This window comes from Pinus tabuliformis, chromosome Q, assembly GCF_031772625.1.
Source record: "Pinus tabuliformis cultivar Carrire ecotype Pingquan chromosome Q, CPIR1, whole genome shotgun sequence".
NCBI classification, from domain to species: domain Eukaryota; kingdom Viridiplantae; phylum Streptophyta; class Pinopsida; order Pinales; family Pinaceae; genus Pinus; species Pinus tabuliformis.
Window position 1 is genome coordinate 1,028,558,548 of NC_142296.1, and position 144,179 is coordinate 1,028,702,726.

The 144,179-nt window shown below is 39.1% G+C and overlaps 1 protein-coding gene across 2 annotated transcripts; it reads left to right on the top strand.

Moving 5' to 3' along the window:
• The first annotated feature begins 32,521 nt into the window (after positions 1-32,521).
• LOC149222997 (uncharacterized) lies at positions 32,522-119,317 on the top strand. 2 transcript variants are annotated; one of them, XM_089385707.1, is made up of 6 exons: positions 32,522-32,543; positions 32,633-32,783; positions 32,880-32,984; positions 47,523-49,395; positions 116,235-117,373; positions 117,478-119,317. In XM_089385707.1, exons 3-6 carry the CDS (start codon positions 32,911-32,913, stop codon positions 119,105-119,107), a joined length of 4,716 nt encoding a protein of 1,571 aa, XP_089241833.1. In that variant the 5' UTR covers positions 32,522-32,543; positions 32,633-32,783; positions 32,880-32,910; the 3' UTR covers positions 119,108-119,317. The 2 variants fall into 2 exon arrangements, with proteins under 2 accessions (XP_089241833.1, XP_089241832.1); XM_089385706.1 differs by lacking the exon at positions 32,522-32,543 and having other exon boundaries at positions 32,565-32,783.
• Positions 119,318-144,179: the final 24,862 nt, after the last annotated feature.

Consider the following 144,179-nt stretch of genomic DNA (forward strand, 5'->3'; position numbering starts at 1 on the left):
TTTTGTTCATTTTGACAAACAAAACACCGATACAACACCTCCACTGTTGTTGGTCTGGTTTTCCTTCTAGCAAGCCACAATAGTGAGGAATTTGCATGATATGTTATGTATTCATGATTTATGATTTATTAAAGGAAAATTAGTTAACAAAAAAAGTTATAATCTAGTTAATTTTTATATATTTTTTGTTTTATTTATTAAGTTATTTTTTTATTGGCAATGTGAGATGTATCATCAGACAAATGTTCTCATGCCTAATGGCGTTTACCAAACAATGATATAAGGGAGCTTCTCTCACTTGATTTTTGAGCATAGAAATAAAATGTTAAGAATTCTAATTGATCTCTCCAATAAACTATATAGATCTTAATGGATGTTAATCATTCTCATCATAAAATTGTATGTTATGAAATAATATTGAATATGCTCATTTTTATTCAAATCCTCACAACCAATATTTTTTCATTTTTTTTTGGTAAGCTTGGTAGGACTCTCCGATTTTCGTGTTTACATGTCCATTATTCACCCCGCTACGGGGGGAGGGTAGCACAAGATTTGAACCCAAGACGTCCGATTCGGTGGGACTTCATTTCCACGACCACTGCCATTTGAGCTACCCCAGGTGAACCTCACAACGTATGAGTATTAGGAGAACCACTGCCACTTGAGCTACCCCAGGTGAACCTCACAACGTATGAGTATTAGGAGAAAATCATATGACCGAAATATGTTGTAGGTTACACTTCCACGAGACACCAAAGGGGAGTCAGCAAGAGAGAGAAACTTATAAAATTTAAAACTTCCACATTTATTTTCAATATCACTTTTTATCATAATTCATGCCAAAATGGTGGTTACTGAGAGAAACTTGATTGTATCATATTTTATTGATTAAATATCTAGATCTCTTAAATCGTTTTGGTTTTATAAACCTCATTAAAATTCTTCAATTCAATTCATGTTAATCTTCCCAATTTTGAGCTAATCCCAATAATATAATTTTACTATAAACAATGATTAAAATTAATTATATATTTATAAAATAAAACCACTTCAAATCATTATCAACCTACGAAATTAAAACGCAAACTCTATATAATATTAAATTTTATAAGTAATATAATGGGGTTTTAGTTTAATTTTTTTATAAAATAATATCCAAAACTCATAATTGATGTAAAAAACTAACAGTATTAATATAAATATATTTAATTTTAAAATAATATTAATTGATATATTTTGGCGTGTTTCTGAATACTTTTACAAAATCTTTAATTTAAAAATAATATTAATTTATATAATTTTATGTATTTTGAATATTTTTATAAAAAGTTTCGTACAAGATACTAAAGAATCTCGGCCTGGAGTATGCCGTAAAACTGCTTCTGCTTGGCTAAGAGCTCATCTTCCTCGGATGTAAGGAAACAGGTTAACGGCCCAAGACCCAGAGGCATCTGGCAGGAGTGAAAGCCTGCTCCCTTACGGACCACCAGCGGGTTATTACAGGTGGCGTGGTTTTCCTTGATAACGGTGATGAGTCAAATCGACATTCGCGGATAGCAGCCAGAGATGGTTGTCCTCACTGTTGGTTTGACACCTGAGTTTGATAGGTTTTGCCACCTTCGGAAAAAAAAAAAAAAAAAGATACTAAAGAATCGTCTAATTTGATAATTTCTTTGACAACTACTTTAGGTCACTTTCCCTTTGTGTGCAATAAAGGGAACCTACAAATTAAAATATTGAAGTTAGACTACATAGCTATCTTAGAAAGCTTAGGGAAAAATACATATTTCTGCATCTTTAAATTTTATTTTTTCATTTTAGAAAGTGTTGTAAGCTTGTGTTTTTAAGTAATTTTTTTTTGCTTTTACATTATCAAATTATGTAAATTTGCAAAGTAAGTAAATAAATATATATATAATTAATTTGAATTTAGGTTTGGGTGAGTTGTAATCACACGATGTTATTATTAGTATTAAGATTATTAGTATTAAGATGGTACAAAGTTTCTTTTTTTTTTTTCAGAAGAAAAAAAACCAAATATATTATATTACAGGAAATATAAAGTCATGTATACAGCATAACAGTATTGCCTGGACCACAACAAAAACAGATAAAACCCATGTATGAGGCAAGGATTACAGATGATCAGGTGGGTGGAGCGGATAATCTCACACCAGAAAGAGCCAAAAAAAACTATGAAATCTCCATATGAACCATGTGTACCAAAAGCACCAGATAGAGCGAGAGCTCCAAAATCAGGCAGATCCAAAGAAAACATTGATGCGCAGCAGCAATGACGACCTCAATTCTGTTCCAATAAAAAACATTGGTGCGCAGCAGCAATGAGGACCTCAAGAGACAGTTGGAAGAGAGATCCCTACATATCAGGAGGGACAGAGGAATCTGTAATCCGCAGCAGAATAGACGCAAGAGGAGTTCTGAGATCTTGAAAAGTACAGTTATTTCTCCACTTCCATAAAAGCCAGATGATCGTGACAAACATAGATCGTAGGGACAAGCATTGCTCACTCCACCACCTGTAGCCCTCCTGTACAGAAGCAAATACGCGGTAAGGAAAACAAAAGGATATAGACAATTCATACCAGATTTTCTGTGTCTGAGCACATTGGAAGAACATGTGGACATTGGTTTCATGATCCGAGAGGCACATGGAGCATCGTCCCGGCCCATTCCATCCCTTCTTTTGTAGTACCTCCCAGGAGAGGTTCCTGTTGGAGAACACCAGCCATGAAAAAAGAGTGCATTTGAGTGGGCAGGACACTTTCCACAGAGACATCGGAAATTTTGAATCCGCAGCCCCAGGAAGGCCTTCAACCATGACAAAGTAGATGTCCTTCACCCTAACCGGCTGAGTTGATTTTGATATGGCCCAAACCAATTTGTCTTTGTTGCCTATGCGCTGAAAACCTGTATTTGATAAGTTCTGGGACACCGAGGCCCAAATCTGTCTCAAATGAGGAGGAAGCGGTAATTCCTCCACGCCAATCCAAACAGGAGAAGAGGACGACCATTCTTTAATCAGCTTTTCCCAAGTGAATATACCTTTTGCTTGGAGGAAGAGAGAAAGGCTTCTTGGGATCAGAAGCTCCAGATTATTGACAATGGGGTCAATGCCAATGTAGATAGAGGATCCTGAATACAGCCTCCAACGGAGATTCTGAATGAAGAAAGGAAAAATTTTCCTGAAACTATTCCAAATAGCCGAACCCGATTTCAAACCAAAAGAAGGTCTCCGGTACCAGAACTCCAGGCTGCGTCCTTTCAAATATCGATTTTGGATAATCTTGCTCCATGGCCCGGCCCCAAAAATACCCCTGCAAAGCGATTTGCATAGTAAGGCCCTTCCAAAGATTTTCAGGTTGATAAGACCCTAGCCTCCATTAATCTTCGGCCTCGAAATGATATCCATTTTGACAAGATTTATCTTAGACTGAAATGATTTTCCTCCCCATAAAAAATTGCCCGCAATAGAAACTAGTTTTTTTATAATGGAGGCCGGAAGATGAAACAGATGGGACCAATAAACTGATAATTGAGCTAAAACTGACTGAACCAGAATGAGTCTTCCGGCAAGAGATAGAAATCTCGCTTCCCAAACAGAGATTTTTTTGAAAAATCTGTCAGTTAGCCAGGACCAATCGCGTGAACCATATCCTTTTGCCTTCAGTGAGAAGCCCAAATATTTGAAACCGCTCCTTATAGAAGACAGTGGAATGCCAAATAAATCAGCGATCCACAAAACAGTGGCATTATCAGTATCGTTGTGGAACAACATTGATTTAGCCTTATTAATCACTAGGCCAGATGCCGATTGGAACCTGTTGAGAATATCCTGCAAACACTCCCATGAAGCTCTACACAACATGGCAAAGATGAGCACGTCATCGACAAATAAGTTGTGAGATAAAGATATATCTTTGCATATTCTTACCGGCCTGCACCTCTGATCTGTCACCGCTTTCCTTATCTGATTGCTGAGAGTGTCCATCACGAGAATGAATAATAGAGGCGATAAAGGGCAGCCTTGCCGGAGGCCTCTTTCAGCTTTGAAAAAGCTGGTTGGAATGCCATTGACAATTACAGCATATTTGACGTTTTCAACGTCAAATATTGGAATGCCATTGACAATTACAGCATATTTGAGATTTCTATTTTTATTTATTTTAAATTATTTATAAAATTTAAACCAATAATTTAATAAAAACTAAATTCTATATAAGTTAATCAATATACATTTTTATATAATAATAAGACTAATTTAATAAAAACTAAATTCTATATAAGTTAATTAATATACACTTTTATATAAAAATAAAAACAATAATAATAATAAATAATTTGTAAATCTTTTAAATTTAATTTGAAGTTTTTTTTATACAAATAATATTATGTACATTATTATATTTTTATTTTTATTTTCCGAAGGTGGTAAAACCTATCAACTCAGGTGTCAAACCAACAGTGAGGACAGCCATCTCTGGCTGCTATCCGCGAATGCTGGGTTTGACTCATCACTGTTAAATAGGAAAACCACGCCACCTGGCATAACCCTGCTGGTGGTCCGTAATCGGGAGCAGGCTCTCACTCCTGCCAGATGCCTCTGGGTCTTGGGCCGTTAACCTGTTTCCTTACGTCCGAGGAAGACGAGCTCTTAGCCAAGCAGAAGCAGTTTTACGGCATCTGTACATTATTATATTTACTTTCGTTTGTTTTGTTTTATGATATAATAAAGAGGTTATTTAAAAATTATTTATTTAATTAATTTTTAATTTGTATTTTTATTTTAATATTTAAAAATAAAATAAGAAATTATTCTTATTTGGTAAAAAATTTGTTTTTCTCAGAGATAAGGAAATATATTAATATCTAAAATTCAAATGTTTTTAGTGGAAATTTATTTTTTAAGATTGTAGTTTTCTTTAAAAAACCGTGATGGTTTAGTCTACATAGTTTATATAGTCTAATAGTAACCAGTAATAGTTGTCCGCCTTATTTATTTAGCCAATAAATTATAATTAATTTTCCCACTATTTAAGAAAAGATAAAAAAAACCTTTCTGTATAATGTATAATGTATAATGAAAATAAGTAAAATAAAAAGTGGAAAACATATAATATGCAATGTGATAAATCTAGCACTCCATTATCACTAACCATGAATTATAAAGTTTTCAATATCATCTTCGCTCTCTTTATCCATTAAAATGTTTAAGGTTTTGGTTTTATATAAATGATATTAAAAGATTAAAATTGATTTTATTTATAAATAATATTTTACTTTAATTTAGTTTAAAGATGAAAATTTATTTAAAATTTAAAAATATTAATAAATATTTAAATCTTTAAAATGCAAATATACATAGCTTGAGTGGACCTAATGGTTAAGAGCATGTGTTTCCCCTTAAGAGGTCACAGGTTCAAAACTAGAGGGGGTAGAGTAATGTATGCCTTTGTAGACTTGCTAGTGAAATAGCTACGCGGAGGTGGGTCCCTTGTCCCACAAATAGAAGGGTCTCATACACCAATTTGGTGTCTGGCTTGGCTGTGACCTTAAAAATAGATATTATTATTATTATTATTATTTAATAATTCTAAACTTCAAAAATTTCCTCTGCTATCTTAATTAATTTATACTTTAACTATTTAATATTGTTATTTATTATTAAAACTAAATTGCTTACTTTTATGTTTTTTTTTTTTTTAATTGAATACAAAAATGAAATTTTAAGTTTTGTATATTTTTTATAAATAAATAATTATAAAATTTGGTTTTATATTTCATTACAACTTTAAAATGGAAAAGAATATTCCATACTCCAATGTTTCATGGAATTCAATATATTTATTGTTGAATGTATATATTTTATGCAATAATACGTTAAAAAACTTTAAAAATAATATGAAAATTTAAAATAAAATTTGATTTTTTCTTTAATACTTAAATAAATAATATAATAATAATTCTAAACTTTAAAAATTTCCTTCTGCTATCTTAATTAATTTATACTTTAACTATTTAATATTGTTATTTATTATTTTCAATTATTTCTTTAAACATACTTTTTTATACGTTTAAAGTTGAATAATAGTGATCATGATAATTGCTTTTGTTTAAATAAAATTTGATTGATCAAATTTATAAAACTAAATTGCTTACTTTTATGTTTTTTCTTTTTTTAATTGAATACAAGAATGAAATTTTAAGTTTTGTATATTTTTTATAAATAAATAATTATAGAATTTGGTTTTATATTTCATTACAACTTTAAAATGGAAAAGAATATTCCATACTCCAATGTTTTTATGGAATTCAATATATTTATTGTTGAATGTATATATTTTATGCAATAATACGTTAAAAAACTTTAAAAATAATATGAAAATTTAAAATAAAATTTGATTTTTTTTTAATACTCAAATAAATAATATAATATTTTGTTAAATTTAAGGTTTTTGTGATCTATATTAATAAAGAGATTGTTTTTCAAATTAATTACATTATTAAATTTTGGTCAATATTTGGAAAATTCTTAGGACAAAGGTGAAAACATCAATCTTTCCAATTGTTTAAATAGCATAGATGTATGGTGGCCTAGAATTAGCCATTATGAAATGAAAATGAAATGATATTTTAAGGTCCACGAGACTAAAAATAGTCTATGAGACCATTAGTTCCTTGTTTTCGCTTTTTGCAATTCAATCCTTTTCCGATTCAAATTGATGATGAGCTGACCCAACAAAAATAGTCTATGAGACCATTAGTTCCTTGTTTTCGCTTTTTGCAATTCAATCCTTTTCTGATTCAAATTGATGATGAGCTAACCCAACCTTCCAACAATCCCCTCGCTAAAAAGACAATGCCAAGAAACTGATGCTAACATGTTCGCATAACTTTCTCTTATGTCTTTGAATGCATCACATCCAAAATGAAATGTTTTTCCTATTCCATAGCCCTACACGTGCAAAATGTACACACTCGTTCTTCCCAAGCTTCTTTAGGCCTTTTCCACGTCATGTTTCACATCGAAGTTGATGTGAGTTGGTCCTTAATTAAGCAATAAGAACCTTTGCCCTCCAATGAACTCTTTTTGTTGTAGATCACACGTAGGGTTGAATTCCTCAATTTAATATGTCTTCTTTCTACCCAACTCTTTTCCCTATATCTTTTTACGGAACTTCTCCATAACAAAATCATTTAGCTCCTTGCTATTTATGGGATATGCATTGAGGTAGATATTCCATTTTTGCATCCATGTGTAGTTTTGTTTTATCCATGTTTTCTTTCTTTCACTCATGCCTTCATTGAAGATAACATTAGGCCATCTACCTACTTTCATTTGCTCAATTCTTTTTAGATATCTTATGAGTCGCACCATAGCAATTGCTTCAATGGGAGTTGCTCCTATTTCACTCAACATTATCTCATAAGGTATTGAATTTTTTATTTTGAACTTGCTCATGATCAAGCATTTTTGGATTTTCTCAATTTGTTTCCATTTTGAGACGGGAGTGCTGCTAGCCCACAATTCACACCCATATAGGTCCAAAAAGCACTTTAATCGTTTTCCATAACTCTGCCTCTCTACATCGCCCACAATTCACACCCATATAGGTCCAAAAAGCATTTTAATTGTTTTCCATAACTCTGCCTCTCTACATTTGTTTTGAAGAGCATATAATGCTTTCCACCCTCCTAAAATTCTCTTCTTTCTGCAGTCCTCGTGATTGAATTTGTTGTTGAAATCAATCCCAAGATACTTGTATTCATTTACTTCTTCAAGAATGTTGTCTTCAAAGAAGAAAGTATGCTGGCTCTGCTTCCTTTTATTAGAAAACATCATTATTTTGGTCTTGCTAGTATTGACTTCTATCCCCACTACTCTAAAAAAATGCTGGGCATATAAGTGCATTTGCAATCCATATGGTCTGATTTAGAAAGTGAAAGAAAGTTGTTATGAATTAGGAATTAGTTAATGGAATAAAATATTAATTTATTTACTAATTTAATATTTATTTTCATTTTAATAGAATAAAGTAATATTTATTTATTAATTTATGATTTATTTTCAATATCAATGATACAACGTAATAAAATTAATTGAAAAAAGAATAAAAATTATTGATAATAAATTTAATTAACGTTGAATAGAACAAGAAAACTAAAATTAGTTTAGATATAATTAAATATTGGCTTATTAGGGAAATAATAAGGCAAATAAAATAAATAAAATAAAAATAAGAAAAAATTAAATAAAATATAAAAAAGGAAATAAAAACAATCAAGATGAGGTGGAAGGAATCTAGCATCATTGTTGAGATTGATCTCATGCTTCTCTATCTCAATGACTTCTCTTAGCTTCATATAATGGAAATGATCAACTCTGGGTATGACCTGGGAATCCTCAATGCAGACATGGTGCTTAGATTTCACCACATGTTCATATAAAGTTGAGGAGTGAGAGCAATTGTGCTTGATGTCCGCTACGTGTTCTTGGATTCTCTGGTTTATGGAGTGACCAATTTCACCAATGTAAGGAATCTCACAGGAACAAGGAATTGAGTAGAGCCTTTTCATGTCCTTAGGGTTAACAGGGTCTTTAACATATCTAAGAGAATTCCTAATGGTATTAACGAGCTTGAAAGTAGCAGCAATTTTATTCTTCTTAAGAATATGACCAATCTTATCCATGTTTCCCTAGATAAAGAGAAGCAACACATTAGAAATTTGACCATCACGAGCTTGCTTAACTCGAGATTATTTACTGGCTCTTTGAAATGCTATGATGCCTTGTTGTCTGCTATAGGCATTATTTTCAAAATCATTCAATAGATGGGATTTTTCTTCTTCTAAGTGATGTTCGTCAGGAATCCTAAGAGCACAGGTGGCAAGAGTATTAAGAACACCTAATTTTTGGGCTGGAAAATGATGAGAAGAGGCATGAAGATATTGTTTAGTGTGAGTTTTTTTGCAAAAACCTCAATGATACACAAAATCTTTTCCATCCTGGGGAGGAGAATATCCAGGAAAGGAAGGCACCCATTATCTTCAACTTCCATCGTGAACTTGATGGATTCATATTGGGAATTCAGATGAATGAGATATAGATCAAGTTTCTGATGAACAATGGGGCCAAATGACACAAGTGTCGTCCACGATCCTCTTCCATTTCTTGGGGTAGAATGGAGCAGAGGCCAAAGCTTTGGTCTCAAAATCTTCCATGAATAAGTTCACAACTATGGGGGAGAGAGGAGAACCCATCACAACCCCACAGGTTTGTTCAAAGAACTCACATTGGAAGCTAAAAAAAGTGGAGGTAAGGCAAAGACCAACCAATTTGGCCATGTCACTATTGGTAATCTGATTAATGACATCGATGGCCTCTTGAATAGGGATTTTTGTATAAAGGGAAACAACATCAAATCTCACTAACAAATCACTTGGGTCAAGCCTTATATTTTTCACCTCCTTGATAAAGGAAGCAAAGTCTTTGGCAAATGAGTCAGTGTGACCAACCAGGGGTTTGAGCTTTTGAGCAAGGAATTTAGCAATAAAGAATCTCGAGTTAAGCAAGCTCATGATGATCAAATTTCTAGTGTGTTGCTTCCCTTTATCGAGGGAACCACGAATAAGATTGGTCATATTCTTAAAAAGAATAAAGTTGATGCTACTTTCAAGCCCCTTAATACCATTAGGAATTCTCTTAGATCTGTTAAGGACCTTGTTAACCCTAAGGACATGAAAGGGGTCTACTCAATTCCTTGCTCGTGTGGGATTCCTTACATTGGTGAAATTGGTCGCTCAATAAACCAGAGAATCTAATAACACACAACAGACATCAAGCACAATTGCTTTGGTTCCTCAACTTTAGCTGAACATGTAATGAAATCTAAGCTACCATGTCTACATTGAGGACTCCCAGGTCATAGCCAAAGTTGATAATTTCCATCATAGGAAGCTAAGAGAAGCCATTGAGATTCAGAAGCATACGATCAATCTCAACGGTAATGATGGTTGGAAATTAAGCAGGAGCTAGATTCCTGCCCTCTCCTCTTGATTATTTTTATTTCCCTTTTTTCTATTTTATTTCATTTTTTCTTATTTTTATTTTATTCTTTTTTATTTGTTTTATTATTATTTTTCTCTACTCTTGTCTTTCCCTAATAATCTAATATTTAACTATATCTAAACTAATTTTAGTTTTCTTGTTCTATTCAACATTAATTAAATTTATTATCAATATTTTATTTCAATTAATTTTATTACATTATATCATTGATATTGAAAATAAATCATAAATTAATAAATAAATATTCTTTTATTCGATTAAAATGAAAATAAATATTAAATCAGTAAATAAATTAATATTTTATCTCATTTACTGATTCCTAATACATAACAATTTTCTTTCGACCACTAGTTTCTTTTCACCTGTGTCCACAAAATGAACCAAATTAATCATGATGCGATTATTTCTTTATTAATATAATACTATATTATTATAACAATACCAAAAATCTTAATTTAACTAAAACCTAAAAAAACTAACAATAATTAAATTATAATATGAAATACGTAAACTAATAAGTACAGAAAGTAAACCTTTTCAAATATTTATAATTACTATTATTAATTTTTAATAATATACCAATCAAAAGAGATTGAAAACAAGATTCATTTGCTTTTGTATTCCCTTCTTACCATGAGATTGAATACATTTATAGGGATATTTGATATTACTATTTAATTCATAAAATTTAAATTAAAATATTTGAGTTAAATTAAATATATAAAGACATTAGGGTCGTTAAATTATTGGGAGATCGATAGGAACGTTGCATTGCAAGACATTAATAACATTAAAAATATGTTACTTCTAAGTTCAAAGAAAAAATGTGGTGTGAGAAAGATTTAGCAGCTAAAAGAAAATTAAGATATTATAAGGAGGTCATCAACTCCACCCTAGAAGATCAAAAGTATCTCTCTGTTTTAACTAGCTCAAAGAAGAAAACTAATATAGCCAAGATTAAAACGAACTCTCATGAGTACCATAGTGAAACGGGTCGTTGGATAGTTCCTAAAACACCAAAACACGATGGATGGAAAGGTTCTGACATCTCTGTGAGAATACAAACATCCAGGATGAAAATCACTTCCTCTTAGAGTGCCCCACTTACAACCACATTAGATCTCAGTTTCAAAATCTTTGTTGCAATACTGACCTTTGTAGAACCTCTATTTTACACCCATTTGTCTACCATTTTCCTCCACTTTTCCTTATCTTTCCTTCACTTTTGCCTCATTTTCACCATAAAACCTCTCAGATCATTACATTCAGTGTCAATAAGCATGATCAAGCAAGTTATGCTAATGGATGACTATTTGTTTAGTTTTTGACTTACTTGCAGGAATCCCGCAGCTATCTGATGATCCCGCAGCTATCTGAAGATCCTGCAGCCTTTTTGTTAAATACTATGATCCACGTGTCGGTTTGCTAGATGGGCCACATGGGCACTCAGGTATCAGTGTGCTCGAGGTTCCTGTCCCTTTGTTCCAGCCATCCACGTCACTTTCACCCATGGTCAAAGCTGGTTTAGCCACGGTCAACTCAAGGTGGTTTAAACGGTGTTTGAGAGCTGTTTGGTCACGGCACCTTAAATGGTGATCTGTCTATGATCTACGGGTGGCGGAGGACGCAATCCAACAGGGGATTTATTATCCATGTCGACAAGAACCACTGAACTCGTCCACGCAACCGTGATGTGTCCAAGGACCATTAATACGCATACTGTTTTATTGTTTTTCTGTTAACTAGTTGTACGCGGAGGATAACTTAGAAGCTCCTATAAATTGATGCGTCTGCGTACGCTCAAAGAACTTTTGATTAGTTGTATTTTGCTGCACTCGTGTTGAATTTAGAAGCGTTTGTGAACTCTGTTTTCTAGTGCTATTCCAGCACTCTGTTTTGTAAACTTTTTACAAATGGAGAAATCAATATAGCACTGTTTTGAAGTTTCCAGATCTTTGAGTTCTCTTGTGGCTGAATGAACAGAGGGCCCCTGCTCATCTCAGCCTTTGTAAAGTATTTCATGTGCAGCATTTCATTATTTTCTCATTTGTTTCCTTAAGCATGTATAGTTTTATTTACTTGTTTTCCTTTATTTTCAGTTGATCAGTGTTATTTCTTTGCAGGTTTCTTTTAGCCCGGGATTTATTTTTATATGTGTTGTGTTTGCTTTACAGCTAATGGTATTTGAAGTTGACAATTCAAGTGCTGCCTTTGTCTTTATAGTTAGTTTTTAATCTTATTTCTCAAAAAGCTGTTAACATACATGAATGATCTTCATCATAAACTACTATCTTTTAAGATCAAAATATCACTAACTTGCAGCTTGTTTGGGTGCTTTTTGGACTGTTCTTAAGCTACTTTCTTTCCGTACTTTACACAGTACATGTGCTTTGAAGTATTGAGTTAGAAAGAGTAAATCATTACCACTAGTCTTTAAAGTAGAAGTTTTTGATTTTAAAGTGCTTCCTAGACTATTTCCTCACTACTTTCTAATCATGCTTTCCATAGTATATATGGCTGAAGTAGAGAATTAGAAATAGCAAATTATTATCATTAGTCTTTCAAGCATATTTTTCTCACTTTTATAATTCCACTTAAGCTACTTTCTTTCCGTGCTTTACACAGTACATGTGCTTTGAGGCATCGAGATAGAGAGAGATAATCTTTATTCTTGGGTTTTAAAAGTGATTTTCTTTTCCTTTTATTAGCAGCAACTTGAACAGTGTCTAGTGCCATTGGTAGTGGTCATTTGCTTTCAAGTTTATTTCAAGTCATTTCAATTTCATTTATTCATTCCAAGCATTTCCTTTCAAGCAAATAGTTAGAGATCACTCAACACACACTTCCACTCATTTAGAATTCACTCTACACACACACCATCACTCACTTGTTTATAAATTCTCATTCCATCTAGGAACATAATTAAACCGCAACAACACCCCCAACGATAAGAAAAACTCTAAGAGGATACTTAAGTACATATAGTACACCTTCACTTCATCAACTTACGAGCCCCGGGTTGACAATAAATACTAGCAATTTAGATAACACTAAATTGACTAAACATTTTGGCGCCGTTGCCGGGGAAGTGAAATTAAGTAGCCATATTCTTAGAAGAAAAAAAACAACAACTTCAAGAAAAGAAGTTAATAACCTATCTAAGTATGCTCTCCTCTTGCACTTTGAAGTGATCTGGAGGATCAGAAAGGAAAAGTTATTAATCTAATAGTTTCTTAAGTATGCTCTCTTCTTGCACCTAGAGTGAACTGGAAGATCAGAAAAAGAACTATTTAACTTGACTTGAGGATAAAATAAAAATGACATGCATAGAGCTAGAGATTCTAGGGGAAGGTTTTTAGCTAGAGCTCGAAGTTCAATTTTTACAAGTCCATCTGCTTCAAGAGATAGACAAGAGATACCTCCCTTATCTCCAACCGAAACTCCTAGTCCTGAAATTCAAGAACCAAGAGTTGACTCTCCTATACCTTCTATTGAGTTTGAACTAGGAAGAGACTCTTCTCTTTCTCCTACCAGACAACCAATTGTAATTGAGGAAATAGACTCACCTGAAGAGGAAGGAGAAATCTCTTCTCATTCACCCTTTGTAGAAGAACCAGAAGATTTTGAAATCCCTAGGAGAATCATCATGGCAGAGGAAGAAGGAGGCGGTAGAGGTAGAGGTAGAGGAGGAGGAGGAAATAACAATAACAATGGAGGAGGTAGAGGTCCCATTGGAGGAAATAGAGATGGGGATAACACATTTGGGTTTCCCATTGTTGATGAGGACTCCCGAGCCACCATGAAAAACATATCACCATCCGTCCTCCCAAATTTTCATGGATTAAGAACTGAGGACCCTGAAACATTCTTGTTTGAATTTGAAGTTGTGTGTCGAACCTATGACTATCTGGATGATACTCAGAAACTCAAACTGTTCCCATCAACATTAAAAGATCAAGCTTTGAAATGGTTCATGGGATTAGTTACTCAGTCCATTAGGACCTGGGATGAAATGAAACAAACCTTTTTGGATAGGTATTTGGACTATTGTATGCCTACTGATCATAAGGGTGAAGTTTTTAAAATGATGCAAAAAGAAGATGAGAGCTTAGAAGATTTACTTGAGAGATTTCAATATAATTTAAAAAGAGCAAAAATGAGCACCTTGGATGAAGAGACCTTAAAAGCCCTCTTATTAAAAGCCATTAGGGATGAGTGGATAGATATCTTAAACATGATGGGGAAAGGGGATATTTCTCAACTTCCTCTCAGTGATATAGCAGAACTATGTACCCATCTCTCAAGAGGCAAATCAAAAACTCAAAAAGGGCCTAGAGATCCTTCTCTCCTTAGGGCAAATAAATCTGCAACAGGATCAGTGAGTAGGGCTGAAATCGGTAATATGCTAGATGAATTTAAAACTGACATCTTAGGGAGTCTTAGTGAACAAATTGATACCCTTAAGATTCAGAATAAACAAAAGGCAGAAGTCGAGGCTATGACCATTTTTTGCCCGAAGTGTAGAAAGAAGCATGCTTTAAGGGAATGTCCCTTGGAAGCACAAGTTGTGGAAACCTGTGTAATTTGCTCAGAAACCCATGAGACCAAGGAATGTCCTTCAATCCCTGGCCTCAAAGCAGTCTTTCAAGAAGATCCAAGTACGCTTGAATCTCTTTGTTTTGTTGCAAGGAAACCTTGGCAGGGGCAGCAAAATCAAGGGTTTAACAACTCTATGAATTTCCAGCCCCCACCAAATTGGAATCCTTGGCAACAACCTTGGTCACAACCACAAAATCCTTTCCAAGCATGGTTGCAAAGCATGCAAATGCAAAATCCTTATGGGAGATTTGCCCAATATCCTCAATCCTTTCAGAATCAGCAAGCTCCCCAACTTCCAAATCAAGGTCAACAATTGTCATTACCATTCCCTCAACAACAACCTCCTCCACAAAATCAAAATTCTCAACTCTTGTTACAATCTCAGCAGAGGCCAAATCAACTTCCCTCTCAACCTCAACCAAACCCCAATAATAGGAATCCTCAAAATGCTTATGTGATGGAAGGTCAACCACTTATGGAAGGTCAACCATTCCCTACCTATATGGTTGTCCCTCTCAATGAGGTCCAACTCAGATCAGGTAGAATCTTAGACCAACCTTCTACAAGTACTCAACAACCAAGCATTTCTGAGGAAGAATCTCTCAAAGCCAATAAAGGTTCTGAAGTATCCCTTCAAAACCCAAGCATTAAAGAAAAAGAAAAAGAATCAACTCCCTTAGTAGAGCAACCTACATCTTCAGCTATTCCTCCTTTTCCTGAAAGATTGCAAATTGATAAAGGAGTGGAGAAGCAGATTTGGTTGCCTGACTATAGCTTTCTAGATGAATTAAAAAATGTCTGTATCAAGATCCCCTTGTTAACAGCCATTAAGGAGATTCCCATTCTAGCAAAGACAATAAAGGAGATGAGTTTGAAAAAAACAATAAAAAGAACCAGAGACACAAAAAGGATACATCTAGTTGGAAAAATTGCAGACATTATGATGGGTAAAATTACCATGCAAAAATATGTAGATCCCGGTAGCCCTATTGTTAAAACTCATATTAATGGGGTTGAAATCCCAAATACTTTGATTGACTTAGGAGCCGCTATCAACATTATGAGTAGACAGACCATGGATCAGTTAAAACTTCCTAATCTTCTCTTTACACCTACTTTGCTGCAACTTGCAGACAGATCAATCATTAAACCTGATGGTGTATTGGAAGACATTCCAGTCTCACTAGACTCTTGGGAGTATCCAGTTGATTTTATGATTTTAACTCCCAAGAACAATCTAGGAGGACATCCTCTTATTTTAGGAAGACCTTGGCTGGCCACAGCTGATGCTTTCATAAGTTGTAGGTCGGGAGACATGTATATATCAGATGGTAATTCTACCAAGAAATTCAACTTGTATCCTCCCGCAAAGGCAATAACAGAAATAGGAGAAGATGAGTGGATTAATGATGAGGAAACTCTTCAACCTGTTCTAACCATCTCTGAAATCAGTGAGGACAGTCAAATTCTAAATACATTAGAAAATTTTGAGGCACCTTTAGAATATGACTCTTCACAATTCCAGTTAGATGCAGATATTGAATATCTCTCCTCTAGACAAATGTCTCTCTTCTCAATGGAAGAGTTTGGTAGTTCTACAGTTGAAATCTTTCCAGGAAAAACATTAAACATTAACAAAAACTTGGAAAGACTACAACAAGAAGAATTAACTAAACTGTTGCAAAAACATTCCACTGCCTTTGCATGGGAATATACCGACATGAAAGGAATCGACCCTAAGACTTGTATTCATCATATTTACATTGAAGAAAACAGCAGACCTATTAGGCAGCCACAAAGACGGATGAATCCAAATCTTAGGGAAATTGTGAAAGAAGAACTTCAGAAATTGCTCAAGGTAAACTTCATTTACCCCATTTCAGATAGCCAATGGGTTTCTCCCTTGGTTATAGTACCCAAAAAGAATGGTAAATGGAGAGTTTGCATTGACTATCGAGAATTGAACAAGGCAACCTTAAAGGATCATTTTCCTCTACCTTTTATTGATCAGGTATTAGACACTTTAGCAGGTAAAAAGTATTTCTCATTCTTGGATGGTTTTAGTGGTTACAATCAGATTCAGGTAGCACCTGAAGATCAAGACAAAACCACCTTTACTTGTCCTTGGGGGACTTTTGCCTATCGAGTACTCCCTTTTGGTTTATGCAATGCACCAGCCACATTTCAAAGGGCTGTACTAGGAATTTTCTCAGATCTGATTCATGATTGTGTAGAGGTTTACATGGACGATTTCACAGTCTATGGTAATACATTTGAAGAAGCTTTGGCAAATTTGGAAAAAGTACTGGTAAGATGTAAGGAAACAAATCTTTCTTTAAGTCATGAAAAGTGTTTTATGATGTTTACTGAAGGGATTGTTTTAGGACATCATATTTCAGGAGATGGAATCAAAGTTGATAGATCTAAAGTAGAAGTCATCTCTAAGTTACCTGTTCCAAATTGCCAAAGAGATGTTAGAAGTTTTCTTGGGTTTACTGGTTATTACAGAAGATTTATTGAAAACTTCACGAAGATAGCATCCCCTCTTTTCAAATTACTTACCAAAGATTGTGAATTTAAGTGGGATCCTGAATGTCAATCTGCCTTTGAAGCTTTAAAGTCTAGAATATCTGAAGCACCCATTTTAAGGGGTCCAAATTGGAAACTCCCTTTCCACATTTCTACTGATGCTTCAGATACAGCTTTAGGAGCTGTTTTGGGACAAAAGGATTTGATCCCTTATGCCATTTATTACACGAGTAAGAATTTGACTCCTACTGAGTTAAATTATACTGTTACTGAAAAGGAGTTTCTAGCCGTTGTTCATGCTATAAACAAGTTTAGACACTATATAACCGGCTATGAAACCTTTGTCCACACTGATCACTCTGCCATTAGATACCTCATGAACAAACCAGTCACTAATGGTAGAGTTACAAGATGGCTTTTGCTTTTACAAGAATTCAACATAACTGTGTTAGATCGACCAGGTAAGCAGAACACAGTAGCTGACTTCTTGTCTAGAATCCAAAACACTAATGAGGACTCTCCGGTAGAGGACAAATTTCCAGATGAGTATTTGTTTGCAGTAACTACCAAAACCCCTTGGTATGCTGATATTGCTAATTATTTAGTTACTGGAAAATTACCTTTACATTTATTTCCTAATGAGAAAAGGAAAATCATTCAGGATAGTTCACTTTATTCTTGGATTTCTAATGAATTGTTCAGAACAGGGCCAGATTTGATGATCAGAAGATGTGTACGAGAGGATGAGATGCCTGACATCCTTAAAGCATGTCATGACGAACCTTGTGGCGGACATTTTTCTGATAAGAGGACTGCCTATAAAATCCTTTCATCAGGATATTATTGGCCTTCTCTCTTTAAGGATGCAAAGCAATATGTTAAAAGGTGTGACAGTTGTCAGAGAACTGGGAGACCAACTCTTTCAAATGAAATGCCACTACAGCCACAGGTATGCATCGAACCTTTCGAGAAATGGGCTCTAGATTTTGTTGGACCAATTAATCCGCCATCCAAGCAAAATAGATATATACTGGTTTGTACTGATTATGTTACCAAGTGGGTAGAAGCTATAGCATTAACTTCTGCTACTGAAAATTCAGTTGTTCAATTTCTTTTCAAGGATATTTTCACTCGTTTTGGTGTCCCAAGAGAAATTGTAACAGATCAGGGAAGCCAGTTTACATCAAGGATGGTGGAAAAGCTGATGGAGGAATATAAGATTAAGCATAGAACATCTACTCCATACCATCCGCAAGCGAATGGTCAAGTAGAATCTACAAATAAAGTTCTTGAAAGCATCATCACAAAGACTGTTCATCTTCATAGAAGAGATTGGGCAGAAAGGCTTCCTGAAGCCTTATGGGCCTATAGAACTACATGGAGGAACACTACAGGACATTCTCCCTATGAACTTGTTTATGGGAAGGAAGTCCTGTTCCCCATTGAGTTCCAAATCAAGACCTTCAAGACAGCAGTTCAATTGGGGATGAGCTTAACAGAAGCCCAGAAGCACAGAATGGACCAGTTAAATGAACTAGATGAAATGAGACAAGATGCAATTCTAAGAACCGATCTAGTTCAGCACCAAAGAAGCAAATGGCATGATCGACATATCAAAGAAAAGAAGTTTCAAAAGGGTGATTGGGCACTCTTGTTTGATTCAAAATTTAAAGACTTCAAAGGAAAATTTCAAACTCATTGGCTTGGGCCATATGAGATTGATGAAGTCTTTAACAATGGAGCAGTTAGAGTGAAGACTATTGATGAACTTCAAACTCCCTTTATTGTGAATGGCCACCGGTTAAAAGTCTATCACAAGCCACTCTCAAGAGAGGAGTTTGTTAAGTTATTCCAAAGCGATTCTGAAATGAGGCTGGTGGAGAAGAATTCTTCTCCTCCATCAGCCTAATCTCTGTTTCTTTCAATTTCAATTTCAATAAAAAAAAAAAAAAAAAGAAAAAAAAAAAGAAAAAAGAAAAAATGAATAAATGTATGAACCTGAAAACCAATCTCTGATTGGCAGTCTCATGCAGAAAACATAAGGTGAAAATCAGGGTCACCTGACACCTCATGTTTTCCAAAAAAAAATCTCTCTCTTTCTTTCATTTCCATTTCATTTATTTCATCTCACCATTTTCTTTCATCTTATCATATTCACTTCACCTCACTGCTTTTCACTCATTCATTCATTCATTCATTCCATTTCACTTCATTAATAAAGTTTTTTTTTTTTAGGCAACTAAAGTATTTTATGCAGCTAGAAGACTTCATTACAGTTTCTGCAGCCATTTGACAATCCTGCAGCCGATTAGCTTTCCTGCAGCCTTCTGTATCTGCACAAGAAACACAGTTTGTCTGAAGAAAATATTTACAGTTCAAAATCATCAAAGACAAGGAGAAAAGATCATGTGCTAGCAATAAAGTTAACAAAAGGTTAGTAAATCATCAGAAGCCAAATCGAATGTGATCCGAGGTATGTTCAAAACTCTAAACCTATGGTTGTTTCATTATGCGAACTTTCTGGGTTATGTTTTGTTGGCCACTAAACGTAATGATTACCCATTTTCTTTTTCCCGTGCGACTACAAATCTCCGAATCCTCCACGTCTACCAGCTCATAATAACCACGATTTTTGAAATTACATGTGGCTGTTTCGGTCATTAAGGTCTTGTACCCTAATGACGTAACCTACCGCATTACGTCTCTCAGCTCTCGTTCCGTAGCCATGTGTCACTCCACATCCGAAATTGGAGAATGTAGCCGTTTCGTTCGTCATTTCAAAACCCTCTATGTTCATAACACCCTATTCCTCGCCATTATCTCCCTTGTTTCGTTTTCACTCACTACGATTACCTCCATAAACCATCCTCTGTTTTCCCTCTGCCGTATAGCCGTAAACCTGTAATACAGTCGTATTACGACTGTTAGTCACTGTTTTTACCATGTCCACGCTAATTCCACCGTTTAACTCTAAATTCAAGCCGTGAATTCCCGGTGTCTGAGACTGTTTATGCACCGTATACCCTCTGTTCCACAGAGTCTGAACAGAGACCGAGAAGTTACTGTGTGAAGTTACGGAGTTTCTGTGTAAGGTCACCATCAAATTTGTGTTTAAACAAAGCTGAAGAGTCGATGGGAAAGCTTCTGAGGGCTGAACCAGAAGGTTCGAAATTCTTGGAGGCATATCCATAGGTTGAGGAGGCACTACAAAAAGCCAATTGGTTACAATGTATCAGAAAGTTTAAGGGCTACCATAAGGAAGTAACCAAAGCCTTTGCAAGATTGTTTATGGATAAGGACAGCCAGGCAAAGGTGGGAGATTTAACAGTTACAGTCAGCGAAGGAAGCATAGCAAGGGCTACCTCTCTTCCACAAACCGGTGAACGTTGGTTCAAAAACCGGGCAGTCCAGGATCAACAATGGAAGCGGATTTTTAAAAACCCAGGTATGGACACAAGTGTTTTTACCAAAGGCATCCCAATTTCCCATGTTAAAGAAGAATGGAAAATTCTATTGTTATTAGTACAAAAGTTTTTCACCTGTGAAGGGAGATTTGGAGTGTTGTATGTCTATCATGGTAAAATTATGCTGCAGTTTCAAGGAGAACATGATATAAACCTTCCTTATTTCCTATTTCAAAGCCTTAGGAAAATGTGTTCCATGGCTCAACGAAATCCACGAAATGTAGAAGCTTACCTCTGTCACCATGGTCTTGTAAAGTTATTGATAGAAGAACAGTTAAAAGAAAAACAAGACACATGGGAAAAATTCCTTGTAAGGAATCATTTTGCAGAGCCTGGAGAGTCTTCTATACCTAGAAAGAGCAGAAGGAAGAGAAGGGAAAGTATCTCTGAGACTGATGTCTTAGAAGGACAAACTGTAGAAGAAATAGAAGTCCATCATCCTGAACCTGAGATTGAACCCACTGAAGACAGTGCTCAAGAGGTCATCTCGGAAACCCTCGCTGAACTTGCTAAGGAAGCTGCCAAAAAGAAAAGAGAGGACAAAAAGAAACAAAAACAAGATAAGGGGAAATCCATAGTCCGAGAAACTGACCAGACCCCAGAGCATTCTAGTGGTGAAGAAAGAGATAACCAGCCTTTAGCACAGAGGATAACTAAACTCCATGAGAAAACTGCCCTCTCTGAGAAAGTAAAAGCTCAAAAACCAAAGGAAAAGGCACAAAAAGAAACACATAGTGCTGCCACTGTAAGAAGGAGTAGTAGATTGCAGAATAAAAGGAAAGCCACGAGGACACTCTTCGTTGATCTTAGCACACCTGAGAAGGGTGCTACACAAGCAGACCTTGAGGATAGTCCATCATCACGTGAGGCAGCTACTCCTCCAAGAGAAGACAGTCCATTTCAGCCGGAGTTTGAAACTGAAATTGAGCATGAATATAGTCCAAGGAGGTCACCAATTGTTGACCCAGTTCAACAAGAGGTGTACAACTATTATGAGACATTGGAACAAAACACTGCTGGCCCAAGTAATGTCATACCTCATGAGCAGCAAATAGATTTACTTAGACAAGAAATCTATGAACTGGAAGTGCTGAACCGTCACATTAAACAGAGAAATGAAGAAATGAAGCAGCAAGCTGATATTGCCAAGGCAATCCAAGATAATACCTATCTTCACATGAGCATGTGGCAGAAGAAACATAACAGACTCAAGAAGAGATGCAGAAGGCTGAACAGAGCCTTAATTAATTTGAAATTCAGATGCATGTTCAAGAGGCCAAAGGTTAATGTTTCTACACAAAGGAAGAGAAGGAGGTTGGATGTCCTAGCTGAGGCATCCCAGCAGATGGACTGAATTGTGTTTTCATTGCATGAGGACATGCAATACCCTCGGAGTGGGGGTATGTAGAACCTCTATTTTACACCCATTTGTCTACCATTTTCCTCCACTTTTCCTTATCTTTCCTTCACTTTTGCCTCATTTTCACCATAAAACCTCTCAGATCATTACATTCAGTGTCAATAAGCATGATCAAGCAAGTTTTGCTAATGGATGACTATTTGTTTAGTTTTTGACTTACTTGCAGGAATCCCGCAGCTATCTGATGATCCCGCAGTTATCTGAAGATCCTGCAGCCTTTTTGTTAAATACTATGATCCATGTGTCGGTTTGCTAGATGGGCCACATGGGCACTCAGGTATCAGTGTGCTCGAGGTTCCTGTCCCTTTGTTCCAGCCATCCACGTCACTTTCACCCATGGTCAAAGCTGGTTTAGCCACGGTCAACTCAAGGTGGTTTAAACGGTGTTTGAGAGCTGTTTGGTCACGGCACCTTAAATGGTGATCTGTCTATGATCTACGGGTGGCGGAGGACGCAATCCAACAGGGGATTTATTATCCATGTCGACAAGAACCACTGAACTCGTCCACGCAACCGTGATGTGTCCAAGGACCATTAATACGCATACTGTTTTATTGTTTTTCTGTTAACTAGTTGTACGCGGAGGATAACTTAGAAGCTCCTATAAATTGATGCGTCTGCGTACGCTCAAAGAACTTTTGATTAGTTGTATTTTGCTGCACTCGTGTTGAATTTAGAAGCGTTTGTGAACTCTGTTTTCTAGTGCTATTCCAGCACTCTGTTTTGTAAACTTTTTACACATGGAGAAATCAATATAGCACTGTTTTGAAGTTTCCAGATCTTTGAGTTCTCTTGTGGCTGAATGAACAGAGGGCCCCTGCTCATCTCAGCCTTTGTAAAGTATTTCATGTGCAGCATTTCATTATTTTCTCATTTGTTTCCTTAAGCATGTATAGTTTTATTTACTTGTTTTCCTTTATTTTCAGCTGATCAGTGTTATTTCTTTGCAGGTTTCTTTTAGCCCGGGATTTATTTTTATATGTGTTGTGTTTGCTTTACAGCTAATGGTATTTGAAGTTGACAATTCAAGTGCTGCCTTTGTCTTTATAGTTAGTTTTTAATCTTATTTCTCAAAAAGCTGTTAACATACATGAATGATCTTCATCATAAACTACTATCTTTTAAGATCAAAATATCACTAACTTGCAGCTTGTTTGGGTGCTTTTTGGACTGTTCTTAAGCTACTTTCTTTCCGTACTTTACACAGTACATGTGCTTTGAAGTATTGAGTTAGAAAGAGTAAATCATTACCACTAGTCTTTAAAGTAGAAGTTTTTGATTTTAAAGTGCTTCCTAGACTATTTCCTCACTACTTTCTAATCATGCTTTCCATAGTATATATGGCTGAAGTAGAGAATTAGAAATAGCAAATTATTATCATTAGTCTTTCAAGCATATTTTTCTCACTTTTATAATTCCACTTAAGCTACTTTCTTTCCGTGCTTTACACAGTACATGTGCTTTGAGGCATCGAGATAGAGAGAGATAATCTTTATTCTTGGGTTTTAAAAGTGATTTTCTTTTCCTTTTATTAGCAGCAACTTGAACAGTGTCTAGTGCCATTGGTAGTGGTCATTTGCTTTCAAGTTTATTTCAAGTCATTTCAATTTCATTTATTCATTCCAAGCATTTCCTTTCAAGCAAATAGTTAGAGATCACTCAACACACACTTCCACTCATTTAGAATTCACTCTACACACACACCATCACTCACTTGTTTATAAATTCTCATTCCATCTAGGAACATAATTAAACCGCAACAACACCCCCAACGATAAGAAAAACTCTAAGAGGATACTTAAGTACATATAGTACACCTTCACTTCATCAGCTTACGAGCCCCGGGTTGACAATAAATACTAGCAATTTAGATAACACTAAATTGACTAAACAACCTTCCTAGCCTTTTAGGATATCAAAATTACAGTAAGCTAAGAAGGCTTCTCTCCAAGCTTTTTGAGAATAGGAATAAAATTTTAAATCAAACTAAAAAATTCGTTTCTTTAGGTCCGATAGACCAAATTTTGGTCTCAGTGGACATTAACCACCACTATCATCATCATAAAATTATATAATATATAATAAATTGTATAATATAAATATAACATATAATATAATAAATTATATAATATAAATAGGAATTAAATTAAAATAATTGAATTATATATAATATAGATATTATATATATTTATCAATTTTATATTATTATTTTAAAATAATATATATATATATATATATATATATTTTTTTAAAGTTATTAAATTTTTAAATAAGTTAAGTAATATAAATATTATATATATATTAACTTATATAAAGAATTATATTATTGTTAAAACAAAATACAATATAATTAACTTGTGTCTATTAATTTATTATTGGAGAAACCATATTAGTAACCAGTAATTAGCTTTAAATTATAATATTAATATAAAATTAATAACTCATAATTTTAATAATTTGGTAAAATTGGAAAAATTATATTAGTAACCAGCAATTAGCTTAAATTATAGTATTAATATAAAATTAATAACTCATAATTTTAATAATTTGATAAAGTTGAAAAATAAATTATAAAATTTAATTCTAATATTATTCTAAGATGATTTATAATCATTTGGAGAAAAGTAAACCAAAAAATATAATATTAACATTTAATTAAAAAAGAAATCAACTTGGATCTTTTAAGTTTTTTTGTTTTGTTTGTTTGGAATGAGTAAGTTTCAAATCAACTAGCTTACTTGTTATTATAGAGATTTTGGAATTCAAATGGAACTACATCTCCATGAGTTGAGAAAGATTTATTGTTGAGCTTCTAATCATTTTATTGATAGTTTTTTTTGTTCTTTAATTAATTAATATTACATTAATATGTATATATTTATTTATATAAAAATCTTTATTTAACATTTATTTAAAAATGAAATTTATATTTTTTTGTTATAAATATGAATATAATTTTATAGAGGAATTTAAGTTGTGGCTGATATTTAACATCATATGACCTTTATCTAGATTCATCCGGATCTACATGAGTCTAGAGGGATTCAATTATTTTCACTTGCATTTTTTTTTTTATGAGTGGATGTTATTTAAATGTTTTGTATAGTTATTTACTTTTTTTTTTTCTAGATTTTTTTTGGCGACATGAGAAAAATTTCAACTTTGATGATGGACAAACAACTATACAATGAGGCTCTCACCTCAATGAGCCTTTGGGCTCAATGATTCATGAAGTAAGACCTAAAACTACTTTTGATAGGCTAACAACTCATGTTCCTCACATGTAAATCCATGAATATTTAGCAAGCTTGAATGCCTATGCTCTTAGAATCTGTAGGATTATTTTAAATAATGTATATTTTTGGATTATTTTAAGTAATGTATATTTTTTGAATTGTTTCTTTATTGGGTCTACGGTACTTTTTACCAGGATATTCATAAAGTCCATATCTAGCTCTCCTGACAAAATCCATTGGAACCTACATGCTGTACTTTCTTCTATAGGTTTTCCTTCTGGGCATCTTGTCATCCAGGCTCTTATAGCAGAACGTTCTCTATTGTCCATCTTATCATCTTCCGTATCGTCCCTCTTATTCAGTAACATCTGAGCTTTCCATATGTCGGCCGACAGTGATTCCCCTGCCACGTTGGCTCTTTTCAGGGCTGCCATCGAGGCGGAAAGGGCACGTGAATCTGCCTCCCTTGATCCGAGCTGGCACGCTTCGGTGGAAGAGATGATTCATACTTCATGTCAGGCCTTTCCCCTCCATGATGGACCGATGCTGGCATCGGACAAAAAAGAGTCTCCCTCCCCCATACATAATATTGATCTTGGTAAAGGGGGCCGCTCTAAGAAATCTTGGAACCCGGTAAAAACAACTCCCCCTCCAAAGGCGGTTTCTGTCTCAGGCGCGACCCTGTCTGAACGTATTGATAGTCTTCAAAAGCTAGCTCTTATCGGGAAGTGGCATTTTCCGGAGATGACAGAGGACGAAATGAGAACTTGGCTATCATCTAAGTGGATTCCTCTGATTGGATACACTCCAGTCATCTCCCGCCTGATGAAAGACTGGTTTTCTTTTCATTTCTTGAAACCATCAGATCTTGAAATGATTCTCAATAAACCTTGGGTTTTTGGCAGGAGCTTCTTATCTTTATCTCAATGGTACATGGGTTTCGACCCTCTTAAAAACACTCCATCGAATTGTATGATCTGGGTCAAGTTACCCAATCTACCGCTGGAATTATGGTCTGTCGAAACCCTCATGGATATTGGTAACTCTGTTGGTAAATCCATTTATGTTGATCCATGGGTCAGAGGGGAGAAAGACAAAAGGATAGCATGGATATTGATTGAAAAACCCTTCAAAGGTGGTTATCCGGAGCACATTGAGATATCATGGGAAGGGACCACGATATGTCAAAGACTCGACTTCTGGGGCATCCCTTTTCGATGCTCTCTCTGTCATCGAACAGGCCATCTCATTAATAATTGCAGGATGCGTTTTAATCGGAAAATAAAGCGCCGCCCTCTCCATAGGGGAAGAACCTCTGCCGCAGAATCTTTGTCGGAAGACACAGGTATCATACACAAACATGTTCCTGCTCAGGTAAAGGCCTCCTGCCATTCTCAGTTCTTTTCTCATGATCAACCGGATGAGCCGCACTCTCCGGTCATAGAATGCCCTCTCATTCCTGAGCCTCTAGATGATATCCCGGTGCCCTCTCCATCTCCCGTGGAAAAAGGGGATTTTGTGGTGGGAACACACCCCATTTTGCTAAGCTCATCGACTCCTTCATCGGTTACTCCCCCTGCTGGCCACTCTAGAGGTAAGGAACCCATGCCATCTCCTACTCCTTTCAACTCACCGACAGAATCCCCGGTGAATAAATCTGATAGCGATATCGATAATCTTCTCCAGAGGTATCCCCCAGTCCTTGAACCATTAACTATCCATAAACCCTCCCTCCCCTCCATCAGCCCCAATTCTGCAAAGAATATCACCGTCCGGAAAAAACAGAGAGGAGGATCTCGCCATTTTAGAGGCAGAACAATCGTTTCAGATTACGGTATCACGAACCTTTCCTTGGTTGAAGTTCCAATCGCTGATTCCTCTGCCCCCCAGTCTCTTAGAGCATGTATGATTGGTCAGCCTCCAACATGACTTTCTTGACTTCAATGAATATCAGGGGGTTGGGCGCCTCCCCAAAATTTTTGGCGCTAAAAGAGATATTCGTATCAGCTCATTCACATATCATCTTTATACAGGAAACAATGCACTCTAGTAAGGCCGCAATAACATTCTTCAGAAGAATGCTTCCGTCCTGGTATATGGTTGCATCGGATGCTGACGGTTTGTCGGGGGGTCTGGCAGTCTTATGGGATCCGTCATGGGTCAAAGCAAAAGCCTATAAATGTTGTGCAGGCATCCTTATCTCAGCTTCGGTCAGAGGTCGACCCAAGATTTTACACATTCTGAACATCTATGCGCCTTACAGGAACAAATCTTCCTTTTGGGATTTGTTGTTTGCATCGAAAATCCTTGACATTGAATCTTTATTGATTGCCAGGGATTTTAATGTCACTCTAAATTCTAATGAATGTTGGGGTAATTGCAGGAATCATGACTCTATTGCTGATAGACTTCGCCTGGAATTTCTAAATAGAAATCTGGTTGATGTTATCCCCCAAAAGATGTCTCCAACATGGGACAATAGCAGGACTGGTATGGCTTACATCGCTAAAAGACTCGACCGTTTTATCATTAATGCCAGTGTTATAGAGGAATGGGGAATGCCAGTCGCTAGCACCGGAAGTGATTATACTTCTGATCATCGTCCCATCTATCTTAACTGGAGGCAATCGGAATCTAGATTGGGATACTCCTTCAAATTCAACAGAATCTATCTGTCTGACCAATCTTTCAACGAACTCATATCAAAAAAATGGGATGAATTAAAGCAATCGGAGAGCGCTCCCTTCACGACCTTTCGTGAAAAAATTCAATCCTTGAGGGAGGCGGCAAAGGACTGGATAATCAAAAAGAGGAAGCAGGACAAACAGGAGCTTGATGATATAAAAAAGGAGTTAAGTTTTATATCTGCCACAGTTAATTTTGACAGTATGTCTTTTGATCAAAAAAATCATCTCAGATCCCTGGAGAGAAAGAAACAAGCGTTGCTGCAAAAGGAAGAATTATCATGGAGACTTAAAAGCAGGGCGATTTGGCTCAAGGAGGGTGATCGAAATACAAAGTTCTTCCATAATTTTGCAAATGCAAGAAGACGTACAAATTCGATCTGGAAGATTCAAGATGGTAAAGGGGGCTTCTTATATTCTCAACATGATATCTCGTCGGAAGCCACAAGGTTTTTTCAGGAGCAATACAAGCGGCGGGCTATTGAGATTGATGATGTCTTTTGGATGATTGAACATGTTCCTGTTATGTTTGATGAAGCAGCTAATACGGAATTCTTTAAACCCATCTCGGAAGTGGAACTTCATGATGCCATCAAGAAATTTAAAAAGGACAAAAGTCCTGGGCCGGATGGTTGGCCCATTGAATTTTTCTCACACTTCTATGATTTATTCAAAGATGAATTGCTAGGGATGGTCGATGCTTCTCGCATGTCGGGGAATGTAAATAGCGCTCTTACAGCCACTTTTATAGCGCTCATCCCCAAAAAGGATCTGCCTGAATCTTTTGCGGAATTCAGGCCAATTGCTTTGTGTAACATTCTCTTCAAAATCATATCTAAAATCATTGCAGAGAGAATGAAATCGGTCCTCAACTCTTTCATCTCCAGGGATCAGCATGCGTTTTTAAAGGATAGGAATATCCTCGATGCAGTTGCATCCACTCAGGAATGCTTATTCTCAGTCTTAATGAAAAACACAGACGCTGCTATTCTAAAGATAGATCTGGAAAAGGCATATGACTGTGTGGATTGGGGGTTCCTTCGTATCCTCCTCGCAAAAATTGGTCTGAGATCTCATGGAATAAACTGGGTGATGGCATGTGTTGAGAATGTCAAATACTCTGTCATCATTAACGGATCCCCCTCAGCTTTCTTTCAGGCGGAGAGAGGACTTCGCCAAGGCTGTCCGCTCTCTCCACTTCTCTTTATCTTGGTCATGAATGCTCTCAGTACTCAGATAAACAAAGCCGTTGCAGACAATCGATGCGCTCCTATCAAGATGTGTAAGAATATTTTTTTGTCTCATAACTTGTTTGTTGATGATATTCTTATATTTGCTATGCTCTGCAAATCAAGCTGGACATGCCTCAATGAAATATTTCAAAAGTTTCAATCGGCATCGGGCCTTATCATTAACAGAGCCAAATCTATGTTATATCATAACGACACAAATGAGGAATTAGCTCAATGGATTGCGGCTTTATTTGGTATCAATCTGGCTCTAATCAAAGACGGCTTTAAGTATTTGGGCTTTTTCCTCAAGCCAAAGGGGAACCGCAAACAGGATTGGACATGGTTGATTGACCGATTTTACAAAAAAATTTCAAGGTGGGAGATGCGATTTTTATCTTTAGGTGGCAGATTTATCCTAGTTCAGTCTGTCCTATCTCAGCTTGCGGTATATTGGGCTCACCTTTATTATCTTCCTTCTTCTATTATCAACAAAATGGTTTCTTTATCTGCTAATTTTCTATGGGGTGGCAGATCTCATCTTTCCAAGATTCACTTAGTAAAGATGGATTCTATCTCTAGATCAAAGAGGTCTGGCGGATGGGGACTTTTACATATGAGATCTTTCGGCAAGGCCCTCCTCTGTAATTCTCTTCATCGTGGTATCTTCGGTATGGGCAAATGGAGCTCCATTATCAATCAAAAATACCTGAAAGGTAGGCCTGTGGTATACTGGTACAGGAGGAAGTCACTGGGCTCTTCAAGGGGATCTGCTATATGGCTCGGCTTCAGAAAGATTCAGGAGCTCTTCTTCGATTTCCTTAGATGGCGCATCAATACTGGCTCCAGTATCCTTATCGGTTTGGAACCCACCGTTCTTGGGTTGGAAGATTCTCTCTCTCCCGACCTTGTTTCCTTCCTGCACTCACGGGGTCTATTCACATGGAACAAACTGATTCAGTCATGGTCCTCATCGACGCCAACTTGGAAGGATGCAGAGGAACTCAATATGCCTCCCTCTCTGTGTCATCTATGGGTATCCGCGGTAAAGAGTTTTGCTGATAAAGGTATTAAACAGTCAGGGATCATCGATGATTTGGTATGGTCGAAGCCGCACTCCTCTCAGCCTGTCACTGTAAAAGATTTGTATGCAGCTGCCTCGTCAAATCTTCCGCCGCTTCCTATGCCCATCTTTCCTTCAAAGCTCTGGAAAGCTACATGCCCGCTCAAGGCAATTTTATTCTCCTGGTTGGTTTTTTCCAATAGGAACCTCACATGGGAGGTCCTGCAAAGAAAAGGTTGGATGGGTCCTGGTAGATGTGCCATGTGCTGTCAAGCGCCCGAAACAAATATCCACATGTTTTTTCAATGTCCGGCATCGGCCCAAATCTGGTATGAACTTTCCTTAACTCATGGTTTTCCTCATCAAGTTTTCTCCTCTGTACAGGACGGATTCAAGTGGTGGAGCGATCAACGTCCAGCTTGGAGATCGTTGTTTATCCTCACCTGTTGGTTTCTCTGGAAGTGGAGAAATGCCCGCATTTTCCAGGAGTCAAAGGCTCCAATTGATTCTGTGCTGGTTTACATATCTGCTCTGGTTGCTTCGGATTGATATGTTTTTCTTCTCTTCGGTTTTTCTTATGATCTATGTGGAATTCTTCTCATTGGTGTAATCTCTCCTTTTTTTGGATGGCTATTGTGAACATGTTTTGATTTTTGGTATGGTCCTCTGGACCTCTTTTGGAACAGCTCAATCTTATTATCGGCTCTGAGTAGCCCCTCTATTGTCATCAGAAACAGTCGGCTGGTATATGGCCTTTCATATCACAACTCATTATATTTTCTTAATATAATATACATGATGATTTTCTCTCTGAAAAAAAAAATGATGAGTTATTGAGCATTGATAACAATGACCAATAATGAGTATCACTTTTTTCTTAAACAATGAGAAATCTTATCATAACTTAGTTATCAAACTAACAAAGAATAACTTTGTCAAACTAACAAGGAAGAATATATAGATTGATTTCAGACTATTATTCAAGAAAAACCACAACAATTAAAATAAACTTAAAAAATTAAATCTATCATAACTTAGTTATCAAACTAACAAAGAATAATTTTGTCAAACTAACAAAAAAATATATATAAATTGATTTCTCTCTATTATTAAAAAAAACTACAACAATTAAGAAAAACTTAAAAAAACTTAAATAGTAAATAATCTTCATATTTATTATTCATGACTAATATTCAAAAAATCAACATCATCAAATAACAAAAACAAAATAAATTATAAATAATCCTTTAAAAAATTAAGCTCCACTCTTCCTCATCTTCATCTTTAAATCTTGACTCTTAGTGTAATTATTAATAATCCTTTAAAAAAATTAACCTCCACTCTTCCTCATCTTCATCTTTAAATCTTGACTCTTATCTTACATTAAAAGAAACAAACTTATAACTAAATAAAAACACTTTTAGATTATGCTTTAACACCTCAACAAATGATAAATGTCCTATCCACCATAAACTATGATAAATTTTACTTGTATTCAAAAAAAGGAAATTTATAAAACTTTTTTAATATACAACGTGAGTGTCAAATTCTCTTTTCTAAATATGATGTGATTTTATAATATTAAAATTTGGAACACTACGTACACAATTTACTACAGGTAAATAAATGCATTGAAAGTTTCCAGGCTGAGTTCATTAACGCAGTCATTTACACGACCCCGGGTTTGTAAGATTGTACCATGCGCCAAAAGAGAGCATCCGTGTTCCTGAAAATTTACAAATAAAAAGAAAGCATAAATTGCACGTCAGTGGGGGAACCTTGCGGACAGTGGGCTTTCATACGAGAGGTGGGCCCAGGAGAAACGGACGCCAAGAAATTATCCAAAACCGTTAATGCGTCTCCTTCCAAGTTGGCCCTGCTGACGGCGACGCCACCATCTTGTCCTTAAGCCAACTACTTATTTATCTTCATTAACGTAAAATTATCGTTAAGTAATTAATTACGCTTTTAATGAGAGGGGGGAGCCCACATTGACATCAGGTTCGCCTCTAACGAAGAAGACCTCGGAACTAGCGGTTGCGGTTGGCCCAACGTCCCCCAGATGTAGCGCTTCTCTTACTATGGCTGCTGGATAAACTTGGCGGAAGAAAACACCTGCCGCCAAGTTTGGTCAGTTAAGGTGGGTTTGAATGTCAGTTTGGCTTAATTTAGTGAGCAGGTAATTGGATTTAACTCCTTCGGGTACGGCGTCAAATACAGGGGAAGAAAGTAGGATTTGACATTAGATGTTGTTGTGATGATTGCTTGCTTTTGATGTTTTCATGCGTTCTATAATATTTATTTACCGTGATTTTCAGGTTGCTCTGTTTTGGTTTCTGTTATGTTGTCTTGTCTTCATTTCCTTCCCTTTGCTCTTCTCTTGTCTTCTGTTCTGCAACGACGATGGGCGTGGCGATGAGGGTTTGGCCGGGACAGACCCGGGGCCGGGAATGGGGCATTTAATGCAGAGTGAGCAAGACATTGAAGTTTGATTCTGTTCTTGCTGTTTTTCGGGGTTCCGATAATGTTTTATTTGAGGTTCCTTTGTTCTTGGGGTCTGTGCAGGGTTTGCGGGCGGTGAAAATTTAGCAGGGACATGGTGATGGCAGAGGCAAGGCTCAAGAAGGTCGGGGACGCGGCTGGAACTTGCAACCCGTCACCGCCATTATGGTAGTATCCCCGACTTCAAATTCAGAGACATCATTTATTTTTTTGGTTTCCCTGGCCGCCTCTCATGTTTAGATTCTTTGGTTTTTCTCATCTCTTCACCAAAATGATCGGAAAAAATAATATTTACGTTCACTGTAACAAAACGAGCAGTCGGCTATTTTTGTTTCTGTTCTTTCGAGTGCTCGACGATTAAACGCCGTTTGAAAAATTTCCAAACAACGTCTTTTTGGACACGGTCACATGGGCAAGCGGGGGGGTGCTTAGAAGAGGCGGTTCAGTTTCAGCTTACCTCAGGTTGCAGTGACGTGTAGTCTGTCTTTGCGGTTCTGTAGATGCTTTTCTTCTTGCAAAGTTTGTTCTTTTATTTTTCTTGTGAGTTATGCAAATGAACGGAAATCTGTTATTACATCATTTATTCGAGGGAAGGCATTCATTATGTATTTTTCTATAAGTTATTGCTATACAAATGTAAGACGAGAAAATTTAGGCTGCTCTGTCGCGCCGATGGCCGCATGCTGAAGATCAATTTAGATAAGTATCGGAGAGGCTTTTAACAACAGTCTGTTAAGGATAAATTCTGGCAAGTTCAACTGGGAACATAGAAGTGGCTTTCGACTTACTTCAACATCATCTTTTAATATATTACACACAGTTATTTTACTTGGAGATAATCTGCTCTGTTAGACTACGCAAGGTGGCCCTAAAAAGTTTACCTGAAGCTTAGGCCGCGATTCTCGGATATTATTGTGAAACCAGATATAATGTACGTCATTGACTCTATCCCCCATTTTTATTCGAAAATATCGATTGAACCATATAAGGGAAAATAAATGTTTCTCAAATCTCCAATAGCCTAAGCAATGCAAACTACAGAGAATAATATCAAATATGACAGTAATACAAATGCCAAAAATGGTGCTTCGATTATCTATATCACAGGAAACCAAATGTTTGAGCCTTACCCAAAATAACCACACGTTGGAAGATTTGGATGTAATTCCTTAGACTACCACGAAACGTTTGATTCTGATAAGCCTTCGATTAGGTATTGTATTTTATGATGCTATTGTTGCACAGTTGTTTGGTGTAGGTAACGATTATACCTTTTGCTTGCGTAGTGATGTCATGCTCTACGTCCTAATTGGCCTGGTTGAAAGTCATCACTTTGTGGATTCCCAGGGGTGGACAGTGGAGATTGCTATCTCCTACAAGATAACTGGGCTATAAACTAAAGTGGTCTTTTTAGAGTGGATGCCTGCCGGGATCTTTGACGTGATTTCAGAAATTTTGTATCAACTCCTAAATCTTTGGTTAGATCTTCAAGTGTCTCAAAATCATGCTGAAGTTGAATATTTGCAGTAGCTCGAGTAGGCAATTGGCAATATATTAATGATTATTTTTTTGGCTACAAAATGCTTGATGCTTGTTACTGCCAATTTCCAAACCTCAATTTTCTCGTGTTGGGAATCAAGATGCCACAAAGACGACAATGGAAGGTAAGCAAAAAGGTTATGATTGATATGTTATTTATTGTTACCAATTCAGTGCATGGAGTTGTATTCGGACTTGATAATTCTGAAGCACCGAGTACTACCTTTGTACTATTGACTCTTGAATATATGCAACATGCGTTATCTTCACTTCTCTTCAATCTGTGCACTTTGGGAAGCCATGTATCAATCACCGAGTATGCGTCTGTTTTATTGTAGAGGATACACTGTCACCATCAAGGGCTAAGTGCTTTGAATTCGGGTATGGAATATGACAAATTAGTGCAAATAATAACAATCATCATTCAAATATCTAAATCACAGTAATCCTAAATTTGCTTCATTATTCAAAATGAGCTAGATCCCCATACAGTTATGGGCTGCACTCTGCTAGATTGGGAAGCACATTACTTTCCCAAAATGCCTTTATTCACATGGAGGAAGGGAACAAAGTAACTCAAAAACGAATTATCACTTCTTTGATCCCAGATAGCATGCCTGACAATTATTCAAATTGGTGAAGCACAAGTTACAACCCTCCTAATTGTTAGCTGACATACTTTCCCATCTTATCGTTAGCTGTTATACGTTAATTGTTCACAACATAACTGCTAACCACTAACATTTCCATATAATGTGTAAGTAAGCCACGTCTTGTAATGCCTTTATTCACATGGAGGTCCCAGATAGCATGCCTGACAATTATTCAAATTGGTGAAGCACAAGTTACAACCCACCTAATCGTTAGCTGACATACTTTCCCATCTTATCATTAGCTGTTATACTTTAATTGTTCACAACATAATAGCTAACCACTAACATTTCCATATAATGCGTACGTAAGTAAGCCACATCTTGTAAAGTTGTGCTCGGGACACAACATAAGTTGCACAAAACTTGGTAATGGGTATGGGTTTTGTAATTGGGGATGACATTAGGGACATGGCACACCAAAATTTTAAGAAACATGGAAATGGAGAATTTCAAACATAAGAAAGTTATAAGTAATTCCAAAAATTGATTTATATTTTTAGCAAATTATTAGGGAAATTACAATGAAACTATCAGGAAAAATAGAATGATAGACATAAACAGCAAGCGTAATAGACTTCTCATATACAATATTACATTATACAGAAGCCAACATTAGGCTTTATGTGCGAAAATACAAAATGTTCCATATAGAATCTCATGTATATATTAGCTGCCGTACATTATCAATTTATTACATCATGCGAAATCCAAAATTAGCTTTATAAGCTAGGCTATATGTGCTAAAATATAAAATGAGCCACTCTTAGCTGTCAAAGCCATCAAAATCTTCATCATATGGCAGTGGAGCAGCATAATACTTTTACTCACCAGTGGTAAATGCATAAATCAAAGTGGACTCTGCAGGATTTAGAGCAGAAAAGGAGAAGTCCAAGTTCAGGAGTGTCTGGCTCCACAGGGCCTCTTGTAGATTCACTCCTACAGTACACAAGGTGAAGGGCTTAATGCACATAGAAGGTATACTCTGCCATTTGCGACCCCAACCTGTTGAGGAAGAGCTTGCAATTTGTGAAAGAACATGAATGGCAAGTGTTTGCAAATGTACAACACTCGTTCCATGGAAAATCCACTACTGAATAGTGTTTATGGTCCTCCTTACCAAGGCTGATATATTTGGCCTCTTGTAGATTCACTCCTAGAGTAGACAAGGTGAAGGGCTGAATGCACATAGAAGGTATACTCTGCCATTTGCGACCCCAACCTGTTGAGGAAGAGCTTGCAATTTGTGAAAGAACATGAATGCAAGTGTTTGCAAATGTACAACACTCGTTCCATGGAAAATCCACTACTGAATAGTGTTTATGGTCCTCCTTATCCAAGGCTGATATATTTGGGATTCGGGAAGTCTTCCTGTTCAACAACAACTATGTGAATTTTTCCCTCGCTTAAGTATGTAGAGAAGGTGGAAATAATCTCTTTCTTGACACCGATGGCAACATCCATCATTATGTGCAGTCCTCTTCCCATTGCTTTGAGTAATTAGGTCCTGAACATAAAATCTGGGATTTATAACGTGCTCTAGAGTGTTTAAGGGAGTAATGAATTGGCTCCACCTGTCAATAGTGATTGTCTGCAGCCTCTGCAAAATTTTCATAAAAAAAAAGAAAGAAACATGGGAGCCTCCTGTGAACTGATTTTCAGGGTTTTCTCAACCATGCTATAATAGACATCTCTCAAAACAGGTTTGCTTGTGTCTCATTTTTAGGAGGGTTGAATGTCAGTGCTTTGAACTTGAATATGAAATTGATGTTGCTCTAGAAATCCTCATCGATGAGAAGGCTACACACCATAAGCCCTCAATGAATTTCTACTGGATTTTGAGGCAAATCTTGTCTCAACACATTTAACAACTGCAACTTGAAAAAGTGCTGAAGGATTGCTTGAATTTGGTGATAGTTGGGTATGAATTTTATAATTTATCTAGCCTCCCCTCTGAGCTGCTAAATCCACGGTTTTCTAAACTTAACTTATACAAAATAAGGTTCAATTGATGGACTATTAAGGGAACCCAAAATATGTGACTGTACTTGCCATCCAATCAAGGGTGCAGCTGTGCAACTGTGTATTATTTGTGATTACTTGCAGCACGTTGGAAGGGTTAACATACTCAACAACATTAGTTAAAATGTTTACAATAAAATGGTCATATTTGATCTCATTCCAGCAATCTTCAACAAAGAACATTGCTCCTTTTGGTGAATAAGCAATGACGTTGACCAATTGCCTCCTCTTTGTATCTGTTCAGACCTTTCACAATAGAAACCCTGTGTCACTCCTAAATAATGAATGGGAACCAAGAAATCCTCAATAATTTGTATGTTCTTTGTGAGAAAAATGGTTTTAAATTTTTCATTGCTTTAGCCTTTGCAACCTGGAGGGGCATTTTTAATTGCCCCGACCAAGTCCTGGAAGTACGGAGAACAAACCACATTGAAGAGGATTTGGCATGCATAAATGGCCCTTGCCTCTGTTGTCGCAACATCTTCCTTGCCCCGAACATTCAACGTATTTACTAGTCTTCTGTCTTGAGCCACTTGGAGTTTTTGAGGCTACTTGCTGGGTTGATCTCCTCCTCCTAGCCCTTAAAAAAATCTGAACAATGCGTTGTTAGATATACCATGTAAACAGACAATAATAAATGTAAAACAGTTTAAGCAAGGACAACATTAAACAAGAAAATAGAAGCACACTCAAAAGCAAGATGGAATTGGGATTAAAGCGGAGAAATCCCCATCTCGGGTAAAATCTCCGCTATTAAGAAGATACTTCTGTTCCAATTTCATTAAGGCTAGAACCCTTCTGTTTGACCAGAAGTGACAATGAAAGCACCCTTATCATAATGGTAGAAACTTCCAAACATTAACTGCACCTAATCATACACTTGCAAGTATTCTAAATGATTGAATATATACAACACTATCTGCTTTAGTAATCCTTAGCTCCAACTTGGTGACAGCTGGAGAAAGGTTTGCAAGCCGGGCATTCGTTGATTTGAGCCTTTGGGAATATATACCATGTAAACAGACAATAATAAATGTAAAACAGTCTAAGCAAGGACAACATTAAACTAGAAAATAGAAGCACACTCAAAAAGCAAGATGGAACTGGGATTAGAGTGGAGAAAGCCCCATCTCGGGGTAAAAACTCCGCTATTAAGAAGATAATTCTGTTCCAATTGCATTCAGGCTAGAACCCTTCTGTTTGACCAGAAGTGACAATGAAAGCACCATTATCATAATGGTAGAAACTTCCAAATATTAACTACACCTAAACATACACTTGCAAGTATTCTAAATGATTGAATATATACAACACTATCTGCTTTAGTAATCCTTATCTTCAACTTGGTGGCAGCTGTAGAAAGGTTCGCAAGCTGGGCATTCGTTGATTTGAGCCTTTGGGAATTGTTATGCTTCTTTACATATGGAGCTTTCGTGTTCTGAGGCTTTTTCTCATCACCATCAACACCATTTTCTGGTTCGTGCAACAAATGCAGAGTCACTTTTGTGTAAGAGCCCCTGAAGGGCTTCTTAAAAAGTTTGCGCTCATTTCCAAGAGCTGCCCCCTGGAATATTTTCAAGTATTTTTGCAGGTCTTCGAAGGTGATAAATATCACTCTGCCTGCCTGATTCTGGTTTATAAGCAGGACAATACCCACTTTGAGGGCTCATGGATTCTGTAAAATCAATATATGTTGCCCACTGCTGATGATGAATCTCACAACAGTTTTCTTGCTATCCATGATACTATTCTTGTTGGAACTTCTTTAAAAATTGCTTCCAATGTTGCAAAAGCTACTGTCGACTGTTGCTGCTTTTGTAGGTACGAGGAACTGCTAGCTGTTGTAGAAAGTGTGAGGAGAGAAAGATAAGAGGGCCTGCTTTATAAAAAAAGGAAGACCACTTGTTCAATTTTGACTGACTTCATCAATCTGCATCATTTCGTCTACCTTGATTGTTGTTTTGCAAGTTAAACATATTCTGCTGGGATCACAATTGCATTGGACTCTTGTATTTACATAATGTTTCATTTGTAATTTTTAGATTGATTTTAGAAATTCCTGTGTGTCTATTTGAAAACAGGAAACTTTGAAGAGGTGAAATATGTCACATCATACATGCCTAATATTGTATGCAGTGCATGTCATTTTGATTTGATTTTTTATTAGATTGGTTTTCATTATGAGCCATTAATTCAACAACTAAAAGGTAGTACCAGTTTCAGTTGTCTTTTACACTATAATTATTATTCTCCTCCATCTTCCACTTTTGAGGGGGTAAGAAAGGAAGAACTTGATATGAATAAAAGTGGCTTCCTTCAATATGTAGCCGGCATGTGCATTTTGAAGGTTGTTGAGAAGTTATCGTCTGTGTTGGCACATAGCGTTTGACTTCCCCAGATCAACCAAGTAGGGGGTGTAGCAAGTGAGATCTAAAGCTTGAGGGCCTCCCCTAGATATAACACTGAGCACCACTAGTTTGGGCACTAAAAATATGTGGATAGGGAATTATGAGACTCTTTGAACGTGCAATAGAACCGAATTTATATCTCATAGTATTGAGGGCATTTGAATTTAAAGTGCTCATTTGTCTTTGTCTCTTGCGTTTGGTAGATCCAACATAATTTTCCCTCTTGTGGGATCTAGTGCTTAGCTTCTAGTCGAAGTTTCTGGACAGCTACTCCATAGACATTTTGGCAGGGAGATTTGGGGAGTTCAAGCTAAGGAGAAATAAGGAGGTTTGGAGGAGTGATTTGCAGGGGTTGGAGGAGATTTTATAGGAATTGATTTGGCTTCTTACATTAGGATTCTTTCTACACGGTGTTTTTCTAGCTAGTTGGAGCCACACACACTTCTTGGGGGTTTCTGGGGCATGTTGGATTCAATGCAAATCCTTTATGGGTTTTTGTTGGTTTGGTGAGGGGAGGCTAGGATTAATTTTACAAAATTTTTTGAGCACTTTTGAGGGCATAATTCCAAGTTCCATTCAACAACCAATAACATAAATTGTTGGAGGAGGGCACTGTCTACCCTGGGACCATTTCTACCACTTGGGTCTATGAGATATTTCTAGGTTTTTTTAGACTTGGCATGGAGAGCCTACATTTAATTTTGCAAATTTTTTGCAGTAGGTTTGAGGGCCGAAATCTCAATTCACCTACAACAACAGTGGTAGTAATTTTCGGGGTTAGCGTAGAGGTTTTTGGTGGAGTCATTCCAACACTTGGGCATCACAATTCCAACTTGGGTTTTTCCTAGCTTGTTGTAGCAAGCCCAGGTTCCTTTGATCTCATTTATTGTACTCATATTTATCAGAATTAATACAATGAATTAGAGTTTTTTTCTCATATTTTCGTGTTCAAATGTGTATGGTTGTGCATTTTTGAATTTAGTAGCTGTAGCTAGCTCATTGCTTTTGTTATCTATGGTATTTTTCCATTTGGAATATTAAAGATAGGCTGTTGTTGACGGTGCTAGAAATCTGTCAACCAAGGGGTCTCCCTGGTATGAAGTCCCAACTTGACCTCACACCGTTTGGAGTAGGAGCCCCAATCGGGAAATAAGGCCTGTTGCCATTATCTTTAGGAATTTGCCTTGGCTACAATTATCAACATAAGAGATTATACAAACAATCTTTGTAACAAGCAAGTTGACATTGTGAGGCATACGATTGTAATGTATATAAGGTGCTTTCACAACAAAGAAAGAGTGAGAGTGAGACTCTAGTAGAAAAGTAGTAGTACTATCCTAAAAGTGATACACAAGAGCATGGAGGAGTTGTTAGTTAACTTGCACAATAGTTCACAAGATAACAACAATCATAAAAGCATGTAACAACGCACATTCAACAAGATGCATACTAAAGTCGACGAAATAGTTCGTTTTCACTAGTATGTGTTAACATAAACATACACCACAAACAATGAAAGAATAGTCTCACAATCATATGCATGAAAGTGTGTTGGCTCTGAGAGCTTCATATATCAAGTGAAAGCCCCAAGATACATGATTATAATGCTGCCAAATTAGCCCCAATAGTGGAACATTAAATCACTACTTGCTCTTCCAAAGAAAGATCTTCTCTCTTATGCCAAGCTAGAGAAGCGAAGGTGAAAAGACCCAAGGCTTTTTTCTTGAGCTATGAGGGTGTATTTATAACAACTGAGGTGACTCTCCACCTCCCATGTGACTCTTGACTTTCACTCATGACTCTTGAAATTCTACTATGACTTTTCGAATCCTTATATGACCTTTGAGCTTGTACACGACTTTAGAACTTTCTAGTGAATTTTCACATTCCATGTGGGACCCTTAGGCTTCCACACATCTTACATTTTCTCATTTTTGGAAATTACATAATTACATTCCATATGTGATGTGGCAAAATAGACACATGACTTTTTTGATGACACTCGGAGAAGCCATGACTTGGCAATGATGACATGGAACTTCATTGTGATGTGTCAATGTTGTTGAAGAATGTAACTAGTGTTGGTCTTCATAATTGTACATGAGTCATAATGAAATGTATTCATCAAAAGAAGGAAAATAAATTTTATTATTAAATAAATTGACTTATTAAAGCATGGGTTTCATGCTTGGGTCTATTTTTTTTAGGTCAAAGCCTCCATTGAAGGCTTCTAGGGTTTGTGAAGGGTCCTTGCCCATGTCATATTGTAAAGAACCATTCTTTGAATTTATTTGTCAAAGAAGAAACTTATTTTATTGTAAAATAGGTCAATTAGGCCCCCTCCACCAAGTCGGCCTCAAAAAAGGACACGTCAGCCTCAACAAGGGAATTCGATCTCACAAACAAGCTATATATTGGAGCAAATCAACTCATTTGGAAGCACATCTCGCACAAGTTCGAATTGCAATAGCTGGGAGTAGAAAAAGTGCGAAGTTTAAGAAGGAATCTGGAATCAAAGTTTTTGGGTCTCTTTCTCTCATGTGCAATGAGATTTTGAAGTTGCATCTAAGCCAGGAAACTACATCGAAGTTGGGAAGCTGCATCAAGGTCGAAGGTGTGAAGTTGTTAGGCTGGAGTTACTGAAGTTGTTAGATCGAAATTGTAGTTCTAAAGCTGGGTTGAAGTTCTGAAGCTGGGGGTCAAAATTCTGGGTTGAAGTTGTATTTGAGAAGCTGGCACTTGGTAACTTTGGATGAGATCATCTATCAGAAGGAAGAGCTGACTTGGTGGAGGAGGAAGGTCTTTTGGTCTACAGTCTTGGTCTATCTCATTTGAATTACTGAAGGAAGAGTTCTTGCTTGGGTTTTCCCCTATATGTGGGTTTTGCCCTAGCTGTGCGCCTACATCTGGTATCCTTGATCTTCGTGTTTTGGTTTTGGTAATTACTTGATGAACTAAGATAGAAGAAGAACATAAGAAAGATAATAATAATTAAAGGAAATCACAAGTAATTATCAGTGAGGGAATTTCTTTTTGCCTTTCCGATTTTCCAACATGGTATTAGAGGTTAAGGTGAAGAAGAAGGATAGAGGTAGCCTGAAGATCTATTGAAGAAAAGAAGATTGAAGGAAGGTCATCAAGGAAAAGTGCTATATAAGAAGAATCTACTATCTACAAGAACTATGTCTAACTCAATGAAGGGAGAAAACAAACTAGAAGGAGCCTCCAACTACAGTGCCTGGAAAAAGAGGATAGATCTCATACTCAAAAAGAACAAAGTTTTGGATCTTGTTCTAGGAAGAACCAAGAATCCTACAGATGAAGCAGAGTTCTAAATGTATGAAGTTCTATCTAAATTATTCACAATCAAGAACATTGGTCAAATAGCAAGCCTCAAGAATGAATTAAGAACTATCAAGATGACGAAAGATAATACTGTGGCATCCTTCTTTATAAGGATATTTAGAATCAGAGATGAACTTCAAGCAATAGATGAAATTGTACCAGAAAGGAAGCTAGTAATTACTGCTCTTCTAGGGCTACTGAAATCTTGGAGTGCATTTGCATCAAGAATCAACAGTTGGAAGGATACTCCAACATTCAAACAAATGTGGAATGCATGTAGTCAAGAAGAAGCCAGAATATCATTAGTAAACAACAAGGAGGATGAAGAAGAGAACATCTCAAATGCTTATTCTGCTCATTAGAAGAAGAAGGGAACCTTCAAAAAGTTCAAAGGACCAAAGAAGAAAGTAGATCTTTAAAAGATTGAATGCTACAATTATCATAAGATGGGTCATTATAAAATCAATGTCTGGAGAATCCAAGGAATAAAAGGAGAGATAGGAATCAAGCAAATATTGCCGATGAAGCACCACCTAGGAAGAGCAATACCAAAGAATCGAAAAACAAGGACTTATACTACTAAGTCCTCTCTCTCTTATCCCTCTTAGTCTTGTGTTTAACTAATGTCGGTCTTCATAATTGTACTCGATTCATAATGAAATGTATTTATCAAAAGAAAAAAAAAAGAAATTTTATTATTAAATAAATTGACTTATTAAAGCATGGGTTTCATGCTTGGGTCAATTGTTTTTAGGTCAAAGCCTCCATTGAAGGCATCAAGGGTTTATGTCAAGTGTCCATGTCCATGTCATATTGTAAAGAATCCTTCTTGGGATTTATTTGTCAAAGAAGAAATTTATTTTATTATAAGATAGGTCAATTGGGCCTCTTCCACCAAGTCGGCCTCAACAAGGGAATTAAACCTCACAAACTCACTATATATTGGAGCAACTCGACTCACTTGGAAGCACATCTCAAGTTTGAATTGCAATAGTTGGGAGCAGAAAAGTGCGAAGTTCAAGAAGGGCGCTGGAATCGAAGTTTTTGGGTCTCTCTCTATCTCTCATGTGCAACGAAATTCTGACGCTGCATCGAAGCTAAGAAACTGCATCGAAGCTAAGAAATTGCATCGAAGCTGTGAAGCTGCATCAAGGTCGAACATGTGAAGCTTCTAGGCTGGAGCTACTGAAGTTGCTAGATCGAAACTGCAGTCCTAAATCCGGGTCGAAGTTCTGACGCTGGTGGTCGAAATTCTAGGTTGAAGCTGCATTTGAGAAGTTGGCATTTGGTAACTTTGGAAGAGATCATATATCAAAAGGAAGAGCTAACTTGGTGGAGGGGGAAAGGTCTTTTGGTCTAGGATCTTTGTCTATCTCATTTGAATTACTGAAGGAAGAGTTGTTGACTAGGTTTTCCCCTGTATAGGGGTTTTCCCCCAACTGTGTGACTACATCTGGTGTCCTTGATCTTCGTGTTTTGGTTTTGGTAATTACTTGATGAACTAAGATAAAAGAAGAACATAAGAAAGATAATAATAATTCAAGGAAATCACACGTAATTATCAATAAAGGAAAATATTTTTGCCTTTCAGATTTTCCAACACAAGCTTTCCTCCGTGCTTTCATCCTTGTATCTTCATGATAGATCTTGCAAGTATTTCATCTTTATCCCCCAAGAGGCTGGTTGATATGGAGTCTTACATATCCTCTTGATCTTCAGTGTTTTGTCGTGATCCAATGTTCATCTCTTGGCTTGATGGTCTCTTTGTTCCTCCGACTTCACAAGTGTCTTCTTACATGATCTCCTTGGCATCCTCTTTGAGCATCATCCTGTCAAGTCAAGATACTAGCACCTGCAAATGGAATTCACTCACGACAAGACGACATTAGTCCCAAAATCTTGTAATCTAATTTGTTCTTCATGCAACATACTTGATTTAGCTGGGATAAAGTGCATGATTGAGGAAAAGGCCCAGGGATTGCATAGTGCGCAGAAACATGAGGCAATGACGAGTGTCTAGTCACTGTAATTGCGCAATGCGCAGTGGCTGAGGGATAGGAAGGCAAAATGGCGTAGTTGAGGGAGTCAGGGATGTATTGAGGCAGACTTGTTCACTTTGATTGTGCAATGTGCAGTTTTGGAAGAACTGAGACGGTTGATTGCACAACTCAGCAAGTCAAGGACTGAGACAGGCTTGATTGTTGGCTAAGATTGCACAGTGTGCAGTGGAAGCCCTGTTGGGCAATGATTATGCAAATTAGGAACCCGTTAAGACTTAAGTTTAGACTTAGGAACCCGTTAAAAATATTAATTATTTTAATAACTCCTTATCCGTGTGGAATTTCTCCAAACGATTTCTGGGTCTTGGAGATCTCATGTGCCTTAGCCTCTCCTCCAAATTTCAAGGTTAGAGCACATACGATGCTACCTGAAATCAACATTTACAAAATGCATAAAAATAAAAACAATTTTGATTTTTTTGAATTATGAATTTTGAATTGTTGATTTGTGGTAGCATCGGATGTGCTCTAGCCATTAAAAGTTGGTGCAGAGGCTAAGGCACATATGATCTCCAAGGCCCAGAAATCCCACTAACAAAATGATTTTGGCCTCCATCTTCGAAGTCTTAGTCCAAAAATTTTGTGGGTCCCATAACAGACAAAATTGTGAAATTAAATTCAGGGAAATTATTCTAGGAAGGAACATTACAAAACCAGACCTGAATATAGAGAAGACTTGCTGGCAACCATAAACAAGTAACCAGCAAGATAGCCTTTTACACGAACAGAAGCAGCCTCACATGCCTTCTGAAGAGCAGTGAGCTGAGGTTACACAGGGAATACAAGTCTTGTAGCCATTCTGAGAACAGAGATCTCTGTACAAGACAGAGAAACATATATCAGAGTTTAACTTCTGCAGAGGATCAGTGTTGGTGAAGGGAGTGGGCTATAAGTCACTTATTTACAGATCAGGTCCCCATTATGGTTCTAACTAAGATGATTCCACATTGACAGTGCTGTTTTGGAGTGTTCTCAGAGAGTTGCACATTGATTTGAAGGGTGTTTAAGGTTGTAGAGTACCATATTTATCCCAAGGTTACCCATGCAGATGTTCTTAGTGGGGCAACATGCCCAACTTTGCCATAGACTCTAGGATTTGGGAATGTTGATAGATATAATCAATAAGGTCAAAAGACCTCCACATATTGGTGACTTCTGGATATGTTTGACATGATTTTTTTTTTTCAAATCCACTTTTAACTGGGAAATTATAATTGATATTGATATTTTATTATTGCTCATGAGTGATCAAAATAGGCCAATTGAACTCAAAAGAATATAAACTAAGAAAAAAGAGATGCAATCATTGTCTGCATGGTTGCACCTTGTCATTTTAAATATTTTCAAGTGAATGACATGGAATCATGAAAATATAGTTGTGCTTCTGTGTAGTACTAGCTTTTCCTCGTGCTTGTGTTTCATATGTAGAGAATGCATTCCAAAGTAAACATGTCAAGCAGAAGTCTGCCCAAGTATTTCATAAATAATATAATTGTTTTTTTGTAAATGGGTACTGAAAGCACATGCGGACAACAATAACTACCTGATTATATACTGGAAAGTTCCAGGATCGGTGTAAGATATTTTGGTATTTTTTACTTCATAATTGTTTGCATGATGAGAATATGGGTTTTTTTTAAAGGATATAGTGGGAAATTCAAATTTCCAGGAGGATATTTGTTATAACCTTTAAATGCAGACTCGCTGGCTTGGTTGCATGAACACTTTTTCCAAATACAACTTTGGCTGCTTGTGTGTGCACCTGTCTGTCCATCTGCAGCGATCTCTTTTTGGTTCACACATGGCAAATGAGTAAAACATTATTAAAATTCTAAAAAGCACAAAATTAACTTTGAATTAATAAACGGCTGATATACCAATGATTAACAGATCTATTATTAAATAAACATATCTACTTAGAGAAAGATTCTTCGGCGAAAATCACATGGAATACCATTTGTCGACGCGTTTCGAACCAACTAGTGTGGTTCATCGTCAGGACAAGTTGGTTCGAAACGCGTCGACAAATGGTATTCCATGTGATTTTCGCCGAAGAATCTTTCTCTAACTTGATATGGATCACAGAAGCCTGAACTCCAAACATATCTACTGTGGCAATTATTTACCACTGGCATGTGCTAATAGAATACAATACAAAACATGGAAGGGGCTTATGCCCTTGACCTGTGTCACTGCTGCTGATTGACTTCTGCTGTGCTTTATATACATTACAGGCTACAGCACAAGTCATAAAAGGCAAACACAAATCTAGGAGAATATAAATGTAGAAATAAAACTTGGAATTTTAGATATATAATCAATGAAGAGTACAAAGCAGAGGGATTTATTCTTGCCACTGTTTTTAGCTATTTAAAGTGATATTGGAGTATTACTGTCTGTCAGTAATAATAGTGACATAAAATACTACATTTTGTGCTTATAAAAGATTAGGAACCTATACATCATGTTCACCCTGTTGTATATGCTTTTTTACCCCCTTACATTGTTTCTAATGAAGTATACAGTGATCTTGTATGTGGCTGTCTTCCTTAGATTATCTGTGTTTCTGGGAGGTTTACCAATTGAGGCTGTAGTTTTGTGTACTTTGTTTTTCTTTATCTGTACTACAGTCTTATTGATTATTCATGGATCTATAGTAATGCGGATTCTGTTTTTTCCCAGGTCTTGGTACTGTTGTGCTCATGCTCCAAAGGGCTGCCATCTTGCAGTAGTTCTACTTTCATGGGCTCTATTTACACTGTTATTTTGCATGCCTTGTCTTGTCAGAAGTCAGTTCATATCAAGACAAAATAATGTGCAGGACTATTTAGAGTTGCATGCATGTGGAGATCATATCAAGTCTAGAGCTAATCCTGCTTTAGATTCCTTTGTATCTGATACTAATGAGAAACAAGGAGAGTATAATGATATACAACATCTTTGTTCAAAAGGCAAGCATATATGCAGTGATTCTCAAACTTTGTGTTTTCCATGCACAATGGTTGGTATTAAGGCTGAAAATGAGAATAATGAGAGATATTCCAATGAGGATGCTACTAGAAACATTGGAAAGAAACTAAAGTTGGGACAAGTCATGGATTTGGATGAGAAAATGGTGCAAGAACAAGTCAAATTCACAAAGAATTTAACATTTAGATTAATAGATGGCAGGACTACAGTTTCATGTTTTCCTTCACCATCATATCATTTAAATAAAAGCACATCTATTAAGATGGAGAATTTGGAGCAGATTGAACCTGCACCTTATGAAAGATCTTCATCTCCAAATGTGGCAATCAACCCATCATTAATGGAGTGGGGGCCTAAGCCTTTATTTTCCCCTTCAGTTTCATTCTTGACAGTGCTGAATACCTGCAATGATACTGTTTTGCATGTCTTCAAGCCGTTCAGTACAAATTCACAATTTTATGCCTATGGTTTTGAAGAGATGATAATAGCTCCTCAAGAGATGGTTTCAATTGCTTTTGTTTTCTTACCAAGGATGTTGGGTTTGGCTACAGGGCATCTTGTTTTGCAAACTAGCTTAGGTGGATTTTTGGTTCAGGTCCAAGGTGAAGGTGTAGAGTCTCCTTACAGAGTTCAGCCTTTCACTGGTGTAAATGCCTTCTCCAGGACTAGATTACGTGACAATATGACACTGTACAATCCTTCTGATGGATCGCTCTTTGTTGAGGAAATATCTGCATGGATAGCAAAGTCAGAAGACACTTCAACACAACCAGCTGGTGCTGTCTGTAAGACAGATGTTGCTTTTGGAGTTGACAACCAAAACTTATTATCAAATGAAGATCCCTGGTTTGGGTTTGGGATAGATGTGACAGGCATTCAATTGCTAGGAATAAGACCATCGGGGGGTTGGGAAATAAGTCCACATTGTAGCAGTGCAGTCGTGGAGCTAGACATATCTACCCATATGGAGGGAAAACTTTCAGGTGATTTATGCATAATATTTAAGAATACCTTGCAAGACACAACACAAACAGTAATAGTGCCTCTTGAAGCAGATATCATGAAGAATCCAGGGAATGATCTGCCCATTCAGCCTTTATTAAACTTTATAAAGTCTGATATTGTGAGCAAGGGAGAGCAAACAATCAAAGTTGCTCTATCATTGGATAATGATGGGTCAGAGATAGTAAGACTGGAGGAAATATGTGAGAGTTCTGGAGGTGCAAAGCTTTTTGACATTGAATTATTCCAAGGTTTGATCCTTTTACCAGGGACAGTGACACATGTGGCAACGATTACATATAAGATCATTGAAAAGACATCCCCTTATGATTATGAAGTTCAGCAATCCAGCCTATTTTTAGATTGTAGACTGCTTGTTGTCACAAACAGTACACGAGGACCACAGCTTGAGATTCCATGCCAAGATTTGATTTATGATCATGATTCTTTAGAAGAGAATAATGTACCAATAGAAGTTATTTCAGACAGCATTCATGGCATATACTCTAAAGTAAACAGTCAGAGGGAACCACTCAACTTGCAAACTCGATTTAGCTATATGGTATCTCAGCCAGCGTTAAAGGTGTGTGTCAGCAATTAATATTAATCTGATTGGCTTTTTTGCTTGTCTTTTTATATTTGTACATTGCATTCTTTATTGGATAATATTCGTCCTTTTTGTATTTGCTATTGTTAAAACATTTGAGATTAAACTGACAGACGTGATGTATGTTTATGAGACAGAGGAGAAATCTATCAACCAATGCATGTTGTTATGGCTGAACAACATTCACATTAGTTGGTATATATCTTTATATTCATATCACTTTCTTGCTTGATATAACACATATTTTACCTTTAACCTTGGCATATGTCAAATGTATTTAAGAGATAGATATCATTTTGTTCATTCATTTTATTTGGAGCATGTAATGCTCTTTATTGGCATCTGAAAATTCCAGGACTTTCTCTTGAAATCTCAAGTCCATTTAATTTGATGTAAAACATAAGCTATACATTAGCATGGACATAAGAATGGGGTTCCAATTAATACTTGGAGCTATGAAAGAGGTTTATGTTACTTAATCAATAATTTGTCCTAAAAGAAAGGTTTGTAGAAAATATAATATTTTGTTTTCTTTTTATAGTTTTGATTTCATAAAATAGATTAGCAGCAGAAAGTTGTAATATTATTTTATTTGTACATATAGCTAGTCAACTTAATCGTATCCTTTTAGAGAATATAATGAACATCAAAGTGCTTGCTAGCTTTCAATTATGATAGACTTTTCACATTGATAGGGTTGTTCTTGCACCATGGATTAGTGTCATTGGGTGGATTTCCTTATGTCTTGTAGGTGTTTTGATTGAACCTCATACAACACTAGGGTGGCCCACCAAGCTTGATGATGGAGTTCCTCCACTTTTTGTAGTGGTGGGTGTGATTGAGTACATGGGATTGTAGATCATGTTTTTGGCTTACTCTTTAGGGCTTTTATTATATAGACCAGTGTGGAAAAAATCTGCAAAAAATCCCGATTTAAACCTAAAAATGCGATTTTTTGAACTAAACGATTTAAACCCCCGACTTTTTGGCGACTTTTTCACAAAGGAAAAAATCCTGATTTTTTCCTTATACTCCCGATTTAATCGGGCGTCAACCCAAAAAGTCTGCCTCCCTTCCCAGGTCGCGGATAAAGAGGCCGCAAAGGTGAAGAAATTGTAAATTGAAGCTTCCATCCATGCATTTTCAAATTATGGCATTGTATTGTTTATTATACTTCTTGCGAGCATAGCAGTCTCATTTGTAATCTATTAGTTTTGAGGTTAAGATATGTTTTTGTTTTCTAGGGAAAAACAAATCTTTATACTTCATAGTTCTAGTTAGAAAGCAAAGTATACATTGGCTAAGCCTCCAAGCTTTCAGTGATCCAGACTCTAACAGCCACTGCCCCTTCAAAAGATTACAAAAGTACCAAAAGGACAGGCATACAACAGTCTTCCGTAGAAAGAACCCCACACCATCAAAAACATTGTTACAGTTGTTGAATGCTTCCAGAAGAAACAACAAAGAGGAGACAAAACCAGTGCCTCAAAAAAGAACCCATTTTTTAGACAGGAACAAAGTACCTGTGAAATCTTGTTACAACAAAGATCCTTCCTGCAATGAGAGCACGTTTTGAAAGGGAATCTTTTTTAGTGGTGAACTCCCTGTAAATCTGGGGAAAGGTTATGTATCGGAAGTGGATTTTACCTCCAAGAGTTTTTGAATAATAGATGCCAAGGCTAGGTTAGTGATCTGACATCTACTGTTTTCTCAGAAAATAAGCAGCTTGGAGTCACCAAGCATTAATTTTCACGTCTACTGTGATACTCACTGTTAATTTTCATTGGACCTACCACCTGACACCTTATTAACGAAGCAGATTACAATCTATTGAATAAATGCATGACTTATTTCTTAATACAATTAGCAGAAACAAAAATTAAAAGGGGAAGAGGATCTCAGTGACTGATTACTTGATGAATTTTAGATGACTCATGATATACATTTATTATATTTTTTGTTGATATTTTGACTCTTGAGAGTTGAGACTCATACAGGACCCAAAATTCAGGAGTTGATTCACTATTTTGATATGTGATGTAGCATTAGACTTCATATACATATTATATATTAGCTTTCTTTACATGTTTATGTGGAAATGCATTTATTTGATGTTGTGGATACTCTAGATGTTAAAAAAAAAAAAAAATGAATAATTTTGTGTTTTTTTAATTTGCCGACTTTTTCAAAAAACTCCCGACTTTGACGAGTTTTTCAACTTTTGGACCCTTGCCGAATTAATCCCGACTTCGACTTTTTCCACATTGATATAGACTAAGTTGTGTGATGGTAATATATTTTGGGGCCCAAGGTTGATGATGATATGATGTTAGTTAGTTACTCAAGGGGATTTTTCATCATTACCCCTTTTATGACTCTATGGTGATGATCCATATCACCCATCATTTTAAAGATGCAAGTCTTTCATTAATTGTTCTTAATAGATCATAAGAGGCATATTTTATAACATAAATATAGAACAATTCTATATGAAACCATATTAGTAGTCAAAAGCTCTTATCAATCCATTATGTTTTAGCCTAATCTCTAGTGCTCTTATTGTTAATTTTCTATGTACAACAATCCATTATGTTTTAGCCTAATCTCTAGTGCTCTTATTGTTAATTTTGTATGTACAACTTTTATTTTCATAGAAATTTAGTAGATTGTGCAACACATTTAAAAAATTGTTGCCACAAGCATGATTACCACCTATGAAAGACACATGACATGAGAGCTATAATGCAATGTTTGGAAAGAAAAATAATTAGTTGTGCAAGTGATAATAACATTACTTGTAATTCCCTCTGATGGGGTGACAAGAAGGGGACAGTTGCAGGGGCACTTGGCCACCCACCCAATCAAGCCTTACAACTGGAGGGTGTGCCACAGTCCCTCCCACCTCACACTAATGCCATTTGCGCCATTATGAAGGCACACAACTCAAAGTATTGGGAGGTTTATGGGAGTACGAGGTGGTTAGTAAAATTAGTTGACCATCAACTTAGAGCCAAATGGTGATGGTGAGGACTGGGAAATGTAGTGCTTGAAGTCCTTTTAGATGTATTGTGTCGTGCGATAGTTGCATTACTCATGTTGGAAAAAGAAGAGCCCCAACATAGACACATTATTACTTGAGTTGGGAAGCAATTACAAGCACACACCTCACACTAATTGGGGCATATGGTCAGTCATAGCATTCGAATTCCATTTGCAGGTTTCATGGTTGGAAAAAGGTAGGCTTTCCTGTCATAAACGTGGACCATGCCTAGTTGGTTCCTTCTTGGCAAACTCGACTCTTGGTTATCCTCTTGCTTTTCTTGCTTGTCACTCCTCTCTCTCCATAGTCATGCTCTCTTTTGTTTCCCCTTCATTTTTCCTCAATCTCACTAAGCCCTCGCCTCTGGAATTCATTTGGTGCTTTCTTGGACACTTAGGCATTCTCTACTCACGTGGCTTCTGGTGTGGTCCATATGACACTCCCTTAGGGTTGGGATCGATTTTGTTTTCACATCCCCTTCTCCCCATCTCAACCACCTTCAATTGATAGCCAACTTTTGTTCTAGAGGTCTGTTTGAACAATACCATGCCCAAAAAATGAGTCATAGTAAGAATAGGAGTGGAATATTATAGGGAAATGAGGTATACTTTCGGCCAAAAATGCACTAAGTCCTCGGTTGGTTGATATAGAGAGAATATGCCAATGCAGATATAGCGGGGAAATCGTCCATGTCGAGAGAGAAATCGCTGGTGAGTGGTGATGCCTCTCATACATGGAGGTCGCTAGTGAATTTGCAGATTGGATATCAAACATTGGTCCATACTAGAGAGAGATTCAACAACTACATGCATGCAATTGACATATATTGGAATCTAAAGATGCTCATGGGATGAGTTCTGGTGGATAGGAATGTAGCAAAGGAGGAGATGACACTCATTCTAGATGAGGTTCAACTCATGACTTGAGGGTTGGACTGACAACTGGGTCGCATGGAAGCTCATTAGGTCTTCCACCAAAGCTAGGCTGCTCACCAGGGAGTAGCAAAGAACTGATAGGGGTCGAAGAGTCAGATTCCCCCAACATCGACGGGTGCGCTTATTACACTCTTGTTTGGTAATTGTTCTGTCTCGTTTTTCAGTTTAAGGTTCATGGTTGTTTTGGTTGTGTTACCACAAAATCTAGTAGGGCCCTGAGGAGGGAAAGCAATGGGACAACTACTAGAATAAGTGACAACAATGGGACAATGACCCATTGTCAACATAGTCAATGTCCGTTGCTCTTTACAAACTTTCAGCAATGGGAGGAGTCACATTTGGATGGAAATCACTTGGAGTAATTAGATTACGGATTAAGTATGAAGAGATTTCACAAAGCCCATTCAAGGAGAGACACAACAATGGCTCAATGCTTCAAAGAAGCTAAAACGCTCTCCAAGAAAAGCGTTAGAATGAGGAGATCAAGACTTAGGGTTTGAGATATGCAATGATAATGGTATTCCTACGATCAAGACTTTAAGTGATGAGTTACGACTTCTCAAGGAAGCTTTTATATGATGTTTTGATGCTTCTAAAGGCTTTTCGCTTCCTCTAAGAGACCTGGGAAAGACTTGCACGAGACCTAGGGTTTTGTGAATAATCATGGGGAGAAATACTTGCAAGGCACTCTCAAGGTCAACGCAAGGGGAAGAAAGAGGGTCTTATGATTTATTCCATCCAATATTATGCTCATAGAGCCCTCAACTAAGTCCCTTAGTCAAGGAAAAACGAGCTAGGGTTTCCCTTCTATGGAACACCTAGCGCACAAGATTTTATGGATGGATAACTGTGATATAATAACTTACACAAGACATGTAATATATCCATCCATCATTCAAGGGGAAGCTCCAAAGAAGAAATGAAAATTATCTTCCCCACATCAAAATGCATCAAAAGAGTCTCCAATAGCTCCAAAGAAAAGTGCGAGTTCTTTTACAAGAGAATGAATCCGAGAGATGATGATGATCTCTCACAAATGAAAGTGACTTTTATTTATATGAGACCTTCGGAGGTCGAATTACTAGCTTAAAGCCCCCTAACATTATAAAAATGTGCAAAATACAAGCCTTAGTCACAAGCCAACCAAGTAGCTTTCACAAATTGTGAATTAGCCAACCAAATGCTAGCCGAATTGATGACATCATGCTAATGTAGGGCCGTTGGAGGGCCATGTTGAGTTCTCTTTCTACCACAATGTGAGTGGGGGCTCTATAAATCTCGAACAAAGGGATAGCCCCTTAGTCTCCATGCAAGTCATCATGTGGGGCCCAAAATAGGTTGGGGGCACATGAATTGGTCTCATGGATCTCTTGATGATAGAAAAGCATGTAATGCTCCAATTACGAAGGCTATGACGATGGTGCTTTCTCTCCCATGTCTCAAGGGGTGAGACAAACCTCCTCTCGGCCTTGGATCAACTGCCATAATATGCTAAGTCGGTTGGAGCACATTGGTCCAAGTGCATCATCTTGCAACTATAATGGGGCAATGGGCAGACTGCTGAAGGTGCCAAAGGTCCCCATGGCTTGAAATGATGCTCTAGCACATGATGGAGTCCCATGGCTCTCAATGCTGTCCCTGGGAGTGTCAATATGATCCTCTGGTGGGCTTGGGCCCCAATTAAGTTGCCCAACCCATGATGAAACGACTTGCCAATTACATATAAAATCCAACGTGCTTCCTCACCATCATGTACAATAATTCATTAGTGCATCTAAGTGAACCAATCTTGAAAATCAAGGGCACATTGAGAGTTCGTAGTGGGCTTCTCTTCGAAATTTGGGGTTTTAAGCTTGTAATAGTGTTACCTGCCTAGGTAGGAGTGGCTAATAAATAACCCTATTAGGTGTTCCCGACCCCTAAGGGGAGGGATAGGTCGATGGTACATACTTTAATTGGTTGGGGTTATGTGAATTATGATGAGATGGATGGGGACACGGGGGTCTCAAAGAGAAATGCCATGGGTTCAAGGATGGTAATAATTAGGGATGTCCCCATATTTGGGTGTATAGGTGTAGGAGGGAGCAATCATGGATACATGATTTACCTCGACCTTTGTTTTTCCTTCCTTCTTCATTAGCCTTTTGCCTTTTCTTGATTTTTCCTTGTATTATTGCTCGGGGTTGTAGGAGATGAGAGCATGTTGTGTATGATGGGTTATTACTCGTTAAGGTGGGGTAGTTCATCGTCCACCAGGGGTTGGGATGTGCATGGGTTTCTTAATGATGTGGGGGCATTCATGGGTCCCTAGGAAGTAGGAGGGTGATGTCCATGATTGAGGGGTAGAGCTCATGTTTGGCTTTTGCCCATGTGCTAAATTAAATGTCTCGACCATCTTTCGCATTTTATGATATTCTTTTCTTTTGTTCCTTGCTTGTGGCCATGATATGCTTTTAACATTCTTTTAGCTGCATCAACCTTTGGGGCAACATTTCCAGGCCCGACCCAGATATGTGGACAAGGGTAGGGGGGTGTACTAGTGTCTTGTGGACCTAGTGGTCATGTGGTCCTTGAGAGGGAAGATGATGAAATAGGGTTTGTAATGTGCGGAGGGGAGTGAAAAATGTGAAATGGGAAAACAAGATTGAGCTACCAAAATCAGGGTTTCCCAAGTAGTCCCCTTCCTGAAGCCATTGGCCATTAGGGGAGATCCCATGAGATTAGGATTGAGGATTAACCCCATTTAAGGTGAGGGAACAAAATTACAATCAAAACTCTTCCTTCTTCCAAGTCACCCAATAATCCATGCTCAATATGCCCAAGGAAAAACAAGCATAAGCACTTGATTGCACAATGAAAAATATACCTTTAGGATTGGATTTCCCACCTTCAAACATATGCTCTCGACAGATAGGCGAGGGGAGATATGACTGATTCAGGGAGAGGAGATCAAATGGCATAATACATCGGCTACACTAGTGGCTTTTAGGGGCTGTTGGCTACCAACTGAAGAGATATCTAAGAGAAAATTTGTCCTATAGGGTTACCCACTTTTGGTGGGTAACATTTGGCTCCAACTGGGACATGAGCTCTTTGGAGAGTGCATGATCAATGTACTCAAAAGGGGAGGTCATGAGAACACGAGCAATCCTCTGGGATTGCAAACTTGTACCCTGCATATAACAAACAATGTTGGAAGCACGTGCCCTGGGCTTACTTTATCGCCCATGTTTTCATCAAATAATAAAACCATACAAAAAAGGAAATCTATTTTATGATGCAAATTTAATCTAAATGCACCTACTCGAGCATGATAACATGATATGATGATAGTAGCTATGAAAAATCAATATGCAATGCATCCTACTCTAACCTGCATAATATACACTGTCAAGTATCCAAGAAGGGATGAAGGGATTGGCCTTGATGGGGTTAGGCCAAAGCTCACCATCATGTCTAGCTATGTAATAATACCCTTTACCAACCTTACCATGGATTTTAACAGGAACGAGGTTTTTATCAACCAACGCTACTTCTCCATTTGATTTTCACACCCTCTTCTTCTTAGGCTTATTTTCTTGATGACTAGGCCTTTTGAGGAGACATAGTTCTTGGGAAGGAGGAAGGGAGCTAGGATTCTTAAATTCAAGTAGTTTATTAGGATATGGAAGAAGGCCAAGGTCCTCAACATGAGTTGGAAATTGGAATTCCCTATAGAGCAGTTTGAGGGATGGTGGCATAAGATAAATCCATTTGAAGTTGTCCACCTACAGAAGCACCCCACTTGCTAGATAACAACATTCCCCATGCATCAAGTATATCGATGACCACAACATCCATGAGCACAAAGATATCTTTAGCAACAACTAAAGCTACTTTGAGGTCCTTGATAAGGCCATTGATGGGGATGTGTCTAGAATCAAAACCACATACATTCTTATAAGGTCGGGTAATGTCCAAATTAAGTCGTTGTTTCATGACCTTCAATGGCATAATGTTCATGGAAACCCCTAAATCCAACATACACTTATGAAGGAGAAGATTATTCACAACTAGGATAAGCAAGAATGGTTATGGCCAGGGTTAGTCCTAGTCAAGTGAATGTTTTGCAACATGATAGGGGATCATCATCATCAGGTCTAAGGGCTTTCTTCACTTGCCTTCTCTAGGAGCGGATCTTCACAATTTCCTTAATAGGAACTTGCATACTCATCTTGCCTATGGCAACACCAACATCAATATCTTATTCTACCTCTTTACTCTTGTGCTTGGGCTCCCCTTTAGGAGAATCCTTTTTGGGAGGATCCTTCTTCGAGTTTTCCCTTTGAGGATGATACCTTTCCTTTCATGGTTTAGAGATTGATGAGGCTTCCTTGTTATTCTTTCTAAAATATTGCAATCCTTTAAACCTTACAATATTCTTTGCATTCAGAACAGGTTCATCTTGTTCTTCCTTAAGTGTTACATTATTGATTTGTGGATGAGTATATGTGCCACCTAATATGATGTTGAAAGCTTGAGATTCATTAACTATGTTCATCTGTTCACCACCCTCCTCATCTTCACTTTATTCACTAGCACTATCACTTTGATTTTCTTCAGAAGATGAGTCTTCTTGTTCCACCGCATTGGTTGGAACCAAGGTATTAGGGACACATGGTTGAGCCTGACTACCTTCCTCATTATTTTACCTTGTTTTTAATCTTGGAAGGAAAGACAGTTATTTGTCCCTTTTCTAGGGCAATGAACTTGTTCATGTACAATCTATCCCTAGCAGCAATGTCATCAGACATTTTGTCCATCTTTTTGCATAGAGTGATGACCACTTCTTCAACTTGGTCCTTGGACCTACTCTTTTTGGTTTTGACCTTTGCCCTAGGGAAGTTGAATAATTCAATATGGGCAACATTTAAATTTTGCTCAATTTCAATGGCCGTTACCTTCGCTTTTGTAAGAGTCTTGTGTTTCTTGTCCCTAAGTTGGTATGTTAGATTCCCTTGGACTGCCTTGATTTGGGCATTAGTAGGCTTAAGACGAGTGGGAAGATCCCTAACAACCTTATCAAATATTTGGATGAAAGTTCTAACACCTTCATTTGATCCCTTTTGCATACGGTAGAACTTTTCAACAACAATGTCTCCATCAACATCAGTAGCCCACCTTTTCTTGAAGAGGTTTTCAAATTGGTCAAAGTCAATGATGCTACCTTGGGGAAGGCTAGTGTACCAATCCCCAACATCTCCCTCGAATGTTAAAGAAAACAACATCATTATTTCTATCTGCCTGTCTCTCAACTGTTTGATCAACGTTTCCTTGGAACTTGGGTAGCCATTCATGATATTTCTCAAGCAATGTGTGGGGAGCATAAGGAATTGCACTAAAATTCAAAGGTTTGAAAGATGCCACATTCCATCTCCTAAGCTGAGGGTTTGGTTTTGGTTAGTTTTGGTATTCATGTTATCAGGAAAAAGTTGCCTTGCAACATGTGTTGGATTGTTTGGGGGATACCTATCAAGCTCAACAACTCTCCTAGCAGCAACTCTAGTTACAGGAGCTATGTTTTCTTGGTGATCTTCGTAACCAAGCAATTTAGGAGTTGCCAGAAGAGGATCTATATTGTTGTTGGAAGAATCACCTCTTCAAATGTTTGACCTAGAAGGTAGGCCAACTTCCTCCCCGACAATGATGCCAAAATGTTACCACAAAATCTAGCAGGGCCCTGAGGAGGGAAACCTATGGGACAACTACTAGACTCAGTGACAATAATGGGACAATGACCCACTGTCACCACAATCAATGTCCCCTGCTCTTTACGAACTTTCACCAATGGGAGGAGTCCCAATAGGATGGAAATCACTTGGATTAAATAGATTAATGATTAAGTATCACATGATTCCACAAAGCCTATTCAAGGAGAGACATAATAATGGCTCAATGCTTCAAAGAAGCTAAAACACTCTCTAAGAAAGGCTTTAGAATGAGGAGATCAAGACTTAGGGTTTGAGATATGCAATGATAATAGCTATTCCTAAGATCAATACTTTAAGTGATGAGGTAGGACCTCTCAAGGAAGCTCTTATATGATGTTTCGATACTTCTAAAAGGCTTTTCGCTTTCTCTAGGAGAACTAGGAAAGACTTGCACAAAAATTGGGGTTTTGTGAATAATCGTGGGAAGAAATACTTCCAAGGCACTCTCAAGGTCAGGGCAAGGGGAAGAAAGGGGGTCTTATGATTTATTCAATTGAATGCTATGCTCATACAACCCTCAAAGAACTTAAGGAGGGGCCTTGTGCTCATGGAATCCACAAATTCACCCTCTAGAGGATTTTGCTTGACGCCCTAGCCTAGTCATCCAAGAGGGATGGGATCAAAATTTAGAGGAAAAGAGTTATGAAGAAAGAAGGGTTTGATCACCAAGTTTTGTGGACTAGTACCTAGTCCTTTAGGAATGGAGTCTTAAGATGCTTAAGATAAAACTTCTTCCAAGGAGCATTGAAATCGATGCTCGAGGTACCAACTTCAAACACTTAACCTCGTCAAGATATAATGGAGTTTCATGAAGAATCAAAGACACTCATTCACTAGGAACATTCATTACATGCCTTGCATTGGATAACATATGCAATACTCTATAGAAAATTTTCCAAACTTAATCTTCAACAATTAGGGCACAAATTCACATATTCTAGAGTATCAATTCCATACATTAAACAATTTTCAAAGAAAATTTTCATCAACATTAAGCACTTACAAATGACATGTAATATATCCATCCATTATTCAAGAAGAAGCTCCAAAGAAAAAATGTGAATTATCTTCCACACGTCAAAATGAATCAAAAGAGTCTCCAATAGCTCCAAAGAAAAGTGTGATTTATTTTACAAGAGAACGAATCTAAGAGATGATGATCTCTCGCAAATGAACGTGAGTTCTATTTATATGAAACCTTGGAGGTTGAATTACTAGCCTGAGGCCCCCTAACATTATAAAAATGTGCAAAATAGGAGCCTTGGGCACAAGCCAACCAAGTAGCTTTCATAAATTATGAATTAGCCAACCAAATGCTAGCCAAATTGATGACATCATGCTGATGTAGGGCTGTTGGAGGGTCACGTTGAGTCCCCTTTGTGCCAAAATGTGAAAGAGGGCTCTATAAATATCGAACAAGAGGATAGCCCCTTAGCCTCCATGAAAGTCATCATGTGGGGCTCCAAATTGGGTTTGGGGCACAAGAGTTGGTCTCATGGGTCTCCTGCTGATAGAAAAGCTTGTAACGCTCCAATGATGACGACTCTGACAATGGTGCTTGCCCTCCCATGTCTCAAGGGTGAGACAAACCTCCTCTGTGTTGAAGAATCTAGGGCAGCTAGAGTTAATGTGATTCTTCTTAGCTTGATAACTATTTGTGAGGTGTTTTTAATTTTTCTTCTTAGTTATTATTACAGTTTGTCTTCTTAGTTCATCAAATAGCTACTAAAACAAAGAGACAAGAACACACGATGTTGGCTTTCTGCCAGGGTTAAAACCTCTCCCTCTTGGAGAGGAAAACCCACACAAAATTCTTCTTATAGAGATTCCAATTAACGAATACCAAGACCACAACCCTTAACCTGCTAGGCCACTCCAAGACCAAGACACCAATCCTCTTCTTGCTGTTGAGATCATCATCACTGTTGCAACACTGAAGCCATCTTTATTGCATCATTGAGATTGTGATTACTGCTGCAACACCAAGGTCATTACTTCTTCTCTATCGATATCTTTATTAAGATTATAACCTTGAGGATCATGACTGAGATCATGATCACCATCATTCAGAGTGCTTGCTGACACATAGTGTAACCTTATTATGTGTATGCCAAGTCTATGACTATGTTTCCTCCATGAATTGAGATCTTCGTCATCATAGATATGCTGGGATTGTTTATTAGGCTGAGATAGAGTATCACAGTTGAGTAACCACATCATAACGAATATGTTGTGACGCATCGTTAAGCCAAGACTGTAATTGTGTCGAGAGAGAGATTATATTAGTGATCACAGTTATGTGTCTACTTAGAAATAATGTTGAGATTGTATGCCGTGTCAGAGCGTGTGTGACTGTGAGATATATGCTTCACAGTTATACCGAGACTGAGTTACAATGGAGTCATTGAGATCTTCTTTATGTTGTCCATCCGAAGAACTTGATACCTTCTGAGATTGCAAGGTCTTACTCACTGTAATTATCATTGAATAGTTTGAGATCGTGTAACTATACCCACGAAGAATCACAAGAAAAATCCGAGTTATCTTCTCTCACTTTTGCGCAGAACCTATTGGGTATATATAGTGGTTTGTCCTGTATGTAAGCCGACTTGTATTCATGAATAGATATGTCGCCTTAATTCAGTTGACATCACTGTTCTTCAATATACAATTTTTTGCTGACATAACTGCTCTTTCCATCATTTTGTTTGTTGCTTTCTTCAAGAGGATTGTGCTTGTCTTCGGAGGGCATTTAGACTTTTCTATAGACTTGTATAGGCTCAAGAAGAGCATGACATTGACTCTTTGACATCCTAAGGCTCTCAATGGGAGCTATCATTAAATAAACCTCTTGCTCATGAAACCCATGTAGCAAGGAATAATAAATTCATTTTTACAAAAATCATAATTACAATGTCATGAAGACCGAATCTAGTTACACTTTCTTCAACACTCTAGGCCTTGGATCAACTGCCATAATATGCTAAGTTGGCCGGGGCACACTGGTCCAAGTGCATCTTCTCAGGAATAATATAGGGGAATGAACAGATGCTGAAGGTGTTGAAGGTGCCCATAGCATGAAATGATGCTCTAACACATGATGGAGTCATTGGCTCTCAACGTTGCCCCTGGGAGTGTCAATATGATCCTTTAGTGGGCTTGGGCCCCAATTAAGTTGCCCAACCCCTGATGAAATCACTTGCCAATTACATATAAAATCCAACGTGCTTCCTCACCATCAGGTACAATAATTCATTAGATCTTGAAAATCAAGAGCACATTGAGACTTCGTAGTGGGCTTCCCTTTGAAATTTGGGGTTTTAAGCTTGTAATAGTGTTACCTCCCTAGGTAGAAGTGGCTAATAAATAACCCTATTAGGTGTTCCCGACCCCCAAGGGGAGAGATAGGTTGAAGGTACATCCTTTAATTGGTATAGGGGTCATGTGAATAATGATGAGATGGATGGGGGCATAGGGCTCTCAAAGCGAAATGCCATGGATTCAAGGATGGTAATGGTGAGAGATGTCCACATATTTGGGTGTATAGATGTAGGAGGGAGCAATCATGGATTCATGAGTTACCCCGAATTTTGTTTTTCCTCCCTTCTTCATTATCCTTTTGCATTTTCTTGATTTTTCTTTGTATTACTACTCGGGGTTCCAGGAGATGTGAGCATGTTGTGTATGATGTAAGCGGTTATTACCCCCTTAAGGTAGGGCAGTTCATCGCCCACCAGTGGTTAGGACGTGCATAGGTTCCTTAATGATGTGGGGGCGCTCATGGGGCCCTAGGAATCTGGGTGATGGCCATGATGAAGGGGGTAGAGCTCATGTTTAGCTTTTGTCCATGCGCTATATTAAATGTCTCGGACATCTTTTACATTTTATGATTTTTTTTCCTTTTGTTTCTTGCTTGTGGACATGATTTGCTTTTAATGTTCTTTTAGCTACACCAACCTCTAGGGCAACATTTCTATGCCTGACCAAGATATGTGGACAAGGGGAGGGTGGTGTACTAGTGCCTTGTGGACCCAGTGGTCATGTGGACCTAGAGAGGGAAGATGATGAAATAGGGTTTGTAATGTGCGAAGAGGAGAGAAAAATGTGAAATCTGAAAATGGGACCACACAACCAAAATTGGGGTTTCCCAAGTAGTGCCCTTCTCGAAGGCATAGGGGCCAATATGGGAGATCCAATGAGACTAGGATTGAGGATTAACCCTCATTTAAGGTGAGGGCACAAAACTACAGTCAAAACTCTTCTTCTTCCAAGTCACCCAATAATCCATGCCCACTATGCCCAAGGAAAAACAAGTATAAGCACCCGATTGCCCATTGAAAACATACCTTTTGGATTGGATTGCCACCTTCGAACATATGCCCTTGACAAATGGGCGAGGGAACATATCACTGATTAAGGGAGCAAAGATCAAATGGCACTACATCGGCTACACTGGTGGCTATTAGGGGCTGTTGGCTGTTGACTTAAGAGATATCTAGGAGAAAATTTCCCCTATGGGGTCACCCACTTTTGTTGGGTAACAGGTTGGTTTGAGGCCAAATGATGGCAATATTTTAGTTTTAAAATTTTATGCAATCAATGTATTTTGGATGATGAAGAAACTCTGACATTGTTAGTGGTCTACTTTCCCTTGTGGGAGACTGGGGCAGACCACTATGTGTGTTTTTGTCTAGCTATAATGAAATGAAGAAACTTTGCTTATAGAAAAAAATAATGTTACTTGAAATTTAATTGAGGAATATTAAGCAAGGGTTTTTTTATTTCTTATAAATGTGAGAGTATTGTTTATTAATGTTTTGTCCAGTCTCTAATGAAATTATCTTTTACTTGAGGAATATTAAGTTTTAACCGAGAGTGTTTTATTGCTTATATGCATGGGAACACGAGTAGGGTTCAAGATATGTACATATAAGTTTATGTTAGCAAAAATATGTTACTAGTAACTATAGTTGCCATACACAAGGTCAAGAACTAATTAATGGTTTAATGTAGGGAAAAGTAGTTGCATTAATCAACAGAAATTCTCACTTTTATTTATCATGGTTTTTATAAAAGATGACATATGTATACTTTATATGCAATGAATGACCAAAACATAGGTCAATGGGACTAAAAGGTGCAATGAATGAATAATTTAGAAGAGTGCACAAGGTTGCTATGAAAGAATAACAAATAAAGAATATAAGAGCTATAGGTATGTGAAATAGGTCATACAAGAAAGAGGAAAAAGGGAAAATTGATAAACAAAGCTTCGCTAGGTCAAGATGAGTAAGTAGAGATTGAGGAGGAAGAATTGTCCACTGAGTCTCAATCATTGAAGGCTTTGATACATTGCTTGATGATATTTTTAAGAGAGAAGCTTGGGTTAAGAGGGCTTGGTTGGGTGATGCTAGGAGTAGCCCAAGCTCCATTAGTAGAGATGTTCCTATTTGAATCCGTAGCAAAGAATCTTGTGATAGGGGCTTGGCATGTAATGTATTGTGGACCAAGAATCTGTTGAGAATGAGTGCTCTGCTAAACTTGTGGTCACTCTAAACCTGGATTGAGTTGTTGTACAAGTTCTCATTGATTTGGTTCCAACATTGCTCAATACTAGGTGGCTTTCATGCCAATCAGTTCCACCAAACATTAAGACACATTGGAAGAAAGAGGTAATCATTTTGATAGGGTGGAGCTTGTAGGAATCATATAAGGCTTGCCATTTTAGATCAATGCCTCACACATATAAGGAGGCAAACATCTTTAGCCAAGGTGGCAAATGCAAGTCAAGGGAGTCATGCAATGATGTCCCTAGAATTTGGCAATAAATGGGTCAATGAAGATTAACTACTCTTCAAACTCAACCTCTTACAAATGGCATACCCTCTTGCTAGAGGGGAAGAAGGTGGCTAGGAGCATCTAAAGAATCTTTGAAAAAGTGGAGGAACTTGATAACAATGTTTTAGACATTGCGATATTATCATGATGTCATGATTGTATCGAAAAACAATATTATGCCAACAAACAATGCGAGACACATGAAAACATTGCCTTGCTTGGAGATAGAGGAACATAAAGTCTGTTTTCTCTTTTTTGAATATTTTTGTATTCTTTTAAGTTTTCCAATATTTTCTGATATTTTTCTTGATGTTGATATTTTCTTTTTTGGACCTGTCACCGCAAAATTTATCAGGCCCTAGTGCAAAGCCTCACTAGGTAACCTAGGTCTTATGGCAACAAGAGATCAACCACACTATCACCTCAATGGATTCTCTCTAGCTATTTAGCGATGGATATTATCCCCACAAGGGAGGCTTCCCTACAAAAGATCAACAAGATATTTGAGTAAGGAGGGCTCAAGAATGATGCAAGGTCTAATAATTGAAGGAAAAGGTATTGGCCAAGCCTTCAAAGGCTGAGATAAGAGTTCCAGGAGTTCAAGTATATGCTCTTAAGACCTCTATCTTTTAAAATATGACTGGTATAAGCGAGGGTTTATATGATATGTAGATTTAGGGCATACAATGGCATATAACAGCTTGAGAAAAAGTCTATCAGTGATAATATCAACAAAGGAGCAAAGGTTATTGAAGAAGCAAGGGTTAGGTAAAAATTTGTGTTTTGTAATTGGAAATGCATATGGCTGCAATAAATATCAAGACCTCAACCTTAATCTTGGGGTGAGAACATGCAATTAATGCTAGATTTTGCCTTTTTATATTTTATTAAATGTAATCACTTTCAATAGGGCAATACAAAATGGACAATAAATTGCTATAAAATGTAGATTTAAGCTGGCCTTAACCCTAGTTGGCTTAAATTGAAGAGAAAAAGAAGAGATTAAAATGACCACCACAAGCGAGTCTAGTACCTTCTCTTAATTAGGCAATGGAGTCAATAATGGCAAGGTCAATGATAGAGGAACTTGGATGAGGAGGGTGGACTAAGAAGCCTCTCTTAGAAACCCTAGTGATTTCGTTAAGTGGAGATTTAAGATCAAATGAGGCATACACAAAGTTCCTTTGATGGATTCTTGAAAGAGTCAAAGACTAATTTTGCAAAGCATAAAGAAACACGATTTCATAGAACATATTGCACTTCTCAATATGGCACAAAGAAATCATAATTTCAGAAATTTGCATGCAAAATGGAAGAAAATCAACACAAACTTACACCATTCAATCAAGAGTCACTTCATCAATCCATGAAAGTCTCCTCATGCAAAAATATCCCTCCCAAGACAATTTACTCCACCAAGATCATATTACGTCCAAGAGAAAAGAAGAGAGCTAGTACACACTTCTTAAGAGTGAGAGGAGTGATGTCAAGTGTCATACAAATTATAGTGACTCCCCTTTATTTATATCAAGGTAACCAATTCATATTCCCAATTTACAATTAAAAGCCCTACAAGTTTACTTGAGCATTCAACTAGGCCTAAAGGTCACAAGTTGACCTTAAGATAGATTTAAAACATAATAAACACATCAAAATTACCCACACGTGGGAATAAATGCTCTCCATGATGATGCGATCCTCTCAAAATGAACAATTTCGATCAAGCAAGTGATATAGTGGCTCATGAGTGCTCGTCACTCCAAGAAATCATCAAAGTGCATGGGTACATCCCCAAATAACAACTCCAATATGATTTCATCTTCAAGAAAACTTACATCACCCTTCTAGGCCACATGGGGGTGACATGGCATGCTTTGAGGCAAGTGTTGGCACATGGGAATGATGTACTAGCCCTCCAAAGTCTTCTCATTGATCAATAACCTCATTTGGGCTCTAGATTAAGGCAACGTCCATCAAACAAGGTCAAGGCCAGCTTGGGGGCATCCTAGGTCCATTTGGGCACATCATCAAACAAGCCAACGTCTTGGCTTCCTGGTACAACGTTTCAACTTCTGGAGATGTAGCAATGAACATACAACCAGAGGGACTCTAATCAAAATCCAACATCCATCTCATGAGGGTAACGCTAGGGCTAACAAGGTCATGTTTACTCTCAACAATGGGCAAAATGTTCTTTGTAAGGTGCAAGATAAGTGTCAAGTTTTCCTTCAAAGGATATTTGTTCCATGAGTAATGAAACCACTTGAAACATACTCTCAAGATCGAGTGAGATCAACATCATTAGGGGCAAAACCAATTAAAGTATCATTGTGAGCCATATTCAATGCTAGGGGCACAAAAATAGGGCTCATATTCAATGTTAGGGGCACAAAAATAGTTCATACAAGCCTTGCTTTCCAATAGATCTCTAGCGCAAGATTTTTAAGAAAGTTATCACACTTGTGTTGAGGATGATTATGCCTTCAACCATATTGGGTGCTTCCAGGGCCTAAGAGGGGAAGGACTTGTCACAAGTAGACCCATCAATTCATGTGTGCATGTGATAATGATGGAGATGGAATGGGAAATACTTCAAGGAAGATGGCCATAGCCATGGTACCAGCTAGAGGGGTCCAACATCTTTGAGTTCTATAATGAGAAGAAGGAGAAAGCATGGAGGCATCAATTTACCCTTTCCTTGGCCCTCTTTTCCACCTTTGTGGTGTGCCTTTTACTTCATGAATTATCTTTCTTTATTGCATAGCTTAGGAGACCATTCTTGCTTAATGGTCTTCCAATATGCCTTGAAGATATAGCAATTTCTCACTCATCAAGGTTGGGACATTCAAGAGTTCCTTTTAGTTGTAGAGGGGGTCCAACATCTTTGAGTTCTATAATGAGAAGAGGGAGAAAGCATGGAGGCATCAATTTACCCTTTCCTTGGCCCTCTTTTCCACCTTTGTGGTGTGCCTTTTACTTCATGAATTATCTTTCTTTATTGCCTAGCTTAGGAGACCATTCTTGCTTAATGCTCTTCCAATATGCCTTGAAGATATAGCAATTTTATAACAATTTCTCACTCATCAAGGTTGGGACATTCAAGAGTTCCTTTTAGTTGTAGCGTGAAATGTTGAGGAACTGGGTGATGGCTAATCAGGGTAGTAGAGCTCATGCTAGGCTTTTTTCCATGTGCTCATTATGTCTCACCCATATTTTGCATTTTTTCCCCTTAGTTTCTTCATATGTTATTATCATTATTTCAACTACATCAACCTCTTAGGGCAATCTTTTGGGCCCAAACTTAGCAATGAGGATATGAACTCAACAATGAGGATATAAGGTGCCAATACTAATGACAAATGTCGATCAACCTAAAGAATGGATGTGGATAATAAGGGAATGGAGTACCTTGGGCACATTACTTAAATCAGTGCCTCCTATTAGTGCAATTAGTTTTTGGGGTAGCAGTGGACATGTGTTCTAGTCTCTACGGTGTCTAAGAGACTAAGGAAGATGAGATTTCCAAAACATAGAAAAGGTTTTGTGATAAATGCCTTAGAAACACCTTAATTAGATTAGTTAGCCAATAATTAAATATTTTCTAAGTTTAACTTAAGAAAATTTGTTAATTGAATAAGACTATCGATTTTTCTTTAGAAACATTTGAAAAAGTGAATTGATGGAGTCAAGATGATCTTAGGCATCGATTGACATGTGATCATGGATGTTGATTGATCAACAAAAGTTTATAAGAGCAAGTCGATGGGTTTTGGAGAAGATATTGAAGAGAATTGAGCAGTTCGATTTACCTAGTTGTAGTGATTCAGCGAGGGCACAGGTGACTCTAGAAACATTCGGAAAAGTGAATGGATGGAGTCAAGATGATCTTAGCCATCGATTGACATGTGATCATGGATGTTGATTGATCAACAAAAGTTTATAAGAGCAAGTCGGTGGGGTTTGGAGAATATATCGAAGAGAATTGAGCTGTTCGATTTACCTAGTTGTAGTGATTCATCGAGGGCATAGGTGAAGCTGGGGAGACACTAGTAACGAGGTATTCAATGGTGAGAGAATTTCTAGAGATTCTCATGAGGTTTTTAGTGTTCCAGAGTCGGGAAAGGAGACAAAGATTTCCAATAGAGGAGGTCAATTCAGCTAGTGCGAGTAGCTAGTTTCCTAGTGCGAGTTGCAGTAGTAGTATTTCACTTCCACTTGGCGGGGGAGTTGTTAGAAGGAGGTGAAAATAGCTTCAAGAGGTGGAGGGAGGCAGATCAACTTGCAGGGAGGAGTCTCAGAGGCTGTGCGAATTTACCAGAGGCTGCAGTGCCCATTCTTGGCATACAATGTTGAGTGCTAGAGAGGAGTGTGTTGAAATGTGTAACTAGGTTCGGACTTCATTAATGTCTAAATTTTATATTTGATGTAAAGACAAAAAGAAATTTATTATTGTCATTCTTGATGTATGGGTTTCATGCTCAAGGTAAATTTATTTATAGTTCAAGCACCCAGTGAGTGTTTCTAGGGCTTGTCATTGAGTCATCAAGTCAATTGAGTCATTGTCATGTATGGAAAATCCTTTTGGGCTTATTTTATCAAGTCAAAGAAAATTTACGTAAAGTCAAAAGTGTCATATAGACCCTCCAAGACTTTGTCATCATCCAAAGAACAAATCGGCCTCCAAGTAGCTAGTTGACCTAGAAGAGAAGCCTATATATAAGATACATCAACCTCACTTGAAGGACATCCAATCAGCTCTCAGGAATTTTAATCAAGGCAAGGCAAAAGACCAAAAGAAGAGCAAGATAGAGGAAAAGTAACTAGGAGAAGAAAAACAAAATTTTGGATTTGTTTTGGGCTATATCTCTTCACATGTGAGAGATCTAGGGCATCGTCTTGTTGCATCTAGATCGAAATTTATGGTCACATTGGAAGGCTGAAATTAGGTATCTAAAAAGAGCATTTTGCAAGTCGAATTGTTAAGGAAGAAGAAGATACCCAAGTGAAGGAGAAAGAAGACTTAATTTACCATCTTCCACTCACAAGTGCGAGCTAGGGTTTCTGCAGTAGTTGAAATTGCAGGGCCGAAATCCTTACCAAAAGAGAGGTTGCAGTTATCATAAGGCAAAGTTTGACTTGGGTTGACTTTGTGAGAAGGAAGTTCTTGAAGGAGAAGTTTGACTTTGTCTTGGAGGGGTCTTTGAAAAGGATCTTAGGTCTTGGAATTCGTTATTTGAAGTTCTATAAGAAGAGAATAATTCTTGTGGGTTTTCCTCTCAAGAGGAGAGGTTTTGGCCCTGACTTACAACCTACATTTTGTGTCTTCTTGTCTATTTGATCTTCATAGTTTGGTAGTTGTTTGATGACAAGAACATAATAATAATCAAGTGAAAGAAGAAGCTAATCAAGTTAAGTAAAAATACATCACAAGTAGTTGTTAAATCAAAAGAAATCACCTCATTTCGCTGCCCCTAGATTTCTCAACATAATCAGAGTTAAGGTGACAAGATAAGAAGAGGCAACTTGAAGATCATCCATTTGAAATAAGGATACATAAGCTCCAAGCAAACTAAGGAGCATCAAGGAGGACCATCCATCACATCACAAGGATCACATCATCACAACTCTTGGAAGAAGAAAAAGGCCTAAAAACCCCTACCTCCATTGAAAGAACTCTACATTTGAAGCACCTTGTGTAATGTCCCTATTTTTATTCTTCTTCATAGTACAACCATGATGGATTTCCAGGGTAGGGGATGGCAAGGTCAGCGGAGCAGGTTTATGTCAGCAGGGGTTCCAATGGACTTTTAAGGAGTTTTCATGGTGTTCGATGGCATTCGCTTGGCATATTCATCATTATGAGCAGTTCCACACATCTTGTTTTTGGTTCTGTGACTTTCTGATAATTCTCGTAAAACGGGGTTATTATCGGCATAACTTAATTAATTATGCTTGAGGTGGCATTTCGGGGAGATCAATTGACAGAACACCTTAGTGTAATAGCACGTTGGAACCGGAATGAGAAGATCTACAGGATGGGATGCTGAGAAGTGACTCCAAGTGGCTGAAGAAAGTATGGTGGGCGATTTACCATTTTCCTTAGGTAAAAATGACTCTAAATAGTCATTTAATTAAGGAAAATCAATTAGAGGAAATGGGCCAAAAGTGACTTAAATAAAATAAAAGGGGGTCACTTGAGATAAAGTCAAAGGGGGAGCTTCTATAATAATAATAAAATAATAAAATAAGATGCTTCTAAAGGCTTGGAGATCTATCCATCAGATCTATAAAAAGAGGAGGAGAAGATCATTTGGGACATCTTGGATTTGTGTATTGTCTTTGTGGAGAGGTTTGAGAACGCGGTTCTCTACTTCAGCAGTAGCCCGAGGAAGGAAACCCTCGAGTGATTCAGTGAGAGTGGGCGAGCACCCATCTCTTCCCTTGGTGGATCCGTTCAGGGTTCACAGGTTGCAGTTTGTTGATTTTCAATTTGTTTTGGGGGCCCAGTGCAGTATTGGAGCAAATTTTTTTAGTGGCCATATTATTAGCGATTTTCCAGTTTTCTATGTACTCTTTATTTTTAATAAAACAAGGCTAAGGATTTTGCATATATTTCCTTTTTTCCAGAGAAAAAAGCGTAATTTTGATTATATGAATAACAAAATTACATGTTGTACTGGCTAGAAGCAACATCATTAAGTCAGAGACCAATGATAAGCAAAGACATGCAGAAAAAAAAAAACAAACAAGATAATGTACATGGAGGGGGAAGCTAAGCTTTCCGCCCCTTCTTTTTCTCTACCCTGCGCCATTCCCCTTGGGATGGCGTCGAGGAGACAAGAGCAAGATGGTTTCCTGCCTCCAATTTGGTGTTGTCCTTGTCAGAGTCTGAGTTATCTGATGTATGGAAGCGCTTATTCCCACTGATGTCCCCCTCGTCAGGGATCAAGTCGGCCTGCACCCTGTGATTCTTAGCATCTGATTGGTCTTGTGGAGATCCCCCTTGTGTGTCAGGTTCCATAGGATTCTGACTTTCCTCTTGTGGGGATGGTTCATCCAGAGCTTCTTCCTCCTCCTCTTCAGGTTCAGGTGGGGGGTATTGCCAACCTTTGGGTTTTTTCCCTATATTCTTTTTCCTTCTGGTATCCTTTTTGGCTTCTGGGCACACATTGTGTAAATGCCCTGTTTGTCTACAATTTCGACATCTGAAAGTTGTGTTCTCATAATCCAAGCTCTGTGTCCAAATTCGCTGATTGTGAATTAATCGGATGCTGTCCGGAAGTCCTTTGCTGAGGTCTACCTCTACACATATGCATGCGTAGGTGAAAATCCTTTCCTCTATTCTTTGGGAGTCCTTTTTTATGAACTGTCCAAGGCTGTTGCCAATACCAGCTAGAACTCTGTCCTCCCAGAAATGAAGGGGGAGGTTGTGCATTCGGACCCAGACTGGCATTCTGGAGATGACCATGGTGTTTGCGTCGAAATCGGGGAACCAGGGAGTGGTAAACAGACTGGTTGAACCCCAGAACCATGGTCCTTCCTGTAGAATTTTGTCTCTAGCTTCAGGGGATGGGAATTTTACAACAAAAAATCCTTTGGAGCAGAGGTGGATGTCGCAATCTAATGACCAGTTTGTTAAAATCTAGTGGAAGAGCTCTACTGGTTTAGGCCAGAAACAGTTAAATCGACAAATAATTGCTAGAGATTCAAGGGAGGTGCATTGCTCATCAGATTCTGGCATATCAATATTTAATTCTAGGTTGTTATTCAGCTGCTCCACTATATAGGGGTTTGGAGCATTTCCTGTCTGTTTGGATGGCTCAGAGGCTGTCTTTTTCCCTTGAAGAATGTTTCTGAATGATAGACCCTCATGAGCTTGCTTCTGTTTTGATCCTGAACCTAACTGTGTGCTGCCTCCCAGCCCTGTTTTGCCCTTGGTTGCAGCCCCCCCACGTAATCTCAGGTTGAGTATAATGGTGGAATCAGCATGGATGTGATACTCCTTCAGGGGTTGGTGGTCCTGTAGTATTTTGCCTTCGAATATCAAAATCTGTGTATGGACAGGGTATCTGTGTTTCCCCGTGATACTTTGCTTCAGATCAAGTACTTTGTCTGTGTTTTTGACCCAGAGTAAACTAGAAGCCCCAACAGGAGATTTTAGAAAGATTTGAAAGCAGTTTGGGCTTACCTGGTTCCCATGACCAGTCTGAACCTTCTGGAGTGAGGAGGCAGCATCTTCTTTGGAAACAAAGATTATCTGTGCTGCAGGAGGAAGAGCGTTCGTCGCCACAGGTCGGTCCGAACAGAGTATGTTGGGCCAAACAACACTCTTGAATGCCGAAAGTCCAGGCCTGTGCGAGGAGGGGCAATGGAGCATGCCATCTGCTGACACAGGGTTCATAAAAGCAGTGACCTCCTGGAGAAAGTAGGGGCCAACTTCCCAACAGCCGGGTTTCGAAAGCTGGGGGAGCGTCCGACTAGAGTCCTTCTCCAAAGCTCTAAGCCCATCCCGGGCTCTCCGCAGTTCGCCTTGCAGCCAGCCGTGGGCAAGTGATAACCAAGCCCGACAGACTGTGCAGTCGCCGAGCAAAACCCCAGCTGGGTTCGCCTCCTGAGTTCAAGTCCGACCGAGGGTTGAAGTCCGCCACAGTTGCCGGTGGGTCGCAAGCTGCGGAGCAGAAAACAGAGTCTGTGTCTTGCCAACAGTCCTGGCATTGTTAGGAGCCCCTTCCTCTCACCCTTCGGGTCTTTTCTGAGATGAGGGTAGCCAGATACCTCCTTGGGTTTTTGCTTCCGCCTGCTTAGGCTTAGTCAAAACTCGGTCACCCAGGGGCTTCAATGTAGAAAACTTGGATGCCGCGGAAGTTGCAGCTCGACAGAGAGCGTGGTGCAAGGAAAGCGTCTGTGAGACACAGAGGACGACGCCAAAGACGGCTTACTGGTAAAAGCCGGTCGCAGGCCCTCGTTGGACTTCAGAGTAAAGCCCCTGCCCATCTGTGAGGTCGCCGTTTCGAAACCCAGGAAAGCTTGACTCAAATTTTCCATTCCCGCTTCGGCTCCTCCACAGGGTTTTATATATTTCTTGTCCATTTTTAGTTGTAGTTTATGCTTCGTGGTTTTGTTGTTAATTTCGTGGGGAAAATCTGTGCAAATTGTTTATGGTATTGACGACTTAAATTTCCGAAGCTATTTTTCTACAAATTTTTGCTTGTTCCAAATTTCTTTCATCTGGGACATTACAATGGTATCAAAGCCTTGGTCTTGGCTCAGCCTGGGGTTTATTTGTTGGATGAGATTGATTGAAGGAGTTAGAAGAAGAATTTTTTGAAGATTAACCTTGGTTGTAAGGGAGAGTAAAATTTTGAGGGAAAATTGTTGCCTACTTATTTAATGTTCGACAAAATGCACAACAAATTGTGGATCGATGAGCAAATCGTCCGGTGAATACCAAGTATTCGACAATCACCGTTGTCAAACCATTCGAGTCAGTTTTTTGTTTTTAAAGAGATTTATTAATTTTATATGGGCAATGGCATGTGATTTTCTTTTGGGAGGGCTGTAAAACATTTGAAAAGGGGTCGTAAGCCATCGAAGTCTAAATTTGTTGACTAATCTGGGTGAAGATTGCAGCGTTTGTGGCAGCGACTCAATAGCACGTAATGAGTTAGACATTGGGCTAAGTTTGTCTATTCAGCAAGGGCCAAAAATCCGAGTATCTGAAAATTCAAGTTTGTCAAGTGGGTGGAGAGTACATCGTTGTTATGTATAACTGAAGCCGTGGGTCCTAAGTGCGTTTGGGAGCACAAGTTTCATAAAAAAATTTGGATTGCCATCAAAGGGAGCTGCCATCCCAAAATAAAGTTAGTTCTGGGCACTGAGGTCACAATTTCCCTTTGGTGCACTTTTCCTTGAAGCCTGTCCGGGTCCACAAATCGATTGATGATTTTTTTGCATTCAGAGAGGCTTGGGCACATGTATTCCAAAGAACCTAGAAAGAGTTTTGGGAAATTCCACTTGGATACAGTTTTATTAAAATAATTAATTATTTTTAATGGGATGCTAAGTCTAAAGTTAGGAAAATAAAATAATTAACGGGTATTAATCCAACTGTGGGTGTAACTTTCAGAAGAAGATGAGGATCAAGCATAAATGATCTTAGCCATTGATTAGCTTCTAACCTGGGTTGTTGAATGTCAACGAGAAGATTATTTAAGGAGGCTTGAGGGTCATTTGGAAGACACAGAGAGTTGAAAAGTTCGATTTTCTGAAGCAGAGCTGCTGCCGGGAGAATTTCGATAGTGAGCTTTTGCAGTGAGGGGCAGGAATAATTTGGTTGGAGTCTTCTTTTGAGCCAGGATACACAATAGAGAGGCATAGAGACACCAGAAGGAGGCAGCGCAGGACCCAGGAGGGGTTGACGCTGAGCCAGAAGGGCTCACGCAGAGGCAACGCAGTCTTCCCAAATAGAAGTTTGAAAATTTGCTTGGGTTTGACGTTCTGAGTTGGCAGAACTCCGAGAGAGCAAATCGACCCAGTGTAGAGTTGACGTAGAGCCTTAGAGGTTGACGTAGGGCACACACAGAAATAGCTGGGGACACGATGGTTCAGCGGCCAGATCAGCCTGAACTTGTTGGGTAGAGTGAGGTAATCTCACAAATTTCTTCTGCTAGTTGTATTTCTATGTAACTAGATTGCCGGGAGGGCATCCAGAATTGTATTTAGAAAACCACTGCATAATTAAAAAAACCCGAGCTGCTGCATCGGTTTTCCCGCATTGGGTATTTCCAGGGACAGTTGTTCGAAAACAATTGTGTCGTTTGTGTGTATCTTTCTTTATTGTTCAATTTCTTGTTTCAGTGTATAATTTAATTGGTGTAGGCTGCAGTGTATGTATTTCGATGTTTGCCGTAGCAAACTACAAATAACTTGTTTATGTAAATCTAACAAGTAGGAGAAATATCACCAGTGCTGCAGTAGGAATTCCTTGGTTTAAGGAATTTTCACAATATCATTGAGAACCGAATTATACAAAATGAAGGTATCCAAGGATGAAGGGGTAGTCTCATACCTTATGAGGGTATCTCAAGTAAGAGATAAACTACAAGAATTAGGAGGAATAATGTTTGATAAAGAAATGACCACCGTTGTGCTCAATGCACTACCTGATGAATGGGGCAACTTTGTATCAAGTATCTATGGAAAGAAAGAAGCCACTCCATTCAGTGAACTTTGGTCATTATGTAAGATTGAAGAAACTAGGTTGAAGGCAAAGAGCGATGTTGGATCAAATGAACAAGTTCAAGCATATGTTGCCATGGCCAAGAGAAAAGGAAAGTTTGGAAAGTTTGATCCTTGGAAAAAGAAGAAGATCGATATGTCAAAGATACAATGCTATGAGTGTAATGAATATGGGCACTTTAAAAGGAATTGTCCCAAACTCAAGAAGGACAACAAGAAGAGAAAGGAAAGAAATGAAGCCCATGTTACCGAAGAAGTGGAAGAATCAGAAGAGAAGAAATCAGAGGAGGAGGAAGTGAAAGATCTCTATTATCACTGAGATAACCTCCTTCACTTATTTCTCTTCAGTTATAGAAGAGAATAGAAAGAATCATAAGTATGATAGGATGCATTATAGCAAGATAGAGATGACATCATCATAGAAGCATGGAAGGATAGCTGAAGTAGAGAGTCTACATGGTTATAGTAGTCATCATGATAGAAATGGCATATCCATTGGAAGCATATAAGGACAACCAAAGTAATAGTATATATGGTTGGAGGAAAGTCATCTAGCAAGATAGAAGATAAAGAAATCATCATACATCATCATCATTAGGAAGGAGCATTTGCAGAATGAGGATCATCAAGATCCTCCATTGGAATCTTCATTAGAAGGTTCACCTCTACTAAGAAGAAGCAAGTGCCTCGCAAATAGTCCACATTCCACCTTGTGTGGGATCCACTGGTAAGGTATGATGACCAAGATGTGTAGCATGTCAAGTTGGTTGAAGTACTTTCATCTTCAAGCAAGGAAAAGGAAGCTGCTAGAAGGAAGTCTAGATGACCAAAAGGAGGAAGAGGTATGTATATATTTGATAAATAAAGTCATGTCATCATATAGTCGCAGAAAAAATGGTTGAATGCTCTATCTCATGAGCATGATTGAAGAAGAAGAAACTCTTCCATTAGAATGATGCATGAAGGCATGTAGACAATGTGCCTTGAACTCTTCTACATATTGATAAGATGAAATCAACATAATATGAGCTCATGAAGAATATGAGGTGGTTGGAAACTATGGTTCCTATGATGAAGGAACCATGCATAGAAGTTCCTAGGGAAGCAATATGTGAAGAAAGGAAAAAGAGTTCATGAAAGATGCAACTATAGTCAGGTAAGATAAGATTAGTGATTGACATCCAATAAGTAGAAGACTTAGCTATGACATCTCCATGGAAGAAGAAGGTATGAAGACCCTGATATGTATACGACAAAAGATGAATCTTGGTAATAAATGTCTTGGAGATGGATTCATACATGTGCAAGATGTTGTGTTAATTTAGGTATGTTCTATGCTGGGAGCAAATTTACTTCAATCTTCCATATTAGCTTAATATCAATTCCAAATTAGCAATTACATTTAGCATGATAGTAAAGTGCAGATAGAACATAAATATAAATCGCTGAAGACAAGCTAAGACAAGAGGACGCAAGATGTGGTGCCAGCTAGGGACAAACCCCAATGCAGGGAAACCATTGATCAATTCTTCAATAGTTCAAAGAGAGATAGTACATATACATCAGAAGTTAACATTTTGGCTTGTCAAAATAAGAGCAGAGATCTTCTCCAAGAAGATGACACATGAGTTAGCAGATCTAAACACAGGGGATTCCATCACCATGCTGTACCCATCACTGTGTTGCACCCATCACTGTGCTACACTATACTGCACCATTCATGTCGCAATTTCATTGCACTATGTTGCACCTGGCTAGTTGACTAATCCTCAATGCAATGATATCAATCCATGACAATAGTTCTGTCCATATCATACTGCAGAAACATCATACAACCTTCTACTGGTCAGTAGTATGATAGCTCCATGATCTGAACCTCAAAAATACCCATACGAAATATTGACTGTGGTGTTATGGCCTGCGGCCTAACACAATTTTCCTGTAGCAGCGTATACTAGGTTGCTCACAAGGAAGCCCACACCTTCATACATGATCAGCTCATCAATATGGTTTCTAACAATGATGGAGCTCCAACAAGGTCACTGAACATAGACTCAACAAACATCAAATGCTGCTCCAAAAAGCATATATCAGTTCATTGTTTTAGGGCTCTCTGTTTGCTGCATTGCTGGACTGGTTAGGGCACTCTAATAGCAGTCCTGACAACCTTCAAAATGTGGCCAGAATAGCCCTCCTCAACTGCGGCTGCCTTTCTAAGAGGGGAGGAAAGCCTTGGCTGTAATGCTGGGTTGTTCCAACCCCATTCCACCCTTCGGCCTCCTCTTATCCACTGCGGCTTGCTACAACAAGCTGTCCCTTAACCGTGATAGCCCTTCAAAGGGCTATTCCTTCACCCAACCACCCTAAAACAATCCCCCTGCCTCTCAGCCTCCAAGATATGGGATGCGACCCTCTTCAACAACTCCTCGGCCTCCTGAAATAGCCTCCTAACTCTTCGCTGTTCTCTTCTTGGCTAGCTGCAGCTAGGCTGTCATGTTCCTTCTCAAACACATTTGTAACAAGGCGTTGCTACACAATTTTGCACAATTTTGGCTTAAGGAAGAGAACCCATCATTTTCGACTCAGGGACTTAGGAGGCAATTCGACTTAATTTGGTTGCTAGTGGAATGTGGGGGCCACCCACATGGGAATTCGAATTGGCCCATTCAAATAGCTTGGAGGGAAAGTTGAATAGGTGGATGGAGGGGCCCACATGAGGCAAGGGAGGTCCAAGGAGTTGTAAGGAGGGAGAAACTCTAATTTTTGGATTCATTCATACATCTTGCAAACAAAATCACTTAACTATTCACTTTGCTGTTTAGCTGAGTCAACCCACTGTTTAGCCACGAATCTCTCAAGCGGGAGATTCAACCTCTACTTCGGGGACCATCCGTACCCGCCCTAGAGAGACAGTTCTACAAGGATTTCAGGAGTTCCGAGGTAGTGACATAGCACCACCAATCAACGCAGAGCAAAGAGTGCGTATTTTTGGGCAGCCAGGAAACATGCAGAGGGAGATTGAGGCAAGCTGAGATTTGATTGCTTGTCCAGGAATTGGGGAGTTGAGGTAGCAGCGTTAGACCAACGTTCTTGTTGGGTTTTACAGCCAGCTGAGCCAACATTCCAGCAATTCGAACTGTTGGGTTGGGGGACAACGTAGAGGCCACACAATAGATTTTCGTGGTACTTGGGAGCAACTGAGTTGGGCCAAGAGATCATCCGGGGAGTTAGGGATTGGATAGCATGGGTGAACTCAACATTTTGGAGAAGTTTTCAGGTGGATTTATTGGCAGTTTCAAACAAGTCGAAATTCGCTTCTAGAGCTGAGGTGAGGCTCCAAGGGGGTTGAAAATCAAAATTCTAAACTAGCCAAAATCCTTTCTGGGTTTTTGACAAGGATCCCAAATATAAAGTTTCATAATTTTCTGAGCATCGGAGGTGGGGTTTTAAGCCATATCTTTGCAGCAGAGAGTGTAGAATCGCTGGGGATTGAATAGTGCCTTTGGGGGTCGATTTTGGGAAGTCCAAATCAGGCCAAACCATTTCTGGGTTTTTGTGGGTTTTGGCCAAGGAGTCCAGGGTTAAAAGCATATAAATTTTTGGGCAGTTTCAGTGCACCTTCCAGCCATTCGAACTTCAGTAGAGCAGTGGTTTCTAGGCAGTGCAGTGTAGATTGGTGCAGCAACTGGGCAACCTTTAGCTCAACCATTTTCCTACCTGGGTTTGGTCCTGCTTGTCCTTTTAGACAAGCCCAGGTGCACCATTCCATCATCTATTGTATTTGACTTGCAGAAATATAATAAAATGGCTTAGAAGTTCTCCATTTGCAGCTTTTATATGGGTGTTTGCTGAATATTTCAGTTTTGTAATTTGTTTCATGTATTATTTGCTTGTTATCACTTGTATTTCTATTAAGGATCAATATAGTGGTATCAGAGCATGATCTTGGCCCAATTGTAGGAAATTAGGCAGAAGATCATGGAAGCTTTGGGTATGAGTGCATAGTGACGGGTGAAATCGGAAACAAACCCATAGCTCAAGGGAAATCCGGTATGCAGAAATTTTGGGGTAGAATTCATTGGGACGATGAGAGGTTGTCCCAGTTGAGGAGGGTGACAGACCAAACCCATCCTCACCCTTACAAGAAAAACATTAGAGGTGAGCAGGCCGTGGGGGTGCAAACATCTACATTGTGTGGGGAAAGTCGACTAGATCAGGGCACCAGATCTCCTAAAAAGGAGCGGACAGGACAAGGATAGTTGGAGGGTGAGACCAGGGGCGCTTTTGCTAGTGAAGACCTGGCTTTAGATATCAGGAGCCTGAGGAGGAGGTTGAGCACGATGCTGAGAGCCCATCAGATGGTGTGGAGCACATCGATATACTCTGTGTGGTGCAGGAGTCACCTTTATTAGAGACCTCTTTGACAGCCCTAGTTGATACCCTGGTGGAGAGGATAGATCCTACTCACATAGAGCCATTTATTGAGGGGGTGTCATCCCTGGACGAGATGCTAATAGTTGTTGAGGTATCTGGAGTCGTGACCGAGTTTAGAGGTGATAGATGCCCACGACAGTTCCATCAGTTTCAGGCCGTCCTTCTAGCATTAAAAAGGAAGGTCACGTTAGTGCGAGAGTCGGTTCTGCAGCAGAACGAGGAGCTGGAGGGCATGAGAGCGGTTTGTGCCGAGTCCACGACCAAATTGTCTCACGTTGGGGATTAGTTGGATTCCCTACTGGTGTAGCTAGAGTGCATGTTGGAGCGTGAGATCAACCCTCTTCGGGCATACATAGACAGGATTGGCAGCACTGTTAAGTTACCTTGGCCCATTGGACAGAGGGAGACAGAGCTACCTAGTCAGATTGTATGTATTGACCAGGATAGCGAGATGAGACGACCTGAGTTACACAGGGTGCAAGATCCGCATGATGGGGTTGTTCTATGTGCGAGAGTTCGTGCATTCGATCCCTCTCTTGGGGTTGGGTGGCGAGAGATTCTGAGTTGGTACCTAGTGGAGTGGACTATGGAGATGGTGGTGGACCCAGGTGGAGCTCAACAGGTGTTTCTAGGCATCGGGGAAGTTGGAAGCTCCGACTGGCATTGGGATCCGGGAGGGACTACCTATCATTTCCCATGTATGCCGGTTGACTACAATCGGGATGGTGCAGTTGACCTAGCAGTTGAGCATGCACATTCACTAGGGGAGTCTCGGTTAGCACCAGTGGCCGACTAGTTTATGGACAAACTTTTGGTTTCTTGGTATGGAATTTGTACACGAGATCACTGGGTGATCAACATACTTTGGCAGGAGTTTTTCAGAGGAGGTGGCATTGGCAGGCCACCAGACAGTGCCTTGCATGGAGCTGGGGGCTCTTCACTTTTGTGCGGGGCACAGAGGACGCAGAGGAGCTGAGTAGTGGTGGCATCATTGCTGGCACATAGGGAGACTCACTTCTCGGAACCCTCAGGGGGGATTTGGAGGGAAGATCCATTCATCGGTGGAGATAATGATGTGGTGGAGGTGATGACACTGATCGGGTGTGGCCTGACATGTAGGGACATAGCTCTAGGCCATCATATCCAGGGATGTGTGGGAGCATCTAGCGTTGAGCAGTGGTCTACAGGTGGGCATGGAGATGCATGGTGGTGTGTTGGACTGCGTTGCAGAGTGGGAGTGCCTCACATCGCAGTGAGTACATGCGGGGAGTGACAGGTGCAGTGACACAGGTAGGAAGCAGGATGGTACAAGATGGCATAGCTGTAGCTGAGGGTATACAATAGTGTACAGGGGTAGGCCACGTGTACAGTGGCATGTCCAGGAGTACTGGGATGATTGGTGGTATGCAAAGGCGTATGGTGCTACACAACGAGGTCTTGGAGTGTTGCCTCCAGGGACACCCATGGATGGAGATATCGGGCATACCTTTGGGTGTAGTTCACCCAAGATTAATGGGGAGATAGATGAGCGATACTTGATGGTATTTGCAGGGACTCACAACCTGACCCTCTTTTACATCACTTATAGGAATGAGCGATCTGGTTGTTGTCCTTTGACACTTTGGGCACGAGCAGTAGGGGACGGGGAGCTCATCCAAGATATTTGGATGACACTTGGTGTGATATAGGGGAGACTTCTTAGCGGGGGCATCGAGTGGGTGTGCGAGTTGACAACCACAGGTTGAGGGATGAGGTGATCACCGTCAGGGATGGCATATCATTCATCACTGATCCTATAACTGGGGAGCTGGTCACAGGGGAGACATGTTTCACTTTTTCCACAGGGCATGTCTGGACCATGCATGAGCAAGGGATATTGTGTATGACTGAGATAGTTGTCCAATATGTATCCAGGTTCTTGATGTTGTATCGACACATTCTCCAAGGGGCGGGTAGCCGAACCAGTGGCGATGGTTGGCAGGAGCGGGATGGATACGCATACACTGAGTCGATTGTTCGTATGAGATACCCATCTATTGGTTGCATTCAGAGGGTAGCTATTTGGTACACGTGGTTTCTAGTGGTCATCAGTACTACACAGTGGCAGGCACCAGACAATTTAGCATGCCTCAGATTAGTTCATGATGTATGGAGCCTATATATGGGTGGCATGCAGGGACTAGAGATGAGGGCCAAAGGGATTCCATCGGTTGTCAGGGCTATGCCGCAGCAGGTCTGCCTATGGGATGTAGGGATTCAGTTGATCGATAGATCACTTGTGATGAGCGAAGTCGTGGCAAAGAGTGATATAGTTCACTCTTGGAATGACACATGGAGGTTCACAGAGGGTTTCATCATATGGGGAGGCAAACATTCTCTATCGCTGCATAGGTTCAAACTTCAGAGTTAGATTTGGACGAGTAGGCCTTGGTGCCATGGAGATGCCCAAGCAGGATGTGTCTCGCCTCTTTCAGTATTCCACCATCGAGTTCCAGGAGAGGAGGATATTGTCTGTGCATGATGGGGAGTATGACATAGTCAGAGTAGCGCAACGTTAGCATGGTGGCACCACTCTGGGACTAGCAGGGAACTGGGGCATCACAACTCTTCACAACTCAATAACCTTTAGGGATGTGTCAGCTACTGCAGGGGGAGATCATACAGATCTTCCATTGGGCTTTAGCGAGTCATTGATGGAGCAAGGGACTTCTGGTACTTGCACCGGGCAGGATAGTGAGTGGAGCGAGGGGAGCTTCATGTTGGACATGATGGCCTGGGATCTTGGTATTGAAGGATTCTTTCATATCAGGACAATGTTGAGGTCAGGGACGATTCAGTGGCAAATTGGGGCCCTGGCACATGTTGCAGTGACAGTGGGGAGCAACAATTAGAGAGGATGCTCGTTCAAGCATTGCTTGAGGACAAGCGATTTTTGGAGCGTTGGAAGAACTTGCCGGATGAGGATGCCACCTCGGAGGGTGAGCACATATTGGAGCACCCAGCTTTGAGGTTGCTTGAGGGCAAGCAACATTTGGGAGGGGAGGACTGTCATGTCCCTTCTCAAACACATTTGTAACAGGGTGCTGCTACACAATTTTGCACAATTTTGGCTAAGGAAGAGAACCCATCATTTTCGACTTAGGGACTTAGGAGGCAATTCAACTTAATTTGGTTGCTAGTGGAATGTGGGGGCCACCCACATGGGAATTCGAATTGGCCCATTCAAATAGCTTGGAGGGAAAGTCAAATAGGTGGATGAAGGGGCCCACATGAGGCAAGGGAGGCCCAAGGAGTTATAAGGAGGGAGCAACTCTCATTGATTCATTCATACATCTTGCAAACAAATTCACTTGACTGTTCAATTTAGCTGAGTCAACCAGCTGTTTAGCCATGGATCACTCAAGCGGAAGATTCAACCTCTACTTCGGGGGCCATCCGTGCCCGCCCTAGAGAGGCAGTTTTACAAGGATTTCAGGAGTTTAGAGGTAGTGACATAACACCACCAATCAGCGCAGAGCAAAGAGTATTTTTGGGTAGCCAGGAAACACTCAAAGGGAGATTAAGGCAAGCAAAGATCTGATTGCTTGTCCGAGGGTTGGGGAGCTGAGGTAGTAGCATTAGACCAATGTTCTTGCTGGGTTTTACAAACCAGCTGAGTCAACATTCCAGTGATTCGAACTGCTGGGCTGGGGGACTGCACAAAGGCCACACAACAGAGTTTCGTGGTACTTAGGAGCAGCTGAGTTGGGCCAAGAGATCATCTGGGGCGTCAGGGATTGGATAGCACGGGTGAACTCAGCATTTTGGAGAAGTTTCTAGGTGGATTTACAAGCAGTTTCTAGCAAGTCAAAATTGGCAACTAGCGTTGAGGTGAGGCTCCAAGGGGGTTGAAAGTTAGAAGTTTAAACCGCAAAAATCCTTTTTGGGTTTTTGACAAGGATCCCAAATATAAAGTTTCATAATTTTCTGAGCACTGGAGGTGGGGTTTTAAGCCATATCTTTGCATCAGACAATGTAGAGTACTTGGGGATTGAATAGTGCCTTTGGGGGTCAATTTTGGGAAGTCGGGCCAAACCATTTTTGGGTTTTTGTGGGTTTTGTCCAAGGAGTCCAAGTTTAAAAGCATATAAATTTCTGGGGAGTTTTAGTGCACCTTCTAGCCATTCGAACTTCAGTAGAGAAGTAGTTTCTGGGCAATGCAGTGCAGATTGGTGCAGCAGCTGTGCAACCTTCAGCTCATCCATTTTCCTACCTGGGTTTGGTCCTGCTTGTCCTTTCAAACAAGCCCAGGTGCACCATTCCATCATCTATTGTATTTGACTTGACTTGCAGAAATATAATAAAATGGCTCAAAAGTTCTCTATTTGCAGCGTTTATATGGGTGTTCGCTGAATATTTCGTTTTTGTAATTTGTTGCATGTATTATTTGCTTGTTATCACTTGTATTCCTATTAAGGATCATTACATAGGCAGAGAAGTTTGAACTCTTTCATTGTATTTGTTGCCCTAAAATGGATACTAACTTGCTCAGAAAATACCCTAAGAAATTCGGCCTTCCTGCAAGGTTCACTTGGCATCCAAACAGTCACAAAGAGACCCAAACACAACCTCTTCTCCTTCGTTGGAATCAGCCCTAACCTGCTGCCCTAAAACATAAGTAGTGTCATCCTCCTTGTGCCTCCATGACAACGTTAGGAGTCTTCTTCATTAGGGATTCTTTATTCACTGCATTTGGAGGCTTCTTCATTACTGTTAGGGAAACGTAGAGGATTCTTCATTAGGTCAACGTTAGAGCTTCATTAGGACAACGTTAAGGAGCTAGGGCATCTACTCTAGGGCATTGTATACTCTTGGCGGCTTCTCCTTCCACCAAAACCCAAATGAGTGGAGAGGAAGAGATCATAAGAGTGTGTGTGTGTATCTCAAATGACTTGCAAACCTCTTCTATTTATAGTGCAACGATGAGGATAATTGCGGGTAATTTGGTTGCTAGGCGACCTTGACGAATTGTCACATAACACAATTAAATTCATATCTCCATGAATACATGTCGGAATCGGATGATCTTTAGATCAATCCTACACCTCTCAACGAGAGGAATCTAAGAAAAATATCAGCTGCCATGAATAAGTATACCCACATGGAGTTTGGCCCTAGTTCCCATTTTAACATGTTGATGTTGCAAGAAGCTGATATCATGATGAAAGGCCATCATAAAATGGTAACTCTGATTTGATGTTTATTTTGAACATTTGGTTGGATTAAAACAGGGTTACTGAAAGAGGGTTGTAAAAGTCACGTTCAACTAGTACCATAAGATTGGATGGAAGATCCTGAAAGAAACATGACTTGGAAGAGGTCGTTGTATGAATGATAACTAGATGTGGACTAGAAGATCACTTTTCGATGAAGAGAAGGATGGGACAACTATTGGTTCAACCCTATGGTTCGTTGAAGGAAAGTGATGGAGAAAGATGGTCGAAGCCCTACAAAGATGTTGATTTGGGGTAGCATTGGATGTGCTCTAGCCACGAAATTTGGTGGAGAGGTTAGGGCACATGAGATCTCCAATACTCAGAAAGGGTTTGGGAAGATTCTAAACAGTTTGGGAGATATTAAAATAATTAATATTTTTAATAGAGTCCCTAAGTCTAAGCTTAGGGAAATTAAAATATTAATGTTAATTAATATAAAACTGTGTTAGAATCGTCCAGAAGACATGGATCAAGCTAGATCTAATCTTAGCCGTCGATTAGGGACTTAATCTCGGCTATTTATATGTCAACGAGAAAAGTATAAGAGGAGGCTTGAGGGTCACTTGGAGAACACACCAGAGTGATCAGTCATTCTATTCTCTAGAGTGGGGTTTGCTAAGAGAGAGAGAATTAGTGATCAACTGCAGTGAGGGGCAGTGAGTACGAGGCAGAGAGGTAGGGACAGTGCTGAGAGACCAGTGTAGAAGCAGAGAGAGGCTGTCGCAGAGCCAGAGGGAGCCACATAGAGGCAACAGAGACTGCGCAGAGCCAAAAGGGCATGTGTCATCCACGTAGAGGCTGCAGGAGTGACGCAGAGAGCCAGAGAGGCTGCGCAGAGCCTCAGTAGGCTGACGCAGAGGGTTTCAAGTTGATGCAAAGGCCAGTAGGGCTGACGCTGAGCTTCAGATTGTGTTGGAGAGGGATTTCGTGGAGTAGGCTTTCCAAATACCTGTTTCCGAAGAGGTATTGCTGCCAGATTTTTATCTCTGTCGGGTTAGCCAGTTTGGCACCCAGTGTACTCAGAAAAGAGTTGCTTAATAATAAAACCCTCAGATAGCTGCACCGGTTTTCCCGCATTGGGTTTTTCCGGGGACATTAGTCCAAAAATAACGGTGTCATTTGTGTGCTTGTTTCTATTTCCTTCAGTTGATGATCTGTAATGTGTTGAGCATGCACTTGTATTTATTTTCAGTATTTACATGGTAAATAACTTGTTAATTAACAGAACAAGTAGGTAGGAATAAATCAGTAAAGTGCATGGAGGGTTTCTAACTGTTAGACTTAGAAACTTCAACATGGTATCAGAGCGTGGTTGCAGATCACAGGAGAATTGAGGACATCAACAGAGCAGAGCAACAGTAGTAGAAAACAGCTGTCCTGAGTGACAGAGGCTGTTCCTAGCAACAAAGTAGCAAGGAAGGGGTGACGTAGTGCCTGTGTCATCAAGTTCGAGCCAAGAAGCGGCTGCGCAGAGGCTGAAGGAGGCGAAGACAGGCTCATGCAGAGCCACGCAGAGGCTAGGAGGGCTGACGCAGTTGGCTAAGGGAGCTAGTTTGTTGGTGTCGGGGCTGCGCAAAGCCCAGGACCTCTCACCTTCATGTTGCTGGAGTTTAGGAGGTTGTGGGTAAGTTGCAGAGCGGAGCTGGTGGGGTACTGTAGTCAGAACAATACCTAACAAGGCAAGGCCAAGGAGGAGGGAGTTGCTACCGAGGGTTTCTAGCCGAGAAATTTGGATCAGTGGTGCAGTTGCACAGATGATTAGAGTAGGGGGCATCTCGACATCGACAGAAGGGTTTCTATGAGGGAAATCAAGGCTCAGAGGGAGTCACATCGAGAACTTCCCGGAGGGAAGTAGAAGAGCAGCATGGCACTACACGGAGTAAGAGACCAGGACAGAGTGGACGGAGTCTCAAACTTCGCAGTTTGGAAGGCCAAAATCTTATCCGAATTTGACAGAAATAGTGTCAAGCACTTCGCTTTGAGGACGATAGCGATCCCAGTTGATCCAACTGATAACAACAAGTACGAGGAGGCAATGGCGAGGGCCAAGAGCATCACATCCTTGACGGGGTCAAGGACCATGTAGTAGCACACATTGCCGAGAAGGAAACGACAAATGAGATGTGGGAGGCCCTAAAGAAATTGTACCAACATACTTCTGTGCAGAGAAGGATGTTACTAGAAAATCAGTTGCAGTGATACCAGATGAAGAAGGGAGAACTGATCGACACCTTCCTCGGTTGATTGAATGAGATCCGGGATCCACCGACTTCCATAGGGGCTACGCCGGATGAGGGATTAATCGTGAGAACAACCCTAAATGTAGTCTCAGAAGGCTGGGAGGTATTGGTCCAGAGTATACTAGGCAGAGCGACCCCTCCACATTGGGAGGAAATGTGGGCTGCTCTTTGCCAAGAAGAGATCAGAAGGCTAAGCAAGGCGGGAAGCAATGACAAGGGGATTAAAGTCAAGGATGAGGAGGATGTTGCCCTAGCATCTGAGGGAAACTAAGAGAAATGGAAGATGAAGGACCTCTCGGGCGCTGGGTCATTATGCGACCCAGTGTCCAGGGAAGAAGAGTAAGGGAGAGGTCTTCGAGACCAAGGCAACGCCAACAAGGGAGTGCACACAGACGATGACTATGCCATGAGTGCACACACGCCACTTGAGCGGAAGTGGGGAGACATCGAGCTGTAGTCAGACGGACTACAGGCGATGAGGCGCAGGATCCTCGAGGTACCCAGCCTCTTGGATTAGACCATGCTACGGGAGCCCCGAAGAGTAGTAGGACTGGCAAATGTGGGTAGAGACGGATGAGGATGAAGCGACAAAGAGAGCTACAATGTAGAATTCCTAGGATAGCGCGAGGCTAGCAAGTTGCCACAGTGCGAGAGGCACAGGAGTGTTGCATCAGTGCAGGATGGCACAGAGAGGTGTGCAACGGTGCGAGATGCAGGGCATTGTTGCAGCAACACAGAGGTCAGAGAGGGAGCACTTGTTAGCGATAGAGGGAGCTTCAGCATCAGGAGTACTCTAGCCTAACAGAGAGGTCAGAGTTGGGAAGATCAGTTAGTTACTTCTCAGTGACTGAGTTGCAGCGCATCAGTTAGCAGTGGTAGTGCTATTGGCAACACGATGTAGCTTGATGAGAGGAGATGTAGTGCAGACGCAACAGTGGCAGTGGCAGGGCCATGGGCAACAACACATATGTAGAGGGAGCTGCCGTACAGATGCAACAATGCGAGTGGCAGAGCTATGGGCAGCAGTACAGGATGCAACAGTGTAGATGATGGGCAGCAGGCCTAGCATCAGCATAGGGATCGATGCTGGATGATCAGGGTGATACTCAGTGAGGAGTATTGCTAGAGCACTGTCCTCGCTAAGAGGGAGTGTTGATTTGGGGTAGCATCGAATGTGCTCTAGCCGTGAAATTTGGTGGAGAGGTTAGGGCACATAAGATCTCCAATACCCAGAAAGGGTTTGGGCAGATTCTAAACAATTTGGGAGATATTAAAATAATTAATATTTTTAATAGAGTCCCTAAGTCTAAACTTAGGGAAATTAAAATATTAATGTGAATTAATATAAAACTGTGTTAGAATGGTCCAAAAGACATGGATCAAGCCAGATCTAATCTTAGCCGTCGATTAGGGACTTTATCTCAATCGTTGATATGTCAACAAGAAAAGTATAAGAGGAGGCTTGAGGGTCACTTGGAGAACACACTAGAGTGATCATTCATTCTATTCTCTAGAGCGGGGTTTGCTAAGAGAGATAGAATTAGTGATTAGTTGTAGTGAGGGGCAGTGAGTATGAGGCAGAGAGGTAGGGACAGTGCCGAGAGACTAGCGCAGAAGCAGAGAGAGGCAGACGCAGAGCCAGAGGGAGCCACGTAGAGGCAGCAGAGACTGCGTAGAGCCAGAAGGGCTTGCATCATCCACGTAGAGGCTGCAGGAGTGACGCAGAGAGCCAGAGAGGTTGCGCAAAGCCTAAGTAGGCTAACACATAGGGTTTCAGGCTAACACAGAGGCCAGCAAGGCTGACACTGAGCTTCAGATTGTGCTAGAGAGGGATTTCGTGGAGCAGGCTTTCCAAATACTTGTTTCCGAAGAGAGGTATTTCTGCAAGATTTTTATCTCTGCCGGGTTAGCCAGTTTGGCACCCAGTATACTCAGAAAAGAGCCGCTTAATAATAAAACTCTTAGATAGTTGCACCGATTTTCCCGCATTGGGTTTTTCCATGGACATTAGTCCAAAAATAATGGTGTCATTTTTGTGCTTGTTTCTGTTTCCTTCAGTTGATGATCTATAATGTGTTGAGCATGCACTTGTATTTATTTTCAGTATTTACATGGTAAATAACTAGTTAATTAACAGAACCAGTTGGTAGGAATAAATCAATAAAGTGAATGGAGGGTTTCTAACTGTTAGACTTAGAAACTTCAACAAAAGAAGTTATGAAGAAGGCTCCATAATTAAGAAGATGAAGTTCATGGCATGATGCTCAAAAAGGAGCCGTATAAGCAGTTGATAGTACCATGATTTCCACCAAATAGCAGATAGCTGTTGTTGGAAACAAGTCCCTAGTTGAGAGGGAGCTTGGGCAAGCCCCTTGTTAAAAAGGGAGCTTGGGAATATTCTTTTTTTATAGGGATGTGTAGATCCTCCCTAGTTGAGAGGGAGAGATAGACACATCATTCTTGTCTTCATATTATGAAGAAAGAATGGAGGATTGGGTAAGCATCTGAGATTGATTTTGATACTCTTTGAGGATGTGGTAGGGCATCCAATAGGCAAGAGTAGTCGAAGAGGAAATTTCTTGAGGATGTGGTAGGGCATCCAATAGGCAAGAGTAGTCGAAGAGGAAATTTCTTGAGGATGTGTTATTCCAAGATAGGAATGGTCCTAAAAGGACATACCTTGTGAATATCCTGATTGTCTTGCCAAAATTGTGCTCTGATTTTGCGGAGAGATAGAGCTGATAGTCAAGGCCTTGTTATGTGAAAACGTTGGTTAATATGATGAGATGCATTGATATACGCTGATATGATAGCTTATGAGATGGCTTACCAAGCCGACTGTTCTTATGAGAATTCTTCAGAATGAGAATGTTAAAGTACTGTGTACGGATTGTGAATACCTCCCTAGTTAAGAGGGAGAGTTGAAATGTGTAACTAGGTTCGGGCTTCATAATGTCTAAATTTTAGATTTGATGTAAAGAGAAAAATAAATTTATTATTGTCATTCTTGATGCATGGGTTTCATGCTCAAGGTAAATTTATTTATAGTTCAAGCACCCATTGAGTGCTTCTAGGGCTTGTCATTGAGTCAACAAGTCAATTGAGTCATTGTCATGTATGGAAGACCCTTTTGGGCTTATTGTATCAAGTCAAAGAAAATTTATGTAAAGTCAAAAGTGTCATATAGACCCTCCAAGACCTTGTCATCATCCAAAGAACAAGTTGGCCTTCATGAGTGGACAAGTTGGCCTCCAAGCAGCTATTCGACCTAGAAGAGAAGCCTATATATAAGAGACATCGACCTCACTTGAAGGACATCCAATCAACTCTCAAGAAGTTCAATCAAGGTAAGGAAGAATACCAAAAGAAGAGCAAGGTAGATTAAAGAAACTAGAAGTAAAACGAAATTTGGAATTTGTTTTGGGCTATATCTCTTCACACATGCGAGATCTAGGGCATCATCTTGCTGCATCTAGACCAAAATTTATAGTCACATTGAAAGGCCAAAATTAGGTATCTAAAAGAGCATTTTGCAAGCCGAATTGTTAAGGAAGAAGAAGATCCCCAAGCGAAGGAGAAAGAAGACATAATTCATCGTCTTCCACCCACACGTGCGAGCTAGGGTTTCTGCAGTAGCTGAAAATTGCTAGTCGAAATTGCAGTCTTAAGTTGCAGGGCTGAAATCTTGATCAAAGTAGAAGTTGTAGTTGTCATAAGGCAAACTTTGACTTGGTTGACTTTGTGAGAAGGAAGTTCTTGAAGAGGTTTGACTTGGTCTTGGAGGGGTCTTTGATAGGGGTCTTAGGTCTTGGAATTCATAATTTCAAGTTCTATAAGAAGAGAAGAATTCTTGTGGGTTTTCCTCTCAGGAGGAGAGGTTTTGGCCCTGGCTTATAACCTACATATTGTGTCCTCTTATGTATTTGATCTTCGTTTGGTAGTTGTTTGATGATAAGAACATAATAATAATCAAGTGAAGGAAGAAGCTAATAAAGTTAAATAAAAATACATCACAAGCAGTTATTAGATCAAGAGAAATCACCTAATTGAGCTGCCCCTAGATTTCCCAATAGGGTGTGATTGGCCAAGAGGAGGCCAAATTGATTTGCTAGTGGGAAAAGGGTTTGCCTAGTTATTTTCCACTAAGATAAAATTCTCAAAGCTTTGCCGGAAAGGTAAGCGGTTGTAATTCTTTGATTTGTTGTAGATAATAATAGAACCCTCATCTGCTGCATTGTATTTCCCGTTAGGGATTTCCAGGGACTATTCTCCAAAAATATTGGTGTTAGATTTATTTTGTGTGTGCATTATTTCAAAGTTCTAGTATTTTATTTTCTACAATATATTTTTAATTGTGAAGAATTGTAATGTGAGTTTATTGATATTTGTTGTTAATAATTAACAAAAGACAAATAAAGAGTTTTGTAGGTGTAAATCAACACAGGGCTTGGAAGAGAGCACATGAGGGTTTCAACCCAGTTTATTAAGTTCTCCTATGTATTTGAGTTCGCAATTTTTTTAGAGATGGTCGCAGTAGGATTGAGAGATCAGGATAAGTTAGATGAAGGCTCCAACTTTCGTTTCTGGAAGGCCAAGATGCTTTTTCTAATTGATGAGCATCGTTTGAAGGAGTTTGCTACAACAGTTATTGCTGTGCCAGCAGATCCCATCCAGTTTCATGAGTATAGGAGGGATAACGCCAAAGATAGGAGGATGTTCCTTTATAGAGTCAGGGATCACACCGTTCCACATATCGCAGAAAAGGGAACAAGGAAGGAAATGTGAGATGCCATCATCAAGCTGTACCAAGATCCATCGAAGAATCGGAAAAAGATACTCAAAGAGAAGCTGAGGACTGTCAAGATGAAAAGGGCGAAGATGTCACCACCTATTTCACCAGGACTCAGTCTGTCAGAGATGAACTCGCCTTAGTAGGAGAGAAGCCAGCAAATGACGAGCTAGTGTGTACAACACTCAATGGGTTTACTAAGGAATGGTGTGCAATTGTCTAAGTGATTTATGGGCGTGACACACTTCTAGGGTTGGAGCGCCTATGGAGTGATTTCACTCAGGAGTTGAATCTTAACTTAGTCGAGGGCACTACCTGTAGCAGTGGGAAGGCAATAAAAGTGAAGGAGGAGCAAGAGAATGTTGCTCTCATAAAAAAAGGTAAACCTAAGAAGGGTCCCAACAAGGGACAAGACTCAAAAGGAGAAAAGGACTTGTCGAAGGTTAATTGTTTTGGCTGTGGTGAATTTGGTCACTATGTTATCTATTGTCCTAAGAGGAAGAAGGACAAAAAGGGGAAGCAAAAAACTACTTCGTTAGAGATCGAGAATTTGTCTTCTAGGTTGGAGGATGAATTTGCACTTATAGCGACACTAGACTCAGGAGGAGTATGAGGCTCGAGTGTGCCAGATTGGGTAGGGTTCGAGAAAGGAGGAGCAAGGAAATCTAGATCATAGCCAAGGGGGGTTTGATTTGTAGATTAGGTCTAGTTGTTGTGCATGTGTTTCCTCAGTTGGACCATTAGCTTTGCTATGGAAGCCCAAGAAATAAGTATTAGCAGGATTGTAGTGTTGGAACAATCGTGATATGGGAGGTACATGAGTTTAGTGTTAGCAAGGCACATTCAGATACTTGAGAGATAGTTGCAGAGCCAGTTGCAATGTGAGCAAGGCACTGTTAGATACTCGGGAGACAGTTGCAAAGCTAGTTGCAATAACACAATACATTAGGAGAGATCAATACACAGTGGCAGTGATAGCAACAACGTAGGGGCATCAACAGTGTGAGATCAGAGTAGCGCATATTGGTTCAACTATAACATGTAGTAGGAGAATCAAAGTAATGTAGTGATAACATGGTGGACAATGATTGCTGGAGGATTTTCTTTGCAGAGATTTCCAACTTATCATTGGAAGACGAAGATATATTTGCAAGTAGTGCGAGTTGATTGAGGCAGAGGGAGTTGCCGGTCAGATCAATTTGCAGAAGAGAATCAGTTCCCGGTTTGATGGTTTGGTTTCTAGTGGAGGCCATGGTGATTTTCGGCAGCGCGAGTTTTCCAAAGAGTAATTGTAGGTATGTAGCTGCAAAGGTTGATTTAGAGTCTCAAAGGGAGGCCAAATTGATTTGGAGGGGCCAAGTATTTTCCAGGAGGTCAGATCAACTAGCAGAAGTGAAGGAATGAATTTACCAGAGGTTTGCTAATTTTATGGTAACTAGTTGTATCATAGATATTAGACACCAACAATGTGGATTAGGTTGGCTACAACATGTTCACACAGATCAATAGGTTGTTGATATACTCACGAACTCCTTGGGTAAGGCAAAGTTTGTCTTCTTTAGGGAGATGATGTGAGTAGCGGAGAACACTTTCCTCGCTAAGTGGGAGTGTTAGTTTTTCGGGTAGCAACGAACAAATGTTCTAGTCTCTATGGTGTCTAAGGGACTAAGGAATACGAGATTTCCAAACCCAGAAAAGGTTTTTCGAGAAACACCGTAGAAACACCTCAATTAGATTAATTAGCCAATAATGATATCTTTCCCAAGTCTAACATAGGAAAACTGGTTAATTAAATCAGATTAATTGAGGGAAAGTGATTTTTCTCTAGAGACTTTTGAAAAGGTGAATTGATGGAGTCAAGATGATCTTAGCCATCGATTGAGATGTGATCATCGCTGTTGATTGATCAACAAAAGGTTATAAGAGCAAGTTAATGGGGTTTGGAGAAGATATTGAAGAGAATTGAGTAGTTTGACTTACCCAGTTGCAGTGATTCAACTAGGAAGACACCAACAATGAGGAATTCAACAATGAGAATTTCTGGAGAAATTCTCAGGAGGTTTCCAATGTTCCAGACTCAGGAAAGGAGGCCTAGATTTCTAGCAGAGGAGGTTGATTAAGCTAGTGCGAGTGGCCAACTCCCCAAAGCGAGTTGCAGGAGCAGTATATCACTTCCAGTTGGCGGGAGAGTTGCGGGAAGGAGTTGCAAATAGCTTCAGGAGGCAGATCGACTTCCAAGAAGTCCCGAAGGTTGTGAAAATTTCCCACAAGCTGCAATGTGCATTCTTGGTAGACAGTGAGAATGCCAGAGAGGAGTGCGAGTGGCCGAGAGGAGGTCAAATTGATTTGCTAAAGGGAAAAGGGTTTTCCTAGTTATTTTCTAAGGAGATAAAATTGCCTGAGCTTTGGTAGAATGGCAAGCAGTTGTAATTCTCTGATTTGCTGAAGATAATAATAAAACCCTCATCTGATGCACTGGTTTCCCTTTAGGGTTTTTCCAGGGACTATCGTCCAAAAACATTGGCGTCAGATTTATTGTGTGTGTGCATTATTTCTCAAATCTAGTGTTTTATTTTCTGCAACATATTTTTATTTGTGAATAATTGCTGTGATATCCCCAGTTTTGTGAGCTTGAGAATTTTGGTAAATTTAATTAGGAGGGGCAAATATTATTTTGGAGAAAGGTGACAAGTATTATTTTATTGGAGATTGGCGACAAATTATTAATTTATTAAAATGAAGGAAAAAGTCACTTAGTGGAAAATGGCCCCACTAATAAAATAATAATTAAAAGGGGAGTCTAGAAGCATGGGGAGAAATTATAAAAGGAGGGACTCATTTGTTGATCATCTTTTTGACTATTACACTTTACATCTTCTCTTGGAGCTCTTTAGCACAAGAAGAGAATTGTTGTTTAGCATAGGAGTTCCAAGCGGAATTCCACCCTCATTTTGGAGAACTTTGAGTGTCTCCCTAGTGGGGAAAGTTTGGGGAGCTCAATTCAAAGTTTCCATTGGACATATTTTCAGGTTATCACAACTAGTGTGTGTTTCTTCCATGGCCCATAAGTGGTTCGAATTACTTGTAGGGATATTAGTTACGGAGGAGTAGAACATCGGAGGATATGCAGATGTTTTCCATTATTTTATCAGGAGATTTTGTGGTGATTAGGAGGGCTGAGTTTGAGGGAATTCTTAGGGTTGAATTTCTACATCTATTGAAGTGTGCAACAGTTTCCAGGCAGGCTTGCGTAGGGGTTGGAGGAAAAGAGGTTGAGGAGAGATAATGCTCGAAGATTGGAGGTATACCTCAAGGGAGAATTTAGCTAGAGTTGGGAGATATTTCCAGTGGTGTATTTGGGTTTAATTCAACATTATCAAGACTTGGGAATTTTCTCACCAAATTGGGTGATTTGCAGTTGTTGGGGGTCACCGGGGGTCGATGGATTTAGCCCAAACCCTTTTTGGGTTTTTGTGGGTTAATTGAGAAGACTGTGAAGCTAATTTTCTAGATTTTTTTGAGCGATATTCAGGGTTGAAATCCTCATTCTTATAGCTGGGCGAATTGTTAGTTAGCTGGAGAATTTGCATCACTTTGTGGGTTCGATTTTGGCTTGGAGATGGTCAAATCTTTTTTGGGAATTTTTGGGTTTGAGGAGAGGAGCTCATGGCTGCAATTTCAGAGCATTCCAGGCATTATTTTGAGCAGAACTTCTAGTTCCATTTGGCAGCCTATAACAATTTTTTTGGGTAGTGTGCATTATCAGTTTGGAGCCATTTCAGTAGTTGGGACAACGAGATTTCACTTGCGGTTTGCATAGCTTGCATAACAAGCCCATGTTCCATTGTTCATACTCATTATGTACTTAGATTCCCATTGATTAATAAAATGGCTCTGTTATTATGCTTATTTTATATGGTGTTTTGATTTGGGTGCTTGGACTTCAACTTTAATTGTTGTTACTAATTCATGTTTTTGGTATTTACTGTTATTTCCCAATTAGGAATATTACAATTGCAGTGTGAGTTTATCGATATTTGTCGTTAATAATTAATAGAAGACAAATAAACTGCATAAGTTAGGAGATAAATTTCCAGTTGCTATGATTCGTGGATATTTCACACCCCTCCAGAAGGAAGGATCTCAAGGGAGGTCACATTGGACTAGGGGCGAAGGATAACCTCCTAGGTGAAGCATGGGAACAAGGATATAACCAAGAGCGGTCAATCTTCCAACTTGGCCTATGATCCATATAGGCATGTCCCAAAACATTAAATGAAAGCACATGATTACGAAAATGGTTAATGTACCCTTCGATAGATGGCCCACCTTCCTTGCATGTTAGATGGTGGAGAGAGCTTTAACCATAGCGTAGGTGGATAAATCTAATGTAAAGCTATCTATGGGCCATCATAGGGTTGCTTGCTCGTTGTTAAACGAGAAAATAAGTATTTTCCCACGAGTTACCCACTTTTCGTGGGTATTAGAACCCTCTATGATATTTTCACCGAAATGGCATTTGTAAGTTGTAACATTGCTTGATATAAACAATAATGGGTTGAAACGACGAGGAAGATTGATATCTTGTGATAGAAGAGTAATATTTGTTAGTCAACATGGTAAGAACATGTGCTTATAACTGAAAATATAGAATGAAGATAAACATGAAAGTAACAACACACATAAGAAAGAGATGTGTAAGGATTTGTCTTCACAATTTGCACTCTCTTTACTTATATGGGTGTATATATGAGTACTGTTGCTGCAAAATCTAGGGGGCCTAGTGTGAAGCCCCACTAGGTAGAGCCAAACCTTAGGGCAATAAGAGAAATCGTTGCCATTATCACCTCACCGACCCTTCTCTTGGTCTTAAGTGGTCTTAACTGCAAGGGAGGTTTCCCTAAAGGCTCACATAAAGATATTCAATGAAAATGGCTAAATGTGATTAATATCAACTTTATAAGACAAGATATGGTACTGGCGAAGTCTAGAATGCCTTAATGTTCTATGCCAAAGTTAAAGTGCTTTATTTTTAGACCAATTAGAGGGCTGTTATAAGTTAGGGTTTTGCAAATTTTCAATGATAGAGCATGCTATGTCATATAATAGCCTAAAGAAAATGTCTTTTAATGATTGATTAATAAAGGAGGCATGACCTTCAAATAAATACCAAGGATCTAGGGTTTTTATTAGAGTTTTATGGTTGTAATCGTGCATAAACAAGAAATAAATGATGACGTTAACCTCAAAGAGGAGAGTTCGACATGCAATAACACTAGATTTTGCTATTATATTATTTCTTGATGCATTTCCTACTTCAAGGACCATAAAACATTAAACATAAATTTACTTTTTACTATTTTTCACAAAAAACACTAGCCTAACCCTAGGTATTTAGGAAAAAGAATGAAGAGGGATAAATTTAATGAAAAATATGGTTGATCAACACAACTATGACTAGTGCCTTGTCTGAAATGGGCTTTATGGAGTCCTCTAGGGGAAAGATCAATGAGAGTGACCTTGATGGAGTAAGGGGGGATGACTAAGGCATCCACTTTTAGAACCCTAACAATTTTCCTTGTGAGGGGTGTTAGATTTTGGTAGCATTAGACAGGTGGTTTAGTCTCGCTTTGTGTCTAAGAGACTGAGGAACACGAGATATCCAAAACCCAGAAAAAGTTTCGTGAGATAAGCTTGCGAAACGACTTATTTAAATTAATTGGTCAATAATTAAAAATGCCCAACTTAGGAAAATTGATTAATTAATGGGAACTAATTAATGATGATCGAGAATGCTCTAGAGACTCACACCGATTGAGTCTAAGATGATCTTAGTTGTTGATGTGGATCTAATCATGGTTGTTGAAGCTCCAATGAGAGATTATAGGAGCAAGTTGATGGGATGGAGATAGACACAATTGTGACAGCAATAACAATGTAGATCGAGCTACCCTGTGCACAAAGATTCAGCGAGGGAAGAGTTTGAGCCAGAGGGAGAGCATCAATGATTGAGGGAGCAACAAAGGAGAATTTCAGAGGAGTTTCCTAACAGTTTTCTGGTGCCAGAGAGGTGAGAAAGAGGGAGGTCGGATTATTTTGCAGAAAAACCATCCATGCAGTGCAAGTGAGCTAGAAACCCCAGTGCTAGTGCTAGCAAGAGATCGATTCAGTTGCTGAAGGCTGAGAGACCACCCATAAGGTAGCTCAAGTCATTCCTAGAGGCAGAGGGAGGCTAGGTGGCCCAATTGGAGGTAGTTTCATTGGCTGCATGACTTGTGCAGGCTAGCAGTGCGAGCAGGCTAGAATGAGGCCAATTGATTTGCAAACGGAGAAAATTCTCTCCTAGAGATTTTGCTAGATATCTATCGGAGGATTGCAGTGAGGCATCTAGATTGTTGCATAATAAAATAAACCCTCATTTGCTATATTGGTTTTCCCTTCGGGGTTTTTCCGGGGGCGTTAGTCCAAAAGTTATTGTGTCAATTTTTATGTGTGTGCATTTATTTTGCAGATTCTAATTTATTATTTCGCAACGTATTTTATTTGTGAAGAATGCATCAGTGAATTATTTGTTATTTGTCGTAAACAAATAAGCTGCTAATAAGTTAGGAAAATAATATCTAGTTGGTGAATTTGTGGAAATTTCATTAGGGGGAATTTAAAATTTAAGGGATGCAAGCTTTGAGTTCCCTTAAAGGTTTCCTAGAAAACAATTTTGCGTGTTATAAAGGAGCAAAATTTCAAGATAGATTTTAGTGTTAATTTTAGGTATGTTCTATGCTGAGATCAAATTTACTTCAATTTTCCATATTAGCTCAATATCAATTCCAGATTAGCAATCACATTTAGCATGATGGTAAAATGCAGATAGAACATAAACATAAATGACAAAAAACAAGCCAAGACAAGAGGACACCCAGGGATAAACCCCAATGTGGGGAAACCCTTGATCAATTCTTCTTATGTTCAATAGTTCAACAGAGAGAGAGATAGTACATATATGTCAGAGGTCAACATTTTGACTTATCACAGAGATCTTCTCTATGAAGATAACACATGAGTTGGCTGATCTGAACTCAGGTGAAGACATACTGCTTCAGTTGATTCTCCAAATTGATTCCATCACTGTGCTGCACCTCATCATCATGCTGCACTCGACATTGTGCTGCACCTCATCATCATGCTGCATCTAATCACTATGCTGCATCCTTCATGTTGCACTATTGTACCCTTCATTGCACTATGCATACTGCAATACATCATCATCACACTGCTGCATGTATTTTGCTGCTACACTACTCACATCATGCTGCTGCACCCATCATCATCAAGCTGCATCCATTGTGCTGCACCATACTGCACCATGTTGCTCCATGCACCTTACTGCACCATGTTGCCCATGCTCCTTACTGCACCATGTTGCCCATGCACCATACTGCACCATGTTTCTCCATGCACCTTACTGCACCATGTTGCTCCCATCATGCTGTCACTTATCACTCCATGTCCATCATCACTACACTGCAATATTGTATCCAATTACCAGCCTTAGCTGCTTGCTATGGCTTGCATCCTAGTAGAGCAACTAGGCTATAGTTACAATCTTGATGACACAGTGTTACTTAAGGACAACGTTCAAGGTCCTCTCCTATGACATCATTTAGGTAGCGTAGAGTTTCTTTATGACATCGTGAAAGGCTTTTACAAGTAGCACGTAAAACCTCCTTCTGACTGCGTCTTTGACTCTTTCTAAATAGCGGGTTATAACACCTTTGAGGACTGTGTTTGGGGCAACATAGAGTCCTCTTGCGGTGGAATAGGGCCAGCCTTTAGGGTGTCTCTGAACAGAGAATAGGGCACACACATAACTGTGTCTAGGTCTCTTTGGAACAACGTATAGATCTGTCCTTAGGACAGCGGATTTAGGACCCTTTGAACAATGCATGAGAGCCAATATTTTGACAACAGTTTAGGGCTTGAACTGACTACAGTTAAGGCACATAAAACTGCGGTTTATTCTCTTCAAAGCTAGGGCTAGGACTGCGGCCATAATTCTGTGGGTAAAACACTTCCTTACTGCGGCTAGGGTAAGAAAGGTCTCTTCTAGACCAGCGTTTAGGCTTCTCCTTGCTGCTTTATCGAAGCCCTTTTTGGACAACGGAGGAGCCTCCCTAAGTCTCCTTCATGACTGCGGTTAGGGCATGTTTCCTTGACAACATATAAGGCAACGTAGAGCCTTCTTATTTTGACTGTAAGTAGGGCTAGGGTATCTCCTCTTAGGGCAGCGAATAGACTTCCTTTAGATAGTGTCTAGAGTTGGGGCAAACCCTTTAGGGCAGCGTATCCTCTTAGTGACTCCTCCTTCCACCAAAACCCAAAGAAAAGTGGAGAGGAAGAGATCACAAGAAGAGTCTGTGTTCAAATGACTAGCAAGCCAACTCTTTTTATACTAAAACGTTGAGCACAAGTGGGGGCAATTTGGTTGCTCGCTGACCTTGACGAATTGTCCCATAACACAAATAAATTCATATCTCCATGAATACATGTCGAAATCGGATGATCTTTAGATCAATCCTACACCTCTCGACGAGAGGAATCCAAGAAAAATATCAGCTGCCATGAATAAGTAGACCCACATGGAGTTTGGCCCTAGTTTCCAATTTTAACATTTAGCAATTATATTATGGCACAAAATAGAAACCCTGTTACGCAAATACAATACACAGAATATAGAAAATATGTAATAAACATGCAAAATTCTCATAGAGACAAGAGACTAATTCACACTCTTTAAAAGAGGAGTGAATGAGTGTGTGGTGATGATAAGTGGAAAATGTCTCCTTTGTTTATATGAATAGTAACTTGCCTTAGTTTCACTAATTTTACAATCAAAGGAATAAAACACAAGTTTACTTGAGTGTTCAACAAGTGAGAGGTCACAAGCCAACCTCAATATAGCTCAAAAAACATAACAATAAATATCAAAATAAGCCCCCACCTGTGGGAAATAAAGTCGTCCACTATGATGTCATCCTCCATAAATGCTCAATATGCCACAAGCAAGTGACAAATGGATCATGAGTGCTCCAAAATCCAAGGAAAACTCCAAATGCAATAGGTATGTCTCTAAAAGTGCCTCCAAAACTATGATGTCATCACCAAAGTGCCCTACGTCACCCTTTTACGAGTAGAAGGAATGATGCAGTACCCTCATGCTCAAGTGTTGGGGTCTACAAATGACATGCAAGCCCTCCCATGTCATCTCAAAGATAACCAATCATCATCTTGGCTCCAGAACAAGCAATGGCCTTCAAATAGTGTATATTTGGGCACATCATTAATAAATCCAACACCAAACCATCAATGGCTCAATGTTTCAACATCTAGGGGTCATGAGTGTCAAGTTCCATGTGGAATCATCTCATAACTCAATGCTCATGTTTGGAGGGGCAACACTACATCATCAAGGTCAAAATTGTTTTTTGGACAGGTATAATGACCTTTGGAGTGTTGTTGAATGCGATGAAGACCAACTCGCAAGGGGCCCTTTGCTACTATGATAACATCATCTGACAAAACTCTCTCAAGATCAATTGAAATCAACAATTATTAGGGACAATGACCATAAATGCATCATAGTGGACCATACCTAATGTTAGGGATGTTACCCACTATTTTGTGGGTGATATCCCTAGGAGAATATTTTTTCTCCAAGATGGTCCTCAGTTGGCAATCATCAACCCCTTGTAGTCACCAACTAGCTCATTGTATCATTTCTCTGTCACCTGGGCCAAACATGTGGTCCCTCGCCCATCTGCCATGATCATATGTTTGAAGATGGGCTTCCGGGACCTAAAGGTATGCCTTGTCATTTGGTAATTGAGTATTATAGTTTGCCTATCATGGACACTTATGGGCATGGATTGATGGGGGATTCGGCGGAAAGAATGGGTTAGGTCTGTTCCCTTATCCCCTAGCCACCTTTTGGATATTAACCTTAGTCCCGTGGGATCTCTTTTACTGACCATTTGGATTTAGGGATGGTATTTCATGAGAAACCCCGATTTTGATTCCCTGGTCTCGCTCCCTTATCTGCTTATATTACCCTCTTTCCACTCATTATCACCCCATTCATCATTTCTCCCACCCGGGTCCACATTCCTCCACTGGGTCCACATAGGGTTAGCTTGCCCCTTCCCCTTGCCCACACCTTGGGTCATGGCTTGGAATGAAGCCTGAAGGTTGATTCTGCTAAAAAGAAAGATAAAAGCATATTTGACCACATTCAACAAGAAAATGTACCACAAAATGCAAAAGGTGGCTGGGACAAATACATGTAGCACGTGGGCAAGAGGCAATACATGAGCTCTACCACATCATCATGGCCATCACCCTGGTTCCTGCAGGTTCTATGAACCTCTTTCATCATATAGGAACCCATGATTGTCTCAACCACCTCAAAAAGCGGTATTCACTGCTATATCTTATACGTCATGCTCTTACCCCTTGAGCCCCGAGTAGTTGATCAAAGAAAATCATAAAAAGGCAAAAGGAATATAAAGAAGGGTGGAAATATCAAGGCTGGGGCACCTCATGTACCACAATTGCTCCCTCCTTCCTATGCATTATAAATTCAAGTGTGGGCTTCCCTCTTACTAACTACCCTTGTAGCCTAGCATGTGACCCAGGGCTGCCCCTTTTCATTCCCTTCATTCACCTATCTATCACATGCAACCACCTTTTGAAGGATGTACCTTGAATATATTATCCCCTTTAAAGGTAAAAACCACCTAATAGGATTCTTGGTTAACCCCATTTGGAGTTTAGGAGACATTGGCACATATTGAAGCCCATTATGTAAGGGCAGACACATCTCTAATGACTTCTTGTACTAGAAGGCGAGGGGATGCATTGGATCTTAAGCAGGATTGTAGATGGTCTCCATCTTGGGTTTGGTCTCTGTATACGGGGTCCTAATCCTCCAGAGGGCTACATTGGCACATGTAGGGTGTGTGTTGAGAACCATGGGCCTCCGTAGCAGCAAAAAACAGTCATTGGATCCCGACAACCATGCAGGGATTGCTCGTGGTTCGCTTATTGGACAAGGAAGATGCATTTGATCCGTCATGACCGACTGGCCCTAGATTTGCACCATACACTTGGCAGATGATGCAGGACTTGCACGATGATGTGGCATCACCTACACCATCATCCTAGTCCTTGCAGGTGATCTACAGGCATCTTCGATTTGTTTGGGGACCCACGAGGACACTTGTGTGCCCCCATGTGTCATTTGGAGAACCACATGTATTTACAAGGGGCCAACTCCTTGTCCACTGCTTTTGAGGGTCCTAATCTTCATTCTGGCACCCAAGGACCTCATTAGGCCTCTTAGAGGGCCCGACGACATGCATAAATTATTATTTTGACCTCTTGAGAGGCTTATTCTTTCATTTATGAGCTAGTTTGGTGGGCTTGTCACCAAAAGTTGAATTATTGCTAGTTTGGTGGGCTTGTCACCAAAAGTTGAATTATTAGAACATTATTTTATTTTGGGACTTATGTAGGCCAAGGAGGCTAATTCGAACTCCTAATTAGTGTGTAAATACAAGTGAGATGAAATCATTTGCTCATCATCACTTTGGATTGGATCTTTTTTCTCTCTTGAGAATTTTGCACTTTTTCTAGAGGATGAATTGGAGCTTTATGGATGAATTTTGATGTGTGGATATTGGTCTATCTTATCTTGGAGCTTCTCTTTTGTCAATTGTGGATGGTTGGATATGTTCTGTTACATGTAGGTGCCATAGCCATGTGACCAGCTAATGGTGGTCCAACATCTTGAATGTATAGATGTAAGGAGGGAGCAATCATGGAAGCATGTGTTATCCCTTTTCTCATCCTGCTTTTTACACCCCTTTGCTGTGCTTTTTAATTTTTATGATTTGTCTTTATTAGGTGCATAGCTTAGGAGCCCAAGTTTGCTTTTGAAATGTTCCATTATCCCTTTAAGATGAGGCAGTTTCTCACTCATCAAGGTTTTGGGACTTATAGGAGTTCCTTTGTTTAGATTAAGCATTAGATGCTTGAAGAAATGGGTTTTGTCTAATGAGGGCGTTAGAGCTCATTTCGGCTTTTGCCCATGTGCCAAATTAATGTCCAAACAATCTTTTGCATTTTTCATTTTTCATTCATTGTGGCTTTTTATGCTTTTTTCTTTTAGCTGCATCAACCTCTAGGGCTAAGTTTATGGGCCTAGACTCAGGGATGCAGATGAAGTGTGCCAATCCCAATGACCACCCACCCGAAGAATGGAAATGAATAACATGGAGAGATGCAAAATGGTAATTACGGATTGCCTTGGACATGCTACATCAATTAGTGCTTCCCTAGTAGTGCCCTTTCTAAAATCCTAGGGCCTGAGAGGAGGTTCCACTTGACTAGAATCAAAGTTTAACCTCCCAGGTGAAGTAAGAGAACAAGATTACAATTGAGATTGGTCAATTATCCAGTTTTGCCCTGTGATCCATATTAATATTTCCATAACATTAAGTGAAAGCACATGATTATAAACATGTTTAAAGTACCTGGTAATGGATGATCCTACCTTCCTCCAAGAAGGAATGTCGGATGGGAGAGAAATCTGACTGGAGCAAGAGGGGGAGGATCCTGGCATAATGTTATGTCCTGATCATATAGGGCTGTTGGCTGGCTGGCTGTACAAAGAGGATAAAAGTTTTCTCCTATGGCTTACCTACTCTTTTGGTGGGTAACAAGTACAGTGGGTATATATTTGGGATGTACAAGGTGTAAGTGCCATGGAAAGCTTGCACATTTGGCTATCTAAATATAAGTTATCCAACAAGGAAATAGGTGAGACATTAAAAACAAAATTTAAAGTCTATCTACAAGATATTTTACAACCACTTTGTTGGAATGTTAACACTCCAATAAAAATCAATGTAAGATGAGTGGCTTTGATAATAGAATGTCATTATCTTGGACATAATTAATAAAGGGTGATTGATGTGAGGTAGTTATGTCATCTGGGAAGCTCAACTACCTAATGAATCAATTTAAAGGGAATTGCCCTTATGGTATTGAATGATGCCATTTCTGTAATTTTATTTCTACATATCTCATCTCTCACTTCGTATTTTTATAATTAAAATTTTAACACAAGATATTTTACAACCACTTTGTTGGAATATTAACACTCCAATAAAAATCAATGTAAGATGAGTGACTTTGATAATAGAATGTCTTTATCTTGGACATAATTAATAAAGGGTCATTGATGTGAGGTAGTTATGTCATCTGTGAAGGTCAACTACCTAATGAATCAATTTATAGGGAATTGCCCTTATGGTATTGAATGATGCCATTGCTGGAATTTTATTTCTACATATCTCATCTCTCACTTTGTATTTTTATAATTAAAATTCTAACACACTCTCCATTGATGGAAACTTTACATGCTCCGACTTTGAAGAGGGGATCTCATCATTTCTTCCCTGTTCAAAGAATTTGTTTCTAATTTCTGCAATAAATGGGGAAACTACTGCTGAAGAGTTGGATTGAGACAACCACTGGCTTATGTAGTAAAAGTTCCTTTTCTTCCAATCAAGTAGGTGGCTAGTTGTCTACTAGCTTCTTGTAGTACCTGTATGGACATTGAACAAATTTTCTTGTTGCAATGGAGGCTGAAAATCTGGAACTGTATTTTGGATAAATGATAGAGTTGTCCTCATCTAGATGCTAAATTGTGTGTAGTTTAGCTATCCCACTGCTTAATTTTATAATGATAGATATGAAGAGTGTGGACACGGAGTTGATCATCCAAACAATAGGCATTGGAGCCAACTGCCTGAGTAATGGTGTGAAGCCCATACTGGGTTTGGCGTCATGATGCTGCTCATCGGAAAACCTTTGCTTGTCTAAATGCAAACATACCCTTGAGAAACTTGAATTGATGAGGAATTTGATGCTGAACATGAAATTCATTGTACTTTGTCAGTTCCTGATCCAGATATGTTGAATACCCTTGTGGGTATTTTGGCAAGATTCTTGATAAATGTTGTAGCTTTGTGTTGCTCCTGTGCATGTTCAGCAAGCATAGGTGGAGAACTTGGGTTTTCATATGAAGCTATAGGCTGGAATCCATAGAATGCCTCAAATGCATGGATGCATAACCAGTCCTATCATGGCTGTGCTATATGATGTTTAAATACCTATCCCACTTATTTTTCTGATAATAGATACAGAGAGAGTGGGCCAAGGTTCTATTCACCATATCTGAAAGCCCATCAGTTTGTGCATGAAATGAAGTAGAGGAATGATGCTATCAAGGGGGCATCTTTTCTAGCGATTTCCTGAAGTAATTAAAAAACTCAAATCCTGCTCAGAGACATTCATTAAACCAAATATTTTCTAATTTCTATACACTAGAAGAATAAATCTGTAGCTGTAGGAACAACTATTGTTCTGCTGTCCACGTTCTCACTTGTCTTTAGAACTGGGCTTTCCTCAACTCACAGTCACCCTTCGCCTGTCCATTTTCTTTCACGTCGGCATCTTCCCTTCAATCTGCGTGTTAGAATGAAAAGCAATGTGCTTGCAGCTCATTATCAAGGCCATGAAGGGTCATGCACATGTTAGCAGGTTGAGTCATCAGCTCAGTATTTCAGGGAACACACTCCACAGTCTATACAGGATGGATTGAACGTCACTGAGAGAGGCATCTTAATTCTGGATGAACTCCAGCTGTACATGAAGTCACTGGACAGAAGGATGAAGAGGATAGAAGACCACCTGGGCAATCCTCCAGATTCTGGCAGCTCTCCTTTACATGGCAAGGATTCCTTTGAAGTGGTTTGTTTAGACTCCTCTTAGTTTTATATTTCATCTCTGCTTTCTATGTTTGTGCTTGTGTTTATCAGTTTATAGTTCAGATAGATTTGACTGGCTAGACAGTATTCAGCTTTGGCTGAGATCTTTTTTGGTCTTTGGCTATAATTTTGGCTGGCAAACTAAGATCATTAAATGCTCAAGGTTTTGCCACTAGTTTGGTTTCCCAAGTGGCAGAGCAGGGCAGCCAAGAACTTCTATGTATGTGCCATCTTGTTTGATCAATAGAATTTTATTTTACACGAAAAAAAAGAAAAAAAAAAGGTTATCCTGTAGAGTATTGGAACAACCATCTTTAAAAATGTACAAAATGCAACAGAGATGCAATTATGTTTATGTTGAGTAGTAGGCAATTTGTAACAGAGTCATGGAATGCCAAATTGATAAAGGTTGATAAAATTCAAGCTCAAGCTTCCAAGTGATGATAATTCATGGAAAATGGTAGTAAAATGTCAACTCTCGTCAAAATCTGGACCAATGTAAAATCAGGACTCAGGGATCTCTTCCATAGAAGCATGAACATTTGCTAGAAAACTTCAGTTCATCATTTTGTGGGTTTGCAGGAGGGTTTTGTGGGGCAGTAGCAGGAATTTGTGAAATTATTTGCCCAATGATAAGTTATGAGTATCTCAGGTTTTCTGCAAGTTTTGGGCTGAAGAGGTGTAAGATTTTTAGGGAAACAAACAGGATCATGTGGAATCCACATAAGATAGAGTTGTTGTGCAGAATAAATGAAAATTGGTAGAAAATCGGCAACTTCATGATTTTGTGAATGGATGATGGTGATGGCATAGCAAAACCCACAAAAACCTTTGTGGAGATGACTTTGGGGCCTGGGCTGCTAATCACTCAACTTACAAGAGAAGGAAACCTTGAATGGGGATTTCAAACAATCCCATAGAAACTGGAAGTGGGAGTCCAATGAGATTGTTGGATAGAAATTAAATTTCCAGGCAACACCAAAATTTTCAAACCCATTATTCTTGATTTCAGGCAATGATACCATTTGAAAATTGATTTATGATCGTTATTGAAAATATATGAGAGCAAGGAAACAAGAAAGCAAGAACACAAAAGAACAAGATGCACATGTTAAAGGCACAATGAATACATATTTAGCCTGATGTGCACAATTAGCTCAAGTACTGTGCCAAACTTTCACACTTGCCTTTCTAAATATAACTTGTCCAAATAAGGAATATAGGCTGAGAGTTAAAAAATGCTAGAAGTATTTACAAGATATTTTACACCCACATTCCATTTATGGAATCTTGCACACTTTGACTTGACAATTAATTCTTGTCAATGATTGCAGTGCAATTCTTAATTGATTACAAATCAATGAAGTGGAGGATGGACAATAGAGGATGGCTTACTAATTTGAAAATGAAGTCATTTATTGGAAATCCCTAAATATTTGCCCTATTGGTTCTCATCAATAAATATAGTACAGTACTCTCTAAGATCTAAGAGCTGGCTAGAGATTAGCTGCTAAATGTCTAGATAAAGAGCTTAAAAAGTTAAAAATAGAGAATATAAGATAAGGTGTAGCTGCAATAGAAGTGCTATAGATTGAGAGGCTCTGAATTTCCTAATACTAAGCAAAAGAAAGGATGTTAAGGCCTCCTTGAGTTGTCAATCAAGGATAAGTGATGAGATCGAATGGTTGGCTTGCTGGTAGAGTCATCAAGCATTTTTAAAGGGTGAATGAATTCATAGATGATATCCTCCTGGGAGTGGTCAGGACTAAAGGGGATTGGTTGTATGACGCTGTGGGGGCACAAGAACAAGGGAGTCTAGGTTTCCCAACATCTGAGGCTAATGAGAAAAAATTATTGATAGAGACTTGACTACATCGTTGAATTTGTTTAGTATGTTGGTGGGGAGGGGTTGGGTAGGGGGAAGCTCAGCTGGAACTCGCATATCTCCTAGTGTGGTGGTGTATGGCTTGTGATATGGAGAAGATCCTCATAGGCCTCAAGAAGGAGGTCCATTAGCCCCTTGGGGTTGGGGGTCAAGAGGAGACTGAAGGTCTTCTCAATTTGAGCTTTGAGGTATCTTGGGTCTTTCATTGTTGTTTGTTTCTCCTCTTAGAGGTGGTAACCAGGAAATATGGGGTGATGCTCTTGAGGGCTTTTGACTAAGGCCATCAATGTGAACATTGAGATATATATCTAAAAACCTCTCTCATGAAGAGAGCAAGTTCATTGGTCAAGGTAGTAGAAGAAGGTGGAAAGGCTTGAATCATGAAATAATAATAAATTGTAACTTTGTTCTCGTAATAAAGTGGACAACAAAAAAATGAGATGAACCTCTATCTCTAGAGTTTGTGAGTGACATAGCTAGAAGATCTTATCTAGTTGTTGATTGGTCTTGATCCAGAGATTGTGATAGTCAACTCGACATTGACCCAGGGGAATTTTGAGGGCATGTGTCTAGTGCTTGCATTTATAAGGAGGGTGGATGATAATGTTAAACCTAAGTTCTAGAAAATGGTTTAGGTAAAAGACCACTTCTGTGTGGAGACACTCCGAATGTATCATCCATGTGGTATACAAATCCACGTGGTATGGATGTTCTTTCTATACATGTCTCCTAATAGCTCAATCCATGTCTTGTTTGGACAATGTTGATTTTTGGGTAGCATCGGATGTGCTCTAGCTCTGAAATGTTGTGGAGGGGCTAGAACACATGAGATTCTCATAACCCAGAAACCGTTTGGTGAAGTTCCAACCGGATTGTATTTTATTAAAATAAATAATATTTTTAATGGGGTTCCTAAGTCTAAACTTAAGAAAATTAAAATATTAATGGGTATTAATGAAAATATGGGTGAGAAGCTTCTAAGAGATGAGGATCAAGTCTAATTTAATCTTAGCTGTTGATTAGAGATTAGATCACGATCGTTGATTTCTCAACAGGAAAAGTATAAAGGAAGGCTTGGGGTCAGTTGGAGAACATACACAGAGAGATAGAGAAATCGTTTTTTTGAAATGAGAAGTTCTTAGGAGGAAAATCGATTGAGGATATCTCTAGCAAAGGGGCAGTTCGACAGAGGGACCTTAGTCCAAGGCCGAGAATACATAGCAGCTCTAGAAAGGGTGACACAGAGGCTAGAGTAGCTAACGCAGTCACTTAGAGGGAGTGCTGGGGTTTTTGTGAGGTAGATCGAGCAACAATTCAACATATCGATTTTTTGAGCTGGGAAAGCTCACTGGGAGGGTGATGCAGCTCCTAGAGGAGGTGACGCAGTTCCAACGCAGAGCTTGGAGTAGCCATCGCTGCCCAGCACTGGGGACAACACAGTCACCTGTGGGGTTTGTTCATCCAGTTACTGGATTTGCCAAAATATTTGTCTCTGGATAGAGGTACTTCTGCCGGGTTTATTCTCTGTTGGGTGAGCCAGATTTGGTACCCTAGTTGTATTCATAAATTTGTTTAATAATAAAACCCTCATATCTGTTGCACCAGTTTTCCCGCATTGGGTTTTTTTGGGGATGTTTAGTCCAAAAATAAGTGTGTCCTTTGTAAGGTTGTCTCATTTATTTTTTAGTACTTGATCTGTATATTGGTGTAGGCTGTAGTGTATTTACATTAATATTTTCTGAAGAATTTTGAAAATAACTTGTTAAACTGAAGAACACAAGTAGGTAATGTAAATCAGTTTACTGCAGTAGGATTTTTGACTTGTTCGATTCAGAATTTTTCACATGGTATCAGAGCGATTGCAGATCAAGGAGGACTGAAGCCATCGGTGAAAGGACAGAGGAAAATTTGTGCTGAAGACAACTGTCCCGAGAGATAGTGCAGTTTCTGGTCGAGAGAGCAAAGGAGGGGTGACACAGTCACCAAGGGAGGCTCACGCAGAGCCTGCGTCAGCCTGATTGGGTGACGTTGTTGCTGCAGAGGGCAATGCAATGATTACTGGGCCAACACAGAGACTGTTGAGTCTCGTTTTTCCAGTTGTCGGGGCTAGAGGTGTAGTGAAAATTTCATCTAGAGTTGCTGGTGGGGTGCTGATTTTGTTGGTGCAGAACAATACCTAGTGGGGTAGAAGCAAAGTAGAGGGAATCAGTTCCTCAGAAGATTTCTTGCCAAGAAATCTAGATCCAGTGCTAAGCAGCAGCAAAGAGAGATCAGAGAGGAGTGGTTCGATAGTGGTTGGCAGAAGGATTTCCGTGAAGGAAATCGAAATTTAGAGGGAGCTTGTTCCTTAGAGGATTTCTAGTGCCAAAGAAATCCAGATCCGAGTTTTGCTGGGGCAACAGCGAAAGAGGGAGAAGAGAACCAGTTTGACATTCATTTGAGTAGAGATGGCAGTTAATGGACTGAGGGATCAGGATAGGTTGGATGGAGCATCCAACTTCGTCATCTGGAAGGCCAGGATCTTGGCAGTTTTGGATAAAAATTTCATCAAGGATTATGCCTTGAAGACGGTTGCTATTCCAGTTGATGTTGATCCTCTCAAGAAGTACGAGGAGGCTTAGGCAAAAGTGAAGTGCATGATCTTGGACGGGGTCAAGGATCATGTGATCCCACATATTGTTGAGAAGGACACAACAAGGGAAATGTGGGAGGCCTTGACCACCTTGTACAAGGGAACTTCCGTTCAGTGGAAGATGTTGCTTGAGAGTCAGTTGAGACAGTTTCAGATGCAGAAGGGAGAAGAAATCGATCCCTTTTTAAGTTGCAAGGGATCCATGACCAGCTAACTTCGGTAGGGGCTACACCAGATCCTGAATTTATGGTCAGGGCTACCCTGAATGCAGTCACTGAAGACTGGGAAACCTTTTTCTAAAGTATCTTGGGCAAGGCTTCTCTTCCCAATTGGGAGGAGATGTGGGCAGCTCTTCGACAAGAAGAGATCAGACGGTTGACCAAGGCGAGAAGCAGCAACAAAGGGATCATAGTCAAGGAGGAAGAGGAGGATGCAGCTCTCGCATCAGCGAGACAAGGGCAACAAAAGAGAGAAAAATGACATATCTGAAGTCAGATGCTTTAGATGTGGAGAAATGGGTCATTTCGCCACAAAGTCCCCTCATAAGAAGGGCAAGGAGGAGAAACCTGACTCAAAGGCTGCTTTAGCGAACGCTGACAAAGAGGACGATGATGAGGATTGCGCCATGAGTGCTCATGCACCTCTATAGAAGAGCTGGGGCGATATTGCGCTGTAGTCGGGGGGACTATAGAAATGGCAGGATCCTTGAGGTGCCCAAACTCTTGGATCACATATGGCTATGGGAGCCCTTAATGACAGTAGCAAAATGACGAGAGTCAGTGGGTGCGAGGGATGTTGGAGCAACAGTGGCAGAGCTAGAGTGCCAAGGTCTGAAGCAATGCAGTAGAGTGTTTAGTAGTGTGGGAGGCACAGAGCAGATACGACAACAGTGTAGTAGCATCAAAGGGCCAACACAGATTAGCAGCAAAGGTAGCTTCAACATCACGGGGTATCCAGACTAACCAACATATCAACTTTTGGGTGACTTTTTCAGTTGCTTACTTCTCAACAACTGAGTTGCAGTGCAACAGTTAGCAATGGCAGTGCTATGGGCAGCATGATGCAACATATTGAGAGGGAGCTGCGGTACAGATGTAGTAGTAACAATGGCAGTGTCATGGGCAACAATAGAGATTGCACCAGTGCAGTGGATGAAGGGTAGCAAGCCGAGCATCAGCAGTGCAGAGGACTGATGTTGTGGATTAGTGTGATGCTTCTGCTGGGAAGTATTGCTAGAGCACATTCCTTGCTAAGAGGGAGTGTTGATTTTTGGGTAGCATCGAATGTGCTCTAGCTCCGAAATTTTGTGGAGGGGATAGAAGTTAGAACACATGAGATCTCCAAGACCCAATTTTTTTTTGGTGAAATTCCACCTGGATTGTATTTTATTAAAATAATTAATATTTTTAATGGGGTTCCTAAGTCTAAACTTAGGAAAATTAAAATGTTAATGGGTATTAATGAAAATATGGGTGAGAAGCTTCTAAGAGACGATGATCAACTCTAATTTAATCTTAGCTGTTGATTAGAGATTAGATCACGACCGTTGAGAAAATCGATTTTCTGAAGTGAGATGTTTTCAGGAGGAAAATCGATTGAGGAGATCTCTAGCAGAGGGGCAGTTCGACAGAGGGACTTCAGTCCAAGGCCGAGAATACATAGCAGAGAGGCAGAGCAGCACCAGGGGAGACAACACAGCTCCAGAAAGGGTGACGCAGAGGCTAGAGGAGCTGATGCAGTCACTTAGAGGTAGTGCTGGGGTGTCTGTGATGCAGATCGACTAGCAGTTCAACTTCAACATATCGAATTTTTGAGCCGGGAAGGCCCACTGGGAGGGTGACGCAGCTTCTAGAGGATGTGATGCAGTTCCAACGTAGAGCTTGGAGCAGCCATTGCTGCCTAGCACTGGGGACAACATAGTCACTTGTGGGGTTTGTTCATCCAGTGGCTGGATTCACCAAAATATGTCTCCGGATAGAGGTACTTCTGCCGGGTTTATTCTCTGTTGGGTGAGCCGGATTTGGCACCCAATTTGTATTCAGAAATCTGCTTATTAATAAAACCCGCATATCTGCTGCACTGGTTTTCCCCCATTGGGTTTTTCCGGGGACATTTAATCCAAAAATAAGTGTGTCATTTGTAAGGTTGTCTCATTTATTTTTCAGTACTTGATCTGTATAGTGGTGTTGGCTGCAGACTGCAGTGTATTTACATTAATATTTTCTGAAGAATTCTGAAAATAACTTGTTAAACTGAAGAACACAAGTAGGTAATAGGATTTCTGACTTGCTCGATTCAGAAATTTTCACAATAGGTGTCCTGGCACATCTAGTGATTACTTGAAAGGGGGTAGGCACCTTGTAGAGATGGCCAGGCACCTTGTAGAGATGGCCACACATTGAAGAGATGGGTATGCTTCAGAAAATATATCCAAAAATCAAGATAAATCCTTTAATGAAAGGTAGTCACGATTGGCCTCTACAACAATCCAAACTTTACCCACTAGAAATGATAATTGCCATTATTTTGTAGATAACAAGTGCAGCACCTCAAGTAGTTCCTATACTCATTTTGGTGAAGAGATGTGACACATGTGCTTTGTGCAACTTCTGGTTTGATTGTATTTGCGAACATGAGTGAAAGAAATCTAATGCTCAAAATTTGTCTTTTATTGAATAATCCTTATTTGACTAACATGAAGACTGTAATTCTTCAGCAGATTTAGAAAAGCATCTTCATACTCCTTGTGACATTGACAAATGTTTGCATATACCTTGTTTGATCATCACTTATCACATTTGATAATTTTGTCTATGACTGCATCTACATCTGCTTGTCACTTTCAGCAATTCTTGACCTTCTTGGATCATTTCAACCTTTCTATTGGGTTTTAGATATCTATTAGTATTTACTAATAAATATCTATAGTGAATAAATCATTCTGACTTGTTTCATTTTACTTTGTCACAATGTAAATTTTTTAGTTTGAATTTTCTGTCTTGTTTTTTTGTCAATCATTTTATGTCTCTTTGTTTCTGTTTGATTTACAGAGTTTGTTTCCCGAAATGCTTTAGTCAGTTCAAATTTGATGTTTAAACCCTGGAATTTTGTAAGTCAACCTGGACTTCAGAAAGAAATCATCCCCAATTCTGCTCGTGGGGAGAAACCGAACATGCAACATTTGAATCTGCAAATTAGTCAATAATAACGTCACTGCTTCAGTTACAACTTATAAGGGTGTCACTGCTTTGTTTGTTACCCATAATTGCACTTTCGGGAGATTTAATAAAGAATTTGTGGTTTTCCAAAAATGGCCATGTTTCAGAAAACTGCAGTGTACCTTAATTTTTGTCTGCATTTCTTTTGTCATCTTGTATTGCATTTAATATTTGTTATGTGGTCACTTATGTTCCCACAACATCCAGTCAATATGAAAAATAATCTAAAAATCTATATTCTTCAGATTCTGTGAATTCTCCATAACAAGGTCACAATGCTAGGCATGTAAACTATAGTGAGACATGGCATAAAGATGTATATATATATATATGATGGTTGGCTTTTAAACTGTGCGCAATATAAGACATAATTGCTTTGTGGAGGCTTTGCGATGCAGTAGAGAATCCAAGACATCTACACTTACATAAAAAGAAAATTAGCATGATCGATTTTACAATGAATGCTTTTGTGTCCTCATCTTGCGTTAACAAGTGTACTTTGCATAGCAACATTTCTAAAGTGCATGTGGATATCATATTGTGTAGTTTTGGTGGTCTTTAGTAGTAGTTCAGACCACTCGTTTCTTAGTTGTCAAAGTTTCTTGTCTATGTATTTTGCATGTTACCTCAATGTCTCTTCAGGTTGAATGACTTTTTTCTGTTGACATGGCAGGATAAAAGCTTGGAGTTTGTGAGTGAAGCAAATGAATTGTTCTTAAAGGACTGGAAATCACAGGGAGCTTCAGAAAACTTGTCTGTACTAGTCCAGTCAGAGATAATGTATTCTATGATTCAGATTGGCACAGAAGGCTCAAAATGGGTCAATGTGAGTAACCCAAGTGAGCAGCCTGTAGTAATGCAGCTCATTCTTAGCTCAGAATCAGTTGCCGCTCAATGCAAGGAGGATGGGGAAGTCTGGGAAAATTGGGAGCCGAACCATCCTTATCTGACTGCCAATAAACTAACAACCAAAACCACTGATGATAGCGGTCCTCATTATACAAATGTGTTCTTTTTGCCTGAATATGGAGTAACAGAAGCAAAAGTTCATCCTTATGGAAAGGCCTCGTTTGGTCCTATATTTTTTCGTCCCTCAAAGAGATGTGTTTGGACAAGTTCAGTTTTCATAAAGAATAATCTTTCAGGTGTAGAATGGCTGCCTCTTCAAGGAGCAGGAGGTTCTGTCAATTTAACTTTTCTCGAGGGATCTCAACCTATCCAAGCATTGCACTTTAATGTCCAAAAGCCATCCATTCCGCCATCTACCATAGGTGCCATGAAGTTTTACTCCAATCATTTTTTCCATAGGGCGGGGATGAAGGTTTGTAATAAGTCTCTTCTGAAAGCCTTTTTGGCTAAAAATACTGGAGATATGCCTCTGGCAGTGAACACAATTGAGGTAGCTGGTAAGACTTGTGGTTCAGATGGCTTCAGGGTACACACATGCAATAGATTCTCTCTAGTTCCAGGAGAGTCCATTGAGCTGTTGATTTCCTATCAAAGTGATTTTTCAGCATCAGTGGTCTACCGCGATCTTGAGCTGGCCATGTCTTCCAGCATTCTTGTGATCCCAATGCAAGCAAGTCTTCCTGATTATATGGTTATACTATGTCAAAAGTCATTCATTTGGTTAGTACTGTGGAAAACCATCTTGGTAATATGTCTTGTTGTAGTTCTTTTTGCTTTGTTGTTTCGTCGATTGCTTGCCCAAGAAACGGCCTCAGTGGATCCAAATCAATGGCGCCATGGCCAGAAATTTACAATTACTGAATATGTGAAAGGGGTGACAGAAGGTGATCATTTGAAACAAAGGTATTTTCTGTAACTATCTTAAGTGATTTTAGTAACTTCTAAGAAGGGTATTTGCTTGTTACAAGTATCAGATCATTGACTATCTGTATGTCTGTGATTAATAGCTTGGCGGCAGTTTCCAATACAAAACTGAATTTTCCAGCTGTCAAGAATAAGAGTCCTGGGGAACAACAAATGAGTTCTACTGTCAAAAAGCTAGGGGAACCCATCTGGGAAGGAAATGGATCATCTAATATTCATGATAGTGTGGAAAGAAATAATAATCCCATCTCCCAATCTGAATATGAGCACACAAAATCTTTGTGTGATGCTGAAACAAAGGCTTTAATAAATGCTGATGTGGGCAGAGATCAATCCAGAGATGATTCTCTATGCTCTCAAAATTCAGATGCAGGAAATTTTTTCTTCCCATCTGCCATGGCACAGTCTGTCGACTTTACAGCAGAATCAAATGCTTCAAACAGGAAGTGTGGTATATATCATTCTCAGTGCAAGCAAACAAAATGGATTCATGACAATAGTAATAAAATATTATCAAATTCAGGTTTGGGTGGAAATAAATCTTTAGATATTACAGGATCTTCTGAAGCATTGGATGCAGGGGTATCTTTTTCCAAAAATAAAGTTCCAGAGCCTTTGAACCCTATGGGGGAATCAAATCCACCAGCGGTTTCCTCAAACAGTTCATCACATGTAATTCCATATTCTGGAAATTCACTGACTGTTAAGCTAGAGAAGGAAAAAGGGAAGAGGAGGAAGAAGAGGTCTGGTGCCATGACAATGAAGCAGGACGTTACTAGTAGTCAAAGTGGAAATTCCACCCCATCTTCCCCAGCTTCTCCTATTACACCTGTTGCTTCATCAAGACCTGTTAGCCCCCTTGTAAAGATGCAATCACAATCAAATTTAATGCTGTCAACTTCTGTTGGAGCCAACGACTTCCAGCACATAGAATCAGCTGGGTGCGGGTATACGAGCAATGAATTTCCTAAAACACAGGAAAAAGGTGATGATACCTCCCAAACTGGTTTTGGTGCAGATGTTTGTAAAATACATTCATGTGACGTTGGTGTTGGTGTCATGCAAACAAAAAGATGGGATGCTACAGGCACTTTTTCAAAAGCCATTTTTAAGCAAAAGAATGAAGGGGAGTCGACAGATACAAATGGAGATTGGGTTACTGTTGCCAAAAAGTCAGCCTCAGGTTTTAATAACTCAAAGGGTATACGTCCGCATAAGTCAGAGTTTAATTCCTCGACAAGGATGGCAAGGTCACAGTTAACAACTTCTGCAACATTTCCTCGGGGAAGGTACCAAGAATCAAAGTTAGGATATCCAATAGTTATTGGTATGAAACAGACTATGGTTCCTTCGACACCCAACCCTTCCTTGGTTTCCACATCTGCTATTGCTCCTCATGCTCGTGCTCCTGGAACCAAACTTAACAAGAGTAATTCTGTTAAAGATGGACAAGGTGCTTCTTTAAAGTCAAAATTGACTCAGCAAGATTTCACGTATGATATTTGGGGCAATCATTTTGCAAATTTTCCCCTTCAAAGTGATGCAAATGCATCTGCTGCAATTACTGAGTTACCAAACATGTTATCATCATGCCAGGGGTACTCTGAAAGCTTTTTCACAAGATTTGCCCCTCAAGCCCATTTGGAAAAAGCAAGTATGTCGTCTTCATCTTCAAACCATTCGGATTCTGTCTGCGTTTTTCCGTCTGATTGATGCAAAACTTCCCATCAATCAGTTGTCTCAGCGGTACCTACATTCTTCTCTAATACCAAATTTTGAATATATGTCGACTTTTCATAAAACAGTAGCATGATGTATATGCATTCATTCCACGGGGAGTGAAATTCCTTTACAGGGATAAATTGTACATTTTATCACTATTTAGCTTGGTTATGATCATCCTATAATTATTCTACCTTGTTATATTTTGTTGTAATGTAGTGTAACTTAACATGATAATCCCAGTGTATACCATCAAGGTCGAGGGAAGATCATGGGGCTTAAAGAAAATATATAAACAAAACCTAAACAGTGTATACCATCAAGGTCGAGGGAAGACCATGGGGCTTAAAGAAAATATATAAACAAAACCTAAACAAATAAAGAGGTTTCTCCTTAATTCCAATGTCCACCAAGGTCAAGGGAAGACCATGGGGTATATAATCAAAAGCCTAAATAAATAAAAGTTGACGCTGGCCCCCTTGGTAATCACCCTTGATAATCAAGCAAGGTCAAGGTCAGTTTTGGCAAATTTTCTTGTTCCCTTCTTTGCTATTGTAAACAATATTTTGGATTTTGCAGTGTATTATTCTGTTGAAATCTTTTCATTTACAACTGTACTACTACCACTGATGGTGCATATTAATTCATATATATTAAATGGGGGCTTATACTTTACGAAATAATTTGTTTTTCTTCTCGTAAGATGTCCAAAGATGTCGTAAGATGTTTCTGGTGATATTCTAATTGTTATGGTCAGCGAAGGTCCAGGTTTATATTTCACGAATTAATTTCTGTTTTTCTTCCCTTTAGAGGCTAAAATGTGCTGATATTTCTGGAGATATAATTTTTGTGACCAGGGAAGGTCCAGTGGATCTGATAATGAATATTGACAACAAAATAAAAAATTTTTTCTGCATACTTTTTCTAAACATACGTGTATTATAATTTTTCTAAAGGGAATATAAATCACTTCGAATCCGATAATGAATATTGACAACAAAATACAAAAAATTTCTGCATATTTTTTCTAAATATACTTGTATTATAATTTTTCTAAAGGGCATATAAATCACTTCCTTCGCACTAATTGTTATAGAAGATTACATTATATGTAATGAAAAGGAATCAAAGGGTTAATAAATTGCGTAACCTTGACCCTGGAAGGAAATCTGATGGTAAATAAATAATAAAAAGATTTAATGATTCATTCACTAATGCAAGTTGTTGTCTCTACCAAAATTTCAGAATATAGTATATAAATAAAAAAATCTATATCTGCTAACTATTTAAATTTCTTTTCAATCCAAAAACCCTTTTATGTTGAATTTTGTTTGTTCGATGTACATATTTCCCTTTATTACCGCCCAACCCATAATTTACAGAATGCATAAATATCTTAGACTGATCTAAAGCCTTTTCTAATCTTCCCTAAAAATTAAGTCCGCTCATTCTTGTTGATACTTGATTGCTAGCTAAGGATAACATTTAAAAATGATTTAAATTTTACCAATCTCTGTTTGGTAATGGTTTTTGAGCTCTAATAAAATTTCACAAGAATTTAGATCACTGTTTCATTATGATCTTGCAGTCATTTTCTTAAATTGTCTTTTAATCATCCTTTGAAGCTGCAGGCAATAGAAGTATATTTGAAAGTGAAGCCCCTGTGGAAAATATGCCCAAACTGTATAGGGCATTAAGTCTGATTGAAAGACATGGCATGTTAACAGTAACCAATTTAATTGCTTTGAGATGTGTGGCATAAGAAATTTTAGTTATATGATCATTATATTGTTGTAGTGTTTTCTTCTCAAAGATGTACAAAAAAAATGCACTTAAGATTGTGGATGACAAACAATCTCAACAATATAAATGACTGCTAAACATTATAGATTTACAACAACTGATAAAAACAAAACTTGTCAAAGTCCGGATCTGTGCTACAATCATAGTTACATAGCAAAAATAAAGAGTAATAACTCCATTCATCCAATAGAAACCAGATATAAAAAGAATAGTTTTATTATAACCCCTCTGAAGGGAACAAATAAATGTTACCAGCCCACTTCTATGGGAAGGGTTTTTGGCTATCTTGATCTGCGACAACTGATAGAAACAGAAATTGTCAAAGTCCGGATTTATCCCACAATTATAGTTAAACAACAAAAAGAAAGAGTAATAACTCCAATCATCCAATGGGAACTAGATATACAAAGAATAGTTTTATTATAACACCTCTGAAGGGAACAAATAAATGTTACTAGCGCCCTTCTATGAGATTGGTTTTTGTTTATCTTCAAACGTCTTCAACTTGTGTAGAGTTTCTTTCCTCTATAATGTGTAAACCCAACACCCAACAAAAATGATGTATGACAATGAAAATAATCAGAGTTACAACAATGAGTGCAACAATGAAAATAATCAAAAGTGAATAATGAACGGAAAACCCTTCTATTTATAACAAAATATTGAGTTTTTTTGCGAATAATGAGCAATAATAAAATATGGTTGATCCCATTCTTGGAATAACCATATGGAATATTTTATTATATTTGTTTAGGAGAGAAAAAGTATTTAAACTTTTATTTAGAAATAATAAATAAATAAATGATCTATTTATCATATCAAAGAATTAGTTAAGGAATAATAAATAAATAAGGATTTATTTAATTATGATTTAGTCAAATTTGATAAAGAATAATAATTAATTATTCTTAGAGAAAAATAAGATAATTAATGATTTATCTATTTATTTTTCATGATTGAGTCAAATATGACAAGAACAATAATTGAACAATGGTTTAATTAAAATTATTCATAGAAGAAAATCAAATAAATAGTGATTTATTTAATTATTTTTCATGGGTTTAACTATAAATTACTTAACAAAGGTGGTTTATTAAGTAATTTCTCATAGTGAAAGTAATTTTACTATGGTAAAATTAGCTTTACATGGTGTACTTCAATTCATTTAGTAAATTAGACTAGATGATCATTTTTTTGGTGATAACAGATTGCCCCAAACGTATGTGTTAAGAGCAAAACGTATGATCGAAGTATGTTGTAAAAACACAATCACTAGACAATATAGGGGAGTCAGAGAGAGAGAGAGAGACCAATGAAGCTGAATTGAAAGAGGATAGAGATAGAAGGTGCGAGACTAATGCAAGTTTACTTTTATGTTGTGGTACTAGACTTCAATGAGGCGGGGCAGACATACCCATATCCACCGAGATAACTTAGTACAAAAATAATGGTTCGCCTAGAAATATAAAACTAAGCAATGAAGTACACGCTGGCATAATAGAGCCAAAAAATAATACAATATGTACCATATACATAATGCACTTGGAAAAATATGAGCCAATATTGAATACAATAATATTTGAGTATATGAGATATAAAGGTCATTCCCTAAAAAATAGGTGGGAGGGAGGGTAGAACAACCGGAGAAAAACCCTGCTGAACAGGGAAAGGTTTTGCAAAACTGAATGGATCATCGGGAGGAGACGTGCATGCTATTAACATTACAATCGGTAGGAATTGAACCCATCAACTATGCGGAACTGCATCTGAGGCTATAGCATAATAGGAATGCATCCAAGCATGTGGGGGGCTACTTGAAGGGCCACCCCTTCATGAGGTCTGAAACATCTCACACATACCCGGGAATCACTGGAACAATTTGTTGCATCACTGAACCATCAAGTGTATGAATCACGAACATGAAACGACCAAGTCAAAGGAAAATAATGAGTCCCTCTGCTCGATCCAAGGCGCCGAACAACAATGGGAGATGGAACCAAGATACAACACCCTTCTAGGCCGTTCTTCTGGAATAAATGAGTTGATGTTGACAAAATAGGGTCTGCGATAGGTGAGGCAATGGTGATTCTCAATTAAGGCACGGGGAAAAATAATAATGTGACTGATGGATTGACACCAGGGATAATAGGAAAAGTGGTACTGAGGGACAAACAAACGACTTCTCTTGTCAGAGCATAAAGTGCATGGTTGACTTGGTAGCGACTGACTCAACTCCGAAGAGGATGGGGATAGTATGACTGGAGGCCAAAATGAGCAAACACAAGATGAACATTATGGAAAGATGGATAGAATATTGTGACATGATCTAATGGGACATGAAACAAACTCCATGGATGCAAGGTGACTCATCGCGGATGCTCTGAACAAGGGTTACTCGATGACACTTCCACACAGACTAGGTCTGTTGGGGACCATCAAAACATGAGTAAATGATGGTTACGACAAGTATTAAGAGGAGGAGAGGCCCTCAAAGTACACATGTCGCTTTATGACAAAATTCGATTTTGAGGGGCGATGAAGTGACCCTTCTTGGAAAAATGACTTCCTGGTGAAGTGTCAAATCATCAAACACTGAGAGAGACCCATTATAGAGCTCGAGGAGAGATTTCCAACGCTTCTGACAGTTTGTCAAATTGAGCTACGGTTTGGTCGCAATGTGCGACAAAAAAATTGTGGGTTTTCCTATAAATGGTGTTTTTCCTTCAATTTGAGAGGAGGAGAAGACTCTAAATCTTGTGGAGATCATAGCGGACAAACTGAGCATTGGAATTGAGATCAACGATTTTTAGGGAAGTGGCGTTACTTGTCTAAAGTTGGCCTTAATGCTTCTTGGAACGATGGTTTTTGGTGAAGGATTAAGGGAAGAGGAAAACAAGGATAAATTACTTGAGGAGGTCTAGAATCATTCTCACCCATTAATTCAAACATGGGGACTATGTGGACATAGAGTAGAATATCTGAAGATATGGTATCAAACGTCTACGATATGCGATGTGCATATGGCTCGCCGGACACGCCGGTAGGACAAACTATCTAAGGAATGGGAGGATAATCGACCATACTTAGATTTGGTGGGATCTAGGCCGAGACTTAAATGAGAAGATGGCTAGGGGAAAACCATCATGCCCCCAAGCATGGGATACTTCTTGTAAGAATATGTTATGGAGGGCACTGATCTGGTATGCAAAAGTGGGAATGATGCCCCCTAACAAGAGGAGTTTGTGGAGCGCCATTATGTTCTGAGTGCTTGAAAAAAGGGATTCAAGCATCTCGGCCCAACTTGGCATGAGATCCTCCAAAGGATGATAAGGAGATGTAGGGGCCTATGTGCCCCACCAGTATGCTATGGGCGTACTGGATGTATTTAGAGTGGTGGACTCCAAATATGGGAGGAAGTACGCACGATGGTGCATATTGTTCCAAGGGTAATCAGGGGTAGTCATGGCTTCCATGATGTCCTCATCAGAATGGGAGATGGGGGGATGAGAGGAAGATGAACTACATGATGCGGTGGCAATACCTAGTGCATCAACCTGAGAAAGAAGGTTCACATACACATCGTCTTGAATGGTGGATGACGAGCTGGTAGATGGAGGATCTACAAATGTTGATCCCTGGGATTCTGTCGAAGGAGGTTCGATAAAAGCACGTGCAAAAAACTCAAAAATGTTTTCCTGCGAGGAACTCGAGGATGACACTAGGTAAAGGATATGGCCTGTGGTGTCCGTCATTTTAACATCGGGGGGAGGGATCACGATGGTGGGACCAGAGTCCCCCTGTTCTGGTTTAGTTGTACCAGAATCCACGGGTAGAGGAGTAGGTGATCCATTACGAGTGGTCTCATATTCGCGAAGTGCCTTAAGGAAATCACGAAATTCATCGAGACGAGGGCAACAATGGGAATAGTGACCATGATGATCACACAAGGCACAAGGGTGATTTGTGCGCAGCGTTTTGAGTTTCTTGGTTGGTCTCGGTAAGGTAATTTGGACCTCAGGGATATTTGACTCAGGGAACGTTTCATGAACCAAAGGTTTGAGATGAGGAAGCTCGGGACAATTATTGGTGGCGTGCCCAACAACTTTACACAAAGCGCATGGAGGTGACAGATTTGGGGCCTTGGGGGCTGGAGGAGCTTGGGGAGCCTTGTCTTTAGGTTCTTTCCTCTTAGCTTTGCCCCCTTGTCTGGATGCTTTCGCAATAGGAGTGGGTTCCTGTTGAGATTATGATGGAACTGAAGTAGCAGCAGGGGCCATAGGGATCGGTTGAATCGAGGTCAAAGCATGATAAGGTCTTAGCTGACCAGGCGGAATGCTTGCATGGGGATCAATTTACTATACTGGTATCCCCAGAATCATGTTAGGAAGGAACAACAAAGCCATGACAGGTACAGAAAATACTCCCGGAGCGGGGAATAAGAAAGGTATCTGGGGGAATAAGAAAGGCATCTGTCCTGCAGGATAATGTCCTGGTGGAATAGCTCATGGATGGCTGAGACCTGGAGGAACAATTCTTGGTGGAAACATAGGAGAGGCACCCACAAACGGAGGAGGTCCTTGGGGGGGGTGGATCTAGAGGGCTCCACTGAGATGGTAATCATAGGGCGCTGAGGAGTTGGTTGCGGATCAGATGTATTGAACTCATCTGAATCCATCATGAGGATCTGGTAGTCACTAGGACCATAAGGTTGGGGGGGATGGGCTGCTTGCCCTGAACGAGGTTGAGCAACAACAAATCCTTACGAGGGAAATGATTTTTAAGCACTGCCAGTTGAAATGACACATGATTCTGAGGTGATTGTTGACCTCTAGAAGTTGTTTCAACTTCCCACATTTGACGCATTTGGGGTAAGAGAAGACACCCCTGTGTATAATGGCCATGTACACCACAACATGCACAAGGCTTGTTCGTACGAATAACCTTTTTCTGCTTGGGTTGGATTCCCTGTTGCTGGTTGTTGGTGTTAGGATGGTTCCCCTGGGGTTCACTAGGTTGATTACTTTGATTACCCTGGTTATCCTTGTTACCTTTCCCCTTATTATTTTTCTTCGAATTTTGGGGATTGGTCGCACTTTGCTGCACAAACACTAGACCCTGAGGGGGCGGTGGCTGCTGGGGCTGAGGATCAATGGGAGGCTGCGATGCTAATGCTTGAGAGGCTGGAGCGCTGGGCTGTGCATAAGGAGGAGAAACAATTTGGTAGACGGGTTGGGGCCTTGAAAACCTGTTGCTAGCATGAGGGGCATAAGTGTTGGAGGAACTGGTGCCCCCTTACAAATAGACATAACTTTGCTGAGTATATGGAGAAAGGGTGTGAAAGGGTTCCAATGATACCGTTGACGGCGTGAGATGCCCCCTGTGCATTGGTACTTTCAGGACGAGGGAGGTCTGGAATGACGATATAAACATAAACGGATTGTGCATAAATCATGTCATATCTTAGAGCGGTTTGGAGAACGTTTTGCCTCGATCTGAGGAAATTGGGACACGACATCTTTTCCAATGGGAGATAAAAGGCTCTTAAGAAACCAATCTAGATAGACACGATCTTCGAAGGGAGGGGAATGACATGTGCTCCTCCTTCGACGCCACTCTTGAACATGGTGGGAAAGGCGAGTGGCGGAGGATTGAGGAAATGAGGTCAATAGCTCCGTACCAGTGTCATACCAGAGAGGTAACTGGAAATATGAGAGGAACGCTTTAGTAAGTGTCGCGAAAACGGAATGAGATGTGATGTGCTGGTCTACATACCATTTTACAATGTCTCAAGTGAGCATGCGTTGGAATAGCCGAAGACGAATGGAGTCATCGATAATGGAGTTGGACGAACACCACGTGTGGAAGGATCGAACATGGTTGGTAGGATCCTCTCTAGTATTACCCTAGAACTTTGGATGCCTGAGGGAAGCTTAGTCGACATAGAAGGCCAACCAACATCGTGGTGTATGGAGTCATTTATCAACTGGTTAAAATCTATTAGACTTAACCCAAATATAAAGGGGAGCATGGGGGCTGTCGGAACGGTTCCTGAGACTATTTCGCTTGATGTGACCACCGGGATAGAACGGGAGCCAACATTAGGTTAGGTTCCTGCACCAGCTGTGGGTCCATACATGGTGACGATATGTGGTGAAGGAGGCTCTGACTCAGATGAGGAATCAGGTGAACCAGTATAAGAGTCAGTGTGGGGACTTGGAGGGCTATGAACTTGAACCCAACGGGGTGGGGGGGTAATATGCCCAAATGGAAACTGGGGGTGAAGGCCTAATAATCTTCGTGACAAACACCTTGGTGGCGCAATGGTGGTAAGACACATGTGACACGGAAATGGTGAAGGGAGATCAAGAATATGCCTTTGTTTCGATGAGGAGAGATAAATTTATTATGTTAAGTCTTGGCTTGGCGGTGTAAACCAAGCGCCCTTTACTTAAGGTGTGCTTGTGTGTGCAAGTGTATCTATTGATTAAACCAAGAACGTGTTTGTAAAAAAGAAAAAAGCTTGCTGAAAATAAACTGAAATTAACAACAGAAAATGAACAAAAAAACAATTAACTAAAGCCCACCCAAAATGGGTTTGTAAACACTGTGCTGGTTGGTGGCTAAATCGATGGAAAATAAACGAAAATGGTCAAAAGATCTAGAGGTCGGTGTGACTGGGATCAAGTGACATTAAGTTGCTGGAAAGTGATGCAGCAACGACAGAAAACCAGAGGGGAAGATTGCTGCAAAAATATAGGGAGATGGGTGAACCGATGGGACCCTAAGGGCAATGACCAAACAAGTTTAAATGTGAAACTATGGATGGTGACAACATATCTTTATAAATCTGAAATAAAAGGGTACATCTCTGGAAAATTTCACTAAAAATGTTGCAGAAACTCAGAGTACTCACTTAGCTAAACTCCTCTTATAAAGGTGGAAGCGTGTACTAGAAGCCCTAGGGGGGTTAAATTCAACTTCGACGAGTAAATCAGAGTAGATCAAGGCCTAAGCAAGATGAGACAGAGATTAGACAACTCAGTAGATAGCTCTCTGCAAAACCCATAAACAGATATGAGAATGTTTTCCAATTGGGATCACACTTTTTGGGCTGATAAGTGCGTTCTGGCCTCCAGATCGCACTTTTTGGGCCAAAAAGTGCGATTTTTGCTCCGGGGATCTCGGTCGGCAAATCTCAGAAAAAACTGTCGCCTTTGTTGCGGCTGGTTTTCGTGACCTCCGGAAAATACCAGAAAGTTTGCGGAAGTCAGAAATTTAACAGATCTAGGGCTAAAAAATTAGGAAACATTAAGAGAATTAAAAAAAGAAGAAGAAACCCTAAGCTGAAAACGGAAGGTCACCTAGGTTTTTGGATTTGAAGTATAAAACCCAGTGGAGTCGGCAATTTTGTGAGTGACAACAATCAGAAAATCCCCAATGGAGTCGCCAATTTTGTTGTAGTGTTTTCTTCTCAAAGATATACAAAAAAAATCCACTTAAGATTGTGGATGACAAACAATCTTAACAATATAAATCACTGCTAAACATTGTAGATCTGCAGCAACTGATAGAAACAAAACCCGCCAAAGTCGGGATCTATGCCACAATCATAGTTAAATAACAAAAAGAAAGATTAATAACTCCAATCATCCAATGGAAACCAGATATACAAAGAATAGTTTTATTATAACACCTACGAAGGGAACAAATAAACGTTACCAGTCCCCCTCTATGGGATGGGTTCTTGGCTACCCTCAAACGTCTTTAGCTTGTGTAGAGTCTCTCTCCTCTATAATGTGTAAACCCAACAAAAATGGTGTGTGACAATGAAAATAATCAGAGTTACAATAGTGAGTGCAACAATGAAAATAATCAAAAGTAAATAATGAATGGAAAACCCTTCTATTTATAACAAAATATTGAGTTATCTCGAATAATGAACAATAATAAAATATTATTGATCCTATTATTGGAATAACCACCTGAAATATTTTATTATATTTGTTTAGGAGAGAAAAAGTATTTAAACTTTTATTTAGAAATAATAAATAAATAAATGTTTTATTTATCGTCTCAAGGAATTAGTTAAGGAATAATAAATAAATAAGAATTTATTTAATTATTCCTAAGTGATTTAGTCAAATTTGACAAAGAATAATAATTAATTAGTGATTAATTAATTATTCTTAGAGAAAAATAAGATAATTAATGATTTATCTGTTTATTTTTCATGATTGGATCAAATATGACAAGGAACAATGGCTTAATTAATTATTCATAGAAGAAAATCAAATAGATAGTGATTTATTTAATTATTCTTTATGAGTTTAACTATAAATTACTTAACAAAGGTGGTTTATTAAGTAATTTCTCATAGTGAAAACAATTTTACTATAGTAAAATTGGCTTTCCATGGTGTACTTCGATCCGTCTAGTAAATTAGGCTAGATGATCATTTTTTTGGTGATAACATACATTCACGCACACAGATGGAAAGATGAGAATTTCATCTTAAAAAGTCATTTAGTGGTACTGTGTACAAGTCAATGTTTCATACTTTCTCAATCCTTTTACATTCTTCACATTTTATTTATGATGTCTTTATCCTTAACCTTGAGACCATATGCTTTGTTTTATTATTATTATTATTATTTAAGTTAATTAATTAATTAATTAATTTCTCTATGTGGTTCGCAATCTTCGGAGATAAGTCACTGCTATGTCCACATAATATTTGTACCAGGTAGATTTTCCTAAAAGGATCACTTCCTGTTGGCTCAATCATGGACCCTGATGACCCTGAGAGTGTCGAGAAAAATGAACCCGTGACCTCTTAATAGAAAAGGTGCTTTAACGATGAGGACTTGACCAACTGAGTGCTCTTGAGATCTTATGTTACCTTAACCAACAATTTTTCACTTTCATTGTGATATATTCCCTTTAACTCAACACTAGATCATACATAAGAACATTTAGATAACCATCTTGGCTATCAAATCCTAATTACATATCCTTATGTGACTATTGCCACTTTACTTTGTGTATCATACAACTCCTTTTGAATTATAATCATGACAATGTTTTAGTAGTTCTTGAAAGTAAAGGGCTAGTGATTTTAGATTCCACATTTTATTTCTCAGGGACATGGAACATGTTGGGAAATGTTTGGTGGCTTATTTGGGGAGTATTTGGGTTTTAGGGATGCAAATTAGCTGAATTATGTAGCAAAACATTGGTTTTGCTTGATCTCCCTTGTGTACTATGCATTTGGCTTTAGCTCCATGTGGCATAGTTGGGATTGTCCAATTGTTACATTGTCTTTCCACTGCCGCATTACACTTTTTCAAAAAATGAATGTGCCCAACAAGCCTCGACCACCCCTATTAACTCCGCCTCGAGTCAACTCTAGTGCGTTTGTGTTTGTGCTTTGCTCTTACATAGCCACTTGAAGTAACCAATTAATAAGCCCAAAATATATTAAAAAAAAAGAAAAAAAATAAGGTAGAAGTTTCCCCTATACTATTAATGGTCATATCCTAGAATGATACAAAAAATAGACAAACCTTGCAAAAGCCAAAATAGACTTGATTATTTGGGCTAGAGCAAATTGATAGGGGCAACGAAAGTACATCCTAACTCATTGGTTGGACCCATCTCCCCAAGATTTCGATCAAAAACTCCCTTGTTTGAACAAGTATTGCCTATACCCATGTCATCACAATCCTTCTCTTCCATGTAGACATCACAAATAACATTGATTAAGGTGCTATACTTTGAATGCAACTCCTCAATGCATAGAACATCTTGTTTGCATTGCGACTTGGGTCTCTTTTCGATTGTACAAGTGACCAACGACTTGATGTCCTAGTAAAGGTTGACAGTCCTATGATATTGAGATTATCAACACTCAATAATACATGGATTTGAGTGATCAGGTGACATTTTACTTATCCACCTAGGCATGAAAGGGTTTTTGCTGCCCTCCATAATATCTACTTTCTTATAGAACACACTATAATTCACACTTTGATAAAACATTGTGAGGGCCATCATATCCCTTCTTTATTAGCCACTCTTAAGTGGTTGATCCCTTCATTATTCTTGGAAGCCATCCCCGAAGTACTCGACTCCATATCAAGGATATTTTGATTAAAAAAGGGTTCCTTAATTGCGTCAAACTCCCAAAAACTAAGAATAACAAAAAAAATCAATTTCATGCATATGAGGGGCATCCTAACCTCCTATCTTGCCATCAATTTCTAAGAATGAAGCATGTGAACAAATCCCTTGCAAGATGGTGGTAAAGGAAACCTCGTGTGAATCCCATACCATCCCATTTCATATAGGGAACCACACCCTTGATAAACATGCATGTAAGAGGTTTATACCATGCATAAAATAATCATTGAGATTGTGAGGTGATCATACTCCATGCATATGGTCCCACCAATCCCTCTAGGTCACATGGTGCCTTTTGGTCACAACACTCTTGCTAGGGCTTCAGCATGAATGCAACACAATCCTTTGCCCAAATTAATTTCACTAATACACCCAACCATGCATAATTCACAAGACTTCAAAATTTGACATTGATGGTTGTAAATGTAGCAGAATTGGACTCAACCGTTAAAGAAACAAAGTCACAAGGTAGATTGATGTAATTGGACATGAATGACTCTACATGGACCACGAAGGTGTGGCCTTGATTCGACATAACTCCAAAATGATCAAAATGTGGGTAAAACTCATTTCAACACTTGTAAAAAATAGAAAGATTGGGAAAATTCATTAATGAACAAAACCAACATTGAAAAACCTAACCTAATTGCACTCTTTGACTAGGAGTTGCACATCAAAAATTGTGTTAAGAGGGTTGGGTTAAAGGGCTTTGAGTGAGCGCCATTTATCCATTTTATTTTTAGAACACTATTTATCTCGACGAAGTGAATCGTGTCATGATATTTACAATCAATAGTGGAACCAACCATTGCATTTATTGTTTTCTTGTATGCTTTAAGTACTTACTATCATATAGAAAAAATAGATCTCCTTTTGAAAAATATTTAATCTTCATACATTAATTGTGTCGAGCCTTTTGTTTTGTCTTTTTAACAATTTGGTGGAAATATAATACAAATCTATATTTCTCTGGTTGTAACAATTCTGTAAGCCATTCTACAACCAAGTTTTCCTTTGTCATTTTGAGATTGTAACCAACAAACAAACTAAGAACTAAAAATTTTGCAAGGATCACCACCTCCCAACCATAAACCAACAAAAAGTGTATATGCTTATTCAATAGCTTAATGTTAGCTATATACACCAAGAGTATTGTTGAAGCTTTTTCATCCCAATCATTATTTTTTTCTAACCAAACTTCAATCAATTATGCTCTAAGATTTTATTAAAAGATTTCTTTATACCATTAGCGTGTAGATGATATGGACTACTCCTATATGTTAGGAGTTGGATTAATCCAAAAGTGTTTACACCATGTTTGGAAATGCTTCATGTGATTTTTAGTGCATGATGTGTGGATGAACCTTGGTTGTTTCATGATGGACATGCACATGTGGAAGTGACTTTCTCTTGGGTTTTATATGGATTCTTATGTAGATTTATTCCTTGGAGCGTAGGATACCTTTAGATAACTTGGTGATGTTTTTCATTTTGACAACATAAAGGTTGGTTCTTTCCTTGTGAGGATATACCTCTCCTTGGAGGAGGAACATGGTATTTTTTAGAGGAAGGCATTGAGCCCTAGATGAAATAGGCACATTTGGATCACTTGCATGGAGGCTTGTACTTGAGTTTGATTAGCTTAGATTGTGGGAATGACCATGTAGGTGAAATGGACCTATATGAGTACATGGTTTAGGAGGAGTGATGATGCTTTGGAGGCTTGTGGAGTAGGAACATTGGATACATCTTATAGAGTGTTCATGCCTTGGCCCTGTTACCCACCAAAACACTCGTAGGTTTTTTTTCTTCTATTGTACATCCAACAACCCTATATGATCAACACATAACATTATGCCATGCTTCTATGATTGTTGCTTTGGCCATATTCCTCTCCCATCAGTCATTCCTTCTTGAAGAAAGGTGAGTCATCCATGGCTAGGTACTTCACCATTTTTGTAACCATGTGCTTTCATTTAATGTTATGGGCAATACTAATATGGATCACAGGGAAAAAATGGATATTTGAGTGATCTCAATTGTATTTTGGTTCCGTTCATTTGGGAGGTTAATCTTTGACTCTAGTCCATGTGAAAATTTAGAAACCCCGAATCCTACTGCAGTAATTGATATTATCTCTTAAATTAAACAAATTATTTGCCGTTTCTTACCACAAATATCGAAATAAATATACTGCAGCCTTCACAAATTAAATATCGCAGAAAAATAAATGCAAGGACAATTAGAGAAATTCTAGCACACATATAAGCACATTAACACAGTTATTTTTGGACAATCGTCCCCGAAAAAACCCAATGCGGGAAAAGCGGTGCAACAGATGAGGGTTTCTTTATTATTCTTCAACAATAATTCATGTACAAGATGCGAGACAACAAAAATAGAGAAAGAAACACTGAGATAAATTTAGCAATAAATTTCTCACTCTCCACAGCGATTCTCTGACCCCGAAATGGACCCTCTGCCCTTACGCTAGTCTCACTACATCATCCTCTGCGTAGTGCCATGATGAAATGCGTCCTCTCTCACATTGGCCTTTCTAGAATTTATCTTGCACTCTCTGACTACTATTGATGCCCTCTCTCTCTCCCCTGCAACTCACCCTCTGGCTCTATCTTCTGTTGCTGAACTTTAGCCACTGAGAAAATCAATCTACGTAGGAAACTGAGTATCTACATTGGTACGTTCTCCATCTACCCATCGACTTCTTCTTATAATATTTTGTTGGGGAACCAACGACCAAGATTAAAACATAATCGATGGCCCATATTAATTTCATGTCGTTCCGTGTGAGTTTCTAGATGTTTCTCACCACATCTCAATTAACAATGATTAATTAACCATATTCCCTAAGTTCAGACTTAGGAAATAATTAAAATTTGGTTAATAATCTGATTAAGACACTTCTAGGTTTTGGAGAACTCATTCATTCTAGTCTCTCCACTAATTTTCATGGCTATAAAACATTTGATGCTACAAAAATCACACTCCCTCTTAGCAAGAAAAGTGTTCTAGTGCTGCAACTGTTGCTACAACACATTGTCTTCGCACCAAATCCTGCTGTGCTACTGATGTCTGGCTACTGCTGCCCACCAACTACTACACAACTCTGATATGCACTGCATCCATGCTATTGCTGACTTAGCCGAACTTCTGTCAAATACTGCATTTGTACAACAACTCCCTCTCAACTGCCACAACTGAGAATCCATCCGTTTATTCTATTGAAACGGGTTCTCCACCATACCCATATGTTCTCTGAACTTGATGAACTTAGCTCTCCCTAGAGCTTTTGTGAGTATGTCTGCTACCCAATCGCCTATGGGGACATACTGTAGCTGGACTGCCCCACGTTGAACACAATCTATGATGAAATGACATATGATATCAATTTGCTTCAACCTATCATGAATTATTGGATTATGAAAGAGTTTTATACAATTCTGATTATCATAGTAAACACTGGTCGCTCCCATTTTCTTCTTGAACAAACTCACTAGCAGTTTCCTAAGCCATATGGCTTCGCATGTAGTCGTACTGGACGCCATATATTATGATTCTACTGAACTTAGTGCTACTGATTTCTGCTTCATGTTGCACCAAGATACCATCCCTGATCCAATGCTGAAGCAGTACCCAAAGGTACTTTTCCTGTCCACTGAACTACCTGCCCAATCTGCATTTGTGAATCCGCTCAATCTGATGTCATCTCCTCAAGTATATTTCAACTCGAGCCTGACTGCTCCACACACATACCTGAGAATGTGCCTAGCTGTTGCCTAATGTACCATTTTCGGTTCCACCATGAACTGGCTAAGGGTATTAATAGCGAAGAAAATGTCTTGCCTAGTGTTGGCCAGATACATGAGTGACCTAATTAGCTATCTGTACAAGATGGGGTCGACTTCCTTATCCCTTGATACATCTATCTTCTTCCAATTGGTAATCATTGGTGTTACCATGGGTATGAAATATTGCATTATGAAACTCTTCAGAATTTCTGTAGCATATCTCCCTTGCCCAAGGAAGATCTCCCCATTCTTCTGCCATACTTACAACCCTAGAAAATAAGGCATCAACCCCATATTATTCATGTCAAATTCTGCAACAAGGTTCTTTTTGCAGTCCTTTATGATCCCCGATGATCTTGTAAAAAACAGATCATCTACATATAAAACCAGAATGAGAGGCTCTTTCTCCACTATCAGATAGTAGAGATTGGGATCTATATCACTCTTAATGAATCCCAAGTGCTGCAAGTAATTGTCAATATGACCATACCATGCCCAGGGTACCTGCTTGAGCCCATATAGTACTTTCTTCAATCTGCATACATACGTGCACTTCTGATGAGTTTCAAAGCCTTCAAGCTGATCTATGTATACCTCTTCTTCTATCACCCCGTTCAAGAATGTTGTCTTGATGTCCATCTGGTGAATTTCCCATCCCATTTGTGCTGCTAGGGATATGCCAGATCTAATAGAGGTATATCTAGAAATTTGGGCGAAGGTCTCCTCATAGTCTATTCCTTCCTTTTGTGCATACCCCTTTGGCATGAATCTAGCCTTGTACTTCTCCACACTACCATCTGCAGCGTACTTGATCTTGTACATCCATTTGGAACCTACAACTGTTCTATCTTCTAGATGAGGTAATACCTTCTAAACATCATTTGTCACGATAGAGCTGTATTCTTCTACCATGGCATCCACCCACACATGGCGTTGTGCAGATTCTTGAAAATTGGAAGGTTCTGCAACCTGAGCTACCAAGGCTTCATATCAGTCAGGCTGCCTCCGCTGTCTTTTTTCTGTCCTGGGAGCTCCAACAAACTCCTCTGCGTCTCTCAAGGTCTGGCGCACTTCCCTACTAGCTCTACCATTGGCCATAGGAGGTTTAGTCAACTCCTCATCCTGTTCTTGTTGCTCTATCTGCTAAGGACTTCCTGGATCTCCTACACCCAAGGAGATGCTGGTACTAGTCAAGCGACTGTCCTCCTGCTTGTCCAACTCGCTGTCCCTATTGATGGACTAATGAAAATTATTTTCACTGATCTCCTACAAGCATCTCTCGAGATTTTCTGAAAGCTCTGTCTTCCATGAACTTTGCATCTCGCCTTACTACAATCTTCCTACTGCTAGGAATGTAGATCCTGTATGCCTTTGAGGTTTCACTATATCCTATGAGGAACCCCTTCTCTGCAGTCTAATCTAACTTACTTCGTTTTTCATCTGGGATGTGACATTAAGCCACACTCCCAAAGATTCTCAAATGGCCTATTTAAGGTTTCTTCCCTGTTGTTGTAGAGGCTACAACCACTCTCCAAAATTTTGGCCCACACCTATTTTGGAGCCTCCCTTGAAGAGTTTCACTTGATCAGGTTCACTTCGTAAGCTCGTGTGAGTCTTTACATTCACCTTGCTTGTTTATTGCATTCAAGTCTCTGCATCTTGATGTCTAAGTCATGCTTGTGACCGTGTTCTGGTTATGCTCAAAGTCTTTGCTTCGTATGTGTTTGTTGTGTTCGCCATGAAAGCATCTGTCACACTCACAAACGGAGTCACATTCATTGTTGCTCAAGTGCCATCTCGATCATGAACGATCAATCACGAGTGTCGCGCTTGCCGTTTGCACCGTTGGTCAGTGATGTTGAACATGTGTGTTCGGATGGTTTGGTCGTTTCGACATCAAGTCATGAGAATGTTTGTTCGTATGATCACCTATGCATGTTTTGATTGTTCACACACTTAGTCATTTTTGCTGAAGTTTTGACTACCAGACTCCTCACTGACAATCGTTTTGGAAAGACTGAGAGGGGGGGTGAATCAATATTTCCTTTTCCGACTATAGTTTTGCCAGTTAAAACATTTATATTCAGAACACAAGATGAACAACAAGAATAAATGCTTTTATTAATATAATCTTGGCAGTAAAATAGATACAATATAGAAGTGGTTGCAATCAGTTTCCAAGCACCAACTTGGACTTTTGTGAGGCTCCAACCTCTATAGCTCCAACTTTGTTTCACCAAGGCAACAATCTTGGAATTAGTAGCACCAACCCACAAGGACTTCAATCCTTTCTAGTTCCTGAGACACCAGTCCCAAAGACACCTATCCTTCCTACTTCTGAGGCATCAACCCCAAGTACTCCAATCCTTATTACTTCTGAGGCACCAACCCCAAGGAATCCAATCCTTCTTACTTCTGAGGCACCAGCCCCAAGGACTCCAATCCTTCTTGCTTTTGAGGCACTAGCCCCAAAGGCTCCGACCCAATCTTGTCAAGGCACGTTTGATAGTAATGTTCTGCTCTTAGAACTCTTCATTACCGAGTTCTGTCTGCTTATAGCTTCACTGTAGTCTCCATGCTACAACATTAATGAAAACCAATCTTCTCATGAAGGAGTCTTTACAACTTCATACTGCCCACACAGAGTCTCCAATAGATGACCTCTGATAATGTCTCCACACAGCTTTAGTGAGTCCACTGTTAGCTGCACTAAGCTCGGCATAAGAACCAACTTTCTGTTCAAGCATATGTTCTTATTGTCACAGTGAATGCTTCAACATGACTGTTTCTCTGCTGGCTACTTCTACCCTTTGATTATCTCCTGTCCTGTTGGTCCTTCGGCCCTTTTTCTATTCTACTGGACCCTCTCACTGCCTCTGTTTCCTCCAATTGTATCAACAGCGTTCAACCCACTCTGTTCTCTGTTTTTGTTGTTGTATATACTCTTGATACCTCCGACTATCGGTTTCCTCTTTTCCGCTGACTCTTTGGCTTCCTCAACGCTCGCTTCAGCTCCCTTTGCGCTGGCTTACTTCTCTGGCTTCCCTCTTCTCCATTGATTTGGCTTTTCGGTTTCTTCTGCGTTGGCTTTCCATTCAGCTTCCTGGCTCTTCGATTGCTGTGTGTTAACAACTGTAACAGAGCCCCGTTTTTTCAATGATAACAAGCATACAAAGAGACAACATTGTTTAACGGACATGCTACGACCCAATCGCAATCGAAATTGGATTTAGTTCAGCCTCCTGAACTATCAGGAGCATTCCTTAATGTATTTTTGCCTCCAAACTCCGCGCAAGGAAAATATTCAAATACACAGGAAATATGAGAAAAACAAGCGAAAGTATTAAAGGGCGGACTTACACCCGCATCTACACTGTATCGGGTCCGCAGTGTAATCACATTCGACGCTTGTAGGAGGACAACCCTTTGTGTATCATTGCGATGGAAAGATGCAATACATTATTAACCCATAGCACAATGTTGCAGCAGGTCCGCGTATATATGTGTCACAATTGGGGGTTTGGGGTGATGGCACATAACCGAACTGCTGATTAACATATTGCTGATATATATATATATGTCGCTGTCGGGGGTTTGGGGTGATGGCACATAGTTGAATCGCCAATTTCACTGTCGCTGAACCACCGATTTCACTGTCGCCGATATATATATATATATATATATATATATATATATATATATATGCTCGCTCCGATAGTGTATTCCAATGCAACTGTGATTTCCGCCTCCGATAGTGTAAATGGCATATATATGTGAGTTTCACCTCCGATAGTGTATTCTGCGCACACATATATAAACTCTGCCTTTCCGCTCCGATAGTGTATTTGCATATATGTATAGGTTTTTGCCGCCGATAGTGTATTCTGCGCACACATATATAAACTTTTCCTTTCTGCTCCAATAGTGTATTTGCATATAATATATATATAGGTTTTTGTCGCCAATAGTGTATATAGCCTATATATATATATATTTTTGCCGCCAATAGTGTTAAATGCATCTCTCTCTCTCTATATATATATATATATATATATATATGTATATGAGTTTGCGCCTCCGATAGTGTAAATGCATATATATATATATATTATATATATATATATATATATAATATATATATATATATATATATATATATGAGTCTGCGCCTCTGACAGTGTAAATGTGCATATATATATGAGTCTGTGCCTTCGATAGTGTGAATGTACATATATATATGAGTCTTTGCCTCTGATAGTGCATTTGCATACATATACACTATATAGCTCCCGATAGCTCCGTTTTGCTCTCTTCTTCCTTCGATAGTTCCGTTTGCTCCATTTGCTCCTCTGTTTGCTCTGTTCTTCTTTGGCATATATATATAGCTCCTCTTGTAGCTCCTCTTGTAGCTCCTCTTGGTTCTTATTGGGCATGTATTACATGCAATTCTCCTCCGATATGGCTCCTCTTGCTCCAATGTCTTCCTTTGGCTTCGCAATGTCTTTCAATGACCTCCTCTTGAAACCTTCATACCTTGATGGATTTTGCCTTTTCCGACATGCATCTCTTGCTCCGATATTCTGCAATAGCTTTGCTATGCCTCCTTTGTTAACTCCTCCATTAATAGACTCTTGCTTATGGCTTGGCTATCCTGATGGCCTTGCTCCTGTCTCTTCATGGATCTGCTCTGCTTCCCCTTGGCTTCATATCATCATCTAGTATATAGAATATTTCCACATTGACATCAATGACAACGTAGGTAAAAAATCTCCCCCTTTGTTATTGATGGCAATATTCTTCTTCTCTCCCCCTTTGAAATCAATGGAAAAGGAGTGCTCTGGGACTCCCCCTATAAAACTGCTTCTGTTCTTCATGAATGGTAGATTTTGATGGGTCTGTGATTCCCCCTGTCATAGTGCTCTTCTTATTTTTACTCAAGATAGAAGGATTGATGCTTTATCATCAATTTGCAAATTATTACCTCTTCATGTCTCAGAGCTACTTTATCATGGCTTCAACAATGCTGAAAAATACTCTACTTCAATGCTTTCAATCAGATTGCAAATAGCCATACACCAAGTGTCCAAGTGCAGGTTTTTATGCTTCAATCCATGCTGTCATCTCCACAGTAAGAATTGACAGGCCTTCATAGTCCGAATCAAGAGAAAATGCCACTGAAATTTTCTTTCTTGTTATCTTTCTTCAGATCCGAGTTCCTTTATGTCTCTGTGCTTCTCCTTGAGTCACTGCCATCCAGTATTCAACATCACTGCATTTGGATGAAATGGTGAGAGGTTGTGCCTTACTGTTGCTATATTTTCTAAGTGATTTGTATCAGCTTAAGTCATATTTGACTGCACAACATTCTCCTTTCTATGAGCCATCTTTTCCTTGTGTTCTTGTACATATCTCTGCATGTTATTTCTGCTAGCAGATTTAGATATCCAATCTGTGACTGTCTTTTAAATTCATTCTGCTGATTTGCATCTTCTTGCAATGCTTCAGTTTTGTTATATGCTGCCAGCTGCTCTTACTTCAAACTCCATTCCAGATGTATCTGTTTGTTTGAAGATTGCCTCTATTAGTGTCCAAAATTTATCTGTTCTCACATTAAATCCCTGAGTCAAGACATAAACTTCTGTGATAACAACACCATAGTTGTTTTCCCTATTTCTTTAGTATTAGATGACATTCTCTGTTGTTCCAAATACTACTTAGAGATTAAGTGGAAAGCATCTTTAACAACAGTCCAAAGAATGGTTACAGGATCATGTTCTTCAATGGAGTACTCTTGAGAAATGATCTTCATCAAAGAATGATTGTTAATATAGCTCAACAAGGATTTCATTAGGACCCTTTTCATTAATAGCTTCCTGCAATAATAATCAAGAATCACATGCTCCCCCTAACTGTATGCATCATCTCTTTTGGCAGAGTCTTCCCATTTAATGCTTATATTGTCAAAATTTAGGCCAATGACATATGCTGTTCGCTGGAGAGCTCAAGGAACTTTCGGATTGTATTTGCTTTCTTCTCCATACCTGTGTAACTTTCTTCTTTTGCATGGTTCTAGCTTGTGTACGAGCCCAAGTTAAGTTACAATTACATGCCATACGACCAATGTTATGACACTTGAAGCATTCTACATTGTTCATGAATAAAAATTCATGATTTCTTTCTGAAAAATTGTTTCTTGGAGATAGTTGGGGACCATAATATCTATCTCTATGAGATGGCTGGGGACCATAACATCTATCTTTATGATATGCTTTACAGTCTTTTTCCATGTGACCAAAGTTTGTACAAGAATAACAATAACCAAAAAATGAACTTTGGTACCTGGGAGATGGAGATTTCCTTGATGTACATCTGAAGCCTTTCTACCTTGAGATCCTTTGATGATAACCATTACCTCTTGCATTTTTGACATCATCCACATTTCTTCTTGGAGAAGGATTTCTTCTTGGTGCAAGATTTCTTCTATTGTAGCCTTGCTTTTTCTCCTTGTCTTTGCTGGAACTGGGAGCATCACCATTTATTTCTGGCTTCTTCACATCCCTTTTGTTTAAAGAATTTTCATTCTTGTTTGAGGATTCACCTGCATACCCGAGACCTGATTTATCAAATGGACATCTGTGATAGCTGAGCATGTGTCCAGGCTTGATGAGAGCTCTTCAAGATTTTGTTCATCCCTTCAATCTTTGTTCTGAGAAGAGACTCTTCTTCCAATCTTTCACACTCATTATTCTTCTTAGCAAGTTGTTTCTAAGTTTCTTCCTTGATCCTTATAGCTTTACATGTTTCAGCCTTGAGAAGCTTGATGTTAGATTTTAATTTGAAGATTTCTTCATCCTTTTGCTTTCAGTTGATGGATCATGGTGTTTCTTGCCTTTCCTGCTTCATCAACCTGTCCTTCTATGACTTCCAATGTATTTATTTTCAGCTCCTTTTGCTTGTTTCCTTGCTTCTTGTAGTTGAGAGTTGAGAGACCTCTACCTATGTACTGACCAATCTCTTCTTCAAGTTTTTTCAAGCTCTTGTGCCTTTGTTCAAGTTGACTTGACAAGGTATCTTCCTAATTCTTTTCTTTATTCAATTGATTTGTCATGGATATGACTTCTTGATGATGCTTTCTTTTGCTTTGATGAAATTCCTTCTTAAGCTTGGCAAGATCTTCATCCCTTTCTTGTACTTTAAGCTTGATGAGTTCAACTTTCTTCCTTGTTTGATCTTGGTCACCAACTAGTGCTATCTTCTTAAGTTCCTCATTTTCCTCTTTCAAATTGTTAATCTCTTCCATGGCAGTCATAAGTTGAGAGAGGAGTTCTTCTACAAAATCTTTTTCATTCTCTTCATCTTCTAGGTCTGCTTTAGTCTTGATGTCATCATTCTCATGTTCAGCTTCTATGATGGGTTCCAGATTTCCTTATAGATTTCCATCATCTTTTTGACTAATGGTCATGGTCAATGCTCCTTTTGAGTGAAGGTCATGAAGTTTGTCCCATATACCCTTTGTTGATGAATATTTTCCTAGATTGTTCTTTACAGAATCAGGTGTTGAGTGATGGAAAAGGTATGTATTTACCATTTATTTCTTTATCTTTTCCTTTGAATCATAACTACTTTACATTCTAAGATGGTAATATGTTAAAGAATTATGATAGAATTAAGGAGATTTGTGATTGATACAAAATAACTAATTATTGTCTTTTTCTATACAGAAAGTGAAGGGAATAGAAAATCACTATTCAGGAGGAAAAGACAAAGCAGAAGCAACTGCTTTCCCTTCGACAGGAAGCTGTATCTAGACAAGGAGATCAAGATCAGAGTGCATGGTCCACGAAAAGGAAGAGAAAATGTGGCATCAGCACAAGAAGACAAAACGATAAACTGGAGATCAAAGATATAGCGAATCCCTCAAGATCCTTTGATCTTGAGGGATCGCTGCTTCAAGACTTATATGTACTCTTGATACTTCCACCTGGCCATCAAAAAAAGGGACAACGTTGGTAGCCCAAAGGGCGGATATTATTATCAATTTGTAGAATTTACTGTTGTTATCTTAGATTTTATCATAGACTCTCTTTGAAGAGCAATAGCCGTAACTTTGCCATATATGATTAATATATAACTCAGTCGCTGTCCCATTATCTGATCCTGGAGTAAACACAACAGTGCTTCCCTGGTGGCTAAGGGCAACGCCCTGGTGGATCTACTTGCTTCTTGTATCACTATTTTACAATTATAGTTGTGTGTGGTTTGATTTCCTTTGCATTTCCTTAATTCGCTTTATTCGGTAATCTTCTGTTTCTAAACATTTCACTGAATTGCTCTGTTGTATCAAAATCGTAATTGGATAGCAAGATTATTATTCACAACTTAAAATGTCATGCTGTTCATTCTGAAACAATATTTCACTGTCTAATTCAGATTCTGCTGTTCATTTACAGTTGTGATTGCTATTCATTTAACTACGGTTCACTTACAATTGCGATTGTTGTTCATTTAGTTACCGTTCAAGTATAACTGCAATTGTCGTTCCTTTATACCTGTGGTTAATGTCCATTATGCTAGAATAAGATTACTGATTCAATTACTCTATAGTCGCTGTGTGTTTACACTTAATTAGGTTTGTTGTTCCTTTATTAGTTAAAGATTGCTGTTCAATTCATTTCTGTATATTAAGCTTTGTTGTTCGGCCTTTTCAATAGATTTAGTTGCTGTTCCTTTTCTGCTAATCGAATTGTTATTTCCAGTATTCGCTTTAGTGTGGATAGAAAGATCTACAATTGTAACGAACATTGACTATTGTTGTCTAAGTTCTTAGATTGGAGATCTTGTCTGTGCTTGATTTTCAATTACATCAGTTTACTGGGGAAGGAGTTATCATTACTGAATCCACGACTGATGGCTATTGAATAAACGATTTAGTTACAGAACATTTATGTTTATTGCCATTACAATTAGATTTTGTTTCCAGCATTCATTTACTTTTGCAAGCACTATACTGCAAACATTACTCTTGAACAAGTGACCACCTCAGACTGAGTACACTCTTGAGATAAAAAATCATGCCTAGATTGATAATTAATGTAGGATAAATAGGGGTTAAAAGACACCTTTTATCACTCATCATTTTGGCGCCGTTGCCGAGGAGAGTGTAGCCATTTATTTCTTCTGAAAAGAGAGTAGTGTGAGTACTTGCTAGGAAAGAGTTGGGTTTTAAAAATGAAAGGTAAGAACCTGCCTACGGAGCATGTAACAACCCTGCT

Excerpts from the sequence above, each read along its gene's own strand:
- LOC149222997 (XM_089385707.1), top strand. The coding sequence starts at position 32,911 with ATGGTGATGGCAGAGGCAAGGCTCAAGAAGGTCGGGGACGCGGCTGGA. Across the intron at positions 32,985-47,522 it reads AACCCGTCACCGCCATTATG|GTCTTGGTACTGTTGTGCTC; the intron begins GTAGTATCCCCG and ends GTTTTTTCCCAG. Across the intron at positions 117,374-117,477 it reads GGTGATCATTTGAAACAAAG|CTTGGCGGCAGTTTCCAATA; the intron begins GTATTTTCTGTA and ends TGTGATTAATAG.